This window comes from Haematobia irritans, chromosome 2, assembly GCF_050003625.1.
Source record: "Haematobia irritans isolate KBUSLIRL chromosome 2, ASM5000362v1, whole genome shotgun sequence".
Lineage (NCBI taxonomy): Eukaryota > Metazoa > Arthropoda > Insecta > Diptera > Muscidae > Haematobia > Haematobia irritans.
Genome location: NC_134398.1, coordinates 57,399,043 through 57,543,221, shown reverse-complemented (window position 1 = coordinate 57,543,221; position 144,179 = coordinate 57,399,043). Strand labels below are relative to the sequence as shown.

The 144,179-nt window shown below is 33.0% G+C and overlaps 2 protein-coding genes across 2 annotated transcripts; one reads left to right on the top strand and one right to left on the bottom strand.

Moving 5' to 3' along the window:
- Positions 1 to 24,068: 24,068 nt before the first annotated feature.
- Positions 24,069 to 131,690, bottom strand: beat-Ic (beaten path Ic). The gene is made up of 7 exons (XM_075294363.1): positions 131,393 to 131,690; positions 101,614 to 101,825; positions 73,505 to 73,640; positions 72,407 to 72,540; positions 29,644 to 29,766; positions 29,387 to 29,564; positions 24,069 to 27,376 (listed from the first exon to the last, which is right to left on the bottom strand). Exons 1-7 carry the CDS (start codon positions 131,688 to 131,690, stop codon positions 26,142 to 26,144), a joined length of 2,316 nt encoding a protein of 771 aa, XP_075150478.1. The 3' UTR covers positions 24,069 to 26,141.
- LOC142224420 (uncharacterized) lies at positions 81,580 to 91,562 on the top strand. Its single transcript, XM_075294195.1, has 2 exons — positions 81,580 to 81,994; positions 89,920 to 91,562. The coding sequence occupies exon 2, from the start codon at positions 89,922 to 89,924 to the stop codon at positions 90,864 to 90,866; it is 945 nt and encodes a 314-aa protein (XP_075150310.1). The 5' UTR covers positions 81,580 to 81,994; positions 89,920 to 89,921; the 3' UTR covers positions 90,867 to 91,562.
- Positions 131,691 to 144,179: the final 12,489 nt, after the last annotated feature.

The window sequence follows — 144,179 nt, the reverse complement described above, 5'->3', positions numbered from 1 at the left end:
GGGCTATTAGAGAACCAAGAATACCTTTTTGTATTCCATTGAGCCAGATAATTGGGTAAATATTTCTTCCGAGTAAGATATCTACAGGGCCACTTTCATAAAATCTAGGATCTGCCAAATTCATCTTTGGGATTTTTTCTATACAACTATTCTCAATAGAATGTGTGGGAATATTGCCTGTTATACCAGGCTCAACTAACGCTTCCAAATCCAATGAGAATGATTAATTTTTTCTTGATCCAATTTTCAAGAAAGCTATTTTCCTTTCGGACAACATTTAATCTATTTCTGAATTCCATATTGAGAAACTTTGGGCAAGATTTTAATGAATGAGTCCCTTTACACAAACTGCATTTACTCTCATTCACTTTTGTATGGTGAACTTTAAATTTGTTCGAGCTATCATATTGATTGAATTTCGGACGAGAATTCTGAGAAAGTTGTGAACCAATAGATCCAGTTATATCCGAAACGCTTTCCAAAGCTTGAAATCTTTCAGTCAGAAATTTATTGAAATCCGCCCATCGAGGCATTTCTGTTCTATTTACTAATGATTGTTCCGACAAAAAAAAGCGTGAATTTAGGCATCTTAGTGGAACATTTATATACAAATATTGGATCCCAAGATTTCACATCAATTTTATATAATTCCAAAACCGAGATACAATTTGTGACATCACGTTGAAGTCTCTTAAGGCCATTTGCAGATTCTTGCCCACAGGGAGTCAAATTAAAAAGATTTCTCAATTGAGAGTTACTTAGAATCCTTTTATTTTCATATTGATTCTTTAGATTACCCCACGTAATTGAAAAGCCCTCAGCTGTTAGCGGGATATGACGATTAATTTCCCTTGCTTCTCCACTCGTCTTTTGAAAGAGATGGTATAATTTCTCAACAGCACCAAGTTTTTTATTATTGATATATATGGCCGTGATACGTAGTCCCCATGAAAAATTTCCGTATCGCACGGAGGGACAGCTATTGAGGAAGACGAAGACTTAACAGAAATGGGATTATATTATATAGCTTTCATAAGCTAATTTTCTTTTCGTTTTTATAGCTTCTCTATTCGTCTTATAACACTCAGTGTCTGAGGCGCAATTTTTGTGTGCCTGTTTCCATACTGCTCACAACAGACGAACTTCTTCTTCATCTGCTTCAATTGCAGATAAATTATACCTTGAGGAGTCGGTTCCAGAAAAATTTAGTTCGAAAGACACAATCTCCTCACACTGAGCCACAAGTTCTTCAAAGGTCGACATTTTCCCAGAGGAAATAATTTGATTTACAGCAACAATTTTTGTTTAAGAGGCAGTAAACTAACGAAATGAGAAAGTTTTTAATGTTTGCCCAAGAAGCAATACAATAGATGGCCGATCAAAATATCGAATTCCAAATTTATTTTTTTCAAAATCGCCAAAAATTTTTAATTTGTCCCACGAAACAATGAATATGGTTTTCTAAGAATTTTGTTTACTACCGTACCAAATGAAAATTTGTTCAATGTAAATTGTTCCAATGAACAATACAATATATTGATCTTCAAATTTAATCAATTAGTTTTATTAACGCCAAGAAAAATTATTCAGCAACTTTTATCTTATAAGCAAGATTTACAAATCAAACGGAAAAATCGCCAATATTTCCTTTTTGCAATATAAAAATTTTTACAAACAATTTTATGCTCATTGAATTCCAATATTAATTTTGAAGTATTTCAATTTCTCCCACGAGAAAATTCAAAATCTATGAATTTTGTTCATTAACGGGCCAAATGAAAAAAATCCTTAGAGCAAGCCCAAAACTAAAAATTTTCTTCACCGTTCTGGTATCCCAATGGATAAGTATTGATTCAAATATTTTTCAATTATTTTTGGTAAAACCACAAAATTTGTTCAAGTACATATGTGGAAAAATCCAATAATTACTCAACAATTTTTTCCTCACAAAATTTTCTCTCAGTGTAGATATCTGTAGTGTGATCAATTTAATAATTTAAATGAAATAATTTTGTGTAATAATTCAAATTAATTTCTTTTTTTCGTTCTCAAATCAAAAAACAAAAATGTTTTCTGACCCACTGTATCAATCATATACTGTCGTTTGCCCAAGTACCAACAATTTATCAAAGTCTTCTCCAATAAGACTTTCACAGTGTATGATTTCCAAAGATTCCGATGTTGAGTAACTGCCCCTTAGACCCAATATTCGAATTCATCAAAAATCCATAGACACAAACAAGGATTCAATCGAATGTTACTTTTACCATATTGTGAGCCAGATTTCCATTTCATAAAAGGAAAATTATTTTAGATTTCATCATTTATGTACAACATGATTTTTTTAACCTTGCGCCACTGTGCAAGTATATAAGACAATATATTGTTTTCCAATATTGTCTATGCCCCTTGTTGTGCTATATGAATTTGCTATTTCTACTGTGTAAATAAAAACAACAAAAAAACAAAAATCCAAATGATCGATGTAAGAGTGGGCAATAAGTGAAGAGATGGGGGGTTGTTGCCAAATTTCAATGCACAAAGTGTAAAATGCAAAAATGTAAACAAGCAATTTGCCGGTTCAATACAACACCAACAACAGAGAAAGGGAATGCAAAGGAGACAAAAGAATGGAATGATAACGGTATTAATCGATCTTGAATTTTCTGGTTGAGTTATGCAATAATATGACCATTAACCCTAGGATAGGTTGTTGCCAAATTTCAATGCACAAAGTGTAAAATGCAAAAATGTAAACAAGCAATTTGCCGGTTCAATACAACACCAACAACAGAGAAAGGGAATGCAAAGGAGACAAAAGAATGGAATGATAACGGTATTACTTGATCTTGAATTTTCTGGACGAGTTATGCAATAATATGACCATTAACCCTAGGATAGGCGATAAGCTTTCGATCACTAAGCGCTCTATCCTAGGGTTAAATTTGTCCACAATTTTACTTTTTTATTTTGTTGTTTTTATATAGCTATTAATATATAGCTGTGCCTTAAACGTTTTTATTTATTTATTTTTTTTTTTTTGAAAATTATTTCGAATTGAAACTTGTGTTAATAAATGTTGATTTTACAAAATGTTTTTTACTACTTATTTATATTAAAGCACATGCCACTATTGCTACCACAAACTATTCAAACGTCTGTAACGGTATTTACAAAAGAAATTCATTTTCACAAAGATAATATGAATATACAAATATAGACAAGTCGAGATTACGAGGGCGGTTCGGAAAATTCTTAGCCTATCAATGAAAGAGAATAGTTAGTTTTTCTATATAATCAATATAATCTCCTGAAACTTCAATACACTTAGTCCAATGCTTTTCTAGCAATTCTATCCCTTGATTAAAATAGTTTTCCTCAAGGTCTTCAAAATAGTGGTTTACAACTGTAATTGCAACTTCATTTGAGGTAAAACGCTTGCCAGCACGGAATTTTTTTAGGTTTGGGAACAAGTAAAAGTCACTGGGTGCTAATTCAGGAGAATAAGGGTCAAGCAACTCGTACTTAAATTCGTTGATTTTAGCCATTGTTAAAACACTCTTGTGCGCTGGTGCGTTGTCTTGATGAAAAATGATTTGTTTTTGTTGTAAGCCAGGACGTTTTTCTCGAATTTGTACATTTAATTGATCCAAAAGGTTGCAATAGTACTCAGAATTTATTATTTTACCCTTTTGCAGATAGTCAATCAAAAAAATACCAAAAAACCGTTGCCGTAACCTTACCAGCCGATTGAATTGTTTTTGTCTTCTTTAGGGCACTTCCTTCAGCTTCAGTCCATTGTTTGGATTGTTCTTTTGTCCATGGAGTATAGTGGTGGATCCATGTCTCATCAACAGTTATGAAACGACGCTTAAAATCCATTTTATTTCGTTTAAAACGATCCAAACAAGCTGGAGAAATGTTCATTCTTATGAGTTTTTGATCGACTGTTAACAAATGTGCAGAAAGCTTTTTCATTTGTAGTTCTTCAAGCAAAATTAAATGGACTCGATCATTTGAGATGCCCATGATATTAGTAATTTCACGCACTTTTATTCGTCGATCATTTAATACCATATCATTCACTTTGGCTACAAATTCTGTTGTTGTTGCTGTTTTTGGACGTCCACTACGTGGTTCATCTTCAATGCTTGTACGACCAAGTTTAAGTTCAGCAACCCAATTGTTTACTGTTGCATATGAAGGAGCACTTTCACCTAACATATTCACCATATCATTATGAATTTCTTGTCCCGATAAACCTTTTTTATGTAAATATTTAATGACAGAACGTATTTCTAATTTTTCCATTGTAAAAAAATTGCGGATGCGTCTTTTTTGAACACCTGTTTCTATATGAAGGAGTTGCCAGATCAAACAAAATTTAACAAGTGTTCATAACAGAGATGGAAGTTTCGAAAACACTTAATTTTTTTTCTTTTTATACCGCGCTTTTTGTGCTAGGCTAAGAAGTTTAATCCCAATTGAAGGATTCACCACAGTGGCCGAGTGCAGCACCTGGATCCATAATTGACATAGCAACAACATTTTAGTCTATACTGTTTTGGTATTGATTCGATGGTCTAAAATTTCGTTTCTCAGAAAACTTATTTCAGTGTGTAGTTCAGAATTTCCCTTCTTGGACTTCTTATGGCAATGTTTGTCAATTGAATTCCTTCAAACTATAAATGTTTCTTTAACAAGCGAAAAAATATAATTATGTATGTCTAATAAATATTCTTCAATTTTGTTTGTGGGGTTTTTAGTGTTTTCAGGATCATGCTGATCAATTTAGCGATCAATGTCCGTCTGACTGTGAACACACAAGTATGTGTTTTGGGCCAGAATCGATCGCTATTGAAATCGGTTAAGATTTATATATAGCTCCCATATATATTTTTTCCGATATGCGTTTATTTTGATTTACTTAAAATGTTTGTTTTGAGAAGTTTGTTGGTCCATATTGGCATCACTTTTTCTTCTTGTGGCTTCTTTGAGACAAGATGCCTCCAAACATATTATTCTTTTTGGTTCATATTATATGTTCACATAAAACAAGCATTATAATGTTTCGGCAATATCTAAATATATTTGTGCTTCCTGCAAAATATGTTAGGACATATGTTAGATAGCATTTTTTATGGTGTACATACTGTAGTTGAACACTTTCCATAGAAGTTGTTAAAATTTAGAAAAAACTCTTGTTTGGTTAAAAATCGTCCGATCGGTAAAAATAGGTTTGCCCAAATATATCATAAAAACCCACAATTCCACCCTATTTTTGCGACATGTAGACAATTCCCTTGTTATGGCATAATTATATTAAGTAGATGCAAACAAGATTTATCTATACCTCGAATAAATGCGTAACGCCCAATATTTTTCATAGTACTTAGACCCATGTTATTTGGCGATTTAATGATGGAATGGGTCAGGGTGTAAAATAGTCGAGTCCACTCGACGTTACACAGAAAAAAATATCACCAAAATATTTCCAATTAAAAAGTTAATTGAAGATGAAAAATTTTTCAATTAATAAATTAATTGATACAATTAACTTTTTAATCATGATGGAAACATTAAGTTAATTAGGTCAATGATTGAAAATTTTAAAATTTTTAATTAAAAAATTAATTGATACAATTAACTTTTTAATCAAATTCAGAAGACTAATTCATTAAAAAAGTGCTGATTTTTTTTTTTAATTTTTAATTAAAAATTATTTCAAACAATCATTTGTTAATCCAAATAAAAACTCTAAGCCACTTCAGAAAGTAATCAAAAATAGTTACCTTTTTTAATAAATTAATTGAGTTTTGCAATCAACATCAATTAAATTTTTAATTGAATCAATTAAAAAATTAATTGAAATTTGCTGAAAAAATCAATTAATTTTTTAATCAAGAATTTTTACTATGCCCAATTAAAACTGTGATTGATACTATCATTTTCGTGATTGAAGACATTTCAATTAAAAACTTAATTGGATCAATTAATTTGGTGATTGAATCAAAAAACAAATTGTTTGTGTGTAGATTTCCTCTACTTGTTAAATTTATATTTTGTATGTTTCATTGGGAAACAAATTTCACATTATACAGTTTTCTGCGCCTTGTGGTATGAAAGTCTTTATTCACAACTTCAGACTCGACTTCAAGTACCATAAAAAGCCTCATCAAAATAAATTATTGAAAGGCATCTCCTTAATACGTTGTAGCATCGAATTAAAGGACACCGTTTTTAAACAAATTGACCTCAGTTCTATAGAATTTAATTATATGTAAATATGCCACCACAACATATAAACTCCTTAAATCTTCAATGGTATAGATTTTTGGTCAATGAAAAGAAGTTCTCTCCTATGTTAAACAAACCTCGCATTAATACACTGTTAGAAAAATATGTTTTTCATATGTTCCGATATAAACAAAATGTGTTTCGGGCACAATTTTAAAACACAATATATTTAAGTGCAAACATGTAATGTTTCTAAACTAACACTAAATGTTTGGTTAATATGTTAGAATATATTATGTTTGGGGCATGAATGTTACATAAAAATCATATGTGTGGATGCAAACATATATAAATTTACAAATTTCGACTAAACATACATATGTTGTGATATTTTATTCAAAGCGACAGAGAGAGAGTGTAGAGAAAGAAATAAAGATGGGAACCGGGAGAGTTGACAAAAGATATCAACATAACAAAGCCAAAGAATCAAAAGAGAACAATTTCTGTGAAACCGCTTGTATGTTGTTTCGGAAAACTGTTTTATGATAAGGCCAAAAATTTGATATGCTTAAGTCTAAATATTATTTAATTTGAATAAAGAGAATTGACATTCGGAACCAAGAGAATAGACATTTGAAAAACAAACAGCATATGTTTTCACCTTGAGAGCAGCATTTTATGTATGTGAGGACATGTGTTTTGTTTATCATTTTGGCATTATGGGCACAATTTTTTTCTTGGTTCTTTAAAAGGAATCAGGGGTCTTCATAAAAATAACGAAAGGGCACTATACTCTTTTTAGAGTTGGGACAGTAAAATGAAATAAGGAGGAAATAGTGAAAAATTACACAGTAAAATGTATAAAAACAAAGTTTAGTTTCTCTTTATTAATAAGTAGTCCACGAGGAGTTGACGGACACATTCTATTATAAAAGCGGGCATTAAGTTCGAGTTTTGCAGCTAAAACAATTTAAAAAGATTATTTTCTTTAAAATGAATTATTAAAGAAAAATAAAAGGCATTTTAGAGCGATGGTGTTAAATGCTAGTAAAAAACGGTTCACTCCTAAATACATTTATATTTATATTATAAAATCATGTATGTAGTTTATCAAAATGTTAAAGTTTTGTACAAAAACAGTTTTTTATTACAAAATTGTTATTATCAAAAAATCAGTCAATTTCGTTTATATCAAGCACTGTTACTGACTATAAATCTTTAATAACGCATATTTCGAAGTTTTATTATAAAAATTTAATGTAGTATAAATATAAATGTGTAAATTAAAAAAAAAGTGTTCGGTCGGAGCAGGGATTGAACGCAGGACCCTTTGCATGCAAGGCAATCATGCTAACCACTGCTCCACGTGGCAAACAAATGTATGTTTCTGTTAAATAATGTTATGTTTGCATGGGCTCGTGGGCGCTGCAAACTATGCTATATAAATGTAACTTATAACGATATTTATCTGCTGGTGACTATAACAGCTACGTAGCCCATTGGATAGTGTGTTGTCTTACAAACTGTATGGTCCTCGGTTCGATTCTCCGTGCAGGCCAAAGGTAAATTTTAAAAAAATTAAAAAAGTGAATAATTTCTTCAACATTATTTATACTACAGAAAAAGGTGCCAAGAACTAAAATATTTCGTGGAAGTGAAAATTACGAGTATGTTAGGGAATGAGCACAATCGTCTTTGGGAAAAATTCTTCCAAGCATATAATATTTTTGGGCTCAAAATGCTTCCAAACATATAATATGTTCACATAAAACAAACATATTAATGTTTCGGCAGTATCCAATAATATATGTGCTTCCTGCAAAAAATGTTTGGAACATATGTTAAAGAAGCGATTTTTTTTGAGGGTGTATATAAGGACAAGAAACCTTTGTGCCCACGATAGTATTTTTTAGTGTACACAGAAAACAGAATATTGTTTTCAATACTTGCCGACACCATAAAATAATTGCGTTCGACCAAATGAAACACACAATAAAATTTAAGTTGTTATATTTTTTTGTTGAAAATCTCCTTTTAAAATAAAATTGCGAGAATTAAAATAGAAAATACAGAAAGACCCAAATTTTGTCATATCCTCGTATCTTGGTATGTGGTACCGCAGTCTAGGGAACAGGCAGTAAATCCGATCTCTTGTTATATTGGACTCATAAAAATATGACAAATATTTATATCGGCCCATATTTTTATATAGCCCACATGTAGACCGATCCGTTAATATTAGTTCTGGAGATACGAGTGACAATTTTCAACACGTTTCCCTTAACTTTAAAATTTAAATTGCAAAATTTAAATTTATGCTGTAATCTTGAAGAGATAAACCAAATATAATTCATATTGTTCCACATTTTCATATAGGCCCCCTTATCCCGAGATTTTACGCCATTGCCTAGTATTTTCGAATGAAGATTGTAGTAGATTAATATTTCTTATAGCCTTAAAGCAAACTAATCTCCTGATTGTATGTCTTTAATATACTCGGCAACAATTGACGTCCGATCTACTTCAGATTTGGAATCTGGAAACTGTATTGATATGCTCATGTATAATTCCTATTATTAAAAGTCACTATTTGTGTAGTGAGGATAGTAGCGCCAAATATATTTAATTAATGTCCGAGTTCAAAAGCGTTCGTCTGTTTCACGAGCAAGTTTATAGGGAAATAAAGCGTCCATAAGAAACTTGTATTTTATATGCTCGGAAATCTATTCTGTCAGGGTATTTTCTTCATTCGATTGAAACAAATGGTTTAATGTCAAAGATTTGTATTTTACAGTTGTACTAATGTTTAGGGAAGGCTTTAGAAAAATATAATATAAAATGATAGCGGAGGAGATATTGATGCTTTCTTAAGAACGAATAGAGAAAATAGTGCGCTTCTTCGCTCATGTAAATAGTTAGGTAAGGTTGCAAATCGATAAGTTGCTAATCGATAAACATAGGTGGGGAACAGTGATGTCATGATGTTTTTTTATACTACGTCCATATTGGCTCGAAATTCATGTGTTTCGATATTTACCTCCATAAAGTGGGTACTAAGTTCGAGTTTAGTCGCTACAATTAAAAACAAATCTACAAAAACAGAATATAATTGTACCTCTTTGATGAACATTTTATTATAACCTGATTGAGAGTAGCCAAAAGGAACTTTTCATAAAGTTCAAATTCTTTTATTAAAGAAAAGTAATCGTGAAATAATTGAGATTTTAACGGCTAAACTCAAACCTAATACGCACCTAGAAGGTGAGTGCTATGTTCAGCTTTTTCACCAAAACACTAAATTAAAAGTGCAAAAATATATATGAAGACGATTATATTTTTATTAAATCTTGTCAATTTCTGGAAGGAAACAATTCAGAATATTGATTTCGAAACATTTAATACTTCAAAATTAATTGATTCAAAAAAGTAACCGTGAAAATAAGCTGTTTTTCAGATTAAAAACTGAACATAGTACCCACCCTACAAGTTAACGTATACTTTAAACCTACTATTACCATACAAATTCCTTCGATAAACTGTCAGTAAATTATTATGAATATGGGCATAATTCTTTCGCAGTTTTGTAGAAGTAGTTACTATATTATATTAAAACTTGATTGGGAATTGAACAATTGTCGACATTCCAAGTGGATTTTTTTGATATTTTTCCAGGCATACTGACTCGATCAAGGATAAACAAACTGGATGACGATGGTACATCATCAGAATATAACAGAATTGCAACTAGTAACTCAATATCATCCCTTTATTAATGTCAAACATTACGTTCAATCTGCTAAATGTTATATATGAAAGTATTTATAAATTTTTATTCATATTAACAAACATCTAAACAATCATGTTTTACTTGACCACAATGATTCTTTTACAACTAAAATGCACCTTGTCTAACAGGTCGAGGGGGATCTTATTGGATTCGTTCTATGTTTATCTAAAAAAGCACCTAATTATTGCACTTATGAGATGCTTTAATATAATAACTTGGCGTGATAAAATCTCTTAATAGTGACGGCGCTTTTCCGAAGAGTTTTGGATATTATATACGACTGTTTTCGATAAGGTTGGGATTCTCAGAAGCAGAGAATTAATCCGACCCATTTCTGTCGGCGGCAGCTGGCACTAAATATTTGCCTCCGGCGGAGGCGGCTAAACTGACATACATATCACATTCGGCGGGGTCAATTATACATTATAAAATCAATTTGAAGTTATGCGAATGCGAGATTTGCACTGATGAGATGTTCTGTATAGCTTATACAAATGTTGCACCCAGTACTAAAAGAAAACCAGTATAATATTATATATTCCGTTTTTATACCCACCACCATAGAATGGTGACGGGGGTATAATAAGTTTGTCATTCCGTTTGTAACACATCGAAATATCGATTTCCGACTATATAAAGTATATATATTTTTGACCAGGGAGAAATTCTAAGACGATATAACGATGTCCGTCTGTCTGGTCTGGCTGTCTGTCTGTCTGTTGTAATCACGCTACAGTCTTCAATAAAGAAGCAATCGTGCTGAAATTTTGCACAAACTCGTCTTTTGTCTGCAGGCAGGTCAAGTTCGAAGATGGGCTATATCGGTCCAGGTTTTGGACCGATATAAACCGACCTTATTGAAATCGTAGTTTTTATCCAATTTGCCTGAAATTTGAAATCTAGAGGTATTTTATGACCATAAAGTGGTGTTCCAAAAATGTTGGGTATCGGTCCATGTTTTGGTATAGCCCCCATATAGACCGATCTCCCGATTTTACTTCTTGGGCTTATAGAAACCGCAGTTTTTATCCACTTTACCTGAAATTGGAAATCGAGAGGTACTTTAGAACCGTAAAGAGGTGTGCCAAAAATGGTGAGCATCGGTCCATGTTTTGGTATGATCCCCAAATAAACCGACCTCCCGATTTGGGGTTTTGGGCTTAAAGAAACCGGAGTTTTTATCCAATTTGCCTGAAATTGAAAATCTAGAGGTACTTGAGGACCATTAAAAGGTGTGCCGAAAATGGTCCGTATCGTTCCCAAATAGACCGACCTCCCGATTTTACATCTTGGGTTTATATAATCCGTAGTTTATTTTTTAATTTGCCTGAAATTGGAAATTTATAGGTATTTTACGACCATAAACAGGTGTGCCACAAATGGTGAGTATCGGTCCATGTTTTGGTATAGCCCCCATATAGACCGATATCCCGATTTTACTTCTTGGGCTTCTAGAATCCGAAGTTTTTATCCAATTTGCCTGGAATTGGAAATCTTGAGGTATTTTCGGGCCATAAAGAGGTGTGCCGAAAACGGTGAATATCGGTCCATATTTTAGTATAGGCCCCATAAGAACGATCTCCCGATTTAACTCCTTAGGTTTCTAGAAACCGTAGTTTTTATCCGATTTGCCTAAAATTGTAAATATTCTGGTATTTTAGGCTCACAAAACGTGTATCGGATTAAGTTTTTATCGGTCCATTTGGTAATGCCTCCATATAGACCGACTTCACTTCTTGAGGGTATAGAAGGCGCACTGATCATGAAAATTGCTTGAAACTCCATGTAAAATTTCCAGATTTTACTTCTCGGGTGAAAATCTACAGATTTAACATTTCAAATCAAGATATTATTTTATAATTTTCTTGCACACTTACAAGAGATGTTAATGATTCCTCTAAAACTCAAACAAAAATGGTTCTTATAAATCCAGAATCTGACATAGTCCTCATAGGTGAAATCTTTAAATTTATCTTCGGGAAGTGTCCTCAAGCCCTCCTGAAATTTAAAATGAAACCCTAATATTTGGTTCATGGTGGTGGGTATTTAAGATTCGGCCCGACCGAACTTACTGCTGTATATAAAGGGTGATACGGTCAAAATTTGGTCAAGGGAAAACGCGTGTAAATCGGTGAAATCGTTTATTTAAAAAATCAAATTAAATTTCTTTTTCAAGTTCAATTAGTATAAAATTCAACAAAAATATTCAGTTAGGCTTTCGCTTTTCCAAATCCGAATTGCCGGGCCTCACGCTTGACATCTGCCATCAGATTTTGTACAGCCACCTTGTCCACCTTCTTCGCCGCAGAAAGCCAGTTTACCTTGAACTGATGCTCGTCCTTAGCAGTTTTTTTGGTCTTCTTTAGGTTCCGCTTGACAATAGCCCAGTATTTCTCAATTGGGCGGAGCTCTGGCGTGTTGGGAAGGTTCTTGTCCTTGGGAACCACCTGCACGTTGTTGGCGGCGTACCACTCCATGGCCTTTTTACCGTAATGGCAAGATGCCAAATCCGGCCAAAACAGTACGGAACAACCGTGTTTCTTCAGGAAAGGCAGCAGACGTTTATTCAAACACTCTTTCACGTAAATTTCTTGGTTGACAGTGCCGGAAGCTATGAAAATGCTGCTTTTCAAGCCACAGGTACAGATGGCTTGCCAAACCAGATATTTCTTTGCGAACTTTGACAGTTTTATGTGCTTGAAAATATCTGCTACCTTTCCCCTTCCTTTTGCCGTATAAGACTCCTGTCCCGGAAGCTGCTTGTAGTCGGCTTTGACGTAGGTTTCGTCGTCCATTACCACGCAGTCAAACTTCGTCAGCATCGTCGGGGATCGCGCTTTGGCCGTCGTATTTTGTTTATTATCGCCATTTAGAGTCACTACCTTCTTGTAAGTCGATAGTCCGGCTCGTTTGTTGGCTCGATGCACGGTTGTAGACGATACACCCAGCTTATTTGCGGCATCTGGGAGAGAGAGGTTAGGGTTTCGCTTGAAACTACCGGCAACTCTCTTTGTCGTCCCAGCGGCTTCCGGTTTTCGATTTCCCCCCGATCCAGACTTCCTGGCTGTCGACAAACGTTCCCCAAACACTTTAATTACATTTGTAACGGTTGATTTGGCAACTTTTAGCGATTTTGCCAGCTTTGAGTGCGAGTAGCTCGGATTTTCGCGATGCGCCAGCAAAATTTTGATACGCTGCTCTTCTTGCTTGGAAGGCATTTTAACAACTGAAGAGTGAATTCCAAAATCAAAATAGGAGCAACATTCTACACACACACACCTTCAAAATGAGGGGTGTTCAGGCTTTTTAAATGCAAAATTGAAAGAAATACGTCAAGTTTATATTGACCAAATTTTGACCGTATCACCCTTTACTTGTTTTATCTTCCAATTGTAGTTGCGAAATTTCTACATTGTACTGGTGCTTTGTTTGTTATCAACAACCAGCTGGCAAAGTATGGTATGTTTTGCACGATTTTACTGGGGATAAAATCTCTAGCAAGAACTTAAAATTTCTCTGACAAATGTAGTCTCTCTCCGGCTCTCTTTTGCTGGATTTTTGGCGCAAACGAACGACTTCCAGTAAAAATTTGTGATAATTATCAAAAATTATCGGGTTCTCAAACGGATAGCGTGTTATAGCGATAACACATTTATTTTGAACGAGATTTTACTCCAATTGACCAGATATTTTATACAGGGATTAGGTTTAATCTTCGGTTCAGATTAAGATAAAGCCTTCACATGTTTGTTCTTCCGATTTAAGAAATTAAATTTTACACAAAATTTTGTGATGATTTCACAATATCCTAAACACTCTAATGCCAGACTTTCCACAGAATGGATGACATTTAGCCACGGCTCGGACTTGTGTAAATGTTGATATATTTAAAGCCAAAGAACCATGTTTTTATGGAATGAGGTTATGACATAAACTTACTTTGTCTGATGGGTACATCCCTCACTGCACCACTGTTGCCAATTCCGCATTAATAATTCGCGCACCCAATAATAATTTCATTGGATTACAATAAAGTTCAATTAGCTTTAGGGTACGCTTTTTTGTGTGTAATTGCAGACTTTTCGGAGTGTACTTACTGACTTTTCGTTTAAAGAGTATTTTTCTTTTTCCCATCCATTGTAGTTCTAATCAAACATCGTTATTTTCAACATTTTTATTTCCAATCATCATTGTTTCATTTATTCATATTTATTTGCAAAATTTTATTTACCTCCATACATATTATTATCATTTCCATTTTTACTGTTAATAATAATGTATCTCATTTTGATAAGATATGACTATTTTTAAAATATTGTTGTTAATTTTATTTGTTTTTGTTTTTAGATATATATAACTTGGTTTGTAGCTTTTCTTTTATATATGTTACAGAAAATTTTATTGATTCTAGTTATATTTATATTGTTATTTTATGCATATGTATATATGGATTTAAGTTCGAATAACATTATTTCGTATTTATGTGTCTACATAATATTTTCTAAAATTATAACTATGCTGTTTCGATTACATTAATATATTCTATTTTATTTTTTATGGTATTTAACAATATTGTGGAATTTCATTGTTGTTATTTTAGATATTTTATATAATACATATAAATCGCATTTGGCATTTAATATTTCGCAAATATATTTATTTATATAAACGTAGATTAATACTATGAATTTGTATATATACATTATTTTATATAGTTCTTAATTATAAATATAATACAAATTAAAATAAAGGTTTCATTATGAATAATATATGGATTAGAAGAGAGGGAAATTTTAACATCTTCTATGTATCTTTATCTTCTTTCCCATAATTTTTGGAATTTACTAAATAAGTAAGTAAATCTTTGCTTTTTTACAACCAAGGATTTGATCAACATTATTTTTATCAGTAAGCTTTCACAAAATTATCCATGTCTAACGAAACCTTAAAAATATGCATAAAACACCTTAGTAAATTTTGATTTTCGATCGAAATTTATTCATGCTGCATGTCACAAAATATACAAATTTTTGTTCCTTATTTATTTTTAAAATACAATTATATAACTTAAGGAAGACAATTGGCACAACACTTTTGCTAAACTCTATTTATTTATTTATACGAAACAATAATCTTTGGAATAATCATTATACAATAAAATATAATATTAGATTTTCAATATCTATATTATTTAGCATATCAAAGCCTGTTAATTTGTATACAGTTTAGAATGGAATGTTCTCCAACAGTTTGGTGTTAATAAAAATGGAGAAGTTCTCAATTTGCATTAGAATAAGATGGATTTTTGGCCTTACAAGATGTTTAAAAACGTAAAATTTAACATTTAGAGAAATTCGATTTTAAACGAAAAGGAAAATCTGCGAAGCCAACACCAAGTGATTTTAGCCGCCGCCGTCTATTTTTAGGCAATCGACTCTGCCGCCGATTATGTCGGCTCATCTCGACTAAAATATAGCCGTCATTTAATGAAAATATGTTTATTAAAATCTAAAAAACTTGTATTTTCTTCCACAAAACTTACTTTTCCACAAACTAATTCAGTATAACGTTTATATATAGCAATTTAACAAAAATCATTTACAACTTAGTTTTTTAGATTTAGATTTTTTAATTGATAATTGTCCGGAGCCGAATAGACAAATTTGCACGGCTCAGACTTCAAGACTCCGCCGCCGGTGGCAAAACTTGAGTATTAGTCGTCGCCGATAAAAAATGGATCGGTTTCATTATCTGACCATTATTCGTCGTCGTGATAAAGTCGGTGTTGCATCGATTCCAAGAAGTGGACAAAAAACGCCGACAACCACGGTTGCCACTCGTGGCAAAAATAATCTACCAAAAATGGAAGAAAATTTTACCACAAATCTACTAAATTTAAAAAATCTTATTTTGAAGTTTTTGATCAAATTTGTGTGGTTATTATCAATGAATGATCCCGATAACTTACTCATAATGGACTCGAATGTATGAATTAACACAAAAATTAATATTAATATTTTTAAAATTTTGTCAAATTTTGTAAAATTTTATTTCTATAGAAAATTTAGTAAAATTTTATTTCTATAGAAAATTTTCTAAAATTTTATTTCTATATAAAATTTTCTCAAGATTTTATTTCTATAGAAACTTTTCTTAATTTTACTTCTATAGAAAATTTTCTCAAAATTTTATTCCTATGGAAAATTTTATTTTTATAGAAAAAAAAAAATTGGTCAAATGTTTATTCCCATAAAAATTTTTCTCAAAAATGTATTTCTATAGAAAATTTTCTCAAATGTTATTTCTATAAAAAATTTGGTCCAAATTGTATTTATTCAAAAATTGACGTACCTGTTAGTTGGAGAGAAATGTTTCGCAAAATCTACCAAAACGTCATGAATTCTACCAATCTACCAAACAGTAAACAAAAAATTTTCTCAAATGTTATTTCTATAAAAAATTTGGTCCAAATTGTATTTATTCAAAAATTGACGTACCTGTTAGTTGGAGAGAAATGTTTCGCAAAATCTACCAAAACGTCATGAATTCTACCAATCTACCAAACAGTAAACAAATCTAAAATTTTTGGTACCAACTGTGGCAACCGTGTTTACAACACCAGAAATGATTCGAAAAGAAATTGAAAAATAAGCTTCGACTTAAGTCATTGAAGTTCTAAAATGTGCAAAGGCTCACCGATACACACAGAAGTTAGAGTGGTATTCTCCGATAAGAAGCCCTTCCAAATTGAGAACTTTTTTTAAGTAAATCTAGAATGGCTAGAATCAGAAATGAGGATGTAGACGAAATTGTGAATTTGGAAACTCAAATTTTGAAAACCGAAGTCTCAGATATGAGTCAAACTAAAACTAAAGATTAGTTTAAATAAGACCAAATGGTTTGAAGTTATACCAATATGTCAATGACAAACGCCTAAACCAAGGGAATGGTATAGTCAGCCACGTCAGACTTTCTACTTTACTCACTTGTTTTATCATTGTATTCATGTATACCTATCAACAGACTCTTCTATGGACTTTTATAAATGCTGTGTTAATATTATTACTATTATACTATTTTTTGTTTTTATGAGTTTACTCTTTGCCGGGAATTCGATAAATAGCAAATATTTTATATATATACATTTTCTTATTTATTTATTAAAACACATATATTATTTTAGCTATATATATTTTTTACATAAGCTTATAATATTAATAATTCTGAAAAATTTAAAGGAGTTGAAATGAATTAAAGTGATATACATTAGGTGATGATATATTGCATCTATAAAAACCTTTCACTTGATTAGGAAACCTTCAGAAGATAAATTTGTGATTTTTTATAGTGATTTCGATTGGTAAGAAATGTCTCGCTTATTTTTCACTTTTCCCCCATAAATCGAAATTTTTGTTCGATTGGAAAATCCTGTGCAGCCTATCCAAAATATATACGTTCAACTGACGGGTTGTAACCCATCGCAAGACCAAACGAGTAACCCATTTTGCACTGTAGGTGTATGAAAATTTTTCCAATTAAAATTTGAATTGAGTTTTACTAAATATCCAAATAAAAATTAAAAATGTAATTGATTCAACAAATAATTGAAGCAAAAATCAATTACAAGAATTAGTGGTATCAATTAAGTTTTTAATTGGATCAATTAATTTATTAATTGACTTTGGTGATTGATACTATCATTTCTGTGATTAAAACCATTTCAATTAAAATTTGGATTAATTAATTTCGTGATTGAAGGTAAAAATATTTTTTTGTGCATTATACGATGCACGAGTGCAAGTTGAAGAGAATCTGTGACCGTTAAAATTATCGTTATATATTTCGTATGTTAGATATTTTGCAGCACTCTAATCGAACTTCCAAATAAAGAAGAACATTTTCCCCACTTTTTTTGGCGAATTGAAGCTCACTTCTTTCCTGAATCGACCTTATCTTTTACGTGTCCCAAAGGACGAAATAGAAAGAGGTGGATATGCTCCCCGACGCTTTAGTTTTGAGAACTGTGATTGTAAGGCTTTCAACATATTTGTAGTGAATACAAGTGTGACAGTTACCGCAATACCGTTTGATTGGTCCTTCGGGAGCCATCGCACAGTGCTTCGATCCCATACAACGAATGGACAAAAATAGAAGGAGGCATCGTAAGAAAACGAAATTTTGAAGGGTCTTGTTGATGGTCAAAACTAAGAAAAATGTAAAGTTTGGTACCGATCGAACCACTACTTCACGTACCTCCCATACAAAGGGATCAAACATATCTAAGGGATGAGATAACACAAATAGAAAAATATCCGTCATTCGGGAATGGTTATAGATTGAACATTTTTACGGTTAGATCCGAGACCAAATAGTGAGCGTAATTTTAAAACCCTAGGTGGATCGGAACCCTATTTATAGGCCCCTATAAAATAATTTGTTTTTTAATTCTTATTCGAATCAAAAAATACAATTTTGCTAATTTTGAAAAAGTGGCGTCATTTTCCCTTCTTGGCTATCTTGGTGTTACTTTGAGGACTAGTTGTTAACTTTAAATTCAAAAAAAAAAAATTAAAATTTTGCTAACTTTCAAAACTTTTAGAGTCTTTTTTGCAAAAGTTTGTAAAACAGGTGAAATTTAAGTTTTTACCCTTTTTGGCCATCTTGGTGGTATTTTGAGGACTTGTATCAAAAAAATATATCTCTGAATTATATTTATTTTTTGAGATTGGTATTTATTCGTTGTTAGTATTCAATTCAATTCGGAAAGTTTTACGTTTTCCGCTGTGTTACAAACTTTTGCAAAAATGACGCAATTTTTTTCAAAATTAGCAATAATTTATGTTTTGAATAGAAAATTCTAAACAATTGTAAAATTAGCATAAAACGCAATACATGATAAAAACTCGTTCACCCAAAATCCCTTCGTTCTTAGAAATGAGGGGTTTTTACCAGAAATACACTCCAAAAGTAAAAATATTTTTTATCAAAAATATCAGAATTTTATTTTTTATTTAATAACATACTCTAATAAACCAAAAAAATAGTGTGAGAACAAAATTGAGAGATATATTTTTTTGGCGTCTTTTGTAAATTATCCTTTTTGGGTAGAAAAACACAAAAAAATTTAAAAACTTTTCTAAATTTTAATTTGCTCAAATTTATTTTTTGTGGTTTTACTCCAAAAACCACCATCAATACCTAACAATATTTAACTTGGCTTAAATCGGACCATTCGTTCTTTACCACCATCCACGTAATTTAACCCAGTTTTCTAGCAAAAAATGCCAAAATTTTTTAAAAATAGTTATAGTCAATTATAGCAAACTATTATTTTGGCATTCGAAGCTCGATATTATAAAGGTTAAAGTGGCAGCCCGATTTAGTTTTAGGCTCCTTTAGACTATTCAGTCCATTGAATAAAACTCATAGCACATATTTTTGCCGCTTTCGAAGCACTGTTCACCGTAGTGGAATGTGGGTTCAACATCAAACATCGATCAAACACCAAAAAAAGTTCAGCGGTGGTTTTTCCCCTCTCAGTAATGTTGGTGGTATTTCTGAGACTTTCAACGTTTATCTAAGTTTCGTTACCGTGAATTCTGCTCTGCTTGCAGGTTGCATCTCCAATCGTGACAAGGTTATTTCAAATTACAACAACTTTTGTCACTTGGTCTAATAGGGCTAGCAGATATTTTTAAAGTAACGTCTAATTTATTTATTGTAATTCCTTCAACGATTTTAAGTTGAATTTTTCATTACATGTTTAAGTTTCAAATATGCAGCTTAAATAAGCCCTTCCAATATTTAAATGGAATCCTCAATGTACGAGAAAATGGTTTAGTTCACATTAATAATGATTGATGCGAAACCAAGAACAAGCGTTAATAAAAAAAAAAAAAAACAATTAAAAATCATGGTGATCTAATTTACTTGAACCTTTAATTACCATTTTCATGTAGCTTCGTTAAAGCCTGGTTGCGTGTCAGCTATTTGTTTTTAATACACGATATCCCATACAAATGATTACCCAACGTAAACGTGTCGTAAGATTCGGAAAAAAACAAAAATGTACGTGTCGTTGTCGTATCAGCTGATCAAAAAACAAGCTTGATGATGCTTGAAAGAATAAGAAAAATGCTATTACCGCGAAAATATATTTAATTAAAAATTTACTACTGCATTGTTTTCGGTTAAAATGGAGAATGAGAAATTATTATTATTCGTGAAATTCATTTTAAGTTTAAAAAATAAGCATTTTTTCTGCCTGTTCTTGATAGTTTGTTGCTACATTTACGGCCATTTTCTTGTAGCTCCGTTAGACTTTAACTGCCAGTTAAAAGAAAGTAAATTGCAAATATCTTCTCTCCGGTTAACTTTAATTGAAAAATTTTCAGCAGTTAAGTTTCTAACTGGCATATGTAATATATATGCAAGATGACAGATATGTAGATATCACGGTTTAAAAGTTCGTTAGCTAACGTAGCACTAACGGAGCTTCATGAAAATGGGGGTTATTCTATTAGGCTAATCAAACCAAAAAATCATACGCTGCCATTATGTCGTCACATTTTTAAATGCATAACCAGGCCTTTAGGCTTTGACTGGCATTTAACGAAAGGTAAATTGAACATATCTTCTCTCCGGTTACCTTAACTGAAAAAGCTTCGGCAGTTAAATTTCTAATAGATATATGAATGACAGATATATCCGATGAATGTTTCAAATGTGGGTTAGCTACCCTTGCATTAACGGAGCTTCATGAAAATGGGGGTGAGAAGTATAAGGATTGCTTGAAATATAGTATGTTAAACAGAATAAACTGAATTTGAAATAAATGTTTAAAATAACACCAAATACGAGTATATAACTACTTCAATAACTCCTTTAAATTTTTCACTTTTCCCCTCCATAATCTGTAATACTTATCACAGGTTTATAAAATATGGCCATATTATTTGTTTGGATAATAAAGATCAGGTCCTGAAGGCAATTGTATGTCAAATTCTGTTAAATGTTGGTTTATTATTAATACTGCCTAATTTAAATTCCGATTGAGTATGAAAATGTCTCTAAATAACCATTCATATTTCTCCAAACAAAAAGTATGGTCAAATAAACCATTGTATTTAGAATATTTTATATTTATTTTAATATCTCTTAATTTAAGGAACTAGTTACCGTTGTTTTCTGGATTTAATTTTTTCAAAAAACCAATTTCATTGTAATAAATAATATTTTGAATACATATTTTTTTAATTAAATAAAATTTTGTTGGCCTAAATGTTTGTAATTTATTTTTTGATCTTTATTTGCCTTGACACATACACATACATAACATAGTTATTTCAATAGTGTAATATGGTCAAAACGCTCGTTGTTATTTCTAGTTCATTAACGGTAATTTCCCCAAACTTATAATTTTCTTTTATTTTTATTTTGTTTTTTTTTTTTTATACCAAAAATATTTAATAATAATTACCAACTATTTACATATATACAATTGTCATTGTATGAGTTTTTTGTTTAAATTATTTTTTATATGGTATTTGTATGTTTTATAGTTAATTACATTATATTATATTTTATATGTATATATTAAATGAGAACAATGCTTGGAAAATGTTTAGAACGAAAAATGATAATATAAGTATTGAACCATTTGTAAAAATTTAGTTATTTGAGAGAAAAAATAACCATAATTAGGTTATTATAAACTAAGTTGAAAAAAAGTAAATTGTTTTATAGGAAGAATAAACTAACTTATGTGAAAATTGAACTAAATTGTACTCCACATTTTGAGATTTCAACAAAGCGTTGTTAAAACCAGGAAAATTTAATATTCTCTTGCATTTTTTTATTGCATTTCACGAAATTATACTTTCTCATAGAAGAAAAAATTAACAAAGAGTAAAGAAGAAAATCATTGGCGCCAAATCTTGCTATTGTTGGGGATCATAGCAAAAATTTCGTTTGTTTTAGTTCATATTGAACTTACATATGTGTACGCACGGACGAAAACGTCTGTTTTTCATATGTTTGGGTGTAAAAATTAGATGTTTGGAACTCAAAATTTTTAACACAATATTTTTAACTGCAAGCAAATTATGTTCATAAACTAGCATAACATGTTTGAGACATATATATATTAATATTTTAGAACATATTATGTTTCGGACATAAAATGTTTGTAAATATAATAGGCTTAGATGCAAACATATATTAATTTAGAAATAGCTTTTAAACATATATGTGTTTAGAAAGAAAGACCTAGAGAATATGCTGCAAGTCAAATAATGGAAGTAACCAATTGAAGCCTTAAAAATATATCCACACAAATAAAATTTCATCAATTTTTTTTCTACCAGTGTATGTCCTAAGGTGAAACAAAATATGTTTGAACAATACAAACAATATTTTGTTTGGACCAATCCTGAAAATATATATGCTTGAAGCAAAATGTGTTTGGGTTATATGTTACAGAAGCGATTTTTTTTTTTGAGGGTGCGGTCATTGAACACTGTACCCACACTTAGCTCATAAAATGTTTGAGATATACTTAAACAAAGTAAGATTTCATTGAGCAAGTGTGTAGTATATTTTAGTTATTTTTTCTCTTGCACTCAAAAAAAAAAAAAAAAAAATAAAAATAAAAAATACTAGGATCCAACGATTTTGAACATCACTTAAGAATTTTGGTATTGATTGATGATATTGATCCGAGCCAAAGATTCGGCTTCTTTAAAATAAATACATTTTTAGTGACCCATCTGGGATCAATAAAATTAACCCTTCGTTGCATTGCATTGCATATATGCAATGTTAGATTCTTATCTGTCTAGCTCCTATTCATTTATATATTTTACCACAATTTTTTTCTTATTCACATTTTGGAAGCCGTAGATTATATTTGATAAGGATTTTATCCAGCATCGTAACAATTTCATTTAAATAAAGCGAAATTAAAATAAGTATTTTGAGTACCTCGAAAAATTTAATTTATTTGTTTTAATATTATGAAACTTTCTTAACATTTTTTAAAATGAAAAGTTTAGCCTATTCTAAACGCTACGTATATAGTTTTGTAATACAAATTATATTTACAAGTGCTCTACGATGAATGATATCATATCTGCAATTTCATGCGTTTTAGCCGATATGAACTGTAATTGCATATATGCCATATAATTGCAATGTGTGCAATATCATGCATTCAATCCATTTTTGTTACTACTAGGAAACTTATCGACGCATATGAATATAAATAAAGACGAATGTTTTGATGATGATAGAGATTTAAAGACGCAGTTTGATATAAATCGAGTTGGTAGAAGACGCACAATACGTAAAACTCTATAGACGTTAAACTCGGCTATAGAGCTTAATATGGAATCGAACTGCACTCAGTGATAAACAGAAGTTCACCACTGTGGTATCAGAACAGACTGAAAAGTCTATGCGAAAATGAAGTTATGGGTCGCCACGATACCTAAACGGTAAAGAGAGAGTCCAGATTTCCGTGTATCTTGTAAAAGCCTAGCATTTGACATAAACAGAGTTCAAACGTCTCTTTTTCGTCATAATACGACTGCATACACAATCATCCGCTGCTCTTACTCGGCACAGATGTGCCCCCAACTCTAGGTGCCCGGTCATGATTCGTACGATGTTTCTGTTCGTCATCCTCTTTTCTTCACTCCCTAGAAGTTTCGCCGCCCTTCCGACCTTTGCACTGTTCCACGTGGAACACTTTGGCGAAGCCCGCCAAACGGTCCCGCCTCTATGGGATTGTGTTCACTTCCCTTTGCGTTAAATGTAAAAATGCGGAACTAGATATGCATCAAAAAAAGGCATAAATTATTTAGACTCCCAAAAGTTTGACTTTACCATTGCAGCCCGTGAAAGAATAGGATCACCTTAAACGTGTTTTCAGAAGAAATTGTTCATTTTCGATGGGAAACATGTAACGTGTTTGTCGCAACCATGTATCTGCTTTTGGCAAACATTTTATGAAAAAAAAAAACATTTTTATAGTAAAAATGTTCCATTTTCCCCATCCAGCAGTAAAATTGTTCATTAAAATATGTTGGATTTGATCACATTCCTCCTCTACGTGTGATATATAGAGATAACACCACGCACTAAAGAAATTGAATATCTGCATGAAATTGCATATATGCAATGTTACGTAACTTTTCCTCCAGTAATCAGAATTGAACAAAAATTTGTTTACGTTATCATAACTCCATATACAACAGTTCTAACATACGAAGGGTTAAGATTAGGATACAGATCGCATTTATCGAATTGTCAGTTTAAAAATCCAAATTATAACGCACACTTTCATGTACAAAATGCTTTCTTAATACCAAAACAAAAAAAATTAAATAAAGATGCCAAATCCTCAAAATAAGTATTACCGCCTGTTCGTGGAATTTTTGTTCGCCTCGAGACGAACGAATCGTGTGCGATAGTAAGTCATAAAGTATGAGTTCATCTCAAACTTCGAGATTTTGTAACAAATAAATCTTGAGATATTTTAGTTTCATTCTACACGAGCGATTCACTTCCGATTTTGCGTTTCATGACCAGGCAGTTAACCTTTATATGTAATGCAGTTAAAAAAAATTTTCTTGAATTTGTCGAAAAGTATTTACTTATTTTTGTGATATCATGAAATTCACCAAAAATTTCTTGTCTGGTGGGTTCACTGTTTTTTGAGTATATTTAAAAAAATAGTTTTACTATTTGGGTACAAGAAATTACTAATATTTAAAGATGCAAGAACTTAAGTACAAACTGAATTTGATGAATTTAAAAAAGAATTCGCGCGCGCGGTTCCTTTTCGTCCTCAAATCCTAGCAACTTTCATTTTATTATCTTGTTCTAAAAATTAAAATAAATCGCGAGTGCGATTTATTTCAAGTACCCATCAGCAGCACATCGATCATCTCATCTCGGTCATCTTTCTCAAAACATAATAATTCATTCACTGAACTAAAATAGAATAAAATTGGTTTTAGTGCCATACAGGGTTCACTTTTTTAGACTGTTGGATTGAAAGGAAAATATGCGTAAATATTTTTATTCTCAATCTGAGAGTATATAGACGATATCAGTTAGGTTAGTAACTCTGCATTCATGTCATCTAATTATATGTTAAATTTTCAGTAATTGAAAAACGGGAAAAGTCGAATTTTCCAAACATAGAAAAATCGCAATAAGTCTACTTTTTCAGATTGGGTAGTCAATCCCCTACAGAAAGTGTAATAAAGTTGACCAGAGTTTAGGTTTTTGCTGCTTTTGTATTGTTATAAGTATGGGGCGTATAATTTATTCAATAAAGAATAGATAATTTAATCAATTTTATATATTTCATATATGTATAATACTTCAGAATATAAAATGTCATAAATTCTAAACATTCCCTAGCATTGTTCACGTTTTACATAATTATTTTTCTTTAATATATTTATGCATATCATTAAGGCTTAGATGTATATGTATATAATTATTTATATTTTTGCTATAATTTTAATTTATTTTCATCTTTCGATCTATTATCATATGATTATTTTTGTGGTTCTTCTTTGTTATATTTAATATTTGTTTAACAAACAACACAAATTATTTATTTTTTTTTTTTTCTTTATACCACCTCGAACACTTACAGGAAAATCATAACATTTAACACTTATTAACTAACATACAACACTTTGTAAATGTCCTTATAAAAAAAAAAAAAAAAAACAAATGAAAAGCCCGCTCATATTTTACCATATCGTTACAAGATTTTATTCAATTTTGTCCTTTGCTTTTCTCAATTGTAAATTGAATAGAATTTATGGGGTTGTGTGGAAAGAGTTACCTCATAATACCTACAATGTTCTCAATGACATGGATTATCGGATAATTGTATATAAAAGGAATGGAATTAATGCGATTTTCTGCTTTTAGTCGGTATTTTGTATTGAAAAACTATGTATAAAATGATTTTTCCTACAATAACCAAGAAGCTTATATATGCTTGAGGAAATTGCTAGGACATCGACATCGGTAAGGACTACATGCGCATTTGTGAAATAATATGAGAATTGTATCATTCATCATCGTTTTAGCATCAGCACTGATGCAATAACAATTCACCGATAAACGCCATTAAACACTTGTTATCCTCCACTGAATGAAATGATGAAAAGGCTTCCAAGCAATATGATGAGAATGGTGAAGTTGAAGGAAATATTGATCCTACTATGGGTATTGGTGATGATGGTGGCAGGGCAATTGCCTTTTCTAATGTCACAGTCATGTCTGGTGTTGATGATGACGACGATGATGATGCTATTGCCATCTTTGTGGCATTTCGCATTGGATCCCTTCCATAGAGGTTGCACGTTGCAAAGTTTGTGTTGTTATTGGAAGTCATCAATAATGTTTGATCCCTTGACATATAGTTGGCGTTATTGCTTTTAGTTGCTGTTGCTACTGCTGCTGCTGCTGGAAAAACAACAATACATAATGGGAAACTATCATGTGAATATGCTTCAAGTTGATAAACGCTGCCACGGCATACAATAGCAAAAGCAAAGTTTTCCATGGCGGAAAATGATAGCAAAGACACTGCTCTGGAAGCCCCATCAAGTGTTTGTGACATTTGCCATTGATGCTTCTGTTGGTAATCATCGATGGCAATAGTATTGCCATTGGTAGCTAAGGAAGAAGATTCTATTGTAGTTTTGTGTTTGTTGCAGACCTTTTCATTGATGACATTTTGATTTTCTGCTAAACACTGCTCACTTCTAAAGTGACTATCTCGCGAGCAAGTCGTCGTAACAGTAGTTGTAGATCCTCTGGTTTCCTTCAACAGTTGAAGCTTTTGCCCTGCCATGTCATGATAACTACAGTTCGACAATGTAATTTTTTTAGATGAATCCTCTGGCAGTTTTTTCCCCGGTTGCACTGTCATCATGATGGCTTTCTTGCAATTACAATTCCTTTTCAGGAATGTTGCAATGCTTTCGACTGCGATACCACTTGGCATTGCTTGTGAATGCCACCATTGCCCCTTGTGATATTGATGTAGCTTTAATAATATGGCCATTACTGTTATTAGTTTGATTAGCTGATGTTGCCGCCATTGCTGCAGCAAGACATTCATGCAATATGTTGTCATGTCATTGTGAGTGATTTTCTCATAATACCTTTCAATATTGATGATAAATGTCGCTAATTTGAAGCATATATGATTCGTTGTGCTCCTCAGCGATAAGATGGTGAAGTTTTGCAACAGCTTGTGAAAATATTGAACGATTTGTAAGAAGGGTGCTTGAACTGCAGTAGCTGAGGATTTTGGTGCTAAAATGAAATAAGTAGAAATAATCATTATATATACAATTTCGATAATGGAAATTATTGCTAATATGAAAATTATCATTTAAATGCGATATTAAGGTTTTTTATACCCTGCGCCACACTGTGGAACAGGGTATTATAAGTTAGTGCATATGTTTGTAACACCCAGAAGGAGACGAGATAGAAACATGGTGTCTTTGGCAATAATGATCAGGGTGGGTCCCTGAATCGATATAACCATGTCCGTCTGTCCGTCCGACCGTCTGTCTGTGAACACATTTTTGTGATCAAAGTCTAGGTCGCAATTTAAGTCCAATCGCCTTCAAATTTGGCACATGTTCCTAATTTAAGTCAGAATAGAACCCTATTGATTTTGGAAGAAATCGGTTCAGATTTAGATATAGCTCCTATATATATCTTTCGACCGATATGCACTAATATGGACCCAGCAGCCAGAGTTTTATACCGATTTGCTTGAAATTTTGTACAAACATAACACTTAGTCGTATAGTTAAGTGTGCAAAATTTGATTGAAATCGGTTCAGATTTAGATATAGCTCCCATATATATCTTTCGCCCGATATGGACTTATATGGCCCCAGAAGCCAGATTTTTGGCCGAATTTGGTTGAAATTTTGCACTATGAGTACAATTAGTAGTGTAGTCAAGTGTGCAAAATTTGATTGAAATCGGTTCAGATTTAGATATAGCACCCATATATATCTTTCGCCCGATATGGACTAATATGGTCCTAAAAGCCAGAGTTTTGGCCCAATTTGGTTGAAATTTTGCACAGGGAGTAGATTTAGCATTGTAGCTATGCGTACCTAATTTGGTTGAAATCGATTCAGATTTAGATATAGATCCCATATAAGCGCATATCGCCCGATATGCGCTTATATGGACCCAGAAGCCAGAGTTTTATCCCGATTAGCTTGAAATTTTGCACAAGCAGTACAATTGGTAGTATAGTCATGTGTGCCAAATTTGATTGAAATCGGTTCAGATTTAGATATAGCTTCCATATATATTTTTCGCCCGATATGGACATATATGGGCCCAGAAGCCAGAGTTTTGGCCCAATTTGGTTTGAAATTTTGCACTGGGAGTACAATTAGTAATATAGTCATGTGTGCCAAATTTCATTTAAATCAATATTTTCCTTGTTAAATCGCCACTGCTTAGTCGAAAAGTTGTAAAAATGACTAATTTTCCTAAACTTCTAATACATATATATCGAGCGATAAATCATAAATAAACTTTTGCGAAGTTTCCTTAAAATTGCTTCAGATTTAATTGTTTCCCATATTAGTGCATTAGCCAACTTAAATTTTGAGTCTATAGATTTTGTAAAAGTCTATCAAATTCTGTCCAGATCGAGTGATATTTAAATGTATGTATTTGGGACAAACCTTTGTATATAGCCCCCAACACATTTGACGGATGTGATATGGTATCGAAAATTTAGATCTACAAAGTGGTGCAGGGTATAATATAGTCGGCCCCGCCCGACTTTAGACTTTCCTTACTTGGTTTTAATTGTTTCAGATAAATATTTAGTTTGATTTCAATCCAATTTTCAATTAACTTTTTAATTAAATCAATTAAATGAATTTTTCAATCGCCATCGATTACTCTTTCTAATGAAATTGTTAATTGAAACAATTAATTGTTTAATAAAAACCGCGAAAATGTTCACTAGTTTTCTTAACTACCTTTGTATTCTTATTTTGATTAAAACATGATTGTAATAATAATTATGTTTATTAAACAATAAAAAAAATCAAATATTTTTTTAATTGACTTGGTCTTCCGAGTTTAATTAAACAGTTAATTGTATCAATTAGATTAAACAATTTTCAATCATTGACCTAATTGGTTTAATGTTCCTAGTTTGATAAAAAAGTTAATTGTATCAATTAATTTTTTATTCTTTAAGTTTTATGCTTCAATTAACTTTTTACTTGTAAATATTTTGGTGATATTTTTGCTGCAAACATTCTATTCGCTTACCTGAAAAATATGTCAAATACGATTCATTGTGATCCTCGTAACCACCGCCATTGTCATCATGGGGATAACTATGGGCATCATAAGAACGTCCGGATGCCATAATTCTGGGACGATCCTCTTCTATGACACTCTCGATTTCCTCTCGGAATATATCAAATATGCTGGCAGTACATTTGAGCTACACACACACAGATGAAGGAGTAAGCATTTCACATTAAATTTAATTTGTTGCAAACCACAGAAACGAGAAAACTTACCCTCATTTGTCCTTTGATAAAATGTTGTGTGGTTACCATAAAATGAATGGCACTCATAACCGATTCCAAATTGGTTTCTTCATATTTTTCAATTTGGTATGTTTTGATGTGATGCGGTGGAACCTGCAAGAACAACAGAAAGAGTCCAAGTTGAAAAAACCCAAAATAATTCTTCTGTGGAAATGGAATAAAATAGAAGAAAAATAACAATTTTATGAGGTTGAAATGTTTTGTCTGTCTGCAAAGACAAGTTTTTAGAGTAATTTCAATTGTGGTTTTACTCCCTGAGCAATTCTTCATAACAGCTTGGGTTGATTTGGTTAACCATATTGTGTCCCCTGAGACAGTGTCTGTGGGCTTGCATACACTTTCTCTGTAGTAAATTTGAAGTGTAGGAGTATTAAACAATGAGGCGTTTGTTTTTCTTTAAAAACAAAAAATAGGAGTTAGAATTGTTACCATTGCCATTTGCTAATATCCTTATGGAAGACTTGGAAATACCAGCAAGAAATTCTTGGGTTCAACCAAAATTGTCACACTTTATGTTATCCCCTACATTCATTGGTCTTTGGTCTTGTTTTCCGTTTTTTGGAACTTCCCTTGTGATATTATTACACCATTGTTACTCCACTAGTCTTGCTTGTCTGGCTAGAGCTATTTTGTATTTCTTAATTTCATTATGTTCTTTTGGTGTCTGGTGTATATGTTTGGGATGTTGAGGTTGTTAGATATTTTTGAAGCATACTTTTGGGAGACCGAACAAAGAAAAGTGTCATCCCATAGCAGTCTTACTGCTTGTGCTCCTTCTTATTCTTCTTGTCTGTTATGTGGACACAAAACTCCTATGGATATACATAAACAACTTTAGCTCTTGAATAGATTTGAATGATATTTGTCAGAGAGAGGGAGCGGGAGGTATGCTCGAGCAATTGTACTTGAGAACTTAGACTGGTATCATTTTACACAAGTCAACATTTGAAGGCCCTTGTCAACCTTAATGAATTATGTTTCTTTTTCATATGGCAATAGTCAAAAATTCTTGAAATTCCACAAGCAATTGTTAAAAGATACTGCAAATGAAAAGTTTTCCTCTTCACATAGCCTACATTATAAAGTGGCCAAAAGGATATATTCGAAAGCTTAGCGTATTTGTAGGCTTTCGAAAGAATTTATTAACTTTTCAACATTTGTCCCTTATAAGTGTTTGAGGTCTACCGATGCAGAGAAAGAGAGAGAGAGCACCATTTTTTTTCTCCATAATTCAAAAAGTGATTTTAATAAGAGGCAAACCATTTAGATTGTTTCGAGGAAAATTGAAAAGTTTCACCATCTCATAGAAAAAGAAAAATAAACTATGTTGACCATATTTTACATGTAATTCGTTGTAAACAGAGCAAAGTAAAACTTTAACATTTCCTCTGCTATGTGTGTGTAGGCTTTCGAGGGAATATCACATAATGGACTTAATTTTCAGCTTGAATTCTTTGAACTGGATACTTTGCAAAACGTTATTTGTTATTTTATTGGCTGTTACAGAAGTTATGATGAAACTTATTTCCATTCAAGTATCTAGAATATGAGGCATTTGAATTTTTACATGGAAGCAACATAAGTGTTTATGTGTGAGATGTATGCTTCATCAAAATTGAAAAAGTTATGATGTGACTTTTGTGAATAATGTTAACAATGTCCTAATATTTTTTTCTCGAAATAAGATCTTCAAAAAAAAAAAAAAAAAATAAGACCAACACAAAGACTTCAAATAAGTTGGACACATATAAACAAATGAAAATTATTATTCGATTCAGAAGTAATAAGAATTGATTTCCAATTCTTGAGTATTTCTAAGCGAAATTTTATAAAAGTTTATGAAGCAACTGTAAAAGTTATTATAGTTAAATTTAATCCTACACTCAAAAAAAAAGTTTACATGGATCCAAAGACCCTTCCCTTAGGAAGTTTGGTATTGATTTTGTGCTAAATATGTTGCTTCGTTACAAGAAAAACAGGGATTTTAAATTAGGATACAGATTTTAAATTAGGATACAGATCTTTTTACCAATTTTAAATTGTTTTTGCGATATATTTACCATTTCACTACCGAAATAAACCTACACTGAAACAAGTATATACGGCCGTAAGTTCCGCCAGGCCGAAGCTTATGTACCCTCCACCATGGATTGCGTAGAAACTTCTACTGAAGACTGTCATCCACAATCGAATTACTTGGGTTGCGGTAACAATTGCCGATGGCAAGGTATCTTAAAACTTCCTAACACCGTATATATGTATACCACATAGTCCATACGTGGTATATATTAAACTAAAAAAGGTCGATTAAATACCTATATAATTAAGTTTAAATTTTCTATAGAAATAAAATTTTGACAACATTTTCTATAGAAGTAAAATTTGGAAAAAAAATTCTATAGAAATAAAATTTGGATAAAATGTTCTATAGAAATAAAATTCTGACAAAATTTTCTATAGAAATAAAATTTTGACAAAATTTTCTATAGAAATAAAATTTTGACAAAATGTTCTATAGAAATAAAATTTTGACAAAATGTTCTATAGAAATAAAATTTTGACAAAATTTTCTATAGAAATAACATTTTGACAATGTTTTCTATATAAATAAAATTTTGGTAGATTATTTTTGGCTCGAGTGGCAACCATGATTATGAACCGATAAGGACCAATTTTTGTGTGATTGGGGATCGCCTATATATAACTATAGACCGATATGGACCAATTTTGGCATGGTTATTAGCGGCCTTATACTAACACCACGTTGCAAATTTCAACCGGATCGGATGAATTTTGCTCCTCTAAGAGGCTCCGGAGATCAAATCTGGGGAACGGTTTATATGGGGGCTATATATAATTATGGACCAATATGGACCAATTCTTGCGTGTTTGTTGGAGACCACATTCAAACACCACGTTCCAAATTTCAACCGGATCGGATGAATTTTGGTCCTCCAAGAGGCTCCGGAGGACAAATCTGGGGATCGATTTATATGGGGGCTATATATAATTATGGACCGATGTGAACCAATTTTTGCATGGTCATTAGAGAACATATACCAACACCAGTGCCAAATCTCAGCCGGATCGGATGAAATTTGCTTCTCTTAGAGGCTCCGCAAGCCAAATCGGGGGATCGGTTTATATGGGGGCTATATATAATTATAGACCGATGTGGGCCAATTTTTGCATGGTTGTTAGAGACCATATACTAACCAAATTTCAGCAGGATCGGATGAAATTTGCTTCTCTTAGAGCAATCGCAAGCCAAATTTGGGGGTCCGTTTATATGGGGGCTATACGTAAAAGTGGACCGATATGGCCCATTTTCAATACCATCTGACCTACATCAATAACAACTACTTGTACCAAGTTTCAAGTCAATAGCTTTTTTCGTTCGGAAGTTAGCGTGACGGACGGACATGCTCAGATCGACTCAGAATTTCACCACGACCCAGTATATATATACTTTATGGGGTCTTAGAGCAATATTTCGATGTGTTACAAACGGAATGACAAAGTCAATATACCCCCATCCTATGGTGGAGGGTATAGATTTCATGTCTTTAAAATACGAATGCAAATTTTGATTAGCATAGAATAAGCATTTCCTTGTCCAAAAGCCGATAAACTCTTCAATGAAGTCGTATTGTCCTTATAATTAAGTGATTGCACTTAAAAATGGACATCATAACATGAAAGAAAAAATGTTTGGCCTAAGGTCAACTTGACTTTAATAATTCAGAAAAATTCTTTAAACTTAATGAAATTGTCTTTAAATTTTTTGTCTTTTTGCATCTTGACTACAAAGCAAAAGAATCGTTCAAATATAGGACATGTTTTCCAACACTTTATTTTGAGGATGTTTTTTACTTGAAATATAGCATAATTTCTACTGGAAGTCGAGTCTTAATTTGGAAAATAAAGTTGTCGTTAACTCGTTTTTAAACTTTGATAGCATATGTAGAAAAAAGCTGAAAAATCCAAAAATTAAAATGTGCTTCCTAGAAGTAAGTACACAAAACCCAAATTTAAAAGAGAATTGTGTCTTAAAAGTATCCTTACTTGTATTGTCCGCTTCTTTGGCTCGGAATCAATACCAAAATTTTGAATGTAAAGACAAAATCTTTGGAACCGGGCATGCTATTTTTCAGTGTAGTGTTAAAAATTTTAATTTTTCTTCTTTGTTTACTTGTCTAACAGCATGTAGAAAAAAATTATTTTGAGGACCAACCTCAATTAGTTAAAAAAAATATATGAGTTCATTCTAAAAATTTACTACACTCAAAAAGAAAAGTGGACCCTATATGTCAATAAAGCCAATTTAATTCTACTTTAGTTCATGAAATTATTATGTTTTGAGAAATTTTTCTTGACTTTAATAATTTTTTGCGTACGTAAGATAAATTAACTAAAACAAGGCACAAAATTATACAAAATCGTTCAAAATTTCTTAAAATTAGAATATTTTACCAATAATTCGCCCATCTTGAAGTTTGTACGTCACTAAAGACATTTTTGCAATATAAACTCCAATTTATTTTCTTAAAACTAAGAAATTTCGGCGTGACATCTGATTTTGTAATACAGTTTAGTCAGAATTTTCTAAAATAAACTTAACTTTTCTAATATTAGCAAATATTTTCCTTTCTGGAGGTTTCACTGTTTTTTTTATTCTTAAAGAAGTTTATAAAAATGCCTTTTTGTGCTCACCAACATGGAAAATAATTATAGCTTATTTAAATGGAAACCTTTATTTTGAAATATTTACCATCGAGAAACAAATCGAAATTAAGTGGGGAAATAGAGTTTGGTGTCGTTTTCGAATGTCCTCCTAAGTGAACGCCGGTGTCAAAAGGTTAATAAAGCTCTTCACGTACAAACAAATACCAGTTCACAAATCCCAATTACAACAGAGACTTCAAAATAGAAAGTATTATCTTGATTCCAAAAAATTTAAACCAAAGATTCGAAATCTTCAAAATAAGTCTTAGCCTATATTTGAAACGTTTTTATCTTAAATCTAAAGTTTTAATATATCATTCAACTTAAAACGATTTCTTTAACTCAAAAATGTTTTTCTTTACTTTAAGAAAAATTTTCCTTAGTTCTAGAACATACGACCTTAACAAAGAGATGCCAATCTCCAAGATTCGTATCCTAAATTTAATGAAAGCAATTTTTGAAGCAATGATTATAAACAATTTTTATTAAAATTTCGTTATTTTAAATAAATTTGTCTTCAATATTATGTAAATTGCGTGTCCTACAATTTAGGTTACATAATCTTTCATGTTAGGTTTATAATGTTTACAGTGTAGCAGTGTCGCAATCGGCCAACTGATACTTCTATCGTAAAGCTTGACATTTTTGAGGTTATACGTACTCAGAGCGTTTTAACATACGGGCGAAATATGTGTCTTTTAAATCGTGAACATTTTCGCGAGATTATTTTTTACAATTTTCGATGTGGATTAACTCAAAAAACTGTGCATCGATTAACTTAATTCAATTTTTGGCGAAGAAACTCCATGAAGGGCCATGAAGAAGTAGTTCACTCCAAGACGAATTTAGAAAAAGTTCGCCCAAAATCAGTTGTTGTCCTGGGAACCACTGATGTTGGGCCCCAACTGGTATTGCAAGACCATCATGAGACCTATCGTAAGATGTAAGATAATTTAAAAAAATTTTCTTATGGAGGAAGATTACATTAGATTTTGGATCTTTACGAAACTTTGTTCGGGTCTCAAGTTTTTGGTCAGCATTTATATTTCTTTGGACATTTTTACTCCCATAATCAAATGTGCGCCAGAAGTGGAGTAGGGGATTGAGAGCTACATACATCAGAGTATGGACCGATATGAACCCTACGTGAAGCATAGAGAACAAATACATTTTCGGTTTAAAATACCTATAAGTCGAAAGTTAATGTCAACTTTTAATTATAATTCGACTCATCAAATATTGATATTAACCAAAATCTACTATAACAAGTGGACTTTTAAAAAAATCAACATTCCCAATTTTGAACGTTTCAACGGTTTAATTCTGAATTCAAGCTCTAAATCAAAAAAAAGTAAAAAATAATGAAAATAAAATAAAAATTTCACCCCCGCGGGGATTTGAACCTATACTTATTGACTTTTTCATTTCCATGGAAGGTATTTTGAGAATATATGTCAGATGGTATTGCAAATGGGCTATATAAACCAACCCCCAGATTCGGCTTTCGGAGCCTCTTAGAGAAATACATTTTATCCGATCCGGGCGAAATTTGGTGCGTGGTGTTAGTATATGGTCCCTTATATTCATGCAAAAATTGGTCCATATCGGTCCAAAATTATATATAGCCTCCATATAAACCGATCCCCAGATTTGGCTTTCGAAGCTTATTGGAGGGAAAATTTCTTCCGATCATGTTGAAATTTTGTACGTTGTATTAGAATAGGTTAAAGTGGCGGCCCGATTAAGATTCAGGCTCACTTAGACTATTCAGTCCATTGTGATACCACATTAACTAAAAGTACCTATTAAAGGGTGATACGGTCAAAATTTGGTCAAGGGAAAATGCGCGTAAATCGGTGAAATCGTTTATTTAAAAATCAAATTAAATTTCTTTTTCAAGTTCAATTGGTATAAAATTCAGGAAAAATATTCAGTTAGGCTTTCGCTTTTCCAAATCCGAATTGCCGGGCCTTACGCTTGACACCTGCCATCAGATTTTGTACAGCCACCTTGTCCACCTTCTTCGCCGCAGAAAGCCAGTTTGCCTTGAACTGCTGCTCGTCCTTAGCAGTTTTTTTGGTCTTCTTTAGGGTCCGCTTGACAATAGCCCAGTATTTCTCAATTGGGCGGAGCTCTGGCGTTTTGGGAGGGTTCTTGTCCTTGGGAACCACCTGCACGTTGTTGGCGGCGTACCACTCCATGGCCTTTTTACCGTAATGGCAAGATGCCAAATCCGACCAAAACTGTACGGAACAACCGTGTTTCTTCAGGAAAAGCAGCAGGCGTTTATTCAAACACTCTTTCACGTAAATTTCTTGGTTGACAGTCCCGGAAGCTATGAAAATGCTGCTTTTCAAGCCACAGGTACAGATGGCTTGCCAAACCAGATATGTCTTTGCGAACTTTGACAGTTTTATGTGCTTGAAAATATCTGCTATCTTTCCCCTTCCTTTTGCCGTATAAAACTCCTGTCCCGGAAGCTGCTTGTAGTCGGCTTTGACGTAGGATTCGTCGTCCATTACCACGCAGACAAACTTCGTCAGCATCGTCGTGTACAGCCTCCGGGATCGCTTTAATTACATTTGTAACGGTTGATTTGGCAACTTTTAGCGATTTTGCCAGCTTTGCGTGCGAGTAGCTCGGATTTTCGCGATGCGCGATACGCTGCTCTTCTTGCTTGGACGGCATTTTGACAACTGAAGAGTGAATTCCAAAATCAAAATAGGAGCACACACACACACCTTCAAAATGAGGGTGTTCAGGGTTTTTAACTGCAAAATTGAAAGAAATACGTCAAGTTTATATTGACCAAATTTTGACCGTATCACCCTTTACATATGGGCACTTCTAGTTTTAACCGCTGAACCTTCTCGATTATTTTCTTCTGTTGAACCAACCAGATTGTTCCAAAATTATTAGCAGACTGCTTCAGTTAACGTTTTCCAGGTCCGCCAGTAATCTAAAGCTATATGCCCCTAAAGTTGGCTTACGCCTTAAACAAAATGCTGAACACTCACACAAGAGGTGTTTAATTGATTACTTTTCCTCCACATCATGCTATAGTCATTATACTTGGCGCCAATAGTTTTTGTTATAGCAGATATTAGGAGTGATATCTGACGTCTTGAAAACACTAGCATATCTAGTGTGCGGTTTCAGTTTAAATGGGGCCATAGAAATGAAATGTTCCAATACCTCTTGGACATGTAAAATATCAAGGACATCAGTTTAGATTTAGATAGCTTAGCTAAGAAATTGATACCATATGCCTTAATATGCAATTAACAATGAGAGCCTTGTCATTCGGCTATTTAAACAAATTTCAACCAATTACAATTAATTTAAATTTCACAAAGAAAATATAGAAACTCTTTATTAACAACATATTGCGAACATGTTAGACTCATGTCTACCACTGCATAAAAGGTTCATAAAATACATGATATCATTACCACATAATTATTTATGCTTCATGAATAAGATATTGAGAGCATAAGTTGTACCGTAGTTGTCTTTAGTGGTTCACTACGCTAATAAATCATTATTATCCACATAAAAATGGAAGTCAAGAATATCCAGTGGACAGATAGTGCTTTAAATTTCAGGATTACAAATTAATTCCAATGACAAGCTCTTTTGACTTAGTTATACTACATTAACAATAATGAATAGTACAAATTTTGCTTAAATTAATTATATGACGATGAGAGTGAATACGATATTTAAGGTAATATACGAAAATGTGAATTAAAAGGAGTGCTACCCTACAATTTGCCTCTTGTATAAAATATTTTGTACACTGAAAAAACAGTGAACCCACCAGGAAGAAAACATTTAGTTATAAAATTTTATAAAATGTTTAATATTTTTAGAAAATTTTCAACAAACCCTATTACAAACGCTGACATCACGCCGATATCACAAAAATAAGTAAATATTGTTCGACAAATTCAAGAAAATTTATTAGACTTAATTAATTTTTTGCACTTGTTAAAGAAAATTTTGTAGTTTGAAAGAAAAAATTGGAGTTCAAAATTGCAAGAATGTCTTTAGTGATATACGAAGGTCATGATGGATGCATTTGTAGTAAAAAGACACATTTCTCTAATATAAAGTTTTTTTCCTTGTCCAAAAGTCGATAAACTTTTCAATGAAGTCTTATTGTCTTTATAATTAAGTGATTTCACTTAAAATCATACCATGAAAGAAAAAATGTTTGGGCTAAGGTCAACTTGACTTTAATAATTCAGAAAAATTCTTTAGATTTAATGAAATTGTCTTTCAATTTGTTGTCTTTTTGCATCTTGACTACAAAGCAAAAAATCGTTCAAATATAGGACATGTTTCTCAACACTTTATTTTAAAGACGTTTTTACTTGAAACATAGCATTATTTTCAAAAATAAAGTTGCCATTAACTCGTTTTAATGGACTTTGATAGTATATGAAGAAAAAAAGCTTAAAAAGCCAAAATTTTAAATTTGCTTCCTAGAAGCAAATACACAAAACCCAAATTTAAACGAGAATTGTGTCTTAAAAGTATTCTTCTTTGCTTCACAATATCACAAAAATAAGTAAACATAAATTCAAGAAAATTTATTAATTTTTTTCACTTGTTAAAAAAAAAAATGTAGTTTGAAGTAAAAAATTGCAGTTGAAAATAGCAAGAATGTCTTTAGTGCCATACGAAGTTCATGATGGGCGCATTTGTAGTAAAATTTACAAATATAAAGAAATAATGAACTATTTTGTGAGAAGTAAGAATTTAGTAAATCTTTATGCTTCCTTTGTGTATAATTTGTTCCCGTCTTTTAGCTGGTAAAGGAAACTTTCCCCAAATATAATAATTCCATGAACTAAAATAAAGTTAAATTGGCTTTAGTGAGTTCACTTTTTTTGAGAGTTGGATTTTTAGATTGACATTTTTTTCTACATGAATAGCTTCGTTAATACATCGCTAAACGAGAATGAAATTTCGATAAATGAAATCTATAACTTAATTTTAAATTTATAGAGCCTAGAATAAAAGCCATTTAGCTCCATAAAAATGTCTTTATTTTAAAGAAGCGGCATCTTTGGCTCGGAATCAATATCGAAATCCTTAAGATCAAAATCTTTGAATGCAAGTAAACTTTTTTTTTTGAGTGTATAAAAATTGATGAATATGAGTATAGACCTCTTACGTATTTTTATACCCTCCACCATAGGATGGGGGTATATTAACTTTGTCATTCCGTTTGTAACACATCGAAATATTGCTCTAAGACCCCATAAAGTATATATATTCTGGGTCGTGGTGAAATTCTGAGTCGATCTAAGCATGTCCGTCCGTCCGTCCGTCCGTCCGTCTGTTGAAATCACGCTAACTTCCGAACGAAACAAGCTATCGACTTGAAACTTGGCACAAGTAGTTGTTATTGATGTAGGTTGGATGGTATTGCAAATGGGCCATATCGGTCCACTTTTACGTATAGCCCCCATATAAAGGGACCCTCAGATTTGGCTTGTGGAGCCTCTAACAGAACCAAATTTCATCCGATCCGGCTGAAATTTGGTACATGGTGTTAGTATATGGTTTCTAACAACCATGCAAGAATTGGTCCATATCGGTCCATAATTATGTATAGCCCCCATATAAATCGATCCCCAGATTTGTCCTCGGGAGCCTCTTGGAAGAGCATCCGATCCGGTTAAAATTTGGAACATGGTGTTAGAATGTGGTCTCTAACAAATACGCAAGAATTTGTCCATATCGGTCCATAATTATATATAGCCCCCATATGAACCGTCCCCAAAATTTGATCTCCGGAGCCTCTTGGAGGAGCAAAATTCATCCGATCCGGTTGAAAGTTGCAACGTGGTGTTAGTATAAGGCCGCTAATAACCATGCCAAAATTGGTCCGTATCGGTCTATAGTTATATATAGCCGATCTCCAATCACACAAAAATTGGTCCATATCGGCTCATAATCATGGTTGCCACTCGAGCCAAAAATAATCTACCAAAATTTTATTTTTATAGAAAACATTGTCAAAATTTTATTTCTATAGAAAATTTTTTCCAAATTTTATTTCTATAGAATTTTTTTTTCCAAATTTTAATTCTATAGAAATTTTTTTTCAAACTTTACTTCTATAAAAAATGTTGTCAAAATTTTATTTTGTCAAAATTTTATTTCTATAGAAACTTTAAACTTAATTATATACGTATTTAATCTGCCTTTTTTAGTTTAATATATACCACGTATGGACTATGTGGTATATATTACGGTGTTAGGAAGTTTTAAGATACCTTGCCATCGGCAAGTGTTAACGCAACCCAAGTAACTCGATTGTGGATGACAGTCTTCAGTAGAAGTTTCTACGCAATCCATGGTGGAGGGTACATAAGCTTCGGCCTGGCCGAACTTACGGCCGTATAAACTTGTTGTATTTGCATTTTTCACAATTTTCTTAAAAAAATGTTGCAATTTTCCATCTATTTGTTTATTTTCTATTGTTTTAGGGCAATTATATTTACAATATTTTACAATTTATAGCTGTTAATAGTTGAACAAAACAAATATTTAGATGCGGGCCTAACAATTCCCATATTTTTCAAATGCTAACAATTTGTGTAACGCAGCACATGACACAAAAACCTCTGAACCAAAATCTACATAAATTGCGAGAATAGATTTTTTCAGAAAATAAATCAGATGTAAAACTATTATTCCCTCAAATAGAAACATTGAAATAAAAAAAGATATTTCGCTATAAACTAAACGATTGAAAATGTTGTACAATGACCCTTTTACTCCTATTGTCGTTCCATTGCAACATAAATGTTTGGCATTTGAAACAATGCAAAGACCTATAATAGCTTAGTTGGAAAACTAATAGATCACAGCAGGCAGAAAAAAGGAACTATTCCGATAGGATGGACATTTGAGAATTTGCATAAATTTCATTACATGCCATTATTTTCAACATTTATAATTAATTTTCACCTGCAGTTAAAAAAAGGTTATATTATGTGTTCTTACTCATCATTCCCAACAAAAAGGGCAAAAAACAAGTATATACAGCACTAAGTTCGTCCGGGCCGAATCTTAAATACCCACCACCATGAACCAAATATTAGGGTTTCCTTTGAAATTTCAGGAGGACTTGAGGACATTTCCCGAAGATAAATTTAAAGATTTCACCTATGAGACAATATCGGATTCTGGATTTATAGGAACCATTTTTGTTTGAGTTTTAGAGGAATCATTAACATCTCTTGTAAGTGTGCAAGAAAGTGATGAAATAACGTCTTGATTTGAAATCTTAAATCTGTAGAAGTAAAATCTGGCAATTTTACATTGAGTTTGAAGCAATTTTCATGATCAGTGCGCCTTCTACACCCTCAAGAAGTGAAGTCGGTCTATATGGAGGCATTACTAAATGGACCTATAAAAACTTAATCCGATACACGTTTTTGTGAGCCTAAAATACCAGAATATTTACAATTTCAGGCAAATCAGATAAAAACTACGGTTTCTAGAAACCAAAGGAGTTAAATCGGGAGATCGTTCTTATGGGGGCTATACTAAAATATGGACCGATACTCACCGTTTTCGGCACACCTCTTTATCACCCGAAAATACCTCTAAATTTCCAATTTCAGGCAAATTGGGTCAAAACTTCGGATTCTAGAAGCCCAAGAAGTAAAATCGGGAAATCGGTCTATATGGGGGCTATACCAAAATATGGACCGATACTCACCATTTTCGGCACACCTCTTTATGGTCCTAAAATACCTCTAGATTTCCAATTTCAGACAAATTGGATAAAAACTACGGTTTCTTTAAGCCCAAGACCCAAAATCGGTAGGTCAGTTTATATGGGGACCATACCAAAACATTGACCGATACTCAACATTTTTGGCACACGTATTTGTGGTCCTACAATACCTCTAGATTTCCAATTTCAGGTAAATTGAATAAAAACTGCGGTTTCTATAAGCCCAAGAAGTAAAATCTGGAGATCGGTATATATGGGGGCTATACCAAAACATGGACCGATACTCACCATTTTTTGCACACCTCTTTATGGTCATAAAATACCTCTAGATTTCCAATTTCAGACAAATTGGATAAAAACTACGGTTTCTATAAGCCCAAGCCCATAATCCCAAATCGGGAGGTCGTTTTATATGGGGACCATACCAAAACATGGACCGATACTCACAATTTTCGGCATACGTATTTGTGGCCCTACAATACCTCTAGATTTCCAATTTCAGGTAAATTGAATAAAAACTGCGGTTTCTATAAGCCCAAGAAGTAAAATCTGGAGATCGGTCTATATGGGGGCTATACCAAAACATGGACCGATACTCACCATTTTTTGCACACCTCTTCATGGTCATAAAATACCTCTAGATTTCAAATTTCAGGCAAATTGGATAAAAAGTACGATTTCTATAAGCCCAAGACCCCAAATCGGGAGGTCGGTTTATATGGGGACTATATCAAAACCGGGACCGATATAGCCCATCTTCGAACTTGACCTGCCTGCATACAAAAGACGAGTTTGTGCAAAATTTCAGCACGATTGCTTTATTATTGAAGACTGTAGCGTGATTACAACAGACAGACAGACAGACGGACATCGTTATATCGCCTTAGAATTTCTCCCTGATCAAGAATATATATATATATATATATATATATATATATATATATATATATATATATATATATATATATATATATATATATATATATATATATATATATATATATATATATATATATATATATATATATATATATATATATATATATATATATATATATATATATATATATATATATATATGTATATACTTTATATAGTCGGAAATCGATAGTTCGATGTGTTACAAACGGAATGACAAACTTATTATACCCCCATCACCATTCTATGGTGGTGGGTATAAAAACTATGGAAATGTTTTTTTTTTTTTGATCCGGAAGTGGTGCAAAATCGGATCAGGCGCAATAGTCGAAAGTCGTCTTTTTAAGCTTACGATGTATTGATTTCACAATACCCAACGGGAAATCGAGTAACTCCACCACCAATATTGAACTAGTCCTTGGTGTGTATAGACCAGTCACATGACAGGGACCGGTCAATTTAACATGGGCTTGCCATTGGTGGGGTAAATTTAAAATTTAGGACACAACTTGGTCTCATTCCTGAGGAGAAGTCCTGGGACAGCTTAGTCTTTGAAGAACCTGTTTCAAATATAAATCAAAGCTTTTGGAATATAAAAACTCAAAAAAAAAAGAACAAAAAAAAAATGAAAAATGAACCATGAACTAAAATAAAGTAAAGCCAGTTTTACTTTATTTTAGTTCATGGAATTATTATTTTTGGGAAAAGTTTCCATTACTCTAATAATTTTTTGCGTATGTTAATTAAATAAACTAAAAACCGCGAAAAAAATTATACACAATTGATGCACAAAGATTCACTTAATTCGCACTTCTTACAAAATAGTTCAAAATTTCTTTAAATTTATAAATTTTACCACAAATGCGCCCATCTTGAAATTCGTATGGTACTAAGGATATTCTTGCTATTTTGAAATCCAATTTTCTTTTACAAGTGAAAAAAAGAATAATTATGTCTAATAAGTTTTCTTGAATTTGTCGACAAATATTTACTTGTTTTTTTGGTATTGGCGTGATGTCAGCATTTGAAATATTTTTTACTTAAAAATTTTAAAAATAATCTAAATTTTCGAAAATTAGCCAAAATTTTTTCCTGGTGGGTTCACTGTGTTTTTAGTGTAGATAGTCTATGGCAAATTCCGTATAATTTTTCATTATTCTATTTGACTTTACAGTGTTTTATGATTTTTTAAAGCATACACGCAGAGAAGGAATATGATCACCTCAAACATGTTTCAAGAGCAAAATGTTATTTTTGTATGGTGACCGTGTAACATGTTTGTCACTAAAATGTTATTTTCTCGTCAAATATAACCTGCTTGCCGAAATCAGATTCATGATTTCCGAGAAAATAACATGGTTGCGAAAACCATGTTACATGGTCACCACCCAAAAATAACATTTTGCTCTTAAAACATGTTTGAGGTGATCATATTCCTTCTCTGGGTGTAAAACACGAATGTAAATTAAGCTTAGAGTAGAAGACGCATTTCTCTGACATAAAGTTTGTTTCGTTGTCCAAATGTCGACAAACTTTTCAATGAAGCCGTTTTGTCCTTATAGTTAAGTGATTCGATTTAGAAATGGGTATACTAACTTGAAGGAAAATTTCGTTATACGAAGATCAACTTGTCTTTAATACTTCTGACAAAATATGCAAAGATAGTGAAATAGTATTTGAATTTGTTGAATTTTTGCATCGTGGCTAAAAAACAAAAAAAAAACGTTTAGAAATAGGCGATGTTTTTTTAACAATTTATTTTAATGACGTTTTTACTTGAAACATAGTATATTTCTTACTTGTAGTGGAGTCTGAATTTGGAAATATAAGTTGTCGTTAACAAAATTCTAAAGGACTTTGATAGCATATGGAGAAAAACGTTGACAAAATTAATTAAATAAAATTAATTTCCTAAAACCAAGCACGCAAATCTAAAATTGTTTCTTAAATATGTCCACACTTTGCTTCTTCTTGGCTCGGAATCAATTCAAAAATCATTTGTGTAAAGACAAAATCTTTGGAACCGGGCATGCTTGTTTTCAGTGTATGGGTGGACCCAAAATTCCTCTAGATTTTGAATTTTAGGCAAATCGGATAATAAAATTTTTCGCCAAATTCAAGAAAGTTTATTAGAAATAATTTTTTTTTCGCTTGTTAAAGAAAATTTCGAATTTGAACGAAAAAAAATGCAAAAATGTCTTTAGTGCCATACGAAATTCGATATGATCGCATTTTTAGTAACAATTTCAAATTTAAGGAAATAATTTGGTGAGAACTACGAATTTAGTAAATTTTCATTTGTGTATAATAAAGGGTGATTTGTTAAGAGCTTGATAACTTTTTAAAAAAAAAAAACGCATAAAATTTGCAAAATCTCATCGGTTCTTTATTTGAAACGTTAGATTGGTCCATGACATTTACTTTTTGAAGATAATTTCATTTAAATGTTGACCGCGGCTGCGTCTTAGGTGGTCCATTCGGAAAGTCCAATTTTGGGCAACTTTTTCGAGCATTTCGGCCGGAATAGCCCGAATTTCTTCGGAAATGTTGTCTTCCAAAGCTGGAATAGTTGCTGGCTTATTTCTGTAGACTTTAGACTTGACGTAGCCCCACAAAAAATAGTCTAAAGGCGTCAAATCGCATGATCTTGGTGGCCAACTTACCGGTCCATTTCTTGAGATGAATTGTTCTCCGAAGTTTTCCCTCAAAATGGCCATAGAATCGCGAGCTGTGTGGCATGTAGCGCCATCTTGTTGAAACCACATGTCAACCAAGTTCAGTTCTTCCATTTTTGGCAACAAAAAGTTTGTTAGCATCGAACGATAGCGATCGCCATTCACCGTAACGTTGCGTCCAACAGCATCTTTGAAAAAATACGGTCCAATGATTCCACCAGCGTACAAACCACACCAAACAGTGCATTTTTCGGGATGCATGGGCAGTTCTTGAACGGCTTCTGGTTGCTCTTCACTCCAAATGCGGCAATTTTGCTTATTTACGTAGCCATTCAACCAGAAATGAGCCTCATCGCTGAACAAAATTTGTCGATAAAAAAGCGGATTTTCTGCCAACTTTTCTAGGGCCCATTCACTGAAAATTCGACGTTGTGGCTCGTTAGTAAGTCTATTCATGATGAAATGTCAAAGCATACTGAGCATCTTTCTCTTTGACACCATGTCTGAAATCCCACGTGATCTGTCAAATACTAATGCATGAAAATCCTAACCTCAAAAGAATCACCCTTTATATAACGTACGCAAAAAGTTATTAGAGTAAAGGAAACTTTCTCCAAACATAACAATTTCATTAACTAAAATAATGTTAAATTGGATTTAGTGAAATATAGGAGCAACAAAAATTGGAAGTTGTTCCACAAACATTTCTTTTAAAGCACATCCCGTTTTTTATTTGTTTTTTTATACCCTAAACCACATAGTGATCAGGGTATAATAAGTTTGATCGGCCAAAAAATGTGCCTACCAGAAATTTTGATTTTAGACCCCATAAAATATATACCGATCGACTCAGAATCACCTCCTGAGTCGATCTAGCGCTTGGTGTCCGTCCGTCCGTCTGTCCATGTATTTGTTGTTCACAGGATTCCGGTCGCAATTATTAACCGATTTTGATGAAATTTGGTACAGGGAGTTTTTTGGGCACAAGGACGAACGCTATTGAATTTGTATCGCCCGATTTCGACAAATGGGATCGCGTTGCGCGTTTTTTCAAACGGATCGTCACCAAATTTGGCAAAAGGTAATCTTTTCCATCGCCCTTCAAGTCTGCAAAATTTCATCCAAATCGGTTCATATTTAGATATAGCTACCATATATATGTTTTTCCCGATTTTCCAAAATTTGGCCACAAAAACTTTATTTATCAACCGATCTTACTCAAAGTTGGCTAAATATAATCTTCTATAGCACTAACTATATGTGCAAAAAATCATCGAAATCGGTTCAGATTTAGTTATAGCTCCCATATATATGTACCGCCCGATTTTTCTAAATTTGGCCATAAAACCCCTATTTATCAACCGATCTTACCCAAATTTGGCTAAATGTAGTCTTCTATAGCACTTACTATATGTGCGAAAAATCATCGAAATCGGTTCAGATTTAGATATAGCTCCCATATATATGTATAGCCCGATTATCCCAAATTTGGCCATAGAACCCTTATTTATTAACCAATCTTACTAAAAGTTGGCTAGATCCAGTCCTATATAGTACTAACTATATGCGCAAAATTTCATCGAAATCGGTTCAGATGTAGATATAGCTCCCTAATAACCTTATGTTTGACCATACAGGCCTCATTTCTTAACTGATCTTACTCAAATCTTGCACAAGGTAACCTTTTGTGGTTACCTTTAGAAAATGTTGTCAACATTTTATTTCTATAGAACATTTTGTCAAAATTGTATTTCTATAGAAATTTTTTTCAAAATATTATTTCTATAAAAAATTTTCTCACAATTGTATTTCTGTGGAATTTTGTCTCAAAATTTTATTTCTATAGAATTTATTGTCAAAATTTTATTTCTATAGAAACATTTCTCACAAAAATTTGTTAATAGAAACTTTTTCCAAAATTTTATTTTTATAAAGATTTAACAAAAAATATTACTAATTTGGGTAGAATTCTACCAACTGTGGCAACCGTGGTCGTAATACAAATTTATATTCTAAGTTATATACGTTGCATATTCATGTTTTATGATAATAAAGTACTTAGAACCATTTTTGTTTTGTAAAATTTTTTAAATTTAACGAAAAATATAGTAGGGAAAATTGTTTGGGAAAGTAGGGAACTTGTTTTTGTCCTTGTAGGGTAAACCGAATATTTTCCGTGGCAACATTGACTATGAGCTATAGTCAGATTGACACAAAGCACTCATAGTCATGTACCCCTTCATTTTCTTAAATATGCAACTGCGGTTTATCTCCCACACCTATATGTTACCCCACAAATGCTTATGATTACTAATTCTGTAATGGTGGTTTAGGGTATGATATAGTCGGCCCCGCCCGACTTTCTACTTTACTTACTTGTTTTTGTTTTTCTTTTTGATTTTTAATGGAAAAAAGAAATTTATACAAAAATATATGCCGAAAAACAAAATAAAAACGATGTATAACATAAAAAAAATATATTTTTTTAGAATATTTAATAAAAAAAATTTCCGCTGGTGTGATTTGAAACATTGTTCTTTATTTTTCCATTCATAATAATAGAGAACATCGCAGAAAGTAGTTAGAATGTCATGCCGTGGTGTCATATTAGGTTCATATCACAAACATTTGAATAGACGTGTTAATGCGTCGTGTTCAATGGCGTTTCTGTTACGGTGCCAACAGACCCAGGTTCAACCCCTGGTGGAAGCGAAGAAGTTTTTCCAATATGTAAAAATTATATAATAAGAAAAAATCCTGATAAAAAAAGTGAAATTGGAAAAAATTTTGTTTTTTGTTTTTTAAATTTCTTCATCCAAATGAACTTCCTAGGCACAACTTCTAAAGCAATTCAAAGGATCCAAAAATGGAGTACTTCCGCCCTATGACAAGCTCATGTAAAATTCATTGGAGATGATCCAAGTTTACACTACTTCCGGATCACTAATTAGGGATCCAAACTAAATTTTTAGAAGTTCTTTTTTTTTGTTGGGTACTTATGGATCGATATGGAGCAATTTTTTGTTTTACACAAAAACTCCGAAATTAAATTTTAGACCAACGAAAGCTTGAAAGATATAATAAATTCTAAAGGCACAACTTTAAAAGCACTTCCAAAAATGTCCTCCAAAAGATTTTCTTTATTTTAACTACACAGGAAGTTCTTTTAATTCAATTTTTATAACTCGTTTTTGTTTGTTTTATAAATGTATATCGGGCTAATGATATGAATGGGAGCTATATCTAAATCTGAACCGATATGGCTCATATATTTGTATATTTTACGTGACTCGGAAAACATTGATATGTACGAAATTTAAAGAAGATAGGATAATAAACACATGATTTATGACCAAATCGGTTATAAAAATACATGACAGCTATATCTAAATCTCAACCGTTTTTTTTCTGAAATCCATAGCGATTGTCTTTGACCCAAAGAAAGACCCTGTGCCAAATTAGAGGAAGATCGTACTTATGGGGGTATATTAACTTTGTCATTCCGTTTGTAACACATCGAAATATTGCTCTAAGACCCCATAAAGTATATATATTCTGGGTCGTGGTGAAATTCTGAGACGATATGAGCATGTCCGTCCGTCCGTCTGTTGAAATCACTCTAACTTCCGAACGAAACAAGCTATCGACTTGAAACTTGGCACAAGTAGTTGTTATTGATGTAGGTCGGATGGTATTGCAAATGGGCCATATCGGTCCACTTTTACGTATAGCCCCCATATAAACGGACCCCCAAATTTGGCTTGCGATTGCACTAAGAGAAGCAAATTTCATCCGATCTGGCTGCAATTTGGTACATGGTGTTAGTATATGGTTTCTAACAACCATGCAGAAATTGGTTCATATCGGTCCATAATTACATATAGCCCCCATATAAACCGATCCCCCGATTTGGCTTGCGGAGCCTCTAAGAGAACCAAATTTCATCCGATCCGGCTGAAATTTGGTACATGGTGTTAGTATATGGTCTCTAACAACCATACACAAATTGGTCCACATCGGTCCATAATTATATATAGCCCCCATATAAACCGATCCCCCGATTTGTCTTGCGGAGCATCTAAGAGAAGCAAATTTTATCCGATCCGGCTGAAATTTGGTACATGGTGTTGGTATATGTTCTCTAATGACCATACAAAAATTGGTCCACACCGGCCCATAATTATATATAGCCCCCATATAAACCGATCCCAGATTTGTCCTCCGGAGCCTCTTGGAGGAGCAAAATTCACCCGATCCGGTTGAAATTTGGAACATGGTGTTAGAATGTGGTATCTAACAAACACGCAAGAATTGGTCCATATCGGTCCATAATTATATATAGCACCCATATAAACCGTTCCCCAGATTTGATCTCCGGGGCCTCTTGGAGGAGCAAAATTCATCCGATCCGATTGAAATTGCAACGTGGTGCTAGTATAAGGCCGCTAATAACCATGCCAAAATTGGTCCCTATCGGTCTATAGTTATATATACCCGATCCCCATCCACTCAAAAATTGGTTCATATCGGTTCATAATCATGGTTGCGACTCGAGCCAAAAATAATCTACCATTTTTTTTTTTTTTATTTTTATAGAAAACATTGTCAAAATGTTAAATCGATAGAAAATTTTGTCAAAATGTTATTTCTATAGAAAATTTTGTCAAAATTTTATTTCTATAGAAAAATTTGTCAACATTTTATTTCTAAAAAAAAATTGTCAAAATTTTATTTCTATAGAAAATTTTGCCAAAGTTTTATTTCTATAGAAAATTTTGCCAAAGTTTTACTTCTATAGAAAATTTTGTCAAAATTTTATTTCTATAGAAATTTTTTTCCAAATTTTATTTCTATAGAAATTTTTTTCCAAATTTTGGAGGGTACATAAGCTTCGGCCTGGCCGAACTTACGGCCGTATATACCTGTTTTTTTTTTTTTTAAATTTTGTGTCTTAAAAATTAGATTGCCTATTAGATCAAAAGATTTTTCAACGAAGTATTGTTGTACATGAAACAATGAAGAACACAAGTTTTTTGCTTGTATTTTCAATTTCATCTCTTACACGCACCCTTTTTGATTGAAATGTTAAGCCGTTTTTGTTTCCATTTTTTGTTCAAATTGAAATACCTGAACAAAAAATCCTCAACTAGTATCAATTTAGAATAAATGAATAAAGAACTCAATTGAAAGAGATATAAAACCATTAAAGTCCTCTTGTCGCATTGACTCCCTGTAGCGTTTACTACCAGGAACTGTAGCACTCGCAACTAACGTAATATTTCCTATTTCAGTCCGATGGCAAAAAGGGTGAAAAACGTGCCTAAACAATCTCTGGCTACAAAATGAAAAGAAAACGTTTATATATTGGAGGATACCTTTGTCCGCCAATTTATCTTTTTTTGTTTTGGCAAGAGTTTCTCTTCTAGAATATTCCATTTTATGACTCAATAGGTGCTGGTATTATGTTTTTGCAACATGTAACCTTTTATGAGAGGTCGCTTTTTTGATAGCAAATGCAGCACGCCTCATTGTTTCAATAGCCATTCTGCAGCAACAAAAAAAAATCTAAATGAATATTTGCTGACAGGTGTGAGAGGATGCTACTGTAGTCGTTTCCCTTTTCCACAGTGAGGAAATTTTTTTATATGACGTGCCTATGGTTTCGTTTAATGATAGCAGCTACTTCGAATTTATGAGAGTTTGTTTTCTCTGTACTGGAAGGTTTTGAAAGATAAATATTGATTTAACATGTGGCGATTGTGCTTTTCTACAGTTCTGAGAAAAAATTTGTGGTATACTGAGGTACATTTGCAATAGTGAGAAGTGTTTATTAAACCTTAGCAGTTGGTGTTTATTTTAAATGCAGAAGTTCTAAGAAATTTTTCTATTTTGGTGGTTAAAAGTGCTTTGATTTTTTTTTATGCCAATCATCATAGAATGATGATAAATGCGTTGTTAAATAAAGACTATTCACTTTAATTTTTTTGATTTTTAACTAACATTTATGAAATTCTACCTAATCATGAAAGCAATCTTTAAGGCCAAATAATAACCACGCTATAATTATGAATGAATGCTGAGAGCAACCGTCGTTATGGCGGCAATCGAAGACGTTAATTATCAGCTGTATAGTGTTTCGTCAGAGAAAACCAAAATCGTTTACTCTTTTCGTGCAAGCAATGCAACTGTCTACCTTTTTGTGCATCGGTGAACTTCAATGGATTTAGTTCAAACTCATTTTATCAATATATGTTGTATCCGTCCTTACAATACGTTCAGCTCATAAGCAAGTTTTCGTCCATTGTGATGTAGATTTCGATCAAATCCGCCCTTTACTTCTCAGATCATTTCTGGTGTTATTTGCCTTTTTTTAAGTCGGCTTTCAGACAACCGGTTTGGAAAAGATGTTGGTTGAAATACATATCAGCCACACTGTAATTCCGACGTCCCATTTGCTATTGTCCTACTCTCATTCTGTTATTCTTAACATAGGGTATCATGTAGTCACCCCAACACTGTTAGAAAAATATGTTTTTCATATGTTCCGATATAAACAAAACGTTTTCGGGCAGAACATTTCAATATAACACTGCGAGAGAGTGTTATGTGTTTCTTGTATGTTGTTTCGGAAAAGTGTTTCATGAGTTCATTTGTTTTGACTACGAGCTTAGCGTGTTAATAAGGCTTCGCTAAAACTTTGATGTGGTTAAGTCTAAATATTATTTAATTTGAATAAATATTAAAGTGAGTATTCGGGGTAAAGAGTATAGACATTCGGAACCAAGAGAATAGACATTTGAAAAAAAACAGCATGTGTTTTTGGCTTGGGACAGCATTTTAGAGTTAGGATAGTAAAATAAAAAATGGGGAAAACAGTGAACAATTAAACAGTAAAATGTATTAAAACAAAGTTTAGTTCCTCTTTATTAATAAGTAGTCCAAGAGGAGCTGACGGACACTTTCAAAAATAAAAGCGGGCATTAAGTTAAAAAAAATTTAGCGGCAAAACTCAAATCTCGAAAAGCTAAATAACATTATATACATCTTTCAACACACTATCCACTGGGCTACGTACACAGATAAAAACAAGTATATACGGCCGTAAGTTCGGCCAGCCCGAATCTTATGTACCCTCCACCAGGGATTGCGTAGAAACTTCTGCGAAAGACTGTCATCCACAATCGAATTACTTGGGTTGTGGTATCTAAAAACTTCTTAACATCGTTTTCTAAATTGTGGGTTAGTCCATATGAATATGGACCACTTTTGGCATGGTTCTTGTGGTAATACTTACCCATGGCAAGGTATCTTAACACTTCTTAACAACGTTTTCTAAATTGTGAGTTAGTCCATACGTGGTATAACATATATTAGACAAAAAAGTTATGTATAGGTAAGTCTAGAAATAATAACGAATCGATATGGACTTTTGCGCGGTACGTGAGGGCTATATATAACTATAGACCGATATGGACCTAGTTAGGCAAGGTTGTTAACGGCCGTATACTAGCACAATGTACCAAATTTCAACTGACTCGGATGAAATTTGCTCCTCCAAGAGGCTCCAAAACCATGGACTGATATGGACCAATACCTTCATGGTTATTAGAGACCATATACTAACTAACACCACGTACTAAATTTCAATCAGATCGGATGAATTTTGCTTATCCACCGGAGGTCAAATCTGGGGATGGGTTTATATTGGGGCTATATATAATTATGGACTGATATGAACCAATTCCTGCATGGTTGTTGGATACCATATACTAACATCACGTACCAAATTTCAACAGAATCGGATGAATTTTGTTCTTCCAAGGGGCTCCGGAGGTCAAATCTAGGGATGGGTTTATATGGGGGCTATATATAATTATTGCATGGGTGTTTGAGGCCATATATTAATACCATGTACCAAATTTCAACTGAGTCAGATGAATTTTGGTCTTCCAAGAGGCTCCGCAAGCCAAATCTGGGGATCGGTTTATATTGGGGCTATATATAATTATGGACCGATGTGGACCAATTTTTGCATAGTTATTAGAGACCATATACTAACACCATGTACCAAATTTCAGCCGGATCGGATGAAATTTGCTTCTCTTAGAGGGTCTGCAAGCCAAATTTGGGGGTCCGTTTATATGGGGGCTATACGTAAAAGTGGACCGATATGGCCCATTTGCAATACCATCCGACCTACATCAATAACAACTTCTTGTGCCAAGTTTCAAGTCGATAGCTTGTTTCGTTCGGAAGTTAGCGTGATTTCAACAGACGGACGGACGGACATGCTCAGATCGACTCAGAATTTTACCACGACCCAGAATATACATACTTTATGGGGTCTTAGAGCAATATTTCGATGTGTTACAAACGGAATGGCAAAGTTAATATACCCCCATCCTATGGTGGAGAGTATAATAAGTTTGAGAACCAATAACTTTTGTTGGAAAACCAATAACAAAATTTGTTAATTTTCTTGCAACAAACTAATTTGTACTTTTAATAAACATTATTACAAAAAAGTTGTTAGCAATAATTACCATCAGAAGGCAACAAATAATTGTGTTCTCAATAAAATAATTTTTCAGTAATTTGTTGAGCATCCAACAGTACAAAATGTTTGTTGTTGAACGTTACGTTTAACCCCCAACAAATATTTTGAAATTTAAACAAAAATATTTGTATGTGGTTTGTTGAAGTCTATCAATGGCCTATAACAAATTTATTGGTGTATTTACAAAAATCTAAATTGAAAGTAAAATTGACAGAATTATGTTATGAATTGCACAATTTTGGAGATATTTTGTTAAGTACACACAGAGAAGGAATATGACCAAAATGTTATTTTTGGACGGGGAACATGTAACATGTTTGTGTCGAAAATAGCATACTCAGTTTTGCAAATGTATGGCGATTTTAAATTTGAGTAGTCCAGGGTCTAGCAAGCATTTTGACAATTTTTTGCCCAAATTTGAACTATAATAACTCTAAGTCCGATATTAATATGGTTTTATTAATTGTCTGATACAACAAACACATTTAAGAAACTACCAAATTTAAAAATATAAATTTTTCACAGACATTTATAAATGCTTTTCTGTATTATCTGATAAGTGAGCTCTTTGTTTGCACGTGACGTGATCATACTCATTTTGTTCCAACGGTATTGTTCGCATACTTCTACTTTTAGCTTTCGTACATATTCTCAGCAATGTGCGCGTAACCAGTCTTGTATTTTTGGTTTTGTTTTCATATCGATAGCAGTGAACTATTTTCGCAACAAAATAATTTGTTGAAAATTCGGAATGTTTCTATTGTTTCCTCTGTCAAGCATCTCGTACAAACACATTTCAACAACAAATGCCTCATATTCAATAGACAAATTTGTTGAACATCACCACATTTTACATACAAATACAGTTGTTAATATTAATTTGCAGTTATTTTTTTGTCTGTAGCTGTTATTGTCATCCATAGACAATTACACTAGGCCCAACATAATTTGAATAGTAGAATGAGTATTCGGAGTAAAGAGAATAGACATTCGGAACCAAGAGAATCGACATTTGAAAAAAAAAACACCATGTGTTTTCACCTTGAGAGCAGCATTTATCTTGGTTCGTTAAAAGAAATCGGAAGGTACGAGGTGTAAGTCAAAATATTCAGGTAAAGGAAATTAAAAACAAAAAAAAAAAAAAAACTGTGCAAAATATACAAAAATTACAAAAGGGATCTCATAAAAATAACGAAAGGGCACTATACTCTACTTAGAGTTGGGACAGTAACATGCAAAAAGGGGGAAACAGTGAAAAATTAAACAGTAAAATGTATAAAAACAGAGTTTAGTTCCTTTTTATTAATAAGTAGTCCAAGAGGAGTTGACTACTTATTAATAACTATAAAAGCGGGCATTAAGTTCAAGTTTTGCAAGTAAAACAATTGGAAAAGGTTATTTTCTTTAAAATTAATTATTAATGAAAAGTAAAAGGCAAAACAGAGCGATAATGCCAACTTAATACCGGCCTTAAAAGTAAAAATAAAATTAAGTACAAAACACGATAAGCTTTAAATGAAATTAAAATGGTGCTAAAATGCTAGTATAAAAAACTTTTCACGCCTAAATAAATTTGTGTATATTATAAAATTATTTATGTGAGTTTATACTCGACTCCACGATCTTCTTTTGCTAGAATTTTTGAATTCCTTCCAAAATTTCAAACTTTTATACCAAAAACAGTTTTTTGTTACAAAATTATTATTTTTGCAATAAAAAAATAATATTTTATCCAAAATCTTAGTCCATTTCGTTTATATCAAGCACTGTTTCTGACTGTAAATCTTTAATAACCCACATTTCGAAATTTCATTATAAAAATTTATTATAGTATAAATATGTTAGGTCGGAGCAGGGATTGAACCCACGACCCTTTGCATGCAAGGCAGACATGCTAACCACTGCTCCACGTTGCCAACAAATGTATGTTTCTGTTTAATAATGTTGTGTTTGCATGGGATTGTGGGTGCTGGAAACTATGCTATATAAATGTAACTTATAACGATAATTGTCTACTGCCCAGCAAAAACTCTCATTACCCGGTAATCTTGTAGGTAAGCCTATTTAAAAATTAATAACCATTTATTAACTGGCATCGCTTCGGATTACATTTACATACGCATGTCCTAGGAGGAAAGTACTTCTCCCCAGGCATATTTTCGGCCATAAAATAAGTAGTGCTTTTAAAGCATATAATCACCTAATATGTAATGACTTATTAGTAGATACACCAAAGCTTGCAAAATAGTCACTTATTGTCTCAGGCAACCAAATCTCGAAAATATTGATTTCTATCACCGATTACAATGGATAAAATATGGCGAGTGGTGCTGTAATAGGAGAACTACTTGAATAGAAATAGAATATTGTATAAATAAACAAAAAATCTAATAAATAATCTAAATAAGATTACACACAAATTAATTTCACAATAGAAATAAATGTAGGTTGTTTAAGGGAGTTGGATTCATGAATTACATTATAATATATCCAATAGCCAATTCACATAAGGTTCGAAATCTACTAAAAGTGGATTTTAAGTCTCTTTTTTATAAGGCAAATGGCATTTGAAATTTAGTTTAAGCGCATTTTGGAAGTGTAATGTCAATGAGGTATAAGAAAGCATTTATTTAAAACATAATATGATAATGCCATTAAACACAATTATTATGAAATATTTGTGATAAAAAATTCTTAACGGAAAAATCTTCAGAATTACCGTTACATTACATATTCTTTTTGATTTTTTATGTGAGTGCTTGATTATGTGAATAATTATATTAACTACAACTGCCTAAAAATTTGAGAATAACAATTCGAAAATTACCGAGAAGTATTTATTTTTGTCATTACAAGTTAGTCATTATAACTCGCCGCAATGTAATGCAACGTGTAATGACAGGTTTACTCCTGGTAATATCAATTGTAATGAGATGTGGTTACCTAGTTTTTGCTGGGTGGTGACTATAACAGGTACGTAGCCCAGTGGATAGTGTGTTGGCTTACAAACTGTATTCCCCGGCCAGGCGAAAGGTAAAATTTAAACAATTTATAAAATTGAATAATTTCTTCAACATTATTTGTATTACAGAAAACGGTGCCAAGAAGTAAAAAATTTCGTGGAAGTGAAAATTATGTGAGGGAATGAGCACAATCTTCTTTGGGGAAAATTCTTCCAAGCATATAATATTTTTGGGCCCAAAATGCTTCCACACATATAATATGTTCAAATAAAACAAATATAATAATGTTTCGGCAGTATCCAATAACATATGTGCTTCCTGCAAAATATGTTTGGAACATATGTTAGAGAAGCGATTTTCTTTGAGGGTGTGGATACTCAACATCTTCCTCATGTTCCATTCTGTTGGTATTGTAATTATTTATTTTAGATAGCAGTTTTCCGATAAGGTCTTGATTCCTCGTAAAAAGAGAGAACCATTTAACAAACATTTACAACTTCTCCGTGAAAACAACTATTAGCAGGAGTTTTCTTAAACATAAATGAGACATTAATGGCTTTGTTTTCTATGATTTGCGATTGTAATAACTAGATGTACCCTCAGAGTTCTATTGTATATTTGATGAAAATTCTCCAAAATAGAGAGTGCGATATCACCTACATGGACTTGGTGAATTACCCTTAGGTGTAGTTTTCTATACGAATAAGACAATGTATGGACCAGAATTGCTTTCAAGACATTTGATGAGCAAATTTTTAACAGTCTGTATTGACCTTTTACCTAGACCATTCGACCTAAATAAATAAAGACTGGAAGTTATATGCTTCATTTCCCAATCCTTACAAAACTTGTAATTTTCTCTCAGTTGAAAGATGGACTTTTATCAGAAATTAATGCATTTGGTATTCCATGTTAATTCCAAATTAATATAAGCCTGTTCATCACAAAATAACTACAATTACCACTACTGAAAGCCTCAAGTTCTATACAATATAAATACTTCGTACTATTAAGCTAAAAAATATCACAACCAACCTTATACCAGGGTAAATCTACAATTTCATGTGGTAGTTGAGGAGACTTTGCGTTACATTCTTGGTACCTTAGAGAAGTTTCACAATTATAAACGATATTATCAATACCATTATAGATTTTGCTGAATAGACAGTTTGACGTGCTAAATACTTACACTTAACGATTACTAAATGACCCTCGGGTAGCTTCTGATTTACTAATTTCCGTAAACTATTAGGAACAAAAGTTTGTTTGTCTTTATGCAAGATGCCATTCAAATTTGTAATGCTGCCCTTTATCTTAAAGTATGCAGCTATACTCGGATCAACAGACTTTATGTCTCTTGGCCAGAATTGATTTCTTTTACAAGTCCAAAAAAAAAACAAGTATATACGGCCGTAAGTTCGGCCAGGCCGAAGCTTATGTACCTTCCATCATGGATTGCGTAGAAACTTCATCTAAACACTGCCATCCACAATCGAATTACTTAAGTTGCGGTAATGCTTGCCGATGGCAAGGTATCTTAAAACCTCCTAACACCATCTTCTAAATTGTATGTAAGTCCATACGTGGTATATATTAAATCAAAAAAGATCGATCCAATACTTATATAATTCAGTTTGACAAAGTAGACATAAAATTTTGGCAAAATTTTCTACAGAAATAAAATTTTAACAAAATTTTCTATAGAAATAAAGTTTTCACAAAATTTTCTATAGAAATAAAAATTTTTGACAAAATTTTTTATAGAAAGAAAATTTTGACAAAAATTTCTACAGAAATAAAATTTTAGCAAAATTTTCTATAGAAATAAACTTTTGACAAAATTTTCTAAAGAAATAAAATCTTGGTAGATTATTTTTGACTCGAGTGGCAACCATGATTATGAACCGAATAAAATTTGAACAAAATTTTCTATAGAAATAAAATTTTGACAAAACTTTCTATAGAAATAAAATTTTGACAATGATGAAAATTTTATTATGAACCGAATAAAATTTCAACAAAATTTTCTCTAGAAATAAAATTTTGACAAAATTTTCTATAGGAATAAAATGTTGACAAAATTTTCTATAGAAATAAAATTTTGGTAGATTATTTTTGGCTCTAGTGGCACCCATGATTATGAACCGATATGGACCAATTTTTGTGTGATTGGACCAATTTTGGTATGGTTGTTAGCGACCATATACTAACACCACGTGCCTAATTTGAACCGGATCGGATGAATTTTGCTCCTCCAAGAGGCTCCGGAGGTCAAATCTGGAGAATGTTTTATATGGGGGCTATATATAATTATGGACCGATATGGACCAATTTTGGCACGGTTGTTAAAGATCATATACTAACACCATGTTCCAAATTACAACCGGATTGGATGAAATTTGCTCCTCTTTGAGGCTTCGCAAGCCAAATCTGGAGATCGGTTTATATGGGGTCTATATATAATTATGGACCGATGTGGACCAATTTTTGCATGGTTGTTAGAGACCATATACCAACATCATGTACCAAATTTCAGCCGGATCGGATGAAATTTGCTTTTCTTTGAGGCTCCGCAAGCCAAATCTGGGGATCGGTTTATATGGGGGCTATATATAATTATGGACCGATGTGGACCAATTTTTGCATGATTGTTAGAGACCATATACCACCACCATGTTCCAAATTTCAGCCGGATTGGATGACATATGCTTCTGTTAGAGGCTCCACAAGCCAAATCTGAGGGTCCCTTTATATGGGGGCTATACGTAAAAGTGGACCGATATGGCCCATTTTCAATACCGTCCGACCTACATCGATAGCAACTACTTGTGCCAAGTTTCAAGTCGATAGCTTGTTCCGTTCGGAAGTTAGCGTGATTTCAACAGACGGACGGACGGACATGCTTAGATCGACTCAGAATTTCACCACGACCCAGAATATATATACTTTATGGGGTCTTAGAGCAATATTTCGATGTGTTACAAACGGAATGACAAAGTTAATATACCCCCATCCTATGATGGAGGGTATAAAAAGAAATAGTTATGCCTAACAAATTTTCTTGAATTTGTCGAAAAATATTTACTTATTTTTATGAAATCGGTGTTACATCTGCGAGTGTAATACAGTTTAGTTAAGATTTTCTAAAATTAACCTAATTTTTCTAAAATTAACCAAAATTTTCCTTCCTAGTGGGGTCAATGTTTTTTGAGCATTTAGAATTATTATATTTCAATCCAACTTATCTTGCAAAAAATCGGTTAGAATTAATCTTTGGTACTGTTATAGATATTTTTTCATTTTTTTTTAATTTTTAAACATATTTGCATACGTATTCGCCAATGGGTGTAATACCGTGAACAAATTTGAATAATTTTGGGATTTTGATTTTTCCTTTAACTCACACAATTGTATACTTTCCATGGCGTCCATGGCATATTTGAGGAATATATCGCTGTTCATTTCATTTTGAATACAATTGCAAATGTTAAATTATGCTACAAAGTTTTCTGCACAACAAAAGCAATGCCATTGAGTTTTCTGTCATTGTTTTGTTTGCGAAATAAATTTCTCATCATTAGTCCACTTCTGACAAGTGCTTTTTCATTAGAGTAAACAGAGTGTACAAAACCCAGCGTAAAATACAATGAACAGCAATAAGTCCCTTGTCCATCCTCAGTATACCCCATCGCCATCGTCCCACTCACAACCATCAGTGTAACAACACACTTTAAAGTAACCGCAAAAAGGATCGTCATCGTTTCCGTTATCATCTACCGCGTGTTTTTCCCCAACACTAGCCTTCATCATTCAAGCATTTCGACAAAGTCAAGTCATTCAATTGGCGATAGAGGAGATGAAAAGTTAAAGTATATGCAAGGATGTTGGGTGCTCAAACTCTCATTGGAGGCAATATCTATAACAAGAAGGAGAGACCCGCCAGAAGAATCGCAACTAGTCGCCGAGATTTACTCGGTTCTTGGGGAGATATAGTAGTTAAACTTAAAACCACAATAACATTGTTTTCGTCTCGCTTCTTTGTTGGTTTTTTTCTCGTCTGGAGCCGTTGTTGTTTGCCACATTATCCACATTGAATGGATGTATAAGAGCTTAAAGAAGGATAGTTTTGCAACGACTGACAACATCCACAGCCGCAACTCCTTGCTCCACTTAATCACTCAACTGTAAATCTATTCTTTTGTTAACTGCTCGCTAAAAGTGCTCTAAGGAAACGTTGAAGAAAAGAGAAACACAAATACACTATTCAATAGATTTCTTCAAGACACCACTACGGACCACGGAGTAATGGGTGTAATTAAAAAAAAAAAAACGAAAACTATGATAATATTTGCGAAATGTGGGTGGCAACAATATTATGTTTGTGTTGAATTAAATAAAAACATTTGATGCTACTGGGAATCTGTGTCTAAACGTCTATTGATCTACCTCCCAATATTCCTAAATATCCTTCATGATAGTATAGGAAATATACTAACTTTGACATACTCTTTGTAACGCTTGAAAATATTGTCCTGTGAACGATGACTTTACACGAATTTACATCTCTTCTTACTATTCCATATAAGTATTTCCTAATCTAGTAATTTATCAAGGTCGACAAACTTATATTTATGTACCTATACATAAATATAGGTTTGACTACATATGCGTCCTGCACTCAGAATACAATGAACCGCGAAAAAATTATATATACACCCTCAAAAAAAAAAAAACCGCTACTCTAACATATGTTCCAAACATATTTTGCAGGAAGCACATATATTATTGGATACTGCCGAAAAATTAATATGTTTGTTTTATGTGAACATATTATATGTTTAGAAGCATTTTGAGCCCAAAAATATTATATGCTTGGAAGAATTTTCCCCAAAGAAGATTGTGCTCATCCCCTCACATAATTTTCATTTCCACAAATTTTTTTAGTTCTCGACACTTTTTTCTGTAATACAAATAATGTTGAAGAAATTATTCAATTTTATAATTTTTTTAAAATTTTACCTTTTGCCGGAGACGGAGAATCGAACCGAGGCCATACAGTTTGTAACAACACACTATCCACTTGGCTACGTAGCTGTTATAGTCACCAGTAGACAATTATCGTTATAAATAAATTATATTTATATAGCATAGTTTGCAGCGCCCACGAGTCCATGCAAACATTACATTGTACATTTGTTGGCCACGTGGAACAGTTGTTAGCATGTCTGCCTAGCATGCAAAGGGTCGTGGGTTCAATCCTTGCTCTGACCGAACACCATTTTTTTTTTAATTTACACATTTATATTTATACTATATTAAATTTTTATAATGAAACTTCGAAATGTGAGTTATTAAAGTTTTGCAGTCGGAAACAGTTCTTGATATAAATGAAATGGACTGAGCTTTTGGGTAAAATATTATTTTTTATACCCTGCGCCACACTGTGGAACAGGGTATTATAAGTTAGTGCATATGTTTGCAACACCCAGAAGGAGACGAGATAGACACATGGTGTCTTTGGCAAAAATGCTCAGGGTGGGCTCTTGAGTCGATATAGCGATGTCCGTCTGTCCGTGAACACATTTTTGTAATCAAAGTCTAGGTCGCAGTTTTAGTCCAATCAAATTTGGCACAAGTATGTGTTTTGGCTCAGAATAGATCCCTATTGATTTTGGAAGAAATCGGTTCAGATTTAGATATAGCTCCCATATATATAAATTCCGCCCGTATGGACTTATATGGCCCCAGAAGCCAGAGTTTTACCCTAATTTACTTAAAATTTTGCACAAGAAGAACAATTAGTACTACAGTCAAGTGTGCCAAATTTTATTGAAATCGGTTCAGATTTAGATATAGCTCCCATGTATATCTTTCGCCCGATATGGACTAATACGGTCCCAGAAGCTAGAGTTTTATCCCAATTTGGTTGAAATTTTGCAAGTATGCCAAATTTTATTGAAATCGGTTCAGATTTAGATATTGCTCCCATATATAGCATTCGGCCGATTTACACTCATGTGACCACAGAGGCTAATGTTTAACGATTTAGTTGAAATTTTACACAGGGAGTAGAATTACCATTGTTGCTATGCGTGCCAAATTTGGTTGAAATCGGTTCAGATTTAGATATAGCTCCCATATATAGCTTTCGCCCGATTTACACTCATACGACCACAGAGGCCAATTTTTTGCCCCGATTTAGTTGAAATTTTGCACAGGGAGTAGAATTACCATTGTAGCTATGCGTGCCAAATTTGGTTGAAATCGGTTCAGATTTAGATATAGCTCCCATATATATGTTTTTCCGATTTCGACAAAAATGGTAAAAATACCAACATTTTCCTTGTAAAATCGCCACTGCTTAGTCGAAAAGTTGTAAAAATGACTCTAATTTTCCTAAACTTCTAATACACATATATCGAGCGATATATCATAAATAAAGTTTTGCGAAGCTTCCTTAAAATTGCTTCAGATTTAAATGTTTCCCATATTTTTTACTAACATTGTGTTCCACCCTAGTGCATTAGCCGACCTTTGAGTCTATAGATTATGTAGAAGTCTATTAAATTCTGTCCAGATCGAGTGCTATTTAAATGTATGTATTTGTGCAAACCTTTACATATAGCCCCCAACACATTTGACGGATGTGATACGGTATCGAAAATTTAGATCTACAAAGTGGTGTAGGGTATAATATAGTCGGCCCCGCCCGACTTTAGACTTTTCTTACTTGTTTTTTATTGCAAAAATAAAAATTTTGTAACAAAAAACTGTTTTTGCTATAAAAGTTTGAAATTTTGGAAGGATTTCAAAAACTCTTACAATAGAAGAACGTGGAGTCGAGTATAAACATATATAAATAATTTTATAATATACACATAAATTTATTTAGGCGTGAACAGTTTTTTACTAGCATTTCAAACCATTTTAAATGCATTTAACACTTATCGTGTTTTGTACTTAATTGCAGTTTTACCTTTAAGGACGGTATTAATTTGGCATTATCGCTCTAAAATGATCCTTGTTGCCTTTTACTTTAATAATAATAATACTTTAACAATTCATTTTAAAGAAAATAAACTTTTCAATTGTTTTAGCTGCAAAACTCGAACTTGCCCGCTTTTATATTTGAAGGTGTCCGTCAAGTCCTCCTGGACTACTTATTAATAAAGAGGAACTAATCTTTGTTTTTATACATTTTACTCTTTTAATTTTTCACTGTTTCCTACTTTTTTTAATTTTACTGTACCAACTCTAAAAAGAGTATAGTGCACTTTCGTTATTTTTATGAAGATCCCTTTGTAAGTTTTGTACATAGTTTTCACCGTATTTTTTTTTTTTTTTTTGTTAATTTCCTTTGCCTGAATATTTTGACTTACTACTCGTACGTTCTGATTTCTTTTAACGAACCAAGAACAAATTGTGCTCGTAATGCTAAAATGATAAACAAAACACATACTCATTCTAATATTCAAATTAAATAATATTTAGACTGAAGCATATCAAATTTTTGGCCTTATCATAAAACAGTTTTCCGAAACAACATACAAGCAGAAATTGCTCTATTTTGATTCTCTCGCCGTGTTATGTTGATATCTTTCGTCAACCCTCCCGGTTTCCATTTCTTGAAATCGAATGTACTGTTTTTTGTAAACTGTTTAACATTTTTATTAAATAGTTTTATTTAAATGGTTCCATGGACATACATAAAAAGAAAATGTAAATAAAAAGTCAAGAGATTAACTTCACTGTATTAGTTCTAAACAATAAATCCAAAAACTAAAAAATGTTCTTAAAAGTATTCGTCGCATCAGTAAGAACATTGTATGAGACAGTCCACTTAGTATTTGGTATGGTGCCCTTAGCGCAAATGGCTTCCAGTTGTCTTGGCATCGACTCTACCAATTTTCGACACGTTTCTTGAGAGATTTTGCCCCATTCCACCTGTAACACTTTTTTAAGGGTGTCTTAGATGAAATTTGGTTTTGTCTGATCCACGATTCCAAATGAAACCCTAGCTTTCAATGGGGTTGGTACCTGGGCTTTGCGGTGTCGTTTTGAGGTATTTGGTGTTGTGAAGGAGTCACATTTTCACATCTCAGGCAGTGTGTTTGGGGTCGATGTCTTGTTGGAACACGAAATCTTTATCTCGGAATCCCGTTTTGGAAGCGCTGGAGTGAAGATTTTCTTTTAAAATGTTTAAATATGAATACAATTTTAAGGTCAATGAAAATTTCTCAAAACACAATGATTGCATGAACTAAAATAGAGTTCCAGAGTCCCAGAATCCAAGAGTCCAAGAGGATTCACCATTTTTTTAGTGCTAGATCAAATTTCCATAGCCGCATTTGTTTGAGTACAGGATTTATAAAATTTAAGAAAAGGGTTACAACTCTCAATTACTGATTTTTTTTTGTGAGATGTCAACAACTATTCACAAACTGAATATTGTAGAAATATTGTTATCTTTAGGTAGGTACTATGTTCGGTTTTCGACTTGAAAATCGCTTTATTTTCGCGATTACTTTTCCAGAAATAATCAAAATTATAAATGAAAAAAAACATATTCCTCTAAAGTCTTTTCTAAACCTAGAGGAACTAGAATCTGCGCATCAATTGAGTTAAATTATCTGTTTTATATATGTATATAGTACTGACCTTTTAATGGAAAGGTTTACAATATCTGTAAAATTAATGATTGTTTCTTCAAAAAAACTATTTTGCATTACTCGTACATTAAGAAAAAACTATAATGAAGAGATTCAAAATTTATTAAAGAATATCTTATATGCCTTTGGTCTGGAAAACGTTGTCCATAAAATTTAATTTAGAGATGAAGAGTTTACTAGACTGGGTCGTATATTAATACATATTTTTCACTCACTCTCCATTAGCTATTTACCTTTATGTTTCTGTTGTCCCTATCTAATAATGTACATTAATATGATATGAACAATATTTAATGTGAAATAACAAGTCACGTTTTAAATGAGACTTAGCAACTTGTAATTTTATTTTCCTTTAAGTCATCATCATCATCATCGTCATCTGATATTTGATCGTTATACGAATATTTCCGCTTCAATAATATTTCGACCGTTTTGTCTCTCTTTGCCCTTGTCGCCGTTATAGTCTAGTTGTTGTGTTTATGCATACTTGCCATTGGCATTTACTGTTGAAAAGTAGGAGTAAAGCCATTATGTCCTTTCTCTCTCTTCGAGTAATGCTTCTTCTGTAGCTCTACGTATATGGGGGATACGAGCAATAATAAATATTTATAAATTGATTTCATATTTTATGGTTTATGTTTGGTATTTGTTTTTCCTTTGCATGGTGGGTGAGTTTTGTGACCAAATGCGGAGGTGAAGCAGGAACTGAAACTGACAAAAACTATTCATCTATGGACACAAAATGTAAACATGGTGATGGAAGATAGAGTGAAATTTATGATCTAAGATGAGTCATAGAATGTAATATTCAAAGATTTATTTGTTATGAATGTTATATAAGTGTATTAAAGGGGTGCTTAAAGAGAAGACATACAAAAAGATTTTGCGATATGACAAAATTTGAAGTATGATTGTGGTTGGACAAATAGAAATACTAATAAATTTTGGGATGAGGTATTTGCATAAATGTTTCACTAAAAAATCCCATACAATCAATGCATACATTTTGAATTGCATTATAAACATTGGAATCGAATTATAAAAATGTTTCCGTTATTAAAACCAAATCGACATTCAACTTTAGTGTTTAATGTCGTGCAAAGAAATACGATGACACCGAAAAATATACAGTGAAATCTCTCAAACTTGGCCACTATGAAAAGCGGATACCTCTAAAAAATGGGCGATATTAACGCATTAAAAATAACCTCTCATACACTGAAAAAAAGCATGCCCGGTTCCAAAGATTTTGTCTTTACCTTAAAAATATTGGTATTGATTCCGAGCCAAAGAAGCGGAGAATACAAGTAAGGATACTTTTAAGACACAATTCTCTTTTAAATTTGGGTTTTGTGTACTTGCTTCTAGGAAGCAAATTTTAATTTTTCGCTTTCAGCTTTTTTTCTTCATATGCTATCAAAGTCCTTTAAAAACGAGTTAACGACAACTTTGTTTTCCAAATTAAGACTTGACTTCCAGTAGAAATTATGATATGTTTCAAGTAATAAACGTCTTTAAAATGAAGTGTTGAAAAATATGTCCTATAATTGAATTATTTTTTGCTTTGTAGTCAAGATGCAAAAAGGCAACAAATTTAAAGACAATTTCATTAAATATAAAGAATTTTTCTGAGTTATTAAAGTCAAGTTGACCTTACCCCAAATATTTTTTCTTTCATGTTATGATACCCATTTTTAAGTGAAATCACTTAATTATAAGGATAATACGACTTCATTGAAAAGTTTATCGACTTTTGGACAAAGAAAAAAACTTTTTGGTAGAGAATTGCGTCTTCCGTGCTAAGCAAAATTTGCATTCGTATTTTAAAGACATGAAATCTTTGACCTCACGACAATATTTTTTTCAGTGTAACTGGACACTAGATAGGGTCACGGCCTAAAGGAAAAAAAAGTTGATGCGGTCACCCCTCAGTTTTGCAGCATATTCGAAGACAATTTCAGAACAACAAAACTTTTTTCCGTGCACCCTACGACCCCCCTACGATAACAATCAACAAGTAGGAATTTCGATATGTTTCAAGTCGTTCAAAACGTCTTTGACATAAAGTGTTGAAAGCCATTTCCTATTTTTGAACGCTTTTTGGTTTTAGAGTGAAGTTCCAAAAAGTCAACAAATTTAAAGACAATTTAATTAATTTTGAAGAATTTTTCAAAATTACTAAAGCCAAGTTGACTTTAATCCAACATAGTTTAGTTTTCTGTCATATCAAACCAATTAACCATAAAGACAAAACGATTTTATTGAAAAGACTTTTGGAGGAGGAATAAGCTTTATATCAGAGAAGTGCGTCTTATATGATAAGCAAAACTCAAATTCGTATTTTACGGACAAGAAATCTTTGGCCTCACGATAATATTTTTGATAAATTTCAACCGGAACGGATGAAAGTTGCTCTTCAATAGCGGTTTATATGGGTTCATTGGTCCGATATGGCCCATTTACAATAAGATCCGACAAACATCAATAAAAACTGCTTCTACGATAATAGACGGTTGGACACATTAGGATTTTATTTCAAATTTTTATACCCTCCACCATAGGATGGGGGGTATATTAACTTTGTCATTCCGTTTGTAACACATCGAAATATTGCTCTAAGACCCCATAAAGTATATATATTCTGGGTCGTGGTGAAATTCTGAGTCGATCTGAGCATGTCCGTCCGTCCGTCTGTTGAAATCACGCTAACTTCCGAACGAAACAAGCTATCGACTTGAAACTTGGCACATGTAGTTGTTATTGATGTAGGTCGGATGGTATTGCAAATGGGCCATATCGGTGCACTTTTACGTATAGCCCCCATATAAACGGACCCCCAAATTTGGCTTGCAGAGCCTATAAGAGAAGCATATTTCATCCGATCTAGCTAAAATTTGGTACATGGTGTTGGTATATGGTCTCTAACACCCATGCAAAAATTGGTACATATCGGTCCATAATTATATATAGCCCCCATATAAACCGATCCCCAGATTTGAACTCCGGAGCCTCTTAGTGGAGCAAAATTCATCCGATCCGGTTGAAATTTGGTAAGTGGTGTTAGTATATGGTCTCTAACAACAATGCAAAAATTGGTCCATATCGGTCCATAATTATATATAGTCCCCATATAAACCGATTCCTAGATTTGGTTTGTGGATCCTCTAAGAGAAGCAAATTTCATCCGATACGGCTGAAATTTGGTACATGGTATTAGTATATGGTCTCTAACAACCATGCAAAAATTGGTACATATCGTTCCACTTTTACGTATAGCCCCCATATAAACCGATCCCCCGATTTGGCTTGGGGAGCCTCAAAGAGAAGCAAATTTCATCCGATCGGCCTTAAATTTGGCACATGGTGTTGGTATATGGTCTCTAACAACCATGCAAAAATTGGTCCATATCGGTCCGTAATTATATATAGCCCCCATATAAACCGATCTCCAGATTTGAACTTCGGAGCCTCTTAGAGGAGCAAAATTCATCCGATCCGGTTGAAAAGTGGTGTTAGTATATGGTCTCTAACAACAATGCAAAAATTGGTCCATATCGGTCCATAATTATATATAGTCCCCATATAAACCGATTCCTAGATTTGGTTTGTGGATCCTCTAAGAGAAGCAAATTTCATCTGATACGGCTGAAATTTGGTAAGTGGTGTTAGTATATGGTCTCTAACAACAATGCAAAAATTGGTCCATATCGGTCCATAATTATATATAGTCCCCATATAAACCGATTCCCAGATTTGGTTTGTGGATCCTCTAAGAGAAGCAAATTTCATCCGATCCGGTTGAAATTTGGTACGTGGTGTTAGTATATGGTCTCTAACAACCATGCAAAAATTGGTCCCTATCGGTCCATAATTATATATAGCCCCCATATAAACCGATCCCCAGATTTGGCTTGCGGAGCCTCAAAGAGATGCAAATTTCATCCGATCTTGCTGAAATTTGGTACATCGTGGTAGTATATAGTCTCTAACAGCCATGCAAAAATTGGTCCACATCGCTTCATAATTATATATAGACCCCATATAAACCGATCCCCAGATTTGACCTCCGTAGTCTCTTGCAGGAGTAAAATTCATCTGATCCGGTTCAAATGTGGAACGTGGTTGAGTACATGGCAAGCATACCAAAATTGGTCCATATCGGTCTATAGTTATGTATAGCCGATCTCCAATCACACAAAAATTGGTCCATATCAGTTCATAATCATGGCCAAAAATGTTGTCAAAATTTTATTTCTATAGAAAATTTTGTCAAAATTTTATTTCTATAGAAAATTTTTATTAAAATTTTATTTCTATAGAAAATTTTTTTAAAATTTAATTTCTATAAAAATTTTGTCAAAACTTTATTTCTATAGAAAATTTTGTCAAAATTTTATTTCTATAGAAAATTTTGTGAAAATTTTATTTCTATAGAAAATTTTTATACCTAATTATACAATTATTTTTCGAGCTTTATGGACAGATATAGATTAAGGAACATAGTTAATAGAGCCATTGAAAAGAAAACGCCAGATACCAATCTATACACGCCTGGACTGTACATGTTTCGGTTCGGGCGAATGAACCTTTCCACAGCCGTTAGTATAGATCTGGCTGGGAGAGATAACTCAATTTTGGGCCCTTTATGCTAACTCCTTATGGAGAAAACATTTGGGAAATTTCCTCTTACAAATTGAATGATCTTTTCTCCCACTGTACATCATCCTAACCTCATATAACTTACAAGTCCCTTAATCTTTTTTTTATTTCGTTTTGTTACATAGTAATGCAACAACACGAAATTTATTTTTAGAAAGCTAATTTGTTAGAATTCACCTAAGTGGTGAACAGTCGAACAATGCTTATTGTTTCTACAGTCAACTACAACATATGACAATTAACAGAAACTGGTTTCCAGGATACAACAACAATTCTAACGCGTACATTAGTCGTGTTTTTCCTAGTTTTACGACGGGCTCATCGTTGCTTATTATATTTCATGTTAGCCTGATAATGAAACAGGCAATTGACGTCCAAATGCATTATATCTAATTATACAAATATTTTTCGAGCTTTATGGACAGATATATATCTGTCCATAAAGCTCGCAAAATAATTGTATAATTAGATATAATGCATTTGGACGTCAATTGCCTGTTTCATTATCAGGCTAACATGAAATATAAAAATTTTTATTAAAATTTTATTTCTATAGAAAATTTTGTCAAAATTTCATTTCTATAGAAAATTTTGTCGAAATTTTATTTCTATAGAAAATTTTTATTAAAATTTTATTTCTATAGAAAATTTTTTTAAAATTTAATTTCTATAAAAAATTTTGTCAAAACTTTATTTCTATAGAAAATTTTGTCAAAATTGTATTTCTATAGAAAATTTTGTGAAAATTTTATTTCTATAGAAAATGTTGTCAAAATTGTATTTCTATAGAAAATTTTGTCAAACTGAATTATATACGTATTTAATCGATCCTTTTTGATTTAATAATAATATATACCATGTATGGACTTACATACAATTTAGAAGGCGGTGTTAGGAGGTTTTAAGATACCTTGCCATCGGCAAGCGTTATCGCAACTTATGTAATTCGATTGTGGATGGCAGTGTTTAGAAGAAGTTTCTACGCAATCCATAGTGGAGGGTACATAAGCTTCGGCCTTGCCGAACTTACGGCCGTATATACTTGTTTATTTTAAAAATAGAAAAAATAAATAATGATAAAAAAATTGTAATCTAATATAAAAGAGCAATTAATTTTTAGGACACGCAATTTACACAATATTAAAAAATAAATTTCATTAACACAAAGAACTTTAATTTAAAGAAAGTTAATAGTCCTTGATTGGAAAATGTTGTTCTTTTTAATTTGCGTCCTTTTATTAAAGTCGTATATCACTTATTAAAGAAAATTTTGCGAAAAATTTCAAAAATGTTTTTAGTGCCGTAAGTAGTTCAAGATGGGCGCATTATTGGTGAAATTTAGAAATTTTAGAAAAATCTGAGAGACACGTATTTTGTTAATCTTTATACTTCATTTCCCTTTTTCAGAATGAAAATTATATAAATGAGGTTTGAATTCTACTTTTAATTTTATAGAACTTAGATTTAAAGCACTATCTTTAGCTCGGAATAAATATCAAAATCCTTAGGGGAAGGTTAACATCTTTAAATCCAAGTAATTTCTGTTGTGAGTGCATCTAATTGTAAAGACTTCCTTGAGTTAACACATAAAAGCATCATATACTCCCCCCTTTTTTGTAAAAAAAAGATTTTAATGGAATTTGTTAATTTTAATTATCTTATTATTATGTTTTTTTTTTCTTATATTAAATTTCTCAGTTCACATGTTTTGTTTTTTTTTTTCTTATAATGAAATTGCCAAATTGTGGGTAGACGTATATACTCTATATTCTAGACTGTATATTTTTACCACTTTCTGTACTTACCACGATGCCATTAATAGTCCATGTCAAATTAGCAGCTGGTTTAGAGTATTTAATTGAGCAATTGCCGTCAACCAAATCACCAATACGATATCGTGGCTGTATGCCCGTTACGCTTGCTTGCTCCTCTGGTAATTCTGTGTAATGAAAATGCCCATCGAATTTCACGTAAAAGGATTGAAGGGAATAGAAGAACAGAAACAGAAAAACATTTTAGGAAAAAAGTGTAAATGAGTAGCATTGTCGATATACACACAAATGAGTGGAAACTATTAATTTTTTGCGAGTCAGAATAAAGGAATTCAACCATTTTGGTTTGTTTTATGTACACAGAGAAAAAGTTGTGAATTACAATTTATTGTGTTAGTGTGTGATGTAAAAATAGAACAAGTATATACGGCTGTGGATAGTTAAAATACTACAGCAACCACCTGTGCAAAATTTTGCGTAAATCGTAGTAAAACGATGGCCTCTGATGTCACATTAGTGAAAATCGGGCGAGAAGTATAACTGTATCTGAACCAATTTCAACCAAATTTGTTACACTTTATGACACAATAAAATTTAAAGCAAATCGGGATAAAATTGTGGCTTCCGGGGCCATGTAGGAGCATTTCGGCTGAAAGAAATATATAGAAGCTATAGGTAAATCTAAACCGATGCCTTCCAAAATCAATATCAATAGACTTTGAACACAAAAATGTATTCTCAGACAGACGGTCGGACAGACGCAAATGTCTGGATTGACTCAGGTTCTAATGATGCATTTTTTCGCTATGTGTAGAAACGTTTAATCAAGATGAGAGTAATTGTGGCTAATGAAAAGGAAAATATTGTGAAAAAATATCGGTAACCATCAACCAAACTTTAGAATGGAATACCACAAAAATTCATTTGTCTAATTAATTTGTGTGTATTTTTTTTTTTGTTTGGTTTGCACAATAACCATTCGAATGAAAAGTTCCCATGGTCCGGTTTAAACTCTCTCTCACACACACACACACACAGATATTCTTTGTTCCAACATTACGAACACCTTGCCCAGGACTAAAATGACTTCAAAATTTATTAATGATGTTTTACATTGATCGCTATACTCACCTACAACTTCCATTTCGCCGGAAACCATGGCAGTTTGAAATGATGGCGCCTCAACGGATATTTCACAAGTGAATTTACCAGAAATATTGAGAGGCACGGCCAATAGAACGACATGACTTTGATTGGAGAGATTACGCTGCAAGAAACAAAAGAAACGTAATTATTGAATTAATGAGTATTGATTACAGAACTTGCTGCAAGGCATTTGTAAGTGAAATATGAATAAATTTACTTAATGTTTAATTGTGGTCGAAAGTAGACGAAATTGATGAATAAGCCACATTAAATACAAAGTTGGAAATAATGGCTGACAGTGCAAAGATTTTGTATGGTTGATCAAGATAAAGTGTGGAATTTTTGTACCTGGAAATACTGCAAACAGAATGTGCAGTATTTCCAGAATATTTGAGCTTACTATTGCGCTCAAAAAGTTTTAATTTTCAATTTAAAATTCGCAGTTTTTGCAATTCGAAGTAGTTATTTTTTCTTATGTTGGCAGGACTGTTAATTACATCTGGTCTCAATATTACGAAAAACTCAAAAGAACACGGTGGAGAACGTGTTTATCATACCCACTTTGCATACGACGGATCATGGTTTTAATCCCTAAACACCAATAAGTTTTTCAGCGGTGGATTATCCCCTCTCAGTAATTCTAGCGACATTTCTGAGTGTTTCAAAACTTCTCTAAGTGATTTCTCCGCAATGTAGAACTCCGTTCCATCTCGGCTATAAAAATGAGGTCCATTGTTATCCCTTAAATGCACAAGATCACCGATTTCTCCAAAAAATATTTAATATACAAAATGGTAAAAAAAGAACATCTGCACGCAGAGAAGAAACATGATTGTCACAATCATATTCGAAGAGCAAAATAATATGATAGCAGCTATTTTTGCGGCGACCATGTAACATTTTAACCTGCAACAATGTTGGCTCAGTGAACATGGTTCTAAGAAAAATATTATTGTCCTCATCTAAAATGTTATTATATTGATAAAAAGAATTTAGTTTCCATTCAAATACAATGGTCACGATCTAAAATGTTATGTTATTCGTCAAAAATGTTTTTCATCTAGTTAAAAGAACAGGGTCACAACCTAAAATCTTTTCATTTTTATGAAAAAACTTTTTTCGTCGTCGAAAAAAGGACGCCACTTGAGAAAAGAAAACACAAAATCAACTTTGTTTATTTGTTTTTATTTGTTTATAAACCAATTCATTGTTTATTTGTATTTATAATGCCGTTCGAGCAAACATCATATATTTTTACACACTCTATTTTATTTCAATTTCAACAATAAGTATTTATTCCATATTTACATCGTGCCCATCAAATGTACAAACGCAGACATCATGTAACTGCAAATAAAAATAAATGCAGGACAAAAACAGGTACATTTTTTCAATTACACTTTCCTTTTTGTGTTCACATAAAACCACGTGCCACTTCTGAATAAATAAATTAACACAAAACACAGTAAATCCGTATTCTCCGTCCATTCCAAGAAACAATCAACACACGACTGACGCGAAAATGAAAATGGTGTGTACCTGATCAATGTTTTTATAAAATTCCTTTCGCTGCATACATGTTAAAAAATTAAATGGCAACGAAAAAAATGTAAATGGTCTTTATGGCCATGTAATGGTTTTAGACATGTCTATACTTAACCTATAAAAATACTTTTTTCCCTGTAAAAAAGTAAAAAAAATTGAATGGTCAGGTACATGATTTTCCCGACCATTTAATGGTCTCAAATTCTATCATTTAAATGATAGAACATGTTTGCGGTATTTGAGAACCATTCAAATGCTTATTGCCACCATACATTTTACTCCGCTTGAAAACTATTTTTACAAAGACAAAATACATGGTTTTCGCGGCAATTACATGCTCTAGATAAGCATTAAATGGATGCGGCAACCATGTACAAACATGGTTTTTCTGTGCGTGTGCGTACCACATTAAAAAAAATATATATGCGTTTTTTTGAAAAAATAGTGTTGATATCTTAAAAAGTACAGTGCGCATTGAACTAAGTTTTTATTTACAAATAAACAATTTGATTGTAGTAGATAATAGAGAATAGAGATATTTTTACACTACTTAGTTTTTTTACCAACATTACTCTCATTTATGGTATATATTATTTAACTTCCAATCTGCAGTTTTCGGCCAATGTTCTAATTCGTAAACAATTTAGTTTAGCCATTTTATTTCCATTAAGTCAAATTTTTGTGTGAAATAATAAAATTTACATGTTTCAGTAAAAAATCCGAAACTGAAAACAGTTAGGAATAGTTCATTAACTAGAATATGGCATGGAATTTTACTAATACTGTTTTCTTCGCTGTGTATAAGAATTTACTACTGAACAAGAAATAAAAATAAACAAAACTCGAACTAAACCCAAGTTTCCTCAAATTTAGTAAAATTTCTTACAAAATGATAATTCTGGCTTTCTTTATTATAAATAGAAAGCTTATCATACGAGTACATACGAATAACACTTGGCATAGAAAAATATTTTAGTTCATTCGTACTAAGGATGTATAAAATTTTCCTATATTTCTTTTATCTACCTGTAATCGATATCTTAAAAGATACAGTGTCCATTTAAGGGTTATATACCCAGAAAAAAGTGCCTCCGAAACTAAAATGGCTAAACAATTTAGTTTAGCCATTTTATTTCCATTATGTCAAATTTTTGTGTGAAATAATAAAATTTACTTGTTTCAGTAAAAAATCCGAAACTGAAAGCAGTTAGGAATAGTTCATTAACTAGAATAAGGCATGGAATTTTACTAATACTGTTTTCTTCGCTGTGTATAAGTATTTACTACTGGACAAGAAATACAAATAAACAAAACTCGAACTAAATCCAAGTTTCCTCAAATTTAGTAAAATTTCTTACAAAATGACAATTCTGGCTTTCTTTATTATAGAAAGCTTATCATACGAGCACATACGAATAAGACTTGGCATAGAAAAATATTTTAGTTCATTCGTACTAAGTATATAAAAAATTATCTTATATTTCTTTTATCTACCTGTAATCGATATCTGTCATCGATGTATGTATCGTGTTGTTATGGTATACGGAGAGATTGTTAAAAAATAACATAGTAAAATAACAAAATAAATAACAAATATAATATGTAAAATATTTGTTATTTTAAATCTGTGAGAACATTTTTTTCAATTATTAAACATAAACAACAAACAATAAGTCTATCAATTTTCGTGATGGTGTATAAAAAAAAGAAAACACCAGCAGAATAACAACCCCTTCATACGTCTTCATTTTTGGAATCTTCAATTAACAGGTAATATTCAGTGAAGCTAATCTTTGTGAAAAAATTTGTTGATTTTTTGTTTATAAAGGGTGATACGGTCAAAATTTGGTCAAGGGAAAACGCGTGTAAGTCGATGAAATCGTTTATTTAAAAAATCAAATTAAATTTCTTTTTCAAGTTCAATTAGTATAAAATTCAGGAAAAATATTCAGTTAGGCTTTCGCTTTTCCAAATCCGAATTGCCGGGCCTCACGCTTGACATCTGCCATCAGATTTTGTACAGCCACCTTGTCCACCATCTTCGCCGCAGAAAGCCAGTTTGCCTTGAACTGCTGCTCGTCCTTAGCAGTTTTTTTGGTCTTCTTTAGGTTCCGCTTGACATAGCCCAGTATTTCTCAATTGGGCGGAGCTCTGGCGTGTTGGGAGGGTTCTTGTCCTTGGGAATCACCTGCACGTTGTTGGCGGCGTACCACTCCATGGCCTTTTTACCGTAATGGCAAGATGCCAAATCCGGCCAAAACAGTACGGAACATCCGTGTTTCTTCAGGAAAGGCAGCAGATGTTTATTCAAACACTCTTTCACGTAAATTTCTTGGTTAATAGTCCCGGAAGCTATGAAAATGCTGCTTTTCAAGCCACAAGTACAGATGGCTTGCCAAACCAGATATTTCTTTGCGAACTTTGACAGTTTTATGTGCTTGAAAATATCTGCTACCTTTCCCTTTGCTTTTGCCGTATAAAACTCCTGTCCCGGAAGCTGCTTGTAGTCGGCTTTGACGTAGGTTTCGTCGTCCATTACCACGCAATCAAACTTCGTCAGCATCGTCGTGTACAGCCTCCAGGATCGCGCTTTGGCCGTCGTATTTTTTTTATCATCGCGATTTGGAGTCACTACCTTCTTGTAAGTCGATAGTCTGGCTCGATTTTGGCTCGATGCACGGTTGTAGACGATACACACACCTTATTTGCGGCATCTCGGAGAGAGAGGTTAGGGTTTCGCTTGAAACTACCGGCAACTCTCTTTGTCGTCTCAGCGGCTTCCGGTTTTCGATTTCCCCCCGATCCAGACTTCCTGGCTGTCGACAAACGTTCCCCAAACACTTTAATTACATTTGTAACGGTTGATTTGGCAACTTTTAGCGATTTTGCCAGCTTTGCGTGCGAGTAGCTCGGATTTTCGCGATGCGCGAGCAAAATTTTGATACGCTGCTCTTCTTGCTTGGACGGCATTTTGACAACTGAAGAGTGAATTCCAAAATCAAAATATGAGCAACATTCTACACACACACCTTCAAAATGAGGGGTGTCCAGGTTTTTTAAATGCAAAATTGAAAGAAATACGTCAAGTTTATATTGGCCAAATTTTGACCGTATCACCCTTTATTGATTCTAAATAAATATATTTAACATGTTAATAAAATATGTCTTCTATTGAAGAAAAAATTGCTTATATAAATAAATAAAATTGTATTTGAAAACGAAGGTAATCAGTTCTAATTTTGAAGTAAAAGGTTTACCACAAATATGTAAGATTTGTCCAAATGAATGAAAAAAGTTCAATAAATCATTCCATATATGAATTCACTTCAGTTAATTTTTTCCATTCTGTAGTATAGTGGTACATAAATATAGGAAAATCTACGAAAATCACATCGTTCAAACAAATAAAAATGTCTTTGGCGCTATACGAAGTTCAACTTTCTTCACAATGAGTTCATTTTTAATTAAAGAAGTGGTCACTTTTTTCTGGGTGTAGAATTGGGCAGCATTCAGTGAGAAGAGAGGAGTTCACTACGGTGGTATCACAATAGACTGAATAGTCTCCGTGAGCCTGAAATATCAGGCTGCCATCATAGCTAACATAACCTATCCACGGTTGCTGAAACCCTTAATTTGAACCTTTTAAGAAGAGTACTGCACTTTATTATATCTATCACAATATAACAGCGATGGAGATATTATCTTACCAATCAATATTTTGTCAAAATTTTATTTCTATAGAAAATTTTATCAAAATTGTACTTCTATATAAAACATTTTGTCAAAATTTTATTTCTAAAGAAAAATTTTCAAAATTTTATTTCTGTAGAAAATTTTGCCAACATTTTATTTCTATAGAAAATTGTAGCAAACATTTTTTTTGGAAAATATTGTCAACATTTTATTTTTTTGAAAATTTTGTCAAAATTTCATTTTTCTTGAAAATTTTGTCAAAATTTCATTTTATAGAAAATATTGTCAAAATTGTATTTATATTTTGTCAGACTTTTATTTTTACAGAACATTTTGTCAAATTTTTATTTCTATAGAATTTTTTTTCAAATTTTTATTTCTATAGAAAATGTTGTCAAAATGTTATTTTTATAGCAAGTTTTGCCAAAATTTTATTTGTATGGAAAATTTTGTCAAAATTTTATTTGTATAGAAAATTTTGTCAAAATTTTGTCAAAATTTTATTTGTATAGAAAAATTTTTGTACCATTTTATGAATTCTTACTCTGTTTTAACCTAATTGAAACAAAAAAGTTAAAATTACCCATTAAAAGTATGAAAAAACCAAGATATAAAAAGTGAATTAAAAGTACTTCTTGGGTAGTTAAAATAAAGAACATCATTGGGAGTGCATCTTCTGGAAGTGCTTTTAAAGTTGTGCCTTTGGAAGAACTTCCAAATTTTTTTGCTGGGATGTTGTAAAATCTACCAAAATAAAAACAATGCTACCAATCGACCAAACAGTAAAAGTATCGACCATGTTTGTTAGGTCTCTACCAACTGTGGCAATCGTCAGTGCAATGAAAAGAATCATTGGTATTGGCTGTCCCCGAACGTATTCTATAAAGTAGCTCCATTTTTCTACTACTATTTGCTGTATTAGCTGCTGTTGTTGTTAAATATAATTTATTTCTTTATTATCATCTGAAACTAGGAAATGCAAATTTCAAGTCATAAGAATTTGTATGTCACTATTTTCACCTGTGTGCCATGGACAAAATTAGAGAACTCACTGAAGAGTAAGGGAGCTTATATTTATATAAAAGCCATTCTTCAATATTCTACTTGAGATGGTATTGCGAGTAAGAAAAATTCCATGAAATTGATGATGAATAATATATATTTTTTTCTGCATTTCGCTTCCGTTTTGTTGCGAAATGTAATGAGATTTTGTTTGCTTTCCTCATTCTCCTACACTTGGGACAATCGCTGGCGGCCTGACATATCATTGTAGTGAGTTCAGTGATGGCGGAGGAGGCTTTCATAGGGGAATTCTATGCAGAAGCCAGATATGTTTTACTCTTTTCCAAACTACAATCACAGAGTGTAATATATTTATTATTTCATACGTGTTCCCCATTGCTAATATACTTTATGTATTTATTGGTTTTTGTAATATTTATGAATTTCATGATTACAATACATTTGTGTTGCTTGGTTAGACAAGAAAATGATTAAGTTTAACGATAATTCAAAGGATTGTTGTAAGGAATTGAAAGTAGATATTACAATAATTTTGTAGACATTATTATGAAATCAAAAATATTTAAATTGTTATATCTGAAGTGACAATATATACACTGATTAATTTGAATCTATTGAATCCGAAAATACTATGACTTTTGTTTAACATTTCGATCGAGAGGAAAGTATTTTTTATTTGTGCGTACACTAGTAGAAAAAGTTTCGTTATATTAACGAATGTGTTGTTAAAAGTCAGCCAATTAAACAAATTCGTTAATACAACGAAGTTTTTCGTTATTATAACGAATTTTCTGTCAATCAACGTAACTTTTAGTACTATTAATGAATATTTTCATTGTATTAATGAACATTTTTCGTTGGCTGAATTTTAATGAAACATGGATTGCGTACAAAGTTTTACTAAAGACTGTCACCCACAATCGAATTACTTGGGTTGTGATAACAGTTACCGATGCTAAGTAAAGTAAAATCTTCATCTATCTTTCTATATATATAAAATCCAAATTATGCTTGCTTGTTTATTTGTTTTTATGTTCCGGATACGCTAAAAAAGATTGTCTTTATACTAATGATTTTGGTATTGATTCCGGCAAAAGAAGCGGAGAATTGAAGTAAGGATACTGTTGAGCATTACCCTAAATTAATACTCAACAGTGTGGTCCTAAACATGTGATCGGCACTGTGACTAGCGGATTGCCCTTTTACACATACGTCACATCATACATAGTTGCAATCGCTAGTGACAAATACTCTCTTTCATTGTTGTTGTAATTATTGGCTGAATGTTGCCGAAAGTTTTGCCGGCTTGACTTGAGTGACATTGATATATGTCAAATATTATTAATATGTTTTTTTGCGCCGACACAATAAGATCGCTCCCCGTGGCAAGTGACAATCAAAAAAATAAAGTGAACTAAATTAAAGAACCAAAGTGAGATAAACTAAAGGAAAAAAGTGAAATAAATTGTTATTTAATTTTAATTGAATATTTGTTGAAATTAAAGAAAACTTGAAATAACTAAGTTGTAATAAATGAAATAAATAACTGTAAAACCAAACTACCCTGTAAAAAAAAAGGGGAGAAGAAAAGACAAAACTTACCTTTTTGAACTCAAGAATATACTTACCTACAAAAGAAAGCAAAACAAATGGTTAAAACCTAAAACTTACCTGTTAAATAGAAACTTATACTTACCAAATTATACTTAACTTTTTATACCTAAAACTTACCAATTGGAAACCATACACTTACCTTTGTTAAACTGAATAAAACCTAAATCAAAAAAAAAAAAAAAAAAAAAAACCAAAACCAAAAACTTGAACTTTTTTAACAAATCGTTTTGTTAATTGGAAAACAAAACATTTTTGGTCCATTCGAACCGAATAGTGAAGTGTTTAAGAATTACAGTGTTTTCAAAACTTTGTACAAATAAAATAATGATCAAATCATTGTGATCAGTGCATAAACGTTGTGAGGCTTGCCAAAATCAATTGAAAAGACAAATATTTGTGTTGAACGAAAAATAAAATTGTGAACCAAATAAATTGAAATAATTACATAACACACAATAAATCAATCGGGACGGTACGGTTTACAAAAACAATAAAATACAAATCCAGAATTTTCTGCAAAACCAAAGTGAGCCAAAGGTGTTCCCGTTTTAACGGTAGAACGCACATCACACACACACATACAAAAACACAAAAGTCAAAGTGAGTACAAGCGTTGTTTTTTGTTCTTTGGCGCGACAAGCCAACGAAATATACTGGGCGCTGCGACTTCAACTCTCTCCGCATGATTTCATCCAAGGAGTTGTTGGTTTTTTTTCTTATATGCTTTGACCCTGTATATTTTGGATGTTTGACCCGTGCAAGCTTTAATTCCGTGGAAAATAGTTTGACCCCTTTTGTCTGAATCTTGCTTTGAGAAAACGTGACCCAATAACAATTAATGAACCGTAGACTCAATTTTAACTGAGACCGAAAAGAATTTAGTGAATCTCAAAACGACCTCATAATTTCCAACGACTTATATTGGTAGCCATTTTGCATGTTGTCTGAGTGAAAAATTACCCAACTCATTTTCTGTTTGTTTATGAGCAAATTAACTTAAGTCCTCGAATTCAAAATGGTTTTTATGTGACTCAAACTGATTGAAGAAAATATTCAAAATAAGAATAAGAACAAAATAAGAATTCAAAATAAGAACTTGAATCTCGGAAGGAAAGATCTGATCTAAACCGAACTCTGAACCGAAATATTGATTGTTTAGTAATCTCTGATGCATAACATAGCTCATTTGTTATGAATCTAAGTTCACTTTTGGAAATTTTTTAATTTTTTGTTTGAATGTGTGATCAAAATTTAAAAAAAAATATGTATATAATTTGTGCTTATTTTCACTTTCACAGTAAATGAGGCCAAAAATATTTTAATTACCCTTGGTTAAAAAAGAAAAATAAATTGAAATTGTTTTGTTTGAAGTTCTTTTAAAATTCCGAAACTTCTGTACTTACACAACACCCCTCGTATACTTTTCTGTGGGTAATTAGCAAACTGACTTAAGTCAATTAAAAATAAATTAGCCAAGTCTTTTGCAAAGTGGTTTAAGTCCGTTTTAACACAACTTTTGAATCATGGAAAACCTTTGATATTTTTAAAATTCAGTGAAAATAAACATCTTGGATATATTTCAATTGGGATATGACCCAGAATATTTATTTTGAACACCACAAGGAAAAGTTTGTTCAGATGGTTTTTTGAACTTTTGCCTTGACCCACGTATATTTGATTTAGCGTCGTCTCTCGCACAATTTTCCTTCGTTAATGTACAAAGTGCCGTAAGTCAAGTGAAGAAAAATTAAACCGATGTTTTGCAAAGTATTTTGAAAGAAACAAAAAAGGGTTTTTTGAAAACCTTTCTTAGTTATTCGTGACCCTTTACAATTCTCATGCATCTATGTTTTCGGAAACGTCTAAATTGTTGTTGAAAGTCGGGCGTAGAAAGAAAATTTTCGGTTAAAGTTTGAATTGTGTGAAATGCTGGAAATTTAATAACATATTTGTTTTTTGGATTGTGGTGAATTTGCTTTGTACACACATTTATTTGCTGTTGAAAAAATAATTTGATTTCACATTAAAGTATTCTATGTTTCATAATGGAAAATTTTTATGGTTGATAACGACTCGAAGTGTGAAAATTGTTTACTTTGACCCAATTACATGAGCGGTTTTTGATTTGTTAAAAATATGTATATTTTATATAATTTTTTGGGGGAGAGATAACTGAAACTTTCAAAGCGGCTACGTATACAAACTACGATAATACTCCCTCGTATACATATTTCCCTCCGGTATTTGACAAAATGACTCAAGTCCAATTGAGATAAATTCTACCATTGATTTGTTTAAATGACCTAAGTCAAAAATTTTATAAAGTCAGATTTTGGGATTAATATCTACAACCATATTATTGAACGTTTCGAATAAATTTTTCACAACGTTCCCCATACATGCAAATTCAAAATTTAGCTAAATTTTTTTAATATTTGAAATTTAAAAAAAAAAAAAAAAAAAAATTGTTTTGGTTGAAGACTCTTATCTAAATTTGGAACCGGTTGGCAATATTCAATTTTCTTTTACTTTTTGGATTTTACTTATTGGATTTTAAGATTTGGCAAAATTTTCGTAAATTTTAAATTGATTTTCTGGTGATATCCGTTGGTAACCGTATCGGTAAATTTTTTCGTATGCTGATAACTCGACCCATTAATTTACAGTGTGATACAAATATCATGTTTGTTCTTGAGGGAAATTTCACTGTGTAAAAACCGTATGTCAAAGGTCGAAATTTGTTGTCTGACTTTACGGCGGTCATATACAAAATAACCCAAGTCATTTTTATTGAAAATTAACTCGTTTTTCCTGAGATAATTTAATTGATATTTTGAAGCTCATTATTGGCGGCTATTGTGAATTTCAAATGTTTCTGTCATTATCGTGGCTTTATTCTGGAACTGACCCGATATCGATGCTATTTCTTCTGGCTCCGATAGTCTTGCCAAAGTGAGCAAGTAATTGGTTATTTAACGTAATTTTCTTCCTATATATACAAATAAATCGTTACTGTTTTTTTTTTTTTGCGAAGAACTCTTCAAAATTTTTCGAAAATTTTTGGTAAGCAGTTAAATTTCGCAAAACATATATCAGTTTGTTCATCTTTGCAAAGTTTTGCCGTTTCGAAATTTTGGCTTAAGACCCCAAACTGAGTAAAATGGAGAAAATTATTAGAGAGAAATTTGCCAACAGCATCAATGATTTAAATGATTTCGAGAGCATTTATGCCGTGGCAAAAACTACTGAAAACATTCGGGAACTTGAAGCCCTAAGAGCAGAAGTTGAGACCCTATGGACAAACGTTAAAAAATCATATTTGGATTGTCGCGATCATATTCCACAAGGGGATGAACAGGCTATTGACAAATCAAAACTTCGTACCCACTATAGTGAGGCAATGTCGTCATATAAACGTGTTCTGAGTGCAATTAATGCGGATATAATCGCCTTAAAAGATCAGGTTTCCAAAGAACAGGAAGAAAGGCAATCGTGTGGGACCCCTCCTACTAATAGTGATTTTTCAACAGCATTAAGACTGCCTCCCTGTGACACAGACATTTTCAGAGGGGGATATTCAGCGTGGCCATCTTTTAGGGATTTATTTTCCGCCATTTATATTAACAACTCTCGACTCAGCAATGTCGAAAAACTTTTCCACTTGACCCAAAAAACATCAGGTGAAGCAAGGGAAATAATTAGTAATGTTCCACTCACCAATGACGGGTTTACATTGGCGTGGAAAAATTTGAAAGATCGTTACGAGAACAAAAGAATGCAGGTTAATGAACAATTGAAAATAATTTTTAATTTACCAAATGTTTCCATCGATTCAAGTCAATCGGTTCAAAAGCTGCAACGGACAGTAAATACTTGTATTCAAACTTTAGAATCATTGGGTATAGAAGTCAAGCAATGGGACCCGATCTTAATTTATCTTTGTTCTGCAAAGTTACCAAGACCCTTTCTTGAAGAATTCGAAAGTTCTTTAGAGGATTGCAAGACTCTTCCAACTTGGCATCGATTCGATCTTTTTTTGACTCATAAATTCAAAACTCTCGAGTCAGTGGGAAATATAAAGCCAATTTTCAGTAGGCAATATCAGGATAAGTTCGAAAGCCATCGTTATAAACCAGATAAAGAGAAATTTGTCAATAGTTTTCAAACGAACATCTCACAAAAAGCCCAATACAACGGGGGTAAAAATAAGTTCGATTCTAAATTATCGTCCAAAAATAAGAGTCCAAACAAACAAAATTGCCCACTTTGTAAAGAAAGGCACTTCATTCGGGATTGTCCGAAATTTATTGAGAAAACTGTGAACGACAGAATTCATGTGGTTAAAATCTCTCATCTTTGTTATAATTGTCTTTCGTCCAGTCATGGAATTAAAGACTGCAAAAGCAACTACACTTGTCGAGAATGTAAGATGCGGCATCACACAATGTTACACAAGGGAACCGAAACCCAATCTAGTAGTCATGACCCAATAAGAGACGTAGCACGACCTAGCACTAGTGCTTCGGCTCTAACAACACAAATACAGTCCACTCCAAACATGGAAAACAACATTACAACTTTGACCCTTCAAGATGATCAAACTTGTGCGTATCATCCCAGGGGTACATTACTTTTCACAGCTTTGGTCCAAATCGAATCTCGCGGACAATTGTTTAATGCCAGAGCGATAATAGACTCTGGATCTCAATCAACTTTTATATCTGAAAAACTTAAAAATAAATTGTGTTTGCCAACTAGACGAAATTTAGTTCATATCACGGGAGTTAGTGAGATGTTGGCAGAAACTTCTACGAAAGCTTGTCTTTTCAATTTACATTCTCGTCTAGACCCTAGTTTCCATTTAGAAGTTTGGGCTCCTGTTTTGCGGACCCTTCCGTCAAATTTACCAGCACAAAACCTAGATCTAGCACAACTTAGGGATGTTGTCAACCTTGATTTGGCAGATCCAAAATTCTACATCAGTCAACCCGTTGATCTTCTAATTGGAATGGATATAGGACCCTTAATTTTTGATATTGAAACTCCTATGAAATCAATCGGCTCTTTGTTGGCTCAACATACCGTTTTTGGGTGGATTGTTGGTGGTCCAATAATTCAAGAAAAGGTGAACAAACACCGAATTTCTTTACACAACACTGTTTCCATTGAAAATATTCTCACTCGTTTTTGGGAGGTGGAGGAAATCCCAAAAAAGATTTTGAGATCAGAAGATGATTCATTTTGCGAATTAAACTTCAAAAACACTACAAAGCGTAATGAACAGGGCAGATATATTGTGACCCTCCCATTTAAAAATTGTGAAGAATTAGGAAATTCTCGAAATATCGCAATGGCACAATTTTTCCGAATGGAGAGGAAGTTAATGAAGACTCCCGATATAAAGGCACAATATGATCAAACAATCTTAGAATATTTGGAACTTGGGCACATGAGAAAAATTTCGCCTCGAGAAATCACGAAGACTCCGAATTATTATTTGCCGCATCATGCGGTAATTAAGCCTGATCGGTTGACAACAAAACTTCGAGTGGTTTTCAACGCTTCAAGCCCTTCGTCAAACAAGCGAAGTCTTAATGATAATTTGTTTACTGGACCCATTCTCCAGCAAGATCTTGTATTACAAATTTTGAAATGGAGATTCTTTAAGTACGTTTATAGTGCGGATGTCACAAAGATGTACAGACAAATTCTGCTCGACAAAAATCAGACTCAATATCAGCGTATACTTTTTAGAAAATCTCCCACAGACCCCTTAGAAGACTTTGAGCTCTTAACAGTCACTTTTGGAGTTAACTGCGCGCCATTCCTGGCAATCCGGACACTTCTTCAACTTGCAGAAGATGTGGCGGACAAATATCCCATTGCATCAAAAATTATACGAGAAAATTTATACGTAGATGATGTTTTAGCTGGCGCACACACTATAGAGGAAGCTATTAAATCTCGTCAAGAGTTAATTCTAGCTTTGGACTCTGCGGGTTTTAAACTAATGAAGTGGTCATCTAATAATCATAACGTCATTCAAGATTTGCCTTCGGAACAATTGCTTCCACTAAACTGGTTGGAGTTATCTGAGGACTCATCAACCAAGACTCTAGGAGTTAGGTGGAACATATCGGGGGATTATTTCACTTTTAATCAGCCAACTATAGAAGTTAGGCCAAATTATACCAAAAGAGAAGTTTTATCCTTTATTGCAAAATTATTTGACCCTTGTGGATGGTTAGCTCCAGTCGTTGTAGTGGCCAAATTGGTTATGCAGCAGATATGGCTGGACAAAATCGACTGGGATGACTCATTGAAAACTATTACGCTCATGAATTGGCAAAATTTCGTAAAAAACAGTGGCGCTATTGATTCTGTCAAAATTCCTAGATGGATTAATTATATCCCAAGCTCAAAAATAGAGATTCACGGTTTTTGCGATGCATCCGAGAGTGCATATGGGGCAGCTTTATACATTCGTGTTGAACTCCAAGATAACCAAGTAGAAACTCATCTGATTGCTGCTAAGACCCGAGTTGCCCCAATTAAAAAGATTTCATTGCCCCGACTCGAGTTGTGCGGAGCAGTTTTACTTTCTAAATTAGCATCAGCAACCATTACAAATCTTCAAATTTCAAATTTCTCAACCCAGTTTTGGACAGATTCTACAATAGTGTTAGCGTGGTTGAAAAAGCCTCCATGTGCGTGGAGTACATTTGTGGGAAATCGTGTTTCTGAAATTCTGGAAAATGTTGGCAACGATAAATGGCAACATGTTGACTCCGAAGATAACCCAGCTGATGTAGCTAGCAGAGGTTGTACACCTCCTGAATTAAAAACTCATCATTTATGGTGGCATGGACCACAATGGTTGAAACTGCCTAGAGATAGATGGCCGAAATTTGAAATGTTGGGAGACACAAATTTAGAAACAAAGACTGTGAAGGTTTTAACTGCTTCCACTTTTGAAGACCCTTTGATGCGATTCTCTTCACTACCACGAGCTTACCGGGTAATGAGTTATGTTTTACGGTTTTGGAGAAACACCGGGCAAAATAGATCACATCTTAGAATTTCGACCCAGGAGATAACTCCAGAAGAAATTCAAGAAGCCAAACGACGGTTGCTCATTATCACTCAAAGTCAATATTTTGCACACGAATACACTAACTTAGTGAAGAAAATAAAAATTGCGTCTACTAGTAGTTTATTGACAATTAACCCATTTATTGACTCAAGTGGAATTATGCGGTCAAATGGGCGACTTGTTCAATCTCCTGTTCTAAGTTATAACGAAAGACATCCCATTCTTTTGCCATACGATGCTCGCTTTACACAACTTTTGGTTGAGTTTACACATAAGGTTACTCTTCATGGTGGAAATCAACTTATGACCCGAGTATTGAGATCCGAATTTTGGATTTTCAGGTTAAAACCATTGATAAAGAAAGTTATACACAACTGTAAGATATGTATTCTGTATAAACGACACACACAATCTCAAATTATGGCATCTCTGCCTCCTGAACGTACGTTACTCTCAAGACCGTTCACAAATACTGGGGTCGATTTTGCAGGACCCTTCCATATAAAAAATTATAAAACCCGCGTATGTTTAATAACAAAGGGTTATATTTGCATATTTGTATGTTTCGCTACTAAAGCCATTCATTTGGAAGTCACTAGTGACCTATCATCGGAAGCTTTTCTTGCAGCGTTTGCTCGCTTTATCGCTCGCCGCGGATGTCCGTCGTGTATATATTCAGACAACGGAAAAAACTTTGTAGGAGCAGCTGAACTGCTTAAAAAGGATCGTCTTGTATTTATAAAAAATTTGCAAATCCAAACTGTTCAACAAAATTCACATCATAATCTTACATGGAAATTTATACCTCCAGGTGCACCACATATGGGTGGCTTATGGGAGGCAGGAGTAAAATCTTTAAAGACCCACTTACGCAAGTACATTCCAACAATGAGTTTTACCTTTGAAGAACTTTCTACAATACTGGCCCGTATAGAAGCTTGTCTGAATTCCAGACCTTTAAGTAAGTCTAGTGAAGATCCGAATGATTTTTCTCCATTGACTCCTGGGCATTTTTTGATTGGCACTTCCATGCTTGCTCCTCCGGAGCCTAATGTCTCAGACGAAGATATAACCTTAGCAAATCGATGGAAACGCCTTAAGATAGTTTCCCAATATTTCTGTATGCGTTGGAAATCTGAATATCTCCGAGAACTGCATCGTCGTACTAAGTGGAAATATCCTCAGGATAACCTTGAGGAAAATGATCTTGTAGTCGTACGAGATGATAGGTTTCCTCCAACGGATTGGGTTATGGGTCGTATTGAGAAAACATATCCTGGTTCTGACCAAAAAAACCGCGTAGTAGACATTCGGACCGTGAATGGAGTAATAAGCAGACCAATTACTAAACTCGTCAAACTTTTTTCCGCGTGACTAGGCTGTTGCGCAACTATCAACAAAACAAGGTACTCGCAGCATTTTTTCATTTCAGATATGGCAGCTTATTTACCCCGTGCGGAGAATGCAAGCGAAGGTCGCCGCGGTCTAGATCGGTTAGGCCGGTCAAATCAACGGCTACAACCTCAGCGGCAGCGCTCAAACAACGTCCGGAATGGCCATGTTGACCGGCGAGGCAGACCCACATTTTGGCAGTACTCTTGCGGTATTTGTCAAGAAGACCATGCCCTCAGTTCATGTCCTAGATTTCGGGAGAAGACACCATCACAGCGATATGAGACGGTAGAGCGGAGGGGATATTGTCGAAACTGTCTCGCACGAAGCCACCTGACCCCTGACTGTCCGTCCATTACAGGGTGCCGCCAATGTGATCAACGCCATCACACTCTCTTGCATGGAGCCCCTCAACACGAAGATCCTTTGCGACCTGCTCATCTTTTTGGGGGGTTACCTGAAGCGCCAGCGCAGCGGGCAGAATCAAGTTCTTTTAGGTGGGATCTGGTTTTTGTCCCCACAGCTATAGTTCGGGTGTCAGAAGATGAGGTAGATCGTTATACCACAATTCGAGCGCTCATCTGTCAATCGTCTACCATGTCCAAGATAGCCTACTCTACGTTTCGCCGCATTGGACTGCGGTCCTTTACTTATCAGGGACAAAGGTTCACCAGTTTTAAATTGATGCCTCGCAAAACTAACAGTACTTGGGCTTTAAGAGTTAATGCGCTAATTACGGACACTCTACCAACCAGACCCTATTCGGACCCTATGATCGATGACCCGACCCGTGACTTGCCACAGGATACGTTAGCCGACATGGACCCGCGGTCTAACTCACCAATCGACTTGGAACTAGGGGCAGACGTGTTCCCCGCGCTTCGAAGGGACGGTCATGTCCATACCGGCCTTGGAGATGTCTATGCATACCAAACAACACTTGGCTACATAATTTTGGGTCCTATTCGAAATATGCCTAGACAGTAAGAAAAGGTAACACTTGTCATGGGGGGCCAGAATGTTGAGCATTACCCTAAATTAATACTCAACAGTGTGGTCCTAAACATGTGATCGGCACTGTGACTAGCGGATTGCCCTTTTACACATACGTCACATCATACATAGTTGCAATCGCTAGTGACAAATACTCTCTTTCATTGTTGTTGTAATTATTGGCTGAATGTTGCCGAAAGTTTTGCCGGCTTGACTTGAGTGACATTGATATATGTCAAATATTATTAATATGTTTTTTTGCGCCGACACAATAAGATCGCTCCCCGTGGCAAGTGACAATCAAAAAAATAAAGTGAACTAAATTAAAGAACCAAAGTGAGATAAACTAAAGGAAAAAAGTGAAATAAATTGTTATTTAATTTTAATTGAATATTTGTTGAAATTAAAGAAAACTTGAAATAACTAAGTTGTAATAAATGAAATAAATAACTGTAAAACCAAACTACCCTGTAAAAAAAAAGGGGAGAAGAAAAGACAAAACTTACCTTTTTGAACTCAAGAATATACTTACCTACAAAAGAAAGCAAAACAAATGGTTAAAACCTAAAACTTACCTGTTAAATAGAAACTTATACTTACCAAATTATACTTAACTTTTTATACCTAAAACTTACCAATTGGAAACCATACACTTACCTTTGTTAAACTGAATAAAACCTAAATCAATAAAAAAAAAAAAAAAAAACCAAAACCAAAAACTTGAACTTTTTTAACAAATCGTTTTGTTAATTGGAAAACAAAACAGATACTTTTAAGAAACAATTCTCTTATAAATATCAGTTTTGTGTACTTGATTCTATGAAACATATTTTAATTTATTCGCTGTTTAAGCTTTTTTTCATGTGCTATCAAAGTCCTTCATGAATGTATTAACGAAAACTTAAATATCGCATAAATAAAGTGATCAAAAACATCTCCTAGTTTTTAAATTAACTATAAAGACAAAACGACTTCGTTAAAAAGTTTATCGACTTTTGGACAAAGAAAAAGCTTTATATCATAGAAATGCGTCTTCTATTCTAAACAAAATGCGCATTGGTATATCAAGGACGTGAAATCTTTGGACTTGCGACAATATTTTTTTTCATTGTAAGCTGGGAAACGGCTGAATCAACTTACTTGAAATTTTCGTACAAAGTGATCATGTGGTGAAAATAGGGTAACTCATCTTTTGATATCTCCTTGCCCGACTTTTTGAAAATTGGACCAAAATTGGTTGAGGTGTTATCCACTTTTTTATTTTTCAGTATTTGAAAGGGAAGCCCGTTTTTTTTTAATAGAGCAAATCTAAACTTCTCTGAGAAGGCGATTAAATGAATGTAGGGTACATGATTTTTTGATGTCGGGGAATAGTGAAAAATTTAAACTTGGTCGATTTAGTTGGAATTTATAGGGAACGTTGAGTAGTTTATGAAATGAATGTAGGATTGTCCCTAACTGGATTCTTGCCAGATTATTTTAACCCTTTCACTTCCGAAATAAACCTAGTGTTATAAACTTTAATTTTTCTTCAGTAGAATACAAATGTAATGTAGAACAAACATTTTAATTTTAAGGTCCTACATCAATTACTTCAGAGCTATATGAGTTTCTTCTGAATGATTCTTGATTCTTAAATTGTGATCAAACGGCCTTACGAAAAGAAGCGCTATTCGGCCTCTAATATCTTTCGAAGTGTGACAAAAAATACAAAAAAGAACCCGAAAAACATCGTCTATAGTTTTTGTATGAATGTACATTTATTAGAGGCTTACAGTAGAAAAATGGTCTCAAAATTTCGTATTTTTCGTTTATTGTTAAAGATGTTTATAAAAATGCATTTTAGTGCTTACCAATATGGAAAATATTTATGGATTATTTAGACTAAAGCCTCCATTTTAAAATAACATCGAGAAATAAATCGAAACTAAGTGGGTAAATAGAAATTGGTGACGATCTCGAATTTCCTCCTAAGTGAACATCGGTAGTCAAAGGGTTAAGTAAAAACTTCAATGAAATTGACAATCAGTGTAGATGGTGCTTTATTTTCCGGTACATGTTCAGAAAAGGCACGTTCTCCGCCCCCAATAATGTTAATATACTCAATTTTCTAAGTACTTTTACTTTTTTCGATTTATTGGGCTAGAAACATAGATCTTTGTATGTAACTTAAATACACGCAAAGAAAAAAAAACGTTTGGAAAACGTGTACCGAAAACGTTTTTCTTTTGTTAGAGTTTTTTGAATTGCTTCGAAAATTTTAAACTTTTATAACCAAAAAAATTCGTTTGTTACAAAATTTTTATTTTTTCAATAAAAAAAAGTTATTTTTGAAACAACAACACAGTCCATTTCGTTTATATCAAACACTGTTCTATTCTGAATTTAGGTCTTTAATAAGACACATTTTACAGTCCAAAATTTAATATACTACAATGTAATGTTGAACATTTTTTCGAAATCTTCCGAACCTATCTGGAATATATGTTAAAAAAAAAAAAAAAAAAAAAAAAAAACTTTGGTCGAAGCAGGGATCGAACCCACGACCCGTGGCATGCAAGTCGGACGTAGGTTAGGTTAGGTTAGGTTATGTGGCAGCCCGATGTATCAGGCTCACTTAGACTATTCAGTCCATTGTGATACCACAGTGGTGAACTTCTCTCTTATCACTGAGTGCTGCCCGATTCCATGTTAAGCTCAATGACAAGGGACCTCCTTTTTATAGCCGAGTCCGAACGGCGTTCCACATTCCAGTGAAACCACTTAGAGAAGCTTTGAAACCCTCAGAAATGTCACCAGCATTACTGAGGTGAGATAATCCACCGCTGAAAAACTTTTTGGTGTTCGGTCGTAGCAGGAATCGAACCCACGACCTTGTGTATGCAAGGCGGGCATGCTAACCATTGCACCACGGTGGCTCCCGGTCGGATGTAGCAACCACTGCTCCACGGTGCCAAACTAAATGTTTGTTTCTGTTAAATAATTATGTCTAATAATTATGTTAAATAATAATGTCTATTGATGACAATAACGGCTACATAGCTCAGTGGATAGTGTGTTGGCTTACAAATTGCATTGTCCGCCGTTCGATTCTCCGTCCAGGCAAAAGGTAAAAAAAAAAATTAAAAATGTATAAAATTGTATAATTTCTTCTACATTGTTGGTATTACAGGAAAAGGTGTTAAGAATTAAAAACCTCGTGGATGTGAGAAAGATGTGAGGGAAAATGCAATTAGCAAGAAAATAATGTTTTTTTTTTTGAGTTTGTCTTTATGAAATTGTTTTTACATCCTGGAAAAGAATAAACGTTTATCACAAAAAGTATATACTCTTCTTCCAAATACACTTCCTTACAGCGAAAAGCAAATGAGAAACGAACTTTATTTGTCTAAAATTTCGTTTGGGAGGAAAGAATTATTTGTTTGCATGTATGATGCATAATTTTCCGGTATATTGGGGAGAAGGATACCTCCCCACGCTTGATATTCACAGGAAATGTCGAGAATGGTCCAACGACTTAAACACAGAACATAATTAGAAAAAAAATTGGTGCACGCAAAGAAAAAAAAAAACGTTTGGAAAACGTGTACCGAAAACGTTTTTCTTTTGTTAGAGTATTTTGAATTGCTTCGAAAAGTATACACTTTTACCACCAAAAAAATTCGTTTGTTACAAAATTTTTATTTTTTCAATAACAAAAGTTATTTTTGAACCAACAACACAGTCCATTTCGTTTATATCAAACACTGTTCTTTTCTGACTTTAGGTCTTTAATAAGACACATTTTACAGTTCATAGTAAAAATTTAATATAGTAGAATGTAATGTTGAACATTTTGTCGGAATCTTCCGACTCTATCTGGAATATATGTAAAAAAAAACATTTGGTCGAAGCAGGGATCGAACCCACGACCCTTGGCATGCAAGTCGGACGTAGCAACCACTGCTCCACGGTGCCCAACTAAATGTATTTTTCTGTTAAATAAACTTTGTTGAATCGGCTCGTGGGCGCCGCAAGCTATGCTATATAAATATAACTTATATGGGTAATAGTCTATTGATGACAATAACGGCTACATAGCTCAGTGGATAGTGTGTTGGCTTACAAATTGCATGGTCCGCCGTTCGATCCTCCGTCCAGGTAAAAAAAAATTTAAAAATTTATAAAATCGTATAATTTCTTCTACATTATTTGCATTACAGAAAAAGGAGCTAAGAACTAAAAAAAACTTCGTGGAAGTGAGAAAGATGTGAGGGAAAATGCAATTGGTCAGAAAAAAAATTTTAAGTTAGTCTTTATGAAATTGTTTTTGCATCCTGGAAAAGAATAAACTTTTATCACAAAAGGTATATACTTTTCTTCCAAATACACTTCCTTTCAACGAAAAGCAAATGAGAAACGAACTTTGTTTGTCTAAAATTTCGTTTGGGAGGAAAGAATTATTTTTTTGGGTGTGGAAAACCCCATTTTACACCTGTATATTCACCTCTTTCCGTATACCATGTAAACAAAAAAAGCAAGTTGTCCGACTTGTTTGAACTGTAAATGACACGTGATGGAAACCATGCAGTGACAAAATAGTACTTTCGTTTTTGTGTCATAATTCTGACACTACTCTTTAAAAGAGAATCTTTTCGATTTTTTTCAGAAGGATTATCTTATTATCTCATCGCTCGAAGGATAGGTTTCACTAAGTTAATGGAAAATATCCCTAAAAATATGTTTCGGAAGGCGCAGCGAAATGGGCTGGGTTCGCCTAGTTGTCTTTTAAATTGTATGCTACTCCATATGAAGTCTATGTTAAATAAAAAGCCGAAATAAATGCCTATATAATACTATATAGTGCGTTCGTCATGATCGTTTTATATACAGGAGTCTACAAATAACTGTGAACCGATATTAACCAATTTTCGCGTAGTAATAAGATGGCAAAATTTTGAACCGGATCCTTCATAAGGCTTTCGAAATTAAATCTTGGGGGTTGGTTTATATGGGAGCACGGTTGTTAGAGGGAATATACTATTATCACATATAAAATTTCAACCGGATCGGATGAAATTTGCTCTTCCAAGAGGCTCCTCAAATCTGGGGGTCGATTTATATGAGAGCTTTTTATAATTAATTATTTATTAAATAAATAAAATTTATTATTAAAAAAAAAAAAAACAATAATTTCCTTGCTCCAGAGAATTTTTTAAACCCATGAATTTTTTCTTCCCCTCATAAAAGTATTTTCTATAAGATCTATAAAACTTATATGTCCACCATTATTTTAGTGAATACAGAAAACACTCTTATTTAGATAACCTTACATTACGAGTATTTGGAATATCTAAAATAGTTTCCACTGCTCATTAATTAGCTCTTTCCGACAAAAGCTCATCGCCACTTATTTTTGTTTCTATAATTATATATCTTTGTCAGTTTGTTAGTTCAACTTTAGAGCAATTTTATAGCATTTCGTTTTAATTCCATTCTGTGTTAATGAACATGAAATCGATTGCATTAATCTTTTGCACAGATATAATCATGCCAATAATGAAAAAAGAAATGAATGGAAAATTTTGCTACTTTTTGCTCATTAACAGACATAACAGTTGGAGAACGGATACCAATGAAATAAGCGATTTAAAAACTGTATGAAAATAAATTATGTAAAGAGGACGCAACAAAAATATTCTACATCAATGGGGGTTATAACATTATTAACAGGTACCAGAATTTGAACAATTTAAGATGAAATTGTTTAAGTCTAAAGTAGTGATAAAATAAGTAGCATTGCTTTGAGAAAACTGAAACAAATTCAAACGCTAGAAAAAATTGACACAATATAAAAATGTAATAGTAATAGATGTTTTTAACCAATTATCAAATATGGTGAACCTATTACAAATTGTCCCACTTTGACACCTTGCACGCGATGTTGCATATGTGACACTCTTTAGCTAATTTGAGCCATTTTGGGTTCCACATACAAAAACACAGTATTTGTTTTTATAGAGGCATTATCTATATTGAAAAAAATATTGACCTATTATGGAAAATTATTTAGGTCTTGCAATTTGCACAATATTAATGACAAATTTCTTTGGATTAAAGAAAAAAAAAAGCTTCAAATACACGCTAAGACTTCTATGAAGGACTTTGCATTTTTGGTTTAAAGTCTTCTTGAAATTAAAAAAAAAAATCTTACTTTGTTCTGTTATAATTTGGATTTTTAAATTTAAATTTATTTGTACATGAATACCCAGCAAAAAAGGCGTCTTTTTGTATCCGAAAGTGAAGCAAAATTGGCGCAGAAGCGATGAATTTAACAAGGGCTTGTCATAAGGCGGATGTCCACCATTTCAACAGCTATTGCACTGAATTTGCATCACTTCTTAACTTGTGATACGAATTCATTGTTTTGGATGTGAATTAACAAATTTTGTGATATTTTGTTAAATAAATAATTTATATAAGTTGTTATGATTTTTTATGCATTCTAACGCTTTTCTGAAACGTTTGACTTGAACAATATTCAAAAAATCGCAATCTTTTCAAAATGGATATTGCATTTTTTGACAATAGTTTAATATTTTTTACCATTTTATTAATTTCTACTCTATTTTTAACATATTTGAAACAAAAGAAGTTAAAATTACCCATTAAAAATATGAAAAAGCGAGTTATAAAAAAATTGGAGAAAAATAACTTCCTCTATAGTTGAAATAAAGAACATCTTTGGGATGACATTTTTGGAATAGCTTTTAAAATTGTGCCTTTAGAAGAACTTCCAAATTTTTTTGCTTTGTTAATAGAAAAAGAAACAAAAAATATATCAGGTATGTATCCTAATATTAATTTTATAAAGCCTACACTGGAAAAAATATTTACATTTACATATTAAAGATTACGCTACCTAAATCTTACGATGTGAAATTTATAAAGTATTAAGTACAAATTTCTTTGAAGTAATTAAATTTTATTTAAAATAAAGTTTACAATGGTTGCTTCAAAATTTTTTTCATTAAAATTTACAAATTTTGTAAATTTGCGTACCTCCGGTAAAGTCGCATGTCTTTGAACTACAATTAATTTTTCTTAAACTAAAGAAACACATTTTTCAATTAAAGAAATTGTCCTTAAATTAACTGAAATATTGAAACTTTAGATTTAAGATAAAAACGTTTCAAATGTAGGCTAAGATTTATTTTGAGGAATTAGCGTCTTTGGTTTAAAGTTTTTTTTTTTAATTAAGAAAACATTTTTTACTTTGAAGTATCCGTTATAATTTCGATTTTTAAACTGCCATTTGTTTGTACGTGAGTACCTTTATTAATAAACCGCGAAAGAGAATGAAAATTTGGTAAATGAGATATGTATCCTAATTTTAATTTTATTGGTCCTAGATTTAAACCCACATAGGTCGCTAAAAATTTCTTTATTTTAAAGAAGCCGCATCTTTGGCTCGGAATCAATACCAAAATCCTTAAGGGAAGGTCAAAATCTTTGGATATAAGTAAACTTTTCTTTTTTTGAGTGTAGATTTAAAAACAGATAATTCCTTAAAACTTGTCTTTATTTAAAGACGTTGAATCTTTGGTTCAAAATCCTTAAGGGAAGATCAAAATCTTTGAATCCTAGCAATATTTTTTTGAGTGTATGTATGAAAACAAAAAAATAAAAGGAACGAATTAATTTTGGTCAGATAGTCTGAATATGAAAATTGAAGTTGTTGTTAAAACTTTTTAATGCACTTTGATAGCACGTGAAGAAAAAAGTCAAAAAAAAACTAATAAATTAAAATTTGTTTTCTAGAATCAAGTACGAAAATAACAAATTTAAAGAGAATTGTGCTTAAATTGTGCTTCTATGGCTCGGAATCAATACCAAACTCATCTTTGGAACCGGACACGCTTTTTTCAGTGTACAGTTTTTACCCTTTACCAGACCACGAAGACCTATCGAGTAAACCGATCGTCTTAGAATTGAATTCTGAGCATGGTTGCTAAAGTTGGTAGAATTCTACCAAAAATTTTAGAATTTTTATCGTTTGGTAGATTGGTAGAATTCTTTGTGTTTTGGTATATTTTGAAAAATATTCCTCTCCAACTATAGAAAAAAAACATTAGACAAATTTTTCTATAGAAATAACTATAAGGAAAGTCTAAAGTCGGGCGGGGCCGACTATATTATACCCTGCACAACTTTGTAGATCTAAATTTTCGATACCATATCACATCCGTCAAATGTGTTGGGTGCTATATATAAAGGTTTGTCCCAAATACATACATTTAAATATCACTCGATTTGGAAAGAATTTGATAGACTTTTACAAAATCTATAGACTCAAAATTTATGTTGACTAATGCACTAGGGTGGAACACAATTTTAGTAAAAAAATTTCAAACAAATTGGGCCAAAACTCTGGGTTCTGGAGCCATATCAGTCCATATCGGGCGAAAAATATATATATGGAAGCTATATCTAAATCTGACTGTACTACCAATTGTACTCTTTGTGCAATGTTACAAGCTAATCGGGATAAAACTCTGGCTTCTGGGTCCATATAAGTTCATATCGGGCGAAACATATATATGGGAGCTATATCTAAATCTGAATCGATTTCAACCAAATTTGGCACGCATAGCTGCAATGCTAAATCAACTCCCTGTGCAAAATTTCAAACAAATTGTGCCAAAACTCTGGCTTCTGGGGCCATATAAGTCCATATCGGGCGAAAGATATATATGGGAGCTATATCTAAATCTGACTGTACTACCAATTGTACTCTTTGTGCAATGTTACAAGCTATTCGGGATAAAACTCTGGCTTCTGGGTCCATATAAGTTCATATCGGGCGAAACATATATATGGGAGCTAAATCTAAATCTGAATCGATTTCAACCAAATTTGGCACGCATAGCTGCAATGCTAAATAAACTCCCTGTGCAAAATTTCAAACAAATTGTGCCCAAAATCTGGCTTCTGGGGCCATATAAGTCCATATCGGGCGAAAGATATGTATGGGAGCTATATCTAAATCTGAACCGATTTCAATCAAATTTTGCACACTTGACTATACGACTAAGTGTTATGTTTGTACAAAATTTCAAGCAAATTGGTATACAACTCTGGCTGCTGGGTCCATATTAGTGCATATCGGGCGAAAGATATATATGGGAGCTATATCTAAATCTGAACCGATTTCTTCCAAAATCAATAGGGTTTTATTCTGACCCAAATTAGGAACATGTGCCAAATTTGAAGGCGAATGGAATTAAATTGCGACCTAGACTTTGATCACAAAAATGTGTTCACAGACAGACGGACGGACGGACGGACAGACGGACATGGTTATATCGACTCAGGGACCCACCCTGAGCATTATTGCCAAAGACACCATGTGTCTATCTCGTCTCCTTCTGGGTGTTACAAACATATATAAATATGGGAAAAATTTAAATCTGAAACAATTTTAAGGAAACTTTGCAAAAATTTATTTATGATTTATCGCTCAATATATATGTAATAGAAGTTTGGGAAAATTAGAGTAATTTTAACAGCAGTGGCGATTTTACAAGGGAAATGTTGGTATTTTGACAATTTTTGTCGAAATCAGAAAAACATATATATGGGAGCTATATCTAAATCTGAACCGATTTCAACCAAATTTGTCACGCATACAATACAATTTTTTTGTAAGTGACAATTTTCATATATGAACTAGAGGTGTGCACGTGACACGAAATAGTCGTGACTCACGAACATTTTCGTGATTCGTGCGTGAGCGTGAGTCAACAAAATAATATCTTCGTGAGTGTGCGTGAGTAAAGAATTACACTCACGAAAATATTCCTGCTCACCAACATAAAACGCTTAAGAGTTAAATTCAATTACAATTTTAGTGACACCTGGGATGTTAAGAGTTTAATAGCACTCTCGATTTTAATAATGCTCATGTTTTCAGACACTTGTGTAAGGTAAATTAATCATAAAATTATTCGTGAGTCACGATATTTTTCGTGAGTTACGATATTTTTCGTGAGTCACGACGTTTTCGTGCGTGAGTACAATTTTCTTTTCGTGCGTGAGCGCGAGTCCTATCAAAAAATATCGTGCGTGAGTATGATTTTTCAGTCGTGAGTGTGCGTGAGCGTGAGTAAACTATTACTCACGTGCACACCTCTAATATGAACCACCTGATATAAGAACATCCATAATTTTATTTTGCTATAAATTTATCCACTTATTTTATTTACAGATTATGATCATTACCAGCTATGGTCTATCGAATACATAATTGTTATTCACGTGTTTTTACTCGATATCCATAACCCACCATGGGTTGGTAGCAATAAAAACAAATTTTGTTTAATAAATGTAATCAATCGATAATCCATTATTATGCATTGTTAATGAGCATTGTTATAAAATAATAAAAAAATAAACAACAATAACAATGTCTTTTTAATTATGTCGTCCATGATACGGGTAGTATTTGTAATTTCATTTCGTATTTCTCCTGTGGCAAGCATATTTTCAAATAGGAAACTCTTGCAACAAAAACACCAACACAGGTACGGTGTAACTGATTGGGAGTGGTCAGATACTTTACACTGTCCTTGTGTCTGACATTTGGTTGCAGGAAAAGTTTAGCTTTATGACTAGGAAATGTTGCATAGCCACTCTTTATGGGCTTGGGAAGTGGCTAAAAATACTACTACAACTCTGTGATGTTTTGAAATGCAAAACTTACCTCGACATTTAGACCACTTTGGGTGAGGAAAACTTTCATGGCCGGATTTTCCTTTGGTGTATAACGATAAAATTCACGTCGTCCTTTGTACCATTTTACGGAATATAAAGTATCATTTTCCATATCGTAATTACATGTTAGCATTGCATTACTGCCACGTTTTACAGCTTGTGGTATCGTTACGGAGACATCCTTTAAGGCCACAATAAAATCTGCAAAACACACATACAGAACAAAACTCAAAGTGAGAATACATAAAAACAGCAAAAAAAGAACAATAACATATTTTTAATCTGAATTGTGCCCAGAGAACATGGAATGACCATAATGATGACAATCATTATATAGAGAATTCTTTTTGTTTTTTTTTTCTACCGTTCATTTTGTGGAACAGGAAAATTTCGAATATAAAGGGTCATAACTACTTCGGAAGTTGCATTCATTTTATTTTTTACCAAATCCCAGTTATGGCAACTATAAAATGCACAAAGAGGAAATATGATTTTTAAAACTTTATACCTGTATATATCAAGTCAAGAAATAATGGTATTATATTTCAAGGTGCATTTGAGAGTATTTTCCCATGTCATTAAATTTTTGTAAAATATGAAATTCTTAAAAAAAAAAATAAATAATAATAATAATAATAATAATAAAAATAAATAAAAAAATAATAATAACAGGTTGACACATAGATGGCGTCGCTAGTATTAAATGCACATTATTTTTATATAGTACCGACCTTCAAATGATTCGTGTCAAAATTTGACGTCTGTAAGTCAATTAGTTTGTGAGATAGAGCGTCTTTGTGAAGCAACTTTGTTATTGTAAAAAAATGGAAAAAAGGAATTTCGTGTTTTGATAAAATACTGTCTTCTGAACGGGAAAAATACGGTGGAAGCAAAACCTTGGCTTGATAATGAGTTTCCGGACTCTGCCCCAGTGAAATCAATCATTGGTATGCAAAATTCAAGCGTGGTGAAATGAGCACGGAGGACGGTGAACGCAGTGGACGCCCGAAAGAGGTGGTTACAGACGAAAACATCAAAAAAATCCACAAAATGATTTTGAATGACCGTAAAATGAAGTTGATCGAGATAGCAGAGACCTTAAAGATATCAAAGGAACGTGTTGGTCATATCATTCATCTATATTTGGATATGCGGAAGCTCTGTGCAAAATGGGTACCGCGCGAGCTCACATTTGACCAAAAACAACAACGTGTTGATGATTCTGAGCGGGGTTTGCAACTGTTAACTCGTAATACACCCGAGTTTTTCCGTCGATATGTGACAATGGATGAAACATGGATCCATCACTACACTGCTGAGTCCAATCGACTGAGTGGACAGCGACCGGTGAACCGTCTCCGAAGCGTGGAAAGACTCAAAAGTCCGCTGGCAAAGTAATGGCCTCTGTTTTTTGGGATGCGCATGGATTAATTTTTATCGATTATCTTGAGAAGGGAAAAACCATCAACAGTGACTATTTATGGCGTTATTGGAACGTTTGAAGGTCGAAATCGCGGCAAAACGGCCCCATATGAAGAAGAAAAAAGTGTTGTTCCACCAAGACAACGCACCGTGCCACAAGTCATTGAGATGAATTGGGCTTCGAATTGCTTCCCCACCCACCGTATTCACCAGATCTGGCCCCCAGTGACTTTTTCTTGTTTTCAGACCTCAAAAGGATGCTCGCAGGGAAACAATTGGATACAATGAAGAGGTGATCGCCGAAACTGAGGCCTATTTTGAGGCAAAACCGAAGGAGTACTACCAAAATGGTATCAAAAAATTGGAAGGTCGTTATAATCGTTGTATCGCTCTTGAAGGGAACTATGTTGAATAATAAAAACGAATTTTGACAAAAAAATGTGTTTTTCTTTGTTAGACCGGGGACTTATCAGCCAACCTGTTAACTTATTCCCTTTCGGGTAAACGAAATCATAGAACTATAATGTTTTTGGTTTTGTTTACATACCTAGGTTCCCTTCTCATATCATTTATGTTTTTATTAGACAGACTATTATGGCAATAATAGTCTGTCAGAAAATGACCAATGTTTCACGGTGATCATTTGAGTGAAAACCCAACTAAGAGGTTTTTCAATTTTCTATAGATACAAAATTTTCTATAAAAATAAAATTTAGACAAAATTTTCTATAAAAATAAAATGTTGACAAAAATTTAACTTATATAATATTTTGACAAATTTTTTTTTATAGAAATCAAATTTTAATTTTTATTTTTATACCCTCCACTATAAGATCGAAATATTGCTCTAAGACCCCATAAAGTATATATATATTCTGGGTCGGGGTGAAATTCTGAGTCGACCTAAGAATGTCCGTCCGCTCGTCCGTCTGTTGACATCACGCTAACTTCCGAACGAGACAAGGTATCAACTCGAAACTTGGCACAAGTAGTTGTTATTGATGTAACATAGGTCAGATGGTATTGCAAATGGGCCATATCGGACAACTTTTACGTATAGCCCCCATATAAACCGAACGCCAGAAGCAAATTTCAACCGATCCGTTTGAAATTTGGTACGTGGTGTTAGTTTATGGTCTGTAACAACCGTGCAAAAATTGGTCCATATTGGTTCATAATTATATATAGCCCCCATATAAGCCGATCCCCAGATTTGACCTCTGGAGCCTCTTGGAGGACCAAACTTCATCCGATCCGGTTGAAATTTGGTACGTGGTAGTAGTATATGGTCTCTAACAACCATCCAAAAATTGGTCCATGTCGGTCCATAAATATATATAGCCCCCATATAAACCGGTATATATATATTTATGGACCGGTTTATATATTTATGCAAAAATTGGTCCATATAGGTCTATAATTATATATAGCCCCAAATATAAACCCATCGCCAGATTTGACCTCTGGAGCTTCTTGGAGGACCAAAATTCGTCCGATCCGGTTGAAATATGGTCACTAGCAATCATGCAAAAATTAGTCCTTATCGGCCCATAACCATATATAGCCCCAATATAAACCTACATCCAGGTTTTGGAGCCTCATGGTGGATCACATTTCATCCGATTCGGTTGAAATTTGGTACATTGTAGTAGTAAATGGCCGCTAAAAACCATAGCATATCGGTCTATAGTTATATAGCCACCAGATAAACTTGCATATTTGATAAATTTTTTCTATAGAAATACAATTTTGACAAAATTTTCTATGATATAAAATTTTGACAAAATTTTCTGTAGAAATAAAATTTTGACAAAATATTCTAAAGAAAAAAACTTTTGCCAAAAATTTTCTATAAAAATAAAATTTTTACAGAATTTTCTATAGAAATTAAATTTTGCAAAATTTTTCTATAGAAATAAAATTTTGCAAAAATTTTCTGTAGAAATAAAATATCGACAAAATTTTTTATGGGTATAAAATTTTGAAAAATTTTCATCCTATCTTTGTGAGTAAGTTCTCCCTATTTGTAGAAGTAGTATCTTTCTCTTGTCGGTGCCCTGAAAAAAAGAATGCCCCATTCCAAAGATTTTGTCTTTACTCTAATGATTTTGGTATTGATTCCGAGCCAAAGAAGCGGAGAATTCAAGTAAGAACATATTTAAGACACAATTCTCTTTTAATTTTGAGCTTTGCTTTTCATTGATTCCAGGAGGCAAATTTTAATTTTTCGTTTTTTTTTCGAATTTTTTTCTTCATACGCTATCAAAGTCCCTTACAAACGTGTTAACGACAACATATTTTTTTTAAATTCAGACCCGACTTCCTGTAGTTTAAAAGGTCTTTAAAATAAAGTGTTGAAAAACATTTCCTATTTTTTAACACTTTTTTGCTTTGTAGTCAAAGTGCAAAAATACAACAAATTTAAAGACAATTTGTTTACTTTTAAAGAATTTTTCTGAATTATTAAAGTCAAGGTGACTTCAGTTCAATGAATATTTCTTTCATGTTATGATACCCATGTTTAATTCGAATCACGTAATTATAAGGAAAAAATGGCTTCATTAAAAAGTTTATCGACTTTTGGAAATGGAAAAAACTTAATATCTAAGAAATGTGTCTTCTTTGCTAAACAAAATTCGTATTGGTATTTTAAGGACATGAAATCTTTGGCCTCACGACAACATTTTTTTCAGTGTCAAAGCTAAAATCGTTAAAATATTTAAAAGTCGACACATTTACAAGTAAAGGGATAGTTATTCACAAAATGTGTCACTATTGCAAATACTGAAACATTTGCTTCGAAGAAAAAAATCAGTTTTTCATACTAACAACAAAATTTTGATGAAAAGCTTCAAATTTGAAGATTTGTTTTAAATTTGTAGTTTTTATTGGCAGATTAATTTTGCAGAGGTGGCAGCCTTGAGTGGTATTCATATTTATGAACTTGGAAAGAAAGTGGAAATATGGATCAAATGTATCGCGGTTTTTTGTTACACAAACCATCCTTGCATCATCGATTTAAGTATTTTTGGAAACTATGAAAACCTTTATTACTTTGAAGTTGTACATCTAATAGCTTATTCGCACTAGACTCGAAATCTATTAAAACTGGATTTTAGATCCCTTCTTTGTAAACAAATGAAAGCTGAAATCTAGGTAAAGTGGTTCATTCTATTCGGAATGAATTTTTATAAAGTATGTTGTTAGAGAGCAAACAAATATTTGGATCCATAGGTTTGAATTTTTATTTTGAATTAGTATTGAGTCCGATCCAAAAAATGCGGCTTCTTAGAGGAAGAAAAAATATTTTTTTCAGGAGCAAACTACTCAAGCAAGTTTTAGTCTATATTTAAGGGTCCTTTTTTATTGAATGCAAAGATGTAATATTTCACTTTATATAAAGATTATTTCTTTAAATCAAAAACGTTTTTCATTACTTTAAGGAAAAGCCGGCCTACTTCAAAGTCGTACGACTTTAAGGAAGAGGCGCAAGTTTCAAAGATCAATGTCTTAAGTTTAATGAAAAAATTAAAGATATTCAACTTTCGTTTAATTAAAATTTTATTAATATTATGTAAATTACGTGTCCTCATGTTAAGGCTGCATACTTTTTAATATAAGGCCAATATTTGTTTTAGTGTATCATGTTTTGTTTACATATTTTACCGTTTTCTAAACACATATTAATACTAATTAAAAAACACATTAAAATACTCGAAACTTAAATAAATCCAAGTTCAGTTTTCAACTCGTTTTCAAGTTAAACAGTTTTCAACTCGTTTTTCTTGTCGAAATATTTGACGAAGAAATTAACTTTTACGACTGGTTAATGTTTTTTTTTCGTTTGCTATGGTCTCTTCTGGTCTATTCAGCTCTCTTTTTTTGTGAAATTTCTTTGTAAACATTTGGGGTAGCAATAAGCTTGTGCAATTTAAACTAAGTGAAATGTATATAATGATTTATTGGTAGAAATATATTAAATTTGAGTAAGTTTTTCTGACATCTCCAAGCCAAATTAAAGGCAATTTATGCATAAAGTAGTATTTTCTGATCAATTAACATTTTTAATTATTATAAATTAAAAATATTAAAACAGACTTGAAATGTATGTGGAAGTTGAAATGTTTAAAGCTAGCTCAAATATTTATTTTACTTTAGTATTAGAAACTATTTTTTCGTAGCATAGCAGAGTCGCCAAGTTTTTATTGAAGCTCTTTACAGTTAAAGTTACGCTATACACACTCAAAAAAAAGTTTATTTGAATCCAGGGATTTTGACCCTTAAAGATTTTGGTATTGGTTTCGAGCCAAAGATGCCACTTTTTTTTGGAAACTTATCTGGCTTTAAAACTCGATCAATAAAATTAATATTGCGATACATATCTCATTTATCGAATTTTCATTCTCTTTACGCGGTATATTAATAAAGCTATATGCGAACAAACAACAAATCCAAATATTATTTATAATCCAAATTATAAAAACAAAAACTTCAAACCAACGATGCTAAATCCTCAAAATAAGTCTATATTCGAAGTGTTCTTATCTAACTTTTAAAGATCCAATATTTCAGTTAATTTAAGGAAAATTTCTTAAATCAAAAATGTGTGTATTTACTTTAAGGAAAATTTGCCTTAGTTCAATGGCATGCGACATTAAGGGAGTGACGCAAATTCATTATTCATTAATTTCATTATTTCAAAGAAATTTGTATTTAATACTTTGTAAATTGCACATCCTAAGGTTTTGTGTTAATATCACGTAAATATTTTTTTCAGTGCAGAAGAAATTCACCACACAGAGAAAAGTATATGAACTAATCGTGGCTATAAAGTTCAATGACCGTACACATAAGTTCAATATTTCATACGATTTCAATTTCGTACGATGCCAAAAATCGTAAGAATTGTAAGTGGTTAAAATGGTCGTGATTTGGCGTTTTTTTTTCTTTATTTTTAGTTAATTTAAACCGCAATGAGAGGGTATAATTTCGTGAACTGTAGTTAAAAAGTACAACAGGGTATTAAATTTTCCTAGTTTTAACAACGATTTGTTTCTGAGTCGTACCATTGCTCCTTACCGTGAATTAGCAGTGTTGCATTGCGTCCAAAAATTGGACAAAAAAGGGTAACAACACCAGAAATGATCCAAAAAATGAAGGCTAGATTTGATCGAAATCAACGCCGGATTGGTAAGTTTTCTACCTAGTGAGCTAAACATATGCGAGAACATGTTTTATATAGTGGCTACATCCTCAACAAAAATCGCTTCTCTAACATATGTTCCAAACATATTTTGCAGGAAGCACATATATTATTGGATATTGCCGAAACATTATTATATTTGTTTTATGTCAACATATTATATGTTTGGAAGCATTTTGAGCCCAAAAATATTATATGCTTGGAAGAATTTTCTCCCCAAGAAGATTGTGCTGATTCCCTCACATAATTTTCACTTCCACGAAATTTTTAGTTCTCGGCACCTTTTTCTGTAATACAAATAATGTTGAAGAAATTATTCAATTTTATAATTTTTTTTTAAATTTTACCTTTCGCCTGGAGAGAGAATTGAACCGGGAACCATGCAATTTGTAAGCCAACACACTACCACTGGGCTACGTAGCTGTTATATCCACCAATAGACAATTATCGTTATAAGTTACATTTATATAGCATAGCTTGCAACGCCCACGAGCCCATGCAAACATAACATTATTTAACAGAAACATAAATTTGTTGGCCACGTGGAGTTGTGGTTAGCATACGTTCCGATTTCTTTTAACGAACCAACAAAAAAATTTGCCCATGATGCCAAAATGATAAACAAAACACATGTCCACACATACATAAAATGCTGCTCTCAAGGCGAAAACACATGCTGTTTTTTTCAAATGTCTATTCTCTTGGTTCCGAATTACTCTTTACTCCGAATACTCATTCTAATATTTAAATTAAATAATTTTTAGACTTAAGCATATAAAATTTTTGGACTTATCATAAAACAGTTTTTCGAAACAACATACAAGCGGTTTCACAGAAATTGCTCTCTTTTCATTCTCTCACTGTGTTATGTTGATATCTTTCTTCAACCCTCCCGGTTTCCATCTCTATTTCTTTCTCTATACTCTCTCTCCCTGTCGCTCTCTGAATAAAATATCACAACATATATATGTTTACTCGAAATTTGTAAATGTATATGTTTACATTCACACACATTATTTTTATAAAACATTCATGCCCCAAACATAATATATTCTAACATATTAACATATGTGTCCCAAACATTTAGTGTTAGTTTAGGAACATTACATGTTTGCACTTAAATATATTGTGTTTAAAAATTGTGCCCGAAACACATTTTGATTATATCGGAACATATGAAAAACATATTTTTCTAACAGTGTATATATACTTATGGACCGATGTGGTTGTTTGCATGATTTTTAGAGGAGAGAAGAAACATAATTGTCACAATCATATTCGACGAGCAAAATAATATGATAGGAGCTATTTTTGCGGCGACCATATAACATTTTCACCTGCAACCATGTTGGCTCAGTGAACATGGTTCTAAGAAAAATGAAATTGTCCTCATCTAAAATGTTATTATATTGATAAAAAGAATTTTGTTTGAATCAAAATAAATACAATGGTCATGATCTAAAATGTTATGGTATTCGTCAAAAATGCTTTTCTTACATTTAAAAGAACATGGCCACAATCTAAAATGTTTTGATCTTTATGAAAAAAACTTTTTTCGTCGCCACTTGAGAAAAGAAAACACAAAATTAACTTTATTTATTTATAAATTAAATCATTGTTTATTTGTATTTTTAATGTCGTTTAGGCAAGCATATTTTTACATACTCTATTTTGGTACAATTTCAACAATAAGTAATCATTCCATATTTATTTCGTACCCATCAAATGTACAAACGCAGACATAATGTTACTGCAAATAAAAATAAAATATAACATATATCAAAATACAGAACAAAATAAAAGCACGTGCCACTTCTGAATAAATATATTAAAACAAAACACAGTAATTCCGTATTCTCCGTCCATTCCGAGAAGCAATCAACACACGACTGACTCGTAAAATGAAAATCGTGTGTACCTGCTCAATGTTGTTATAAAATTATTTTTGCTGCAAAAAAAAAAAAAATAAAAAAGTAAATGGTCACGAAAACTATGTACATGATCTTTATGGCCATGTAATGGTTCTAGACATGTCTATACGTAACCTATAAAAATACTTTTTTCCCTGCAAAAAAGTAAAAAAGTTAAATGGTCAGGTACATGATTTTCCCGACCATGTAATGGTCTCAAATTCTATCATTTACATAATAGTACATGTTTGCGGCATTTAAGAACCATTGCATGCTAAGCTCAATGACAAAGGACCTCCTTTTTATAACCGAGTCCGAACGGCGTTCCACATTGCAGTGAAACCACTTAGAGAAGCTTTGAATCACTCAGAAATGTCACCAGCATTACTGAGGTGGGATAATCCACAGCTGAAAAACTTTTTGGTGTCATGTCGAAGCAGGAATCGAACCCACGACCTTGTGTATGCAAGGCGGGCATGCTAACCATTGCACCACGGTGGCATATACTAACTTCATGTACCAAATTTCAAACGGATCGGATGAAATTTTCTCCGTCAAAATATGACCCATTTGCAATGCCATACGACCTACATCAATAATAACTACTTCTTGTACAAAGTTTCAATTGACGGACGGGTATAAAAAGGTCATAGCTCGCCAAGGGGTTGCTTTGCTTGAACAAAAGTAGCCAGTTACCAAATTAGGTTTCTCCGATTACAAAGCATTCCAAATTGAGCACTTTGTGAATAAACAAAATTATCCGTGTTAATTCCCAGTCGTACTTGCAGTTAACTTCAAACTAAATTAAAGCTAGCTATTTCTCAAGTAGTAGTGGTTGACATTTGGATTGAATTTATATGGATTCAGCTAACTATTTTAACATGGCGATGTCCTAGGAAGTACATTCAAAAAAAAAAAAATGAACTCTCTATTTCACTAAAGCCAATTTAAATTTATTTTAGTTCATGGAATTATTAAGTTTCCAAAAATTTTCCTTTACTCTAATAACTTTTTACGTACGTTAGTTAAATGGACTACAAAACGGGAAATAATTATACACAAATTTACAAAAATATTTACTAAATTCGTACTTCTCACAAAATAGTTCATTATTTCTTTAAATTTGTGAATTTTACCAAAAATGCGTCCATCATGAACTTCGTATGTCACTAAAGACATTCTTGCATTTTTGAATTAATTATGTCTAATAAATTTTATTGAATTTGTCGAAAAATATTTACTTATTTTTTTTTTTGTGATATCGGCGTGATGCCAGCGTTCGTAATACTATTTAGTTAACATTTTCTACAAATATTTAAAATTTTCTAATATTAACAAAAAGTTTTCTTGGTGGGTTCTGTTTTTTTCAGTGTAGTCAATTGTTCAACTCTGCACTACTTTCAATTAGCTTTAAGTTAGTTACCAATACGTTAATTTAAAGTTAGTTAGTTTTCGGTCAAAGAAAAGTTAGTTAATTAAAAGTTGTCCCTAAAATCAATATTTTTATCTTACTAACATAGAATAAAAGATGGTTCAAAAATTTATATTTTCATAAAACAAAAATTTATTCAAATAACAATTTAATAAGAAACTTCAAAATATAACAATACAGTTTTCTGGAATACAGGACCTTTTCTTTTTTAAAAGGCCTTCTCAAATGTCGCTTGCTAACACACTTCGTGTTCTTTTGGAAGAAATATTCAAACAGCCAAACACAATAATAATTTTGTTATTAAAACACTTTATAATTTTTTAGTAATTCTCTATTTTAAGAAACAATTTTTCAACGAAGCGATAGTACGCGGTATTTTTTACTAATGAACTGCCGAATGAGTTTACAAAAAAACGACGCTGTCTGCAATCGGAAGGCATTGGTTGCCCTTAGCTAAGTGTTGTATACACTTTTGTTAATGTAGTTTCTGCATTGCATAGTAGTTAGCTTAAACTTGGTCTACACAAGCGAACTTAAAGTTAGTGTTTTTGGTAGTCAGCTACTCATTTGATCCACCAGAACTCAAGCGGAAAATATTTTTGCGTCAAGGTCCATTTGGAGATTAAGGTTGGCATACATCTCACTATGGCGTTTCGTTATTATTATTCTTTCCGAAAGTTTTTTCTTTTGAATAATAAAATTAAAAATCGAATTGGAATAAATATAGCGCTTTAGTTTGTTGCGTTACATATCGGCCATACTATAAACGCGGAGTAATAAAAATGGACGGGGAACATGCAACTCGTAAAACATATTTGAGGTGATCATATACTTTCTCTGCGTGTACACGCAAGTAGATATGTCCTCGCATTGTTGGGTTTCATTCTTATATTTTATTTTTCAAGAATTATTTAGTCCCAATTTTCCGTCAATAAAACTATCTACGCTATTGACCACATCGATATGTGACCTTTTTTTTGAACAAAACCAATGAAAACAACAACTAAAAAAGAATTCAAATAAAATCCAAGTCACATTTCTTTCATGAGTGTAGAGATATTTTTTTATCCACCTTCGAAACGAGCTAGTGAATTTTGCCAGTTTTTTAAACTATCGCAAAGATAAGGGTTTTAGTGGTTAAAGTTGGTTGCATCGGTATCAAAGTTGCTGGTCAATGTATATTTATATGTTTCCTGCCATTCACAGTAATTGCCACATATGTTTCTTCTGTAGTTAAGCGACATTAAAAGCAAATCTTTTTGTGCTAGGGTTTTTCGAAAGCTCTATATTTTTTGTACGTTTGTACTCAACTCAAATAAGCAAGAACTTTCCCTTAGTGTTTTTTCGTTTTTGGTCTTTGGAAGATACGGCAGGTATTGATAGAAGGTTCCAAGTGGTGGATCTATTTTTCACATGCATTGGTAAGATATGCTGTTAACCATTACCCCAAATAGATTCATTACATTACTTGTTTGAGGTTCTCTTTTTTGTTAAACTTAATTTTTATTTATTATTGGTTATCAGTAGTAACTTTTCTATGCAAATAAGTTGAACAATTTTTCTTTTTTTCTTACTCATGTGGTCAATAGAATTTATTCTATTTATAAAGCACTTTAAGGATGAGAAAAAGAGATCAACCTCAATTCCTTCAGGTGGAATTCAATGAGTAATAGGTTTCTTTTAGAGCAGTATAAGTTTTACACTGAAAAAAAAAAAAAAAAACGAATGCCCGGTTCCAAAGACTTTGTCTTTACACAATGTCTACACACAATGATGTGTGTATAGATTGCGAGCCAACACACAGCGAAGAGATTCGTTGGAATTCGGTTGTAGCTAGGAACATTCTATATTTAGAAATATTTAAGTTGTTCATATCAATGTTCAGTATTTACATGTATTTGTTCGTACTTACAACAGATTTTCTGCCGTGTCACAAGATAAATGATAGTGGCAACCAAATCTACCTCCTTTTAATAATTTGGATTCAAATTGATTGATACAACCAACCGTAAAAACATTTCTTAACTATCAGTTAGTAGCCACCATTTTCATATAGTAGTTACAGCCGAATGATATTTCAAATACTTTTCAAATGTCATTCGATGATATTAAAATTATTTGAAGAAGAAAAATGTTCATATTTAATATAGAAATTTATATCGAGGAATGTGGCAAATTATGGAATCTTCACCATGGATGGGATCGCAACACATAATGATTCATCTATGAAGGGGATGTTTCCTGTGGACAACAAATTCAAAACATTGGTTTGTATTGAAAATATTTGTTTTTAGAGAACTCAAAATAACTCCATGTACCGAATTTCTAGCATGTATGGCAAACAAACATGGAGGAGTGGTTTAACATGAATCCTGCTGATTACGATACTCTCCCAAAGAGATTGGTTCAAATGGTATGCTTCCCGAAGATAAATATAAAGTTTATACATATGGAGACTACGAGGGCGGTTCAAAAATATTTTTATTTTTCAATGAAACTTCAATACACTTAGTGCAGCGCTTTTCTAGCAATTCTATCCCTTGATCTAAATAGTTTTCCTCAAGGTCTTCAAAATAGTGGTTTACAACTGTAATTGCATCTTCATTTGAGGTAAAACGCTTGCCAGCAAGGATTTTTTTTTAGATTTGGGAACAAGTAAAAGTCACAAAGTCAGTGGGAGGTAAATCAGGAGAATAAGGTAGGTGGTCAAGCAACTCGTACTTTAATTTGTTGATTTTTGCCATTGTCTTGATGAAAAATTATTTTTTGGTGTTGTAAGCCAGGACGTTTTTATCGATTTTGTACATTTAATTGATCCAAAAGTTTGAATTTATTGTTTTACCCTTTTGCAGAAAGTCAATCAATAAAATACCTTTGAAGTTCCAAAAATCCGTTGCCATAACCTTACCATCCGATTGAATTATTTTTGCCTTCTTTGGGGCACTTCCTCCAGCTTCAGTCCATTGTTTGGATTGTTCTTTTGTCTCTGGAGTATAGTGGTCGATCCATGTCTCATCAACGGTTATGAAACGACGCTTAAAATCAATTTTATTTCGCTTAAAACGATCCAAACAAGCTTGAGAAATGTTCATTCTTATGCGTTTTTGATTGACTGTTAACAAATGCGGCACCCATCTTGCAGAAAGCTTTTTCATCTGTAGTTCTTCATGCAAAATTAAATGTACTCGATCATTTGAGATGCCCATGATATTAGCAATTTCACGCACTTTTATTCGTGGATCATTTACCATATCATGCACTTTGGCTACAATTTATGTTGTTGTTGTTGCTGTTTTTGGACGTCCACTACGTGGTTCATCTTCAATGCTTGCACGACCACGTTTAAATTCAGCAACCCAATTTTCTACTGTTGCATATGAAGGAGCACTTTCACCTAAGACATTCACCATATTATTATGCATTTCTTGTCCCTATAAACCTTTTTTATGTAAATATTTAATGACAGCACGCATTTCTAATTTTTCTATTGTAAAAAAATTGCGGGTGCGTCTTTTTAAACACCTGTTTCTATATGAAGGAGTTGCCAGATCGAAACAAAATTTAACATGTGTTCATAACAGAGATGGAAGTTTCCAAAACACTTAACTTTTTATACCCTCCATCATAGGATGGGGGTATATTAACTTTGTCATTCCGTTTGTAACACATCGAAATATTGCTCTAAGACCCCATAAAGTATATATATTCTGGGTCGTGGTGAAATTCTGAGTCGATCTAAGCATGTCCGTCCGTCCGTCCGTCCGTCTGTTGAAATCACGCTAACTTCCGAACGAAACAAGCTATCGACTTGAAACTTGGCACAAGTAGTTGTTATCGATGTAGGTCGGATGGTATTGAAAATGGGCCATATCGGTCCACTTTTACGTATAGCCCCCATATAAAGGGACCCTCAGATTTGGCTTGTGGAGCCTCTAACAGAAGCATATTTCATCCGATCCAGCTGAAATTTGGTACATGGTGTTGGTATATGGTCTCTAATAACCATGCAAAAATTGGTCCACATCGGTTCATAGTTGTATATAGCCCCCATATAAATCGATCCCCAGATTTGGCTTGCGGAGCCTAAAACAGAAGCAAATTTCATCCGATCCGGCTGAAATTTGGTACATGATGTTGGTATATGGTCTCTAACAACCATGCAAAAATTGGTTCACATCGGTCCATAATTATATATAGCCCCCATATAAACCGATCCCCAGATTTGGCTTGCGGAGCCTAAAAGAGAAGCAAATTTCATCCGATCCGGCTGAAATTTGGTACATGGTGTTGGTATATGGTCTCTAACAACCATGCAAAAATTGGTCCACATCGGTCCATAATTATATATAGCCCCCATATAAACCGATCCCCAGATTTCGATTGCGGAGCCTAAAAGATAAGCAAATTTCATCCGATCCGGCTGAAATTTGGTACATGGTGTTGGTATATGGTCTCTAACAATCATGCAAAAATTGGTCCACATCGGTCCATAACTATATACAACCCCCATATAAACCGATCCCCAGATTTGGCTTGCGGAGCCTCAAAGAGAAGCAAATTTCATCCGATCCGGCTGAAATTTGGTACATGATGTTGGTATATTGTCTCTAACAACTATGCAAAAAAAATAATTATATATAGCCCCCATATAAACTGATCCCCAGATTTGGCTTGCTGAGTCTCCAAGAGAAGCAAATTTCATCCAAGCCGGTTGTAATTTGGAACATGGTGTTAGTATATGATCTTTAACAACCGTGCCAGAAGTGGTCCATATCGGTCCATAATTATATATAGCCCCCATATAAAACGTTGTCCAGATTTGACCTCCTGAGCCTCTTGGGAGAGCAAAATTCATCCGATCCGGTTCAAATTAGGAACGTGGTGTTAGTATATGGTCGCTAACAACCATACCAAAATTGGTCCAATCACACAAAAATTGGTCCATATCGGTTCATAATCATGGTTGCCACTAGAGCCAAAAATAATCTACCAAAATTTTATTTCTATAGAAAATTTTGTCAAAATTTTATTTCTATAGAAAATGTTGTCAAAATTTTATTTCTAAAGAAAATTTTGTTAAAATTTTATTCAGTTCATAATAAAATTTTCATCATTTTCAAAATTGTATTTCTATAGAAAATTTTGTCAAAATTTTATTTCTATAGAAAATTTTGTTCAAATTTTATTCGGTTCATAATCATGGTTGACACTCGAGCCACAAATAATCTACCAAGATTTTATTTCTATAGAAAATTTTGTCAAAAGTTTATTTCTATAGCAAATTTGTTAAAATTTTATTTCTGTAGAAATTTTTGTCAAAATTTTCTTTCTATAGAAAATTTTGTCAAAATGTTTATTTCTATAGAAAATTTTGTGAAAATTTTATTTCTATAGAAAATTTTGTTAAAATTTTATTTCTGTAGAAAATTTTGTCAAAATTTTATGTCTACTTTGTCAAACTGAATTATATACGTATTGGATCGATCTTTTTTGATTTAATATATACCACGTATGGACTTACATACAATTTATAAGATGGTGTTAGGAGGTGTTAAGATACCTTGCCATCGGCAAGCGTTACCGCAACTTAAGTAATTCGATTGTGGAAGAAGTTTCTACGCAATCCATGATGGAGGGTACATAAGCTTCGGCCTGGCCGAACTTACGGCCGTATATACTTGTTTCTGTTGATACCGCACTTTTTGTGCTAGGCTAAGCAGTTTCCAAACAGCCCTCGTACATAAGATTCTGGACTTATAATAACCATTTCTGGGTGAGTTTTAGAGTAATTTTTAACTTCTTTTCTAAGCGTGCAAGAATAAGTGCCTATCATATGATTTCAAAACTAAATTCTATAGCTCTTTACCCGCATTAATCGAATGAGTACCATAAATAAACTCGGGAAATTTTACTTTTAGTCCCGTGCAATTTGGGTGATCAGTGCGCTTTTTTCCCTGAAGTTAATTCGGGAGACCGGTGTAGATGAAGATTATATCAAACCTATACCGGTATAAAACAATGTCAAATTGGCTCATCAATTCATCGTTTTAGATTTACAATTTCAGGAAAAATAAAGTATATGTAGATTTCAAATTCAAAATTCCAATTCAAATTGGATAAAAATGTCGGTTTTCTAGATTCAAGAATTCAAATCGGAAGATCGGCCCTTTTTGGGAGCCTATAATAACTTTAGATTTGCGAGTCTATAATAACTTTAGATTTAAATTTTCAAGCAAATCGGATAGAAATTGCGATGTCTCGATGATAAAGAACGCAAAACAAGGGCCGATATAGCCCATTTTCAAACTTGACCTGCCTACAGACAAAAGAATTTCAACACGATAACTTCATTATTGAAGGCGGTAGCGTGATTACAAAAGACATTTGATCAAATACATTGTTTTTCGATTTATACTATACATACATATATTTAAATAAAACCCCAGCGGGAAAATTGCGAAGTACCGCAAAAATCATGCCTTCTTAGCCCATGATTTTGGGATCCTTAACACCTTCCCATATGCCTTCTCCTATCATGCATTCTATAATGCCTTGCACTTCCTTTCTAAAAAATGCCCGCACACATTATTCTGTGCCTTCTTTGGGAATTGGAAAAAGAAGGACCTACATTGTTGTTATAAGAACGAAAATTCAGTTTTACAGACAGTTTTAATCAAATCTTTAATTCGTGAAATTGAATCTGACTTTAGGTGAAAGTAAAAGCAATATTTCTTCCTTGGAGTTAAAGAAGCAAACAAATTGTCTTTGATAGATCAGCTCGCCCATTCTCTCCAGTAATTTTGACAACTTGTTTCACGGTATGAAATTGAAATTTTTTTTTAATGTGAATCGTAAAGTCCAATAGGAAAACACGAATTAACCCATTCTCATATTAAACAAATAAGGAAAGTCTAAAGTCGGGCGGGCGGGCTATATTATACCCTTCACCACTAAGTATGCCAATATCTTAACACCTTCAAATTTGTTAGGAGCTATATAAAGGTTTATGTTATTTTCCCATATACAAATATTTAAATATGAAGCGATTTGGGCATTTTTTTTAAACATTCACAAAATGTTTAGACTCAAAATTTAAATTGGTTTATGACCCGGACGGACAACAATGTTAGTAAAAACCAAGTAAGGAAAGTCTAAAGTCGGGTGGGGCCGCCTCTATTATACACTGCACCACTTTGTAAAACCACATTTTCGACACTATATCAAATCCGTCAAATGTGTTGGGCGCTATATATGAAGGTTCTTGTCTGACTCCATCTGAACAAAATTTATAACCTATAGACTTAAAATTTAAGTCGGCTAATGCCCTGGGATGGTACACTATGTTAGTAAAAAAATATGGGAAACCTTTTAATCTGAACCAATTTTGAGACAACTTCGCAAAAGTGTATTTATGATTTATCGGTCGATAGATATGTATTAGAAATAAAGGAAAAGTTGAGTCACTTTTACAAATTTTCGACTTAGCAGTGGAGTTTTTATAAGGAAAATGTGGGTATTTTGGTCATTTTTGCCCAAATCGGAAAAGCATATATGGAAGCTATATAGAAATCTGAACCGATTTTAACCAAATTTGACATGCATTCTTACGGCCATTTTCATGAAGCTCCGTTAGGCTTTAACTCCCAGTTAACAGAAAATAAATTGCAAATATCTGCTCTCCGGTTAACTTTAACTGAAAATTTTTGGGCAGTTAATATGGAATATATAGGCAAAATGGCAGCTATGGCCATACTACGGTTTAACGGATCACTAACGGACTACAACTTTGAACTCTGTGGTCATATGACGAAAAATCGGACGAAAGATATATGTGGGAGCTATATGAAAATCTGAACCGATTTCAATTAAAATTCGCTCGCATATCCAGAACCATAATTCTACTCCCTGTGCAAAGTTTCAAGTAAATCGGGGTAACTCTTTGGTCTCTGTGGGTATATGAATCGAAATAGGTCGAAAGATATATTCGGGAACTATATCTAAATCTGAACCGATTTCAACTAAATTTGGTATAATTAACAATACTATTAAACGCACTCCTTAAGCAAAATTTGAAGCAAATCAGGGTAAAACTCTGGCTTTTAAGGCCATATAAGTCCAAATCGGACGAAAGATATATATGGGAGATATATCTAATAATTTTGCATGTTTGACGAGAGCCCCCAAATATTCGGCCTTGCGAATACGTTGATAAATACGTCAATTATGGCCATATCGGTGATAAATATATATGGCAGCTATATCTAAATCTGAACCGAAATCAATAGCGATTGTCTTTGAGCCAAGGTAAAACTCTGTGCCAAATTTGAGGACGATCGGATTTAAACTGCGACCTGTACTTTTCACACAAAATTACATATACAGACAGACGGACATCGCTAAATCGACTCAGAATTTAATTCTAAGACGACCGGTATACTAAACGACCTTCTTGGCGTTACATACAAATGCACAATCTTATACCCTGTACCACAGTAGTGGCGAAGGGTATAAAAACGAACTAAAAATAAGGACAAAATCATTGGCATTTCATTCTATTTTTTGGAATCGTACGAAAATTTTCTTTTGCTTTAGTTCATATGGAATTTATGCTTGCTTTAGTTCACATGGAATTTATAAAATGTTTCAGACATACTTACAAACAACGAAAATTTCATTGCGATGTGGAAAATTTCGGAAAAAAAAATTTAACTTCAAACAAATAATCAATAGTTATCAATAATTATTGTGCAATAAAAATAAGTTAAATTTAGCGTTCGGCTAACTACGGATTTTTTCGGTGTAGTAATATCGACTTTTCATTTTCCCCTAATCAAGTATATATACACTGTATATAGTCGCAAATAGATATTTTGTTGTGCTACGGACGGAATGACAAATTTATTATACCCCCAATACCATTCTGTGACGTCAGGTATAAAAAGGATTTCATACTCATTCTTTGTTGGCTGCCAAGCTATTAATTTACTTATTTCTAGTTACTCCTAACTTTGGCCTTCTAGAAGGCATTCTCTGTAACATATAAAAGATCCGATACCCATTATACGTTCACTTCCAAGAGAAGGGAACGCGGAATGACCTCACGTGTAGATTAAGTTTACCTTTTGGAGCCCACATCACATAAATGTGTCGTAGGCCAGTGGATGAGTGTAGGACTACTAATAACGAGGACCCCGGTTCAAATCCCGACAGAGCAGAAAAATAAAAATACACTTGAGGTAAATATTAAAATCACAAAAATAAGATAAACTGTATAGGAAAAGTAAGTCAAATTCAATTCTAACTTAAAGGTACGAGGGCAAATGTTCAGTTCATAGACAACCTTGCTTTCAAAATATTTATTTTTACACGCTTTCTTTTATGCCTTCCTGTCCAGGCCTTTTTGAGGGCCTTCTTTGGAAGGCATGATTTTTGTACTTAGTATGAAGGCCTGATAACATGGCATCGACGACACCACCTCTAGAAGGCATACGAATAGAAGCGAGAGGCAAGGCCTTGGCCTCCAATCCAATCCAATGTTATTTTGAAATGAACACGTAATGCAGCGCCCAGGCCTTATAGCTACCCGGACAGCACTTCCATCATCGATTCCACGTCGCTTCCATTTCCCGCTGGGACATATTATAATATAATATTTAATTGAGAAGAAATTGGTTTTTAATTTGGTCATAAGCACTATTAAGGTCGGGCAACACAACCGAAAGATGAAGGTAGCAACAACCAATGTCGTCGGCAGACCCAACCAACACCATATGAGATATTAGTTGTGTCGATCGAATCAGTCGGGTGGCAAAACTGCCAATTGGTAGTTTCTACAACTGCCAAAAGGAGGTTGGCAATAAATTCGATTGTCACAACCAATCTGTATTATCTGTGAATGAAGCACAGAATTGAAGTAAAAATAACTTTTAGACACAATTATATAGTTTCGAATTAAGTTTTGCGTACTTGATTCTGGGAAACAAATTGTAATTTATTAATCCTCTAATGGCAAAGCCCGCCTTTAGGTGGGCTTCATTTAATAAGTAAGCTTTTAGTAGAACACACCTTAAGACAACAAAAATGGGCAAATAAAAATAAAACTTATTTGAAGAGGCTTTGCAGCATATGCTGAATTTTACGGTATAAATTTTTCTTGCTTAGTTCTCTTGCTTTTGTGTCGTTAACATTGAAAATTTAATCAGCGGGCAAAAAATTGGCGCATTAGAGGGTTAAAAACATTTTATCGACAGTGCTTTAAAAACATTTTATCGACAACTTCAATTTCTAAATTCAGACCCGACTTCAAGTAGAAATTATGCCATATTTAAAGTATAAATCGTCTTTAAAATAAAGCATTGAAAAACATCTCATATTTTTGGAGTCTAGATACAAAATATCAACAAATTTAAATATGATTTCATTAATTTTGAAGAATTTTTCTGAATAAATTAAGTCAAGTTGACCTTAGTCGAACAAAATGTTATTTCATTTAGAGATAATAGGTTTTATGTAAACAAGACTTATTAATTAATACGCCAAATATGGGTATATCTGTGATAAAAATTTATGGCAGCTACTCGTACTACTGTGGCCTTAAAGCAATGTGAATTTTCAATTTCCATCACAAAAATAAGTAAATATTTTTCGACGATTTCAAAAAAAATTATTAGACATAATTTATTTTTTTCACTTGTTAAAGAAAGTCTTTTAGATTGAAGGAAAAAATTGCAAGAATGTCATTAGTACCATACGAAGTTCGAGATGGGCGCATTATTGGTAAAATTTACAAATCTTAAGAATAAAAAAAATCTTTATGATTCATTTCTGAATAATTTTTATCGTTTTTTAGTTTATTTAACTAATGTACGCAAAAAATTATTAGAGTAAAGAAAATTTTCTCCAAACACCATTATTCCATGAACTAAAATAAAGTTAAATTGGGTTCACTTTTTTGGAGTGTATAATAGAAGGTTCACTTTTTTGGAGTGTATAAGAATAATGCGCTGTTTGCATAAAGACATTTTTCGGAAAGGACCAAAATGATAGAACATTTCTGAACATTTTATTAAAAACAAAAAGCAGCCATCCTTATTCTGCAACGAGAGATCGATTTTGGGATGAAAAGACCTCATATCCAACTGACCAAAATGCCCAATAAATGCTAAAAGCGTGACCTTATTTGGTGTTCTATAAGAACAAACAAACATAAAAATTGGAAGAAGTCTGAAAAAATGTTACAACAGAAAGAATGTGCACAGAGAATACAGATAGGTTGTGATAACCGAATTTATTGCCAACTTTCTTTTTGGCAGTATCAGCTAATATCAGTTGGTAGTTGTGTCACCCGACTGATTCGGTCGTCACGGTTGTGTTGCCCAACCTAACTAATACTCATGACCAAATTAAAACTCAATTACTTTCCGGTTAAATATTTTATTTTATTTATATATATGTACAGTAAAAATAAATCTGAATCGCTAATTGTATGTTTAATTTGAGGCAATATTAGATACAAAATTGTGTCTAGAACCTCTATTTATTGCACTAAAATGAAATCACTTTGTAGAGCAAAATCTTATTTTCGGACGGTTAACTGTAAAATGTTTGTCGTTTTGTTGGACGTTATGTACCTGATTTCGAAAACTACACACAAAGAAAAAAACGTTTGGAAAACGTGTACCGAAAACGTTTTTCTTTCCTTAGAGTTTTTTGAATTGCTTCGAAAATTTTAAACTTTTATCACCAAAAAAATTCGTTTGTTACAAAATTTTTATTTTTTTGATAAAAAAAGCTATTTTTGAAACAACAACACAGTCCATTTCGTTTATATCAAACACTGTTCTTTTATGACTTTAGGTCTTTAATAAGACACATTTTACAGTTCAAAATTTAATATACTACAATGTAATGTTGAAGATTTTTCGGAATCTTCCGAACATATCTGGAATATATGTAAAAAAAAAAAAAACAAAAAAAAAACACTTTGGTCGAAGGAGGGATCGAACCCACGACCCTTGGCATGCAAGTCGGACGTAGCAACCACTGCTCCACGGTGCCAAACTAAATGTTTGTTTCTGTTAAATAAACTATGTTTATTCAGTTCGTGGGCGCCGCAAGCTATGCTATATAAATATAACTTATATAAATATAACTTAAGCCGATAGCCTTTGTAGCTAGTGCTTTAATGTTTATTATAGTTTTTAAAATTGTAATAAATAGATAAATAAATAATAAATAAATAATGGATATTTATCTATTGATGACAATAACAGGTACATAGCTCAGTGGTTAGTGTGTTGGCTTACAAAGTGCATGGTCCGCGGTTCGATTCTCCGTCCAGGCGAAAGGTAAAAAAATTTTTAAAATTTATAAAATCGTATAATTTCTTCTACATTGTTGGTACTACAGGAAATGGTGTTAAGAACTAAAAAACCTCGTGGATATGAGAAAGATGTGAGGGCAAATGCAATTAGCAAGAAAACAATGTTTTTTTGAATTAGTCTTTATGAAATTGTTTTTACATCCTGGAAAAGAATAAACGTTTATCACAAAAAGTATATACTTTTCTTCCAAATACACTTCCTTACAGCGAAAAGCAAATGAGAAACGAACTTTGTTTGTCTAAAATTTCGTTTGGGAGGAAAGAATTATTTTTTTGCGTGTATTTTATCTTTGGCGAGAATAAAACGATTTTGAAGCGAAACTTTTCAATTTTCACTATCCAAAAATAACATTTTGTTCTAGGTGTTGATAAAATTCCTCCTCTGCGTGCATAAAGACCATTCCCGTTTGTTTCTACATGAAATCATAATGAAAAAACTAAATTTCTAGATATTTCATGTATAGCAATATGGAGGCATATTCCCGTCTTCGTAAAGGACTTCTCAAACGTTCTGGAATATTTCCAACCAATTTTTGAAATTTTGCATCCACAGTTAATATCGGTACTTCATTGGCATATCTTGCGGTCCATGTTAGAAGACAAATATAACAAAGCCGATTTACAATTTTGACATTTGTAAAAGTAAGTTTCCCTTCGACTTTAATAAATTAGCAATGATTAAAATGACATTTGAAAAATATTTAAAATTACATTCGGCAGTGGCTATCGTATGTAAGTTGTGATTATTAACTGTAAGTTACTAATTCGATTTGAAGTAGGTTGTATTGATCGATTTTGAGAATTTTTATACCCTGCTCCACACTGTGGAACAGGGTATTATAAGTTAGTGCATATGTTTGCAACACCCAGAAGGAGACGAGATAGACACATGGTGTCTTTGGCAAAAATGCTCAGGGTGGGCTCCTGAGTCGATATAGCCATGTCCGTCTGTCCGTGAACACATTTTTGTAATCAAAGTCTAGGTCGCAGTTTTAGTCCAATCGACTTCAAATTTGGCAGAAGTATGTGTTTTGGCTCAGAATAGATCCCTATTGATTTTGGAAGAAATCGGTTCAGATTTAGATATAGCTCCCATATATATATTTCGCCCGATATGGACTTATATGGCCCCAGAAGCCAGAGTTTTAACCTAATTTGCTTAAAATTTTGCACAAGAAGAACAATTAGTACTATAGTCAAGTGTACCACATTTTATTGAAATCGGTTCAGATTTAGATATAGCTCCCATATATCTTTCGCCCGATATGGACCAATACGGTCCCAGAAGCCAGAGTTTTACCTCAATTTGGTTGAAATTTTGCACAGGGAGTAGAATTAGCATTGTAGCTATGCGTTGGTTGAAATCGGTTCAGATTTAGATATATCTCCCATATAGATTTCGCCCGATTTACACTCATATGACCACAGAGGCCAATTTTTTGCTCCGATTTAGTTGAAATTTTGCACAGGGAGTAGAAATATCATTGTAGCTATGCATGCCAAATTTGGTTGACATCGGTTCAGATTTAGATATAGCTCCAATATATAGCTTTCGGCCGATTTACACTCATATGACCACAGAGTCCAATTTTTTGTTCCGATTTAGTTGAAATTTTGCACAAGGAGTAGAATTAGCATTGTAGCTATGCGTGACAAATTTGGTTGAAATCGGTTCAGATTTAGATATAGCTCCCATATATAGCTTTCGCCCGATTTACACTCATATGACCACAGAGGCCAATTTTTAACTCCGATTTAGTTGAAATTTTCTACAGGGAGTAGAACTAGCATTGTTGCAATGCGTGCCAAATTTGGTTGAAATCGGTTCAGATTTAGATATAGCTCCGATATATATCTTTCGCCCGATATGGACTTATATGGACAGAAGCCAGAGTTTTGGCCGAATTTGTTTGAAATTTTGCACTAGGAGTACAATTAGTAGTATAGTCAAGTGTGCAACATTAGATTGAAATCGGTTCAGATTTAGATATAGCTCCCATATATATGTTTTTCTGATTTCGACAAAAATGGTCAAAATACCAACATTTTCCTTGTAAAATCGATACTGCTTAGTCGAAAAGTTGTAAAAATTACTCTAATTTTCCTAAACTTCTAATACATATATGTCGAGCGATAAATCATAAATAAAATTTTTCGAAGTTTCCTTAAAATTGCTTCAAATTTAAACGTTTCCCATATTTTTTACTAACATTGTGTTCTACCCTAGTGAATTAGCCGACTTAAATTTTGAGTCTATAGATCTTGTAGAAGTCTATCAAATTCTGTCCAGATCGAGTGATATTTAAATGTATGTATTTGGGACAAACCTTTATATATAGCCCCCAACACATTTGACGGATGTGATATAGTATCGAAAATTTAGATCTACAAAGTGGTGCAGGGTATAATATAGTCGGCCCCGCCCGACTTTAGACTTTCCTTACTTGTTTTTTTTGAATGGGGAGGCATTTGGTCGCTACAACTATTTGTCTTGCATCACAAATGAAAATCCATTCCAATTATCACCAAGCGGTAGAAATGTCGAAAAAATGCTTGTAGAAAGTGAATGTAATTTACCCAACTATCAATGACCTTTAAATGTGGAATTGTTCATTGCTATAACAAATTTCCAACCAATCTGTTCTCTATGTGTGGGTACCTTTTTCGAAAAATACCCCCATAGGATGGGGGTATATTAACTTTGTCATTCCGTTTGTAACACATCGAAATATTGCTCTAAGACCCCATAAAGTATATATATTCAGGGTCGTGGTGAAATTCCGTCCGTCAGTCCGTCTGTTGAAATCACGCTTACTTCCGAACGAAACAAGCTATCGACTTGAAACTTGGCACAAGTAGTTGTTATTGATGTAGGTCGGATGGTATTGCAAATGGGCCATATCGGTCCACTTTTACGTATAGCCCCCATATAAACCGATCCCCAAATTTGGCGTGCAGTCCCTCTAAGAGAAGCAAATTTCATCCGATCCGGCTGAAATTTGGTACATGGTGTTAGTATGTGGTCTCTAATGACCATGCAAAAATTGGTCCGAAAATTTGTCCACATCGGTCAATAATTATATATAGCCCCCATATAAACCGATTCCCCGATTTGGCTTTCGGAGCCTCTAAGAGAAGCAAATTTCATCCGATTCGGCTGAAATTTGGTACATGGTGGTAGTATATGGTCTCTAATGACCATGCAAAAATTGGTCCACATCGGTGCATAATTATATATAGCTCCATATAAACCGATCACCAGATTTGACCTCCGCAGCCTCTTGGAAGACCAAAATTCATCTGATTCAGTTGAAATTTGGTACGTGGTGTTAATATATGGCCTAAAACACCCATACAAAAATTGGTCGAAATCGGTTCATAATTATATATAGTTCCCATATAAACCGATCCCCAGATTTGACCTCCGGAGCACCTTGGAAGAGCAAAATTCATCCGATTCGGTTTAGGGAGCCACCGTGGTGCAATAGTTAGCATGCCCGCCTTGCATACATAAGGTCGTGGGTTCGATTCCTGCTTCGACCGAACACCAAAAAGTTATTCAGCGGTGGATTATCCCACCTCAGTAATGCTGGTGACATTTCTGAGGGTTTCAAAGCTTCTCTAAGTGGTTTCACTGCAATGTGGAACGCCGTTCGGACTCGGCTATAAAAAGGAGGTCCCTTGTCATTGAGCTTAACATGGAATCGGGCAGCACTCAGAGATAAGAGAGAAGTTCACCAATGTGGTACCACAATGGACTGAATAGTCTAAGTGAGCCTGATACATCGGGCTGCCACCTAACCTAACCTGTCCGATTCGGTTGAAATTTGGTACGTGGTGTTAGTATATGGTATCCAACAACCATGCAGGAATTGGTTCATATCAGTTCATAATTATATATAGCCCCCATATAAACCGATCCCGAGATTTGGTTTTGGAGCCTCTTGGTACATTGTGCTAGTATATGGCCTAACTAGGTCCATATCGGTCTATAGTTATATATAGCTCTCAGATAAATCGATCCCCAATCGCAAAACAATTGGTCCATATCAAGTTCATAATTGTATATAGCCCCCATATAAGCGACCCCCATATTTCAATTCTGGCTCCCTACGTACCGTGCAAAAGTCCATATCGATTCGTAATTATTTCAATCTAAGATATTCTTCTAGAATGCAAAGAATTTTGTAGGAAATGCAGTTATGAAAAGAACTGACCCCACTTTGTTAAAATTTTGGAAAATCTAAATTGTGTGGTAAATATCTCGCAAACTATGAGAGACTCATAATCACCGAAAACCTTTTATTACATCACTCTTTATACGATGGTTATAAAAGTGAAAAGAAACCGATGAGTTATGTGTCATGTACAATGCGCTGATGACTTAGTCCAACATCCGCCTTCAGTAAACGAGTATTGTCAGTGTAGAATTTCATAAAATGTATCAGAATCTGATATTTATGAAATAAAACTGTGGTTGAAACTATGATTTAAGTTTCTAAATTTACGTTTAGTGTAATACCTAAGGACATGAAGGACATTTTTTTCTTTAGTCGATTTAATTAAAAAATAGTAATTGATATTAAAACTGTTCTTTCACAAATGAATATAAATTATACTGCAACAAAGTCGCCAGCAAAGTAATGAAAATGTTCTTTTTGTGTCCGGTGCAAAATTGGCGCAGAAGCGATGAGTTTAACATGGGCATGTCGTAGGATGGATGTCCACCATTTCAATAACCGTTGCCCTGAATTTGAATCACTTCTTAAGGGTTGATCCGAATTCACTGTTTTGAATGTGAATTAACAAATTTTGTGATTTTGATCCATTAAAATATTAAAAACACGAGTTAAAAAAATTTAATTAAAACAAAAAAATAATTAACTTCTTTTTGAGGACAGTTTTGGAAGTGCTTTAAATTATTTTCTAGTTATGTTGAAGTCTGATTTTTTTATTAATTTTTATATAATAAAACATTAATTGAATCTATAACTTCAGTCTATGAATTTTTAGCTAGGAGGCTATATCCCCCTCCTACCTACGCTAATGGATATATTTGTATGGATTTTTAAATCGAATATTTAATAATGACATTCATAGGATTTTGAAGAGGCTTATATGTATCTTAGACCTTGTATTGCTAAGTCTCGCCATCTGTTTATGAATTCACAATTGGATTTTTTAAATTTCTCCAAATTACGAAAAGCCAACTATCAAAAAACGCTTCGCTGATTTAACTCGTTTTTTTAGGATAAAAATCGGCCAAACCTTTCGGTAGTATATACTTGATTTCCTAAATATTTTGAATTAGACGTTCCCTGTAAGTCCAATTACGTAAATATGATTTTCAAGTTTATCCATCAAATTTGAGTCTTTTTTTGTTTGCTTATTCAAAATACGAACCGAAATTGATTTGTGCATCATGCACTTTATATGGAAATCTGTTCACATTAACCATGCACCATTAATCCATTGCCATGCCATTTGGTAAGTAAGAGATTTAATGACAGAACAAATATGTTGCATCGTAGAGTAATTCAATCAAATGATAAAATTCTACAGAATGTGTATCAGCAATTAATTGAAGTCTAATTTCCAAAAAAAAAATTGTCTTATTTTACGATGACTTTTTGGACGTACATCTGCTTCTGATATGGATTTCCATTAAAATATTTCTTTTTTATTGTGTTTGATATACATATATATGCATTAAATCCATGACCGATGACCATTTCATCGAACAATACGTACGTTTAAATTTTGTGACCAGAGAAAAATATTATTTTCAAATTCATTCATGCGATAAACATTTACTTTTCCACCTTTTTCACAATTTTGGTAGATGCAAATGAACATTTTGCAATTATTTCTCAGCAAGTTGGGGTGTTTTTTTTTTTCAGATATAGGTAAAGCTGTTAGTATACTGATGCACTGGAATATACAAAAAACGGATATTAAAATATTATTTATAAACCTTTTTGGACATTCTTGTATATACTGTACGTATGTGTCTGTTTCAGAGCTTTTTTGTAAACCTTGTCGTTCACCTGTTTGCTTGGTATTTTCGTGTAAAAAAGTTGTCAAAAACTTTAATTTGTAGATGTACAAACAAGTTTTTAAATGATAGCTGATCTTAATTAATTCGGTTCAGGCATCATTTATATTTTCATTTTTCCAGCAAAACTTTAAAAGATGTACGAAAAAAGCTCTTATTTCAACATGCCATTAAAATTCTTTATAACAAGTTTATGTCTGTGTTGATTTTGGTTAAATATGTTATGTGTTCACTATTGTGCAAAAGAATAGCAAACATTATACCCACCACCATAGGATGGATGGATGAATAAAATGGTGTAGGTATAATTAATTTATTAATATTTCATTATTCATAATATTGTGTAAATTGGATATTCTAAAATTTAGTTTGTATAATCTTTCATAATAGGTCAATATTTTTTCAGTGTAGTAATAAATCATACAGGTGGCTGATATGACGTGCAGCCAATTTCAGGTTGCCATCAGTTCTAAAATGATCGTCTTACAGCTGACAGATATATTATAAAAAGTTCATTTTATTGTTTAAGAGCTTATAAAAGCATTGTGATTTACTGCATTTAGAACTAAAGTTATACGTAATGGAATTCAAACGTGATAGGGTGATTGCTTTATATTTGGTTGGAAACCCACAAGTGTTGTTAGATTTATCCTGCATTTAAATGTGAAGAAATCGTTTGTTTCTCGTGTTGGCAGTATAGCTTCGCGTCCAAAACAAGTAAATATGGCCAAACATTTGGTCAGGCCTAATCTTATCTCAACTGAAAATATGTATTTAATAGCAATGAGATAATTTTGGAAAATAAAAATATATGGATTGATAATTGATTGAAAAGGCAAAATAAATACCAACATAAGCCTCCTTAGTTCTATTCACGAAACTATAAATTATTATAAATCTATATGAACAAATTTTCGCATGGTAATTAAGGGGGTTGAAATTTTCCAGATCAAGGAAATTTGTTCCTTCATGAAGTTTCCGTGGTTAAAGCTTAGGGGGTTGGAGCTACAGTGGCGTGCATAATTGAATACATAATTAATTTTTTCATTTCTAAACGAATAAAATAAGCAGTAATAAAGAAACTCAAAATAATTTTATTTTCCCTTTATTCTTTTTTCAATTCTAAATAAAACAACAACAAAAGCTCAAAACAAAAAGTAAAGAATTCAGAGAGATATGTTAAATAACCATAACAAAAAATACTCGCATGTACTCAATTTTACACTTTTCTATACCGGTGTCAGTTGGAACATTTTCTAGTACTTATTCCTTTATTTTTTAATACCATACTCGTATTTTACCACTCAAGCTGTATTCGTTCCCACAGGTCTTCTAATTTTGATGGAGCTGATTTGGATAGGCACTCTTGTCAACAAACTCGGGAAGATGAGTCTGCAAAATGGCGAGGTAGTCTTCCTTCTTCATTATACCATCCATATTCTGCAATGGCCCAATGTGCCACCAAGTGAAGCAGCCCCAAAGCATGACATGGTGGCGTTGAATGGTATCACCAGGACGACGCCAGCAATATTGTTTACCGTCCGATTGGAAACGTTTAAATTTTGATTCATCTAACCAGATAACACGTTTCCAGTCATCGGTCGTCCAATTTTTATGATCTCTTGCATACTTCATTCGCGCCTTTGGATTGTTTTCGGACATTGCAGGTTTATTTTTTTTTTTACAGCATAAACATAACCAATATTGTGGAGTGCTCGTCTTGCTGTCCATTCACTAACTTGCTTATTTTTGGGAGTAGTATTTCGTTTTTTTTTTGACGCGAATAACCACAGACTGACTTATAGTATTTAGTTCCTTGGATATTTCCCATTATTAGTTAACCCATTAACGCCGACGGGTGCGAAAACGCACCAAAAATAGAGGTGTTTTTGAGCATTAGTAGAAACGGTTTCATATTCGATATCGCTTTTCTGTTTCTTGGTATAGATAGTAGATGGATGGGTCTATTTATTTGACTTGGACTGTTTTTTCATCAGACGTTACCTACATGATGATAAACGCATCGCCATGTGCAGGTTTTCGCACATGCAAAAAATAACCCTATTATACAAAGAAAACATATAGAAAAAAATATTTTTTTAAATATATGTTGGTATGGATAGGTAGCCCTCTGCCCTATATTTAATGCGCTTTACAGACTATCAGTTATACCGGACGGAATGTCGGTGTTTATAAAAATTTTACAGTGTGTCGGATCGATACGACTTGTCGGCGATGACTAAATAATCGGTAAATGTGTTATCGATCCCATAAACATGCAGCAGTATCGATTATTCCTTCGGACTTAACTTATAATGTGCACAATTTATGGAATATGTTCGACACGAGCACTGTCGTCCGGAATAACTGATAATCTGTAAAGCGCATAACTCATAAAATTTTGAAAATTGTACATATAAACGACTTTGCATATATACGTGTAGTGCGTTTTCGCACCCGTCGGCGCTAATGGGTGCTCTTTTACTAATAAAATTATTTTCGGTTAACCATATGTGCGAACCCTAATGAAGCGCTCCCAATCAAAATAGCTGTCACACCGTCTGTTCTCTGTCACGATCTCTTTAATGCATCATTTCGCTTAAAAATTATCTAAAGAGATTACATACGTATATATTACATATACATACATACAGATATATATGTATATATTACAGTTAATCGTACAAAGCATAGTCAAACAAGTGAATGCCATACACGCAGAGAAGAAACATGATTGCCACAATCATATTCGAAGAGCAAAATAATATGATAGCAGCTATTTTGCGGCGACCATGTAACATTTTAACCTGCAACCATGTTGGCTCAGTGAACATGGTTCTAAGAAAAATACAATTGTCCTCATCTAAAATGTTATTATATTGATAAAAAGAATTTTGTTTCCATTAAAAGACAATGGTCACGATCTAAAATGTTATGTTATTCGTCAAAAATGTTTTTCTTCTAGTTAAAAGAACATGGTCACAACCTAAAATGTTTTGATTTTTATGAAAAAACTTTTTTCGTCGTCGAAAAAAGGACGCCACTTGAGAAAAGAAAACACAAAATCAACTTTATTTATTTGTTTTTTATTTATTTATAAACTAATTCATTGTTTATTTGTATTTATAATGTCGTGCAAGCAAACTTCACATATTTTTACACACTCTAGTTTGGTTCAATTTCAACAATAAGTAATCATTCCATATTTACTTCGTGCCCATCAAATGTACAAACGCAGACATCATGTAACTGCAAATAAAAATAAATTATACCATATATCAAAATGCAGAACAAAAACCAGGTATATTTTTTTCAATTACACTTTCCTTTTTTGTATTCACATAAAACCACGTGCCATTTCTGAATAAATAAATTAACACAAAACACAATAATTCCGTATTCTCCGTCCATTCCAAGAAACAATAAACACACGACTGACGCGCAAAATGAAAATCGTGTGTACCTGCTCAATGTTTTTATAAAATTCTTGTCGCTGCAAAAAAATTAAAAAATTAAATGGTCACGAAAACAATGTACATGGTCTTTATGGCCATGTAATGGTTGTAGACATGTCTATACGTAAACTATAAAAATATTTGTTTCTCTGCGACAATGACATACTCTAAATAAGCATTAAATGGATGCGGCAACCATGTCCAAACATGTTTTTTCAGTGCGTGTAATCAGTGATAATTGTTATTGAGTTGTGATTGAGATTTATATTCTAATTGTGCCTCTTCGTGAGTTCAGCTTTAATTATGGCGAAGTGTTCAAGAGTTACTTCGAAAAGGACAGGATTATCAGTTCGTGAACTGGAAGAATTAATTGAGAACGAATTGTCTGATGATGAAAGCGAGCCACAAAAACAGTTGTCGAACGCTTTGGCCATTGATATAACCGTTTTGCCTCCGAATGATGTGGACACCATGACAGATACCGAAGATGTCCCGGACGACCAAATGTTCTGTGATGATCCTGGACCTAACAAAACTGATAGTGCCTTAGCAAGTATGCCCGAAATTTGTGGTTCCGTCGAAATGCACGTTGAACGTGCAATGGTTGAGCAACCAGACATCATTCAGAAGTATAACAAACGAATGGGAGGCGTTGATCTTTTCGACAACACAATGAACAACTACAGGATTTTCCTCCGTGGTAAAAAATGGTATTGGCCATTACTCACAAACGGTCTTGATGCTGCAATGATCAATGCTTGGAAGCTGTTTTGCGCCATTCGTAGTTTCCAGCGCCAAAACGCAACGACAAATAAGGATGGCTCCAAGAAGGAATTCAAGAAGATGGGACAATTCGAATTCCGCAACATTGTGACTGGTTCGTTGCTGCAAATTGAGACAGTGGCATATCATCGTGGTCCAAAAACTCAAGACACACCAGCTCTAAAACGATTAAAACTGGATAATGTTGGCCACAACATTGAGAAAGAAAAAACGCATTCGCTGTCGCCACTGTGCCTCGCATACCTTTTACTACTGTGCCAAGTGCAAAGGGGCAGTGCAACCAATATGGTTCTCAGACTATCATGCCGGAAACTATAAATAACGTGCAACCTTTGGAACATGCATTACTTCACTATTTTTTTATATTATCATCTAATTTTTGAGTAATTTTATTAAAACTCCAACTTAATTCATGTATTTTCCTTTACATTGCTATTAAATTATTAAAACGTTTTCTAGTACTGAAATTGTACTCACTAACGCCGACGGGTGCGAAAACGCACCACGCCCTGCACGAACAAGGGGTAGAGGTAGGGGGCTGAATTTTTGTGCGCGGAATATGAGTGACATTATGGCATCCTCCACTAAGTTCCAAAATTTTTTTCCCACTAATAAGGGAGCCGGCGTAAATGGGTTAAGCAAACTATACTGTCCTCCCCATCGGGCGATAATTTTTTCATTTTATTTTTTACTTGATATTATTGCAGTACACTTCGAAAAAAGCTTTAACTTTTACTGGCACGCCACTGTATATATATTTATGAACCGCAATGGGCAAATTTTTGCACGGTTTCTAGAGTGCATATACCAACATCATGCCCCAAATTTCAATCGGATCGGAGGAAATTATTTCCTTCCAAACGGTTCCGGAGGTCAAATCTGGGCATGGGTTTTTATGGAGCTATACCTAACAGTGATCCAATGTGGCGCATTTACAATACCATTGGATCTAGATCAATAACAACTCCTTATAACAAGATTCAAGCACGGTTGCCACACTTGCCAAAAATAATTTTCCAAAATTTGAAGATAATTTTTTCACAAGTCTACCAAATTTAAAAATATCTTATTTTGAAGTTTTAAATCAAATTTCTTGAATTGTAAGTGTGTTGAATTTTAAATGTTTTAATGGTTTAAGATTGCACAAACAGGGGAAAGTTACTACTTCTACAAACACGAAGAACTTACTCACGATGGACTTGAATGTATGAAATAACACCCAAATCAAAATTGAGTTTCGATTGAATTTAAAAAACAAGTATATACGGCCGTAAGTTCGGTCAGGCCGAATCTTATGTACCCTCCACCATGGATTGCGTAGAAACTTCTACGAAAGCCTGTCATCCACAATCGAATTACTTGGGTTGTGGTATCTTAAAACTTCTTAACATCGTCTTCTAAATTGTGAGTTAGTCCATACGTGGCAGAGAGCCAGAATTGAAATATGGGGTCGCTTATATGGGGGCTATATACAATTATGAACTTGATATGGACCAACTTTTGTGTGATTGGGGATCGATTTATCTGAGGGCTATATATGGACCTAGTTAGGCATGGTTTTTAACGGCCATATACTAGCACAATGTACCACATTTCAACTGATTCGGTTGAAATTTGCTCCTCCAAAAGGCTTGGAGCCAAATCTCGGGATCGGTTTATATGGGGGCTATATATGATTATGGACTGATATGGACCACTTTTGGCATGGTTGTTAAATATCATATACTACCACCACGTACCAAATTTCAACCAGATCGGATGAATGTTGCTTCTCCAAAAGGCACCGGAGGTCAAATTTGGGGATCGGTTTATATGGGGGCTATATATAATTATGGACTGATATGAACCAATTCCTGCATGGTTGTTGGAGATCATAAGCTGACACCATGTACCAAATTTCAGCCGGATCGGATGAAATTGGCTTCTCTTAGAGTCCCTGCAAGCCAAATTTGGGGGTCCGTTTATATGGGGGCTATACGTAAAATACCATCCGACCTACATCAATAACAACTACTTGTGCCAAGTTTCAAGTCGATACCTTGTTTCGTTCGGAAGTTAGCGTGATTTCAACAGACGGACGGACATGGTCAGATCGACTCAGAATTTCACCACGACCCAGAATATATATACTTTATGGGGTCTTAACATAGAACAATATTTCGATGTGTTACAAACGGAATGACAAAGTTAATATACCCCCATCCTATGGTGGAGGGTATAAAAACTTTTAACATTTTATTTCTATAGAAAATTTTCTTAAAATTTTATATCCATAGAAAATTTTGTCAAAATTTTATTTATATAGAAAATTTTTGGATCTCAGTCCATTGGGCTTTTGCGCCTGGAGCATTTGAAGTTTTGTTGACAAAAGGAAATTCCAAAGTGTTGAGCATCTCAAGAATGCGCTTTGCCGGGAATGAATCTAAACCCACAGAGTCATTTTCGTGCAGCGTGTGAAGTATTTTTCCGCAGTTTGAAGGTTTTTACCGAAGGTAGTCAAGTCGAAGCAATCTAAACTGGATTTTATTCCTAACATTTATTTCTTCCGAATTAACGCTCCTTCAATTCAAACTTCTCGATTTCATTACGTTATAATTGTAGTAAGTAATTTTCGTTGCTGATCCACTAATTAACATAATTAAAATTTATCGAAGTTTTTCTTGCCCTTTACCATACATGTACCTGTTTAAAATACCGACCTATATTTTATGTTGAATTACGTATTGTTTATTCATGGCAGTTTAAATACAATAGCTTTAGTCCATTTTTCTCGTGAAGCCAGCTGAAAAAATATATTTTTATTATTCCAACTATTTTATATTACAGCGTATGTAAACATAAAAACTTTTGGATCAATCAGCTTGACGTGCATTGGTGTTACATGATTATGTAAATATCATGTAGGCTTCAACGTTGAAACAAATGTCCTTTAATATTTCAAAATGAAGCTCAACGTTTTCTGATAATCTCGGCTACAGAGCCCACCATACTCTAGCCATGGACACTGTTCGTTTTGTGCATATATGATAGCATGGTTTTATGATGAACCTTTAAATGCGGTAGCAATATTCAGAGGAATGCAAACCCACATACAAGGTAACCCAAAAAATAGACTCATATACAACGAGGAGATAATACAACTAAGGTTCATACTACGCTGAAAAAATATTGTCATGAGGCCAAAGATTTCATGTCCTTAAAATACGAATCTGAATTTGTCGTAGCAAAGAAGACACATTCCTCTGATAAAAAGATTTTTTTCTTGTCTAAAAGTCGATAAACTTTTCAATGATGTCGTTTTTTTCCTTATAGTCAAGTGATTCTACTGAAAATATGGTAGCCTAACATGACAAAAAAATTTTTGACTAAGGGTAACTTGGCTTTAATAATTCTGAAAAATTCTTATAAATTAATGAAATTGCCTTTAAATTTGTTAAATTTTTGTATCTCGATTGAAAACCAAACAAGCATTTAAAAATAGAAGACGTTTTTCAACACTTTTTTTTTAAGACTTGTTTACTTGAAAAGAAGTATAATTTTTACGTTTAGTCGAGTCTGAATTTGGAAATCTAAGTTGATAGCACAAGAAGTAGAAACGAATAAATTGAGTTAAGTTTGTCCTTCTCCGCTTCTTTGGCTCGGTAATCAATACCAAAATCAATAGTGTAAAGACAAAATCTTTGAGACAGGGCAGAAAAATTCTGGCAAAATTGTTTGGTGGTTTAATGTCGAACAATGTAAATTTGGTACACTGTTAGAAAAATATGTTTCTCATATGTTCCGATATAAACTAAATGTGTTTCGGGCATAATTTTTAAACACAATATATTTAAGTGCAAAAATTTAATGTTCCTAAAGTAGCATTAAATGTTTGGGACACATATATTAATATGTTAGAATATATTATGTTTAGGACAAAAAAGTTGCATAAAAATAATATGTGCACGGACGAAAAAGACTGTTTTTCATATGTTTGGGTGTAAAAATTGTATGTTTGGAACTACAATTTTTTAATATAATATTTTTAAGTGCAAGCATATAATGTTTATAAACTAGGATAACATATTTGGGACATATATGTTAATATGTTAGAACATATTATGTTTGGGACATAAAATGTTTGTAAATATAATATGCTTAGATGCAAACATATATTAATTTAGAAATAGCCTATAAACATATATGTGTTTAGAAAGAGAGACCTAGATAGTATTTACTACCAGTGTAAGCTCTAAGGTGAAACATAATATGTTTGAACAATAGAAACAATACTTTGTTTGGACCAATCCCGAAAATATATATGCTTGAAGCAAAATGTGTTTGGTGTTTGGGGGTTACAGAAGCGATTTTTTGAGGGTGTGTGCATGTAAACATATATAAATTTACAAATTTCCAGTAAACATATATATGTTGTGATATTTTATTCAGGGAGCGACAGAGAAAGAGAGAGTATAAAGAAAGAACCCGGAAGGGTTGACGAAAGATATCAACATAACACAGCGAGAGAATCAAAAGAGAGCAATTTTTTGAAACTGCTTGTACGAGTATGTTGTTTCGGAAAACTGTTTTACGTGTTCATTTGTTTTGGCTATGCGCTTGGCATGTTAATAAGGCTTCTCCAAAAATTTGATATGCTTAAGTCTAAATATTATTTAATTTGAACATTAAAGTGCGTATTCGGATTAAAGAGAATATACATTCGGAACCAGGAGAACATACATTAAAAAAAAACAACATGTGTTTTTGTCTTGCGAGCAGCAATTTAAGTATGTGTGGACATGTGTTTTGTTTATCATTTTTGATTTATGGGCACAATTTTTTTTTTGGTTCATCAAAAGAAATCGGAACGTACGATGAGTAAGTCAGAATATTTAGCAAGAAAGGAAATTAAAAAAAAAAAAATAAAAAATACTGGAAAATATATAAAAATTACAGAAAAACAAAATAAGTTTAGTTCCTCTTTATTAATAAGTAGTCCAAGATGAATTGACGTACATTTTCAAAAATAAAAGCGGGCATTAAGTTCGAGTTTTGCCGCTAAAACTACTTTTCATTTTAGCGGCAAAACTCGACCTAAAGCAACAATTGATAAAGTTTATTTGCTTTAAAATGAATTATTAAAGAAAAGAAAACGTGGAAACATGGTAATTTTAGAGCGATAATGCCAACTTAATTCCGGTCCTAAATGTAAAAATGAAATTAAGTACAAAATTCGTTAATAACTATTCATATTTATTTGTATTTCAAAATACGAGTAATTTTAAATGCTTTTAAAATGATGATAATTGCTAGTTAAAAATAGTTCACGCCTAAATAAATTTATGTGTATATTGTAAAATTATCTATGTTTATACACGAATTCACGTCCTTCTTTTGTTAGATTTTTTTGAATTTTTTTTTCGAAAATTTCAAACTATTATACAAAAACCATTTTTTTTGTTACAAAATTGTTATTTTTGCAATTAAAATACTAAAAGCTCCAAAAGGACATGCTAGCCACTGCCAACAAATATATGTTTCTGTTGAATAATGTTTTGTTTGCATCGGCTCGTGGGCGCTGCAAACTATGCTATATAAATGTAACTTATAACGATAATTGTCTATTGGTTACTATAATAATTGTCTATTGTTGGCTTACAAATTGCATGGTGCCCGGTTCGATTCTCCGTCCAGGCGAAAGGTAAAATTAAAAAAAAAATTATAAAATTGAATAATTTCTTCAACGTTATTTGTATTACAGGAAAAGGTGCCAAGAGCTAAAAAAATCGTGGAAGTGAAAATTATGTGAGGGAATGGGCACAATCTTCTTGGGGAGAAAATTCTTCCAAGAATATAATATTTTTGAACTCAAAATGCTTCCAACCATATAATATGTTCACATAAAACAAACATAATAATGTTTCGGCAATATCCAATAATATATGTGCTTCCTGCAAAATAGGTTTGGAACATATGATAGAGAAGCGATTTTTTTTTTGAGGGTGTACAAAGTTTATCACAATAGCCTGAATAGCCGCTTCAGTGGGTAGATTAAACTGGCCATAAAATAGAAGGGTGCACGATGGACTTTCTTAACAAAAAACGCATTTTGATAATAAAATTCAATAATTTGCAGGCATTGTTCGTTTGTAAGATGATTTATGGTTAAATTTTAGACCAAACATAACATTTTTGACAGTGAAACGAAATACGAAACTTGCGTCAGCCGTTTAAACCTGTGTTGCAAAATAGATAAAAATCACCCTTTACACTGTTAGAAAAATATGTTTTTCATATGTTCTGATATAAACAAAATGTTTAGGGCACAATTTTAAAACAAATGCTTCACGCTTAAATAAATTTAAGTGTATATTACAAAATTATTTATGTTTGTTATGTATGCTCGACTCCACGTTCTTCTTTTATTAGAGTTTTGAATTCCTTCTAAAATTTCAAACTTTTATAACAAAAACCGTTTTTTGTTACAAAATTGTTATTTTTGTAATAAAAAATAATATTTTCTCCAAAAGCTCAATCCATTTCGTTTATATCATGAACTGTTCTTTTGTGACTGTAAATCTTTAATAACCCACATTTCGAAGTTTCATTATAAAAATTTAATATAGTATAAATATAAATGTGTAAATTAAAAAAATGGTGTTCGGTCAGAGCAGGGATTGAACCCACGACCCTTTGCATGCAAGGCGGACATGCTAACCATTGCTCCACGTGGCAAACAAATGTATGTTTATGTTAAATAATGTTTTGTTTGCAACGGCTCGTGGGCGCCGCAGACTATGCTATATAAATGTAACGATAATTGTCTATTGGTGACCATAACAGCTACATAGTCCAGTGGATAGTGTGTTGGCTTACAAACTGTATGGTCCTCGGTTCGATTCTCCGTCCAGGCGAAAGGTAAAATTTTAAAAATTTATAAAATTGAATAATTTCTTCAACATTATTTGTATTACATAAAAAGGTGCCAAGACCTAAAAAATTTCGTGGAAGTGAAAATTATGTGTGGGAATGGGCACAATCTTCTTGGGCAGAAAATACTTCCAAGCATATACTACTTTTGGGCTCAAAATACTTCCAAACATATAATATGTTCACATAAAACAAACATAATAATGTTTCGGCAATATCCAATAATATATGTGCTTCCTGCAAAATATGTTTGGAACATATGGTAGAGAAGCGATTTTTTTTTAGGGTATAGTTATATGCAAACAACTGATGTACCATCTAGCCATAATTTTTGTTTCACCTTGTCTATATCAACGTAGTATATGTAATCTCCTTGTGTCTATTGAAAACATGGATGTATGAACTTTCAGTCCACAATAACAGGGTTATAAAAAAGGCTTAATTTTTTCCCCAATTTTTGTAGTATACAAGGTTTTAACAAATTCCCATGAACATGCTGAGCCACATGCCAGAATACAATAACCGATATCATAAATACGAAAATACGATTAATCCGGTATTTCATTTAAAATGAAATAAAATTGTGCTTCTTCATAACAGGATAGGAATGTTTATTCCGATACTTCTTTTTTTTGTAAATTCCAATTTCACCTAGCAAGTGAAGTTGCTCCAGTAAATGGGCGCAAATGTGCCAAACTGAACCTTTCAAAAAATTGTCTGTGTATTATCTGAATATATGGATTTAGCTGGTTGATGTTCCCTTTCGTCATTTGCCGAGTTACCAAAAAGTTATTTGTTGTTTATTTGGCTGAGACCTTTGTCCTCTACCGCGCACCCCATCTCCATTCCGAATTTCACATGCTATTCATCGACAATATCTTTACACATGTGGCGCCTTACAAACCATGTTTTTGTCATTTTGGGTCCTTTCATAGCAGTCATTGCCTTATTGTAGCTATTTTTTGATTTTGGCCAAAGTTTGTTCTTTGTTGTTGTTGAGGACGCTGCAGCAGATGTTGCTGCGGTGTTTGCTGTTTGGGCCTGCTGTTCGGTAAACATGTCACTGGTGTATTGGTCAAAGGTTGCTTCGTTCCTACGGACCAGCTAAATAAACTTGATCGTTAACTTTTATTTTGTGTTGTTTGTTTGATAATTGTGAAAATATTATTGAGTGAAAAATGTTTGTTTGTACATATGCTATATTGTAGAGGGGTGGGGCCATAAAGGCCTTCTGCAAATTATGGCAAATAAACACGTTATTATGCAATATTCATATATGTATATTTTGAAAAAGTTTTTGAGTAAATTTGTATTAGGTTTCAGGTTATTGTTGGTTAGGGAGTTGGGTTTTATGGGAGCCCATCAAGATACCTACATCACTTTAGTGTCCTTTGGACTATGATATGTGAAGAGATGATGGTTTAAATCGCATACATCGAAAATAAAATATTTAAATTGAGAATTATAATATAAATCACAAATACTGGAAGTGTCTGGATTTATGAAAAGTTTTAAAATAATGAAGAGTTTAGCTACACCCTCAAAAAAAATCGCTTCTCTAACATATGTTCCAAACATATTTTGCAGGAAGCACATATATTATTGGATATTGCCGAAACATTGTTATGTTGGTTTTATGTGAACATATTATATGTTTGGAAGCATTTAAGGCCAAAAATATTATATGCTTGGAAGAATTTTCTCCCCAAGAAGATTGTGCTCATTCCCTCACATCATTTTCACTTCCACGAAATTTTTAGTTCTTGGCACCATTTTCTGTAATACAAATAATGTTGAAGAAATTATTCAATTTTATAATGTTTTTAAATGTTACCTTTCGCTTGGACGGAGAATCGAACCGGGAACCATGCAATTTGCAACACACTATCACTGGGCTACGTAGCTGTTATAGTTACCAATAGACAATTATCGTTATAAGTTATATTTATATAGCGTCCCACGAGCCCATACAAACATAACATTATTTAATAGAAACATACATTTGTTGGTCACGTGAAGCAGTGGTTAGCATACGTTCCGATTTCTTTTAACGAACCAAGAAAAAAATTGTGCCCATAATGACAAAATGATAAACAAAACACATGTCCACACATACATAAAATGCTGCTCTTTTTTTCAAATGTCTATTCTCTTGGTTCCGAATGTCTATTCTCTTTACTCCGAATACTCATTTTAATATTCAAATTAAATAATATTTAGACTTAAGCATATCAAATTTTTGGCCTTGTCTTAAAACAGTTTTCCTAAACAACATACTAGCGGTTTCACAGAAATTGCTCTCTTTTCATTCTCTCGCTGTGTTATGTTGATATCTTTCGTCAACCCTCCCGGTTTCCATCTCTATTTCTTTCTCTGTACTCTCTCTGTCGCTCTCTGAATAAAATATCACAACATATATATGTTTACTCGAAATTTGTAAATTTATATATGTTTACATTCACACATATTATTTTTATAAAACATTCATGCCCCAAACATAATATATTCTAACATATTAACATATATGTCCCAAACATTTAGTGTTAGTTTAGGAACATTACATGTTTGCACTTAAATATATTGTGTTTAAAAATTGTGCCCGAGACACATTTTGTTTATATCGGAACATATGAAAAACATATTTTTCTAACAGTGTAGTGATATTTACGATCAGTGAAGAGTTTTTCACGTTTAGGTATATCGCCCATAAAAACCGATCTTTGGATTAGATATAGATATAGCTTGCACCAACAAGGATAAGTTATTACTTCTACAAAAAAAGAGTACATACTCACAATGGATTTTGATAGTATGATCTTACACGAAAATTAAATTTTTTAAAGAAAATTTTGTCAAATGCTTACTCCTATAGAAAATTTTATCAAAACTTTATTTCTATAGAAATTTTCTCAAAATTTTATTTCTATAGAAAATTTTCTAAAAATTATTTTTTTTTATAGAAAATTTTCTCAAAATTTTATTTTTGTAGAAAATTGTTTCATAA

Excerpts from the sequence above, each read along its gene's own strand:
- LOC142224420 (XM_075294195.1), top strand. The coding sequence starts at position 89,922 with ATGGCAGCTTATTTACCCCGTGCGGAGAATGCAAGCGAAGGTCGCCGC.
- beat-Ic (XM_075294363.1), bottom strand. The coding sequence starts at position 131,690 with ATGTCCGAAAACAATCCAAAGGCGCGAATGAAGTATGCAAGAGATCAT. Across the intron at positions 73,641-101,613 it reads AAAGTGGTCTAAATGTCGAG|CGTAATCTCTCCAATCAAAG; the intron begins GTAAGTTTTGCA and ends TGTTTCTTGCAG. Across the intron at positions 29,767-72,406 it reads GGACTATTAATGGCATCGTG|GTTCCACCGCATCACATCAA; the intron begins GTAAGTACAGAA and ends TTGTTCTTGCAG.